The sequence below is a fragment of the Poecilia reticulata genome, chromosome 16 (assembly GCF_904066995.2).
Source record: "Poecilia reticulata chromosome 16, P_reticulata-male-v2, whole genome shotgun sequence".
In the NCBI taxonomy this organism is placed as follows: Eukaryota; Metazoa; Chordata; class Actinopteri; order Cyprinodontiformes; family Poeciliidae; genus Poecilia; species Poecilia reticulata.
The window spans coordinates 18,427,490-18,568,825 of record NC_088845.1 but is presented as its reverse complement, the minus strand read 5'-3'; the positions used below and the strand labels follow the sequence as shown (position 1 = coordinate 18,568,825).

Below are 141,336 nucleotides of genomic sequence, written 5' to 3'. Positions count from 1 at the left end.
CTTTTTGATTAATTTCTGGGATTATCTTTTAAAATAATTTCGGAATCCCATCTGTAATACCTTTATACACGGGATTAAATTATACACAAATCCTTTAGAGTTGCAAAAAAAAACTAAATACACAACATTAACAATAAACACTATATAGTTTGACAATGAAATTTGTTTCATTATTCAAAAAAGAAACATTTCCGAGTTTGTTTTAGTATTTATTAACGCCTTAAACAGTTGGATTTAAATCGAGTTAACTTATTCACAAACTCAAAAATAACTTTTTTTCCATCAGTAAACGCAGCACATGCAAATATTCTTCCACATGAGAGCAACAACAATCTTTAGCATGGAAGTTGCTACTGGGTGGAAAAAAAAGTAAACTAGTTAGTTATTTTTTGAGGTTTTTAAAAACAGAGTCAGAGGAACCACAACTGTGTAAGAACATCCCAAAAACTCTCTGCAGTTTTTCTTCAGCCTGCAAGAGAGAGCAGGACTTTCAGCTGATAACAGAAAGCCTGAGCGACATAAAATTCAGTCGATCTGTTTTATCTTTTTGACGTTTCAACCTCTGTTTTGTTACGAATCATTTGGAAATCTCACCGTTTCATTTCAGTAATGCTTCCCCACATAAAAGCTAATATTCTGTGCTTAAAACAGATTAAGATGTTAACTTCTTATTTATTTTGCCTTCTTTGTTTAAATACTACTAAAAATCGGTCTTAATCATCTCCTCTGAAAAATACTGTGCGACTTTGCCTTTGCTTCTGACATAATTAATGACTGTTCAAGCTCTGTTGTAGTTTCACAGAGGAATTAGAACGAACAAGAATCAGCACCAGGACGTCGCAGCTAAAAGACGAAACGCTGACGTGAAACGCCTGCTGATAAATTCTGGGGCGTAAATTCATACTTAATACTGGCCCAGTGGTACGTCCTCATCTCCAGGAAGCGGCAGACGGTCATTCCGAGCCAGATTCCTCCTCCATTGCACAGGAGGATGTCCAGGATCACCTGGTCCCACCAGCACTCGGCAAAGTTGGGCAACAAATGCATGAAGAAAAGCTGTTAAATACAGAAAAGAAAAAAGACTATTATGATTGGAGACCGGACCACGAGTGTAAAATCTGAATTTAATATCGAACGTCAAAATAATCTGACTCTTGCGCCGTTACATAAACACATTACATCACAAGCTTTGGTGATTTAGGCAGGCAGGCAGCCAGGAGGCTCACAGCTGTGGAGCTTTTATTGTTTGGAGTGTTTGTTTACCTCCGTCAGCTCCCAGGTGATACTGATGGTCCAGCAGAGGCCGTAGCTTCGGATGAGGAGGGCCTTCATGCCCCAGCCCCAGAAATGGCTGAACGCAAAGATGTCAAAATGGCTCATGATTCTCTCCCAGGTGATGACGTGGCAGTTCACTGCGTACTCCTGCGGGCGACGGCACAGACAGCCACGTTATGACCTCCCCCGCCAACGGCGGGAGAAGCAGAAAGCAAATAGACAAGAACGTCGTTTTTGTTGTTGTTTTTTTTCCACTGTATGCCGTCGTCACAAACCATAATGTCTGCCTCTCTCTTGGCGTAGCGCAAGTTGGGATCCAACCAGTACATGAGCTGCTTCACCTGCTGCCAGTTGAGGAAGATGATGAAAACCAGGAACAGAAAGTAGAGCACACTCAGACCTTAAAAACAGAAGAACACAACCTTCAGCAAGGAAAGAATCTATGAAAAAATAAATAAATATATATATATATATATATATATATATTTGCTCCGAAATACGTTCGCTAGACACTCACCAAACACTATCCGCCATATTGCTGGATGCGGCCTGGTGAAGGGGCCTGAAAGCAGATTTATTAAGACAACATGTCAAACGATGGGAACCGATCTCTGACTGAGCCGAGATTTACTGCTTCACTGATAAGAGCTGAGATCACTGGATACTAGTAGTGGAGGTTTCATGCCAGCCTAAGCCTTGTACTAACAATAGACAGCAAGAGTGACCCCACTGACAGACGCTGTTCACGCCTGTGTTCAAATGTAGCTTCAACACGCCATGTTCTGCTCTTTCCTCCCACATACAGGCAATCGTTGCACTTCCTTTACTGTAAAAAAAAAGGCAGTTTTGAAACTAGATTAAGGGGTAAACAAACATATACAGATTCAAACTGTATATTCAACAATCACCATTACTTTGGGGGAAAGAGTCGTCATAGCGCATGCCTGCTAAGTTTATAATTTGACAGGCATGCGCTGTGACGGCCTTCACAACAGGTCTTTGTGAAGGCCTGCTGTGAAGGCCTAAGGCGAAGACCAAAGATACCGAATCCTGCTTTGGTGTAAAGTTATGCTCCAATGAAAGTAATGCTAGCCACATTAATCCCTCACTAACATACTTAAGACAGTTAGAAAATGTGAATAATTTTATCTGTTTTGAAATTCATTTGAAATCCTGTTAAACTCTTTCACACACCCTGGGTATTCACGCCTCTGGTCCTCATAAATTATTAACTCATCGATCGAAGAGAAACTATTTAAAACTTCTTTGTAGGTGCAATAAATTAGTCAATGATTTAACGGTCTGACACATGAAAACAAACTAAAAGTTTATTTACTCTCAAATATTATGTTGAACTCCATTGTTATTTATTTTCAAAGGATTTTGCAGAAAAGTCTTGTGATAGGTTAAACCGCTATTCAAAAATAAATAATTGTTTAACTATAATCATTTTATTGTGAACGTGGCAACATTTTCAACACAAACAAATGTATATCTTGTAATTTACAGTCCTTAGGTGCGTCTCTAGTGACAAACATTTAAATCATTATGCTTGCAGGTTTCTTGTTTCATGCACTTACGTGACAAACTTCTCTCTCTCTCTGCCTAATTTACAGCATTATAACTAATGTCTTCAAACATCTTTACTCACATTACTGCACAAAATAACATCCACAATTTCTGGGAACACTATGTTGTGCTCTCACCGTTGGGAAATGCCAAAACACTGATGACCAGGAAGAAGGAGATGACCAGGATGAGCCCCACCCAGACATTATTGTCATGATTTCCATCATCTCTGCAGACAGGATGAAAAACAATCACTAATTAGCAGCTCTGAACTATGACACACAGCCCTGCCCATTGCGCAACCATAGTTTATATTGCCTTTACTGTGGATATGCAACTCAGGCTCATAGATAAAACATTAACTAATATGGCACGTTTAGCTAAAAATGCAATGTTATCACTCGTTTCTACAATGTTGCAGCGAAAGAAAAACAACACAACCTAAACAACGCCTATTTTGTAGCTCGTGTTTGATTACTTTAAAGATTAAAAAAATGATCATCCATGATGGGAAAAAGCTCAGAGAGCACCAAAGCTCGCTAGCTGAGCTTCCTGTATCCGAGCATCACTGTCGCTAGGCTAGGCTAAGCTAGCGTTAGCGGCGCACTCCTCTCACCTTGTAAACGCGAAATACATCAAACTGAGCACCGTGCATGTCAGCAGCGTGATGGTGTGCGGTTTATAGAAAAACTCGATGGTGATATCCTCGACCTGCTGCTCGTTAATCATTCGGAAATGCATCCTGTAGTTGACATCATCTTTGCTTAACGTATGGGATCCGCTATACACGGACGCCATGGCAGGCAGGACGCGGCCAGCGGAGCAGGAGCAGCAGTGGCAGCAGCGGCGGCTCCTCACAGCGGCTGGGGCGACATGAGAAAGTGATCCGCAGCCACCAGATCAGACGAGCAGGCAACGGAAAAAAAAATAAAATAAAGTTACATAACTAACTGGCGGTGTGCAAGCAGAAAGCGATGAGCTCAGAGAGGAGAGAGCTCCAGAGAAAGCGTTCAGTTTAGGTTATGATTGGTTTGTTGAGGAGCTTCACAAACACAAAGCGGAAGAGTTTTGTTCGACCTTATCATTATGTGGGGACGGGCATTAGGGTTCCTGACAATGATCTGGTTCTTCTGACTCGTATCATCAATAAGAATCAGTTCTTTCGGTAACCTTCACTTCAAATTCTTGCATGCATCTGGATAAATTATCAAATATGTAGTTAAATCTCTTACATAGTTCAAATAGTTAAACTCATGAAGATTTCTTTGTATACTCATTTTTGAGCCCAAGGGAAAAAAAACAACAAAAAAAACCGATTTTAAATAAAGAATATTTATACTAGCCGTCAGACGATTGTGAGGCAAAGCCCATTCAAGAGTTAGATTCTTTGTTGGAGTCAGACTATGATTATGAGCAGTCATGAATTTTTAAATCATTATTTAAAGTGAACTCTGCCAGTCAGTGAGTCCTTCAGATATTTTGTGCTTTGCCAATAGAGAAGTCTGTTTGCAACCCTTGAACCAGACATGTTAGAAAAATGCATGGGCTAAGGAGAAAAAGGACTTTACTGTTGCTCAGTGACACAATCTACTCTTTTTCAGAAAAAAATAATAATAAACAAAGTGAATTAGCACAGTCAGCCAGCTGACTGTGTGCCAGTTATGACATGATGTGCCAGTCCTATCTGGCACATCATGTGAGTTTTCAGCTGAAGGACTTTAAACCATGGCAAATGGCTTTAAAAATGTATTTAAGTCACCACTTCAATTTCTTCAGGTGGAACATTACACACAATGAGTGAATAGAACACAAATAACGCAATTTCTGAACGTAAAATGAAGTGCAGAATAAATGTCTAAAACCGAACAGACTAAATTGTCTATTTTTTTTATTTTTTATTTTTTATTTTTTTGTGGCTCACTCAGAACATCTCACCAATACGGAGAATAAAGAGCTAGATATAAAAGCTTTGAAAGTTTTAACAAAACGTTTTTCCTGGAATACAAACCTCGACTTCCAGGGAATGTTGAAGAAACACGACTTGCTTTGTGTTTGTCTCCCTCTTGTGGCCACTTATAACTCTACACCTGGCTTCCGATAAGTTCCCCGTTACCCGAACCCTGGAGGATCGTCACCCAAACTAGCAATTTTCTAATTATTTAGAAATTAAATTTATGCCTAAAATGTTAAAATGTTTTGCAAATCTCCTCCCCAAACTTCCTTCTGTACAAATTACAACATTGTGCACCAGGATTTATTGTTTTGTTTTTAAATAAACATTAACTGTTCACTTAGCACTTTGCCATCTGTGCCGAAGTTATTATCTCAGTAAGAGGCAGGATGGTGTTAGTGTGTTGCATCATAAATAAATGAATAAGTAAATACATAAATAAAAGCAAACATAGAGTAAGAAGTGTTGTAGTCTCAATGTTCTCCATCTAATGGTCTTCATTTGTTTAGTTGTATGACATTCGAAAAATGATTAAAATAAATATATGAATTACATATTAATATATTTGATAATATATTGCATTTACACAGTTTTCTTATATTCGAGAAATTAACAATATGAGTCAGGAACACAATACGGTCAAACAATTATTTGAGGTTTAAGAAGTTTTTAATAAATACAGATTTTTTTATTTTTTTTTTACATTTAATCCTGTAAAAGACTTTCATCACTTCTCACCTTTCAAAACATAAAATATCCCATATCCAAAATGTTCTGTCTACATATTGTGCACATTGAAGAAGTACAAACTTTTTTTTGTTTTTTGGAAAGGTTGAGCAAAACTTTAAGCAACCGTAAAATAGTTTCTGCTGCTGCATACGAACAAAAGCTTTTTATAACACATTGCTATAATTAGCGGAATATATTTATTAAACAAAAAAGAAGTATACAGAAAGCTACATATTATTATGTACAGCAAATTGAAATCATTGTGTGCTTTCAAACAGACTTTCTTATTATTTTTCTTTTGATCATAAAAAGAAAAGACAAAAAAAAGAGCAAAATTTGTCAAAATCGTGTTACAGTTTAAGGCAGCAGAATAAAAACGTGCACAGGAGTTGATTATTCCTGGTTCTGCTCTGTGTTCATCATTCAGTTCTCCTGCTTCAGCAGTATGATGGGCTGCAGAGCAAAACAAAGCAAATGAATGACTGAGCATGTTCTCATATATGTTTAGTAGAAGTTTATAAGAAAACACACATACCAAGGAGTTGAAATGTTCTCTGCACACAGCTTTACTCAGCCAGTAGATCGAGAAGAGAGACATCATACATTCAAACACCAGCAGAGTTATGATCAGACCGATAATTCCCATTTCAAACTCCTAACACAAAGGAGAGAGGTCAAACAAAAACTTAGAATCCTGCAAAACAAAATTTGACTCAATTAAACATACTTACTTTGTTATAACTCCAATAAGGCTTTGAATAAATCATAAAGAACACAAATAAACCGAAAGCCACCAGTGACCAGAAGAAGCTGATGATGTTCAGGGAGAATGACAGCTTGGCCTGGAAAGTGGAATTAAGCTGAGTTAACATTCAGATAACTCGATACAAGATGCATCATAAGATGTAAGGGTTTTGGTTATTAGAACAAACCAGATCACAATATCATTTAGAGATATTATATTGATCAAGATCAATTCAATGATGTGAACCAAATGGAAGATTTGCCAATAAAATTAGCTTTTGCCTTTTTTTGAGGAACTCCTTCAATCTTTTATGCTTTTCTTAAAATCCCAGAATGTGGGACTTACCATATGCATGTTTGGACATTTCCCTGCAGCAAGGGACACCAACCCAGAGATCAAGAACTAACAAAACAATACATCATATTAACTAAAATTAAAACCACTTCAGATCAACAGAATGATTTAATTTGTGACCATTTCAAATATTTTTACCAGAAAACTTGGAACACTGAAGGCGATTAAGATTATGTTTGAGGAAATAAATCCCAGAGTGAAAATAAACACACCAGCAATTGCTTGGGCTGCCTAATTTAAAAACAAAGAAGGAGACATTGAAGAGCATCCATGTAAAAAAAAAAAAAAAAAACAGCTGATATTTTTTAAAGAAAAGATCATGTCTATGATTTAATTCACAGCATAAGTCAGTGAAACTCACTGACTTATGAAACTCACCCCCAGAGGCTTTCCTCTAATAACAAACACCTTGAAGTTGTCCCTGAACACACAGTGGAAGTTCTCCGGCATCAGCTGACCCTCCTGAATGTCCTTCAGGCTCCCGATTGGGATGGTGATGATCATTGACTCGTTGCAAATGAACGTCTTCCTCATTTTCCTGTAAATCCACAACATGTTAACACAGCTCATGTTGCTGATAGTGATCAGTTATTACACTGTAAAAATTGAAGGTACTGTGGTGGAGCAGGGGCAAAGCACAACCCACATGTGGAGGCCTTAGTCTTCAAAGTGAACATCACAGATTCGAGTCCCGGCCTGGTGACATTTGCTGCATGTCCACCCACTTTCCTGTGTAATCACTCTCAAATAAAGGCCACTAGAGCTAATAAAACCCTAAAAACTAAATAAATTAATAACTATGAAGGTTTCTTAACTTGAAAGTGAAAATTCGCTTGCTGGCTTTAAAATGCAATTAAAGTCAACAAGATTGTTTTGAGTTTAACTCAGAAATTAAAGAGACAAGTTGTCTAAAAATGGCTTTTTATTTAGTTCTGATAAGTCATTAATCTTGAAATGTGAGTTTTAACTTAATACTAGAATTTAAACCAAGTAATTATTTTACAATATGCAAGAAAAAACTGCCCTCACATAGTTAAAAGAGCGCATATTCCTGTGTTATTTTTACTCACATTACAAGTTAAAAGAACTACTTATTTTACATTAGAATAATTTAAATTCTTGTTCCAATTTCCATGAACATAAATTCTGATCTGATAATTCATCTTATGCAACATCAAAATGAATTCTGCTCAAATACATTTAGCATGAACAGGATTTTATCCTCAAGCTTTAAAATGAACATTTGCCTTAATGACACACACGAGTCAAATCAATGAAACACACTTCCTTCTTACGGTGCAACACAGGATATCAAAACCTGCTTCTAAACACTGTAAACACTCCTGCATTTTTCTTCTTTCAATGTTTTAAGTGCTAAACTAAAAACTCTTGTTTATTCAACTCTTGGAGGTTTGACAAAATGAATGAAAAGCTAACACAACTTACTACTGTATTTCATTAATGCACACATTTAGGTAAAAAAAAAAAAAAGAATTTGCAAGATTTATTTGACTTAAAGATAGTAGTCACTACTAAATGTGGATCAAATGTTTTCATTAAAGCCAGCTTTACCTTTCTGTTCTTCCTTTGCTTTATTAAGACTTGAACTGCGAAGTTTTCTCTCACTTGCCTGATGAGGACAATTGTCTTGAGTCTGTGGTTATTGCTAACAATAACCACAGGGGAAAAAAACACACACAGAGCTGCGTTTGACCAAATTAAGTAGTTTTGCAGAGAGGATTGTCTTTTTGAGGAAGTTAAAGTGGGTAATGACCTCATTTGTGTTTTAGGGAAATAAAAATGGTGAGATGATGAGAATCTTGTTGAGACAGAGAGCGAAATAGATACAGATCAAAGGAAACACGGTAAGAATGTTTTAAATATAATTTTTCATTAGACATATATTGAATAATCTTATAGTACAGGCAGGAGAAGTTTATGAGTTTCAATATTTTCTATGTTTATATTTATTTAAATATGAATACATTTATATGTATTTATACATTTATTTGCATGTTAAATTATAAATATTTTATCGGAGCATAATTTTCTATATCAAATATCATTCTTTCTGGTGAAGAATTGTTTTACTTTTGTTGTTTGTGTCACACTTTTTGTTGTGCCAAAAATGAGTTAAATTAGGATACTATTTTTATTGCAAACAAATTTTACAAATTTACAAATGGAATACTGCAGCACTCACAAGTTTTTTTATTTCTTGTTGGGTTGTTTTGTTTTGCTCTGTTACAGCACGATCTTTGTTGCGAACTAACAAAAGCAAGTTACATTTTATATATCCTTCATAGTTATCCTACACATTTTTCTACTTAAAACATTTTTGAAAGAATTATGAATGTATTGACCAGCTTTTCTTTGAACTTAAATCATAAAACTTGACTTCTGCAAACTGTTGGCCCCTCTCTGCTAATGGCCCACACTGGTCACTGGAATGACTTAAAACTGACAAAAGCAAGAACAAAATAAAAATTCACTCAAAACTAAAAACTAAAAATCAAGTAGTTGCTTTTGAATTGTGGTTCAACAAAATTTAATTACCCAATGAAACAGGCCAGGAAAAAATGATTCTACCTGTAACTTCATGACTTTTAACAGCTTGACGTGTTTTGAATTTGTCTCCCTCTTGTGGTCATTTATGACTGTACACCTGGCTTCAAAGAGGCCTCTTTGGTAAGAACATGGAAAAAGCGCCACCCAAAGTAGCAAGTTTCTAAATATGTATAAATTTATGTCTAAAATGACAGAGTGATCTCCATGGATTTACAACCCACATCCCTCAAAAAACATTAAATGTTCTTCCTTTTAAATAGAAACATCAAATAGTCGACAAGATCAAGAACACTTAAAACTATTTATTGTATCACTGTCTCTTACCAAAAAGAGTACAGATATACAGTAAATCTCCCTTGTCATTTAGTTATTTTGTAATTACGTTGTTTATTTGTATTGTTTTTCAAATTGTAATATTTAAAATACCAAAATGTGCAAGTCACTTTCTACTTTCTCTAATCTGATTACATAATTTTTAAATCAGGTGTTATGATCGAATAGTTACTCATTGCTTGAGCAGTCTCTTTCTAACATTTGCTTTTCTATTCTTGAGTAATTTCTTGAGTGATACTTGAGTATTACGTTGTTGAAGTAATGCTACTTTTACTAAACTAGATTATTGGCGTCTCTACCTCCATCTGTCTGTCTGACTTGGTGGTTTCATTGAAGCCACTGTGTGTTTTTGCTCTGAAAAGTGTTTTGGCTGTCTCCGTCTCTGTCTTTGTCTCCGTCTCTGTCTTTGTCTCTGTCTCTATCTCTGTCTCTGTCTCTGTATTTTGATATATCTGAAAACATATAGTGACATTCAGAATGTCTTAATAAAGTTTTGCATACATTTCTCTATTAGTTGAATTTGCTTCATATTTAATATAATTACGGTAGTGATAACATGTGTACTCTTGTAAATCCTGACATCTAGCTTCATAACACACTTGTAGACTGTTAATGAATTAATGTTATTTCATTGTAATGTCTCTGCACATTAATTTCTACAAAGAAAACACATATTAGCTGGAACATGGGCTTCTGAATCAATGCATTTCTTTTCTCCTTCATGAACTTCCTCCTTAAATCTTTTCTGTCTCTCAGACTCTGAAACCTTCTCATCTTTACCTCTTACACTAACATATTTTTCTTCATTTTCATCTAGTTTCCCACTTGTTCTTGCAGTGGTCTTCTTTAAATGTGATCCTCCTGGTTTCTCTGAAATTTTTCCTCTTTCAGTTCTTGTCTTCTCTTCTTGTTTGTCTTACCTGCATTTTCTGCCACCAAACTAGGCTGGTCTCTACTTTTAAATCCTTTTTGCTGTTGTCTGCAGTTTGACAAAATGAAGTCGGATATAATTTAGCACATTCACACAAGCATTTTAGTCATTGTAGCCTATTTATTGCATGACAATAAGTGTGTAGCATAGTTTAAATGTGTGACCACATGAATGTGACGTTGTTCCTATAGAGACATCAGTAAAAGAGCCCTAATTAATTTTTTTTATATTTCAACAATTATGCTATTGTGTTTATTGTAAGAAATACGAGAGAAATTTGCTAAAGCTTATAAAAATCACACTGTCTACAAGCCAATAAGGGACGTATTAAACCACGACTGTCCCTTATCTTCAACAAAAATGTAATTAATTGCAAACTTAGTTGGACTTTCACTTTGTGTATTAAAACTTTACCTGGAGAACTTTGTGCGGCTCAGCTGCTCCAGTCTGCAGGGCTGCAGACTGACTTCCTCATTATTTCCAATGTGACACAGCAGCGTGTGCACAGAGACGTAATTGAGTTTTATTTAGTATAAAACTTAGTAAAGCTAAATTAATTTGAAGGCTATGAGAGGCTTCTGAGAAAAAGAGTTTAGTTTTTATTTTTAAGAATAATTTCTATGACGAAAATTTTTAGGGGTCAACTTTCTAACGTCTGCGGGGCAATTTCCTTCTTTTCAGATATTTACTTTAGATATCAATAAAATGTAACAAATGCCTGTTAGTATTATGTCGCAATGCATCAAATATTTTTAATGACGTTTGTTTCCTTTTTATGCTCAGTAAAAAGACAAACCATTAACAAACCACCAACATTCAGAGATGAGCTGATAAAAGTGACAAGATGATTTACAAACATTATATGAACAAGAAAACGCTCAAGGTTTAAAAACGTTTTAATAGTTAATAGAGTTCAGTATTTATTTATTTCGAACATGATAGAAGTATAAAATCACACATATGAACAGGGAATGAAAAAGACAAATATTTTCATACCACAATAATCTTAACTTGCTGAAAAAGTTGTGGGAAGAAATAAGAAACTTATGAACTCCTACCCCATAAACTCATAACATTGATGGACCCCAGTTATTAAATCAAATAATAAAAATATCAAATAATAAAAATAAACATAGGTTAGTTCATTTTTCATCTACATCCATATCCACACACACTCACACGCATTAGCCTCAATTTACATAAACACCCATATTTCTATATCTTTTGAAAATTACCTCCTTATATTTCCTTTTTTCATTGTATTAAAATTTGACTTTAACTCCTCATTTAACTTGTTCCATAATTTTGCACCATGAATTGAAATACAAAAGCTCTTTCTTGTTTTGTGTAAACTACGAATCCTTAAGTCTGAGTCAGTTATATCCCCCGTCTCTTTCATAAAAATGCTCTCTATGAGCTCAAGTCGCCGTTTATTTGACGCCTTAAACATAGTTTGAGATCTTCCACCAGTTCTTTACATTTAAGAGTTCTAGATTTTAAGAAAAGCGGTGTTGTGTGCTCATTATTACCAACATTATGGATGATTCTAATGGCTTGTTTCTGTAGGATTCTGAGGAGTTATAAAGAGCTTTTGTAATTAATTCACCACCGCTCTGAACAATATGTTAAATATGGCAAAATCAGAGAGGCATATAAAATGTGAGGTGATTTATTATTCGGAATACGTTTATTCAGGACTGATATTCTTCTGCAGAGTTTAATCTGTAACTTGCAACTTAACTTGAAAAGGGCTTATATCAAGTCCTTCACCTTTAAAACATAAAATAACCCAAATACAAAATAAAGCTTCTGTCTACACTTTGTTAGAAGAAATTGATTTTTGGTCAAACTGAAAACGACTTGGAGGAAGTGTAAAGTTGTTTGAGAGAAATTGTGCTAATACAGCGGAATTAGCACACGACCATCAAGACGAGTCCATGTATGGTGAACAAAAAGGAAACTTTACAGAAGCACGTTGTCTATAGCGTACTGTGATTATTAGCAGTGATGTATTGGGAAACATCTTACCTCCATGTTCTTTTAAACAGAACTTCCTGCTATTTGCTTTTGAGCAAAAAAACAAAGAAAGTTTAAGGCAACAAAATAAAAACGTACACAGGAGTTAATTATTCCTGGCTCTGCTCTGCGTTCATCATTCAGTTCTCCTGCTTCAGCAGTATGATGGGCTGCAGAGCAAAACAAAGCAAATGAAGGACTGAGCATGTTCTCATATATGTAGCAGAAAAAAACAAATGAAGGAAATGACACACATACCAAGGTGTTGAAATGTTCTCTGCACACAGCTTTACTCAGCCAGTAGATCAAGAAGAGAGACATCATACATTCAAACACCAGCAGAGTTATGATCAGACCGATAATTCCATGAGCTATCCTCACATGATGCTACATAATGTGGACAAACAAATACTTAGAATCCCAGAGAGCAACATTTGACACAATGAAACACGTTGATTTCATGATGTACCTGGTCAAGATGATGACGTGAATTAAACTCGTTCACACACAAACCGAAAGCCACCAGTGACCAGAAGAAGCTGATGATGTTCAGGGAGAATGACAGCTTGGCCTGGAAAGTGGAATAAAGCTGAGTTAACATTCAGATAACTCGATACAAGATGCATCATAAGCTTACATGAAGTTAAACCACCACAACATTTAGAAACATATCAGTTGAATTTAAATGAATGTATTATTCTCATCACTCTGTCTTTTCTTAGAGAAATTCCTTTTTATGTTTTGTCATTATAATTCATCTGACTTACCACATGCATGTTTGGACATTTCCCTGCAGCAAAGGACACCATGCCAGAGATCAGGAACTAATAAAACAATACATCATATTAATTGGGTGGAAATATAACCATATCTGGCTAAATATGTGGGCATTTCAAATATTTTTTACCACAACACTTGGAATTGTGAAATTGAGGATCCCCAATGATGGCAAAATCAACCCAAGAGCGAAAATAAACACACCAGCAATTGCTTGAGCTGCCTAATGAAAAATGAGATAAGAAAAATAAATAAGTAAAGAGAACAAAGGAAAATCTGCAGATTTTTTCTAGAGACGAGCGCAACATTTGATGTTTTTTTTTAGAGAAAATAATCATGCCTATGATTTAATTCACAGCATAAGTCAGTGAAACTCACCCCCAGAGGTTTAGGCTTTCCTCGAACAACAAACACCTTGAAGTTGTCCCTGAACACACAGTGGAAGTTCTCCGGCATCAGCTGACCCTCCTGAATGTTCTTCAGGCTCCCGATTGGGATGGTGATGATCATTGACTCGTTGCAAATGAACGTCTTCCTCATCTTCCTGAAAAGCCATAACATGTTAATTCCTCACATGTTGCTGATGGCGATCAGTTACTAAAGTTTTCACTGATGCCAGTGGATACCTTTCTGTTGTTCCTTTGCCTGTTTTAGACATGAAATTTGCAGCTTTGTCTCATTTGTCCGGAGAGGAAATGACCTCGAAAGTCTCTTCTCTCGCTGACTCTCCACCTTCATGCAACACCCACACCATCTCTCACAACCACATGCAGGTTTGCAACCAAACAGACTTAGACAAACACATATACTTTTAAAAGGTGAGACTGTTTGTGCAGCATGAGTTTATTTCTGTAGAGTTAATCTTTTTCAGTAAGAGAAACATAAAAAAAGTGCAGAGTTTGACTAAATGAAGCAGTTTTGCAGAGAGGAGTGTCAGGTTGAGGAAGTTAAAGCGGGTAATGACCTCATGTGTGTTTTAGGGAAGTAAAATAATGTCTGCAGAGTGACGCCTTGCTTGAGACAGAGAGCGAAATAGATTCTGCTCGAGTGAAACACGGTAAGTTGTTTTAAATGGATTTTTTTCTCCTAATAAAACGGCTGAGAGATTTCTCGAACAATTTTAAATTACAAGCAGTTTATGAGTATAAAATATGTATCTTAGTTATTTGTTTGCATGTTTATTTATAAAGCTATGCTGCAACTTTCGTAACGAAATATTTTAGCATTAACAAGTTTGTTTCTTCTGGTTAAGAGTTGTTTTGCTATTGAAGTTGTTAGCACCGTTTCTGTTGTTTTTTTTTTAATCAAAAATGAGGTAAATTAGTGTGTGAATTTTAAGCATTCTTCATAATTACCCTATTAACCAAAGCCAACAATAATAAAAGTGTCTTCCTAGTTTAAATGTTGTAAGAACTCTGAATGCAAAGACTAAATTTTCTTAGGACTAACTACGTAAAAGCATTTATCATATCAATTTGATTGATTGATTGATTGATTGATTGATTGATTGATTGATTGATTGATTGATTGATTGATTGATTGATTGATTGATTGATTGCTATCAGCCTTAAATAACAGGAAACAGAAAGCCACCATTATTATTCACAGTGGCTTTTATTTAAAATCATACGCAGTCATTATATGTTCTAGGAATATCAAGTCTTTTTTCTTAAATCTATGTCACGCTGCAGTGCACGACACAGGAACATCTCAATGAATCAGAAAATGTTTGAAAAGTTTGTTGATTTTAATATTTCAGTTCAAACAGTGAAATTCTTATATAACATTGATTTATCAGAAAACGAGTGATATTTATCATCCAGTTTCTCAGTTAAAGAGTAAACGAAACATGAAGTTTGATATAGAAATGTTGGCCTACATCTACATTGTTACGTTTGGAGTCTTTCTTCTTCTGGGATTCATTGGACAATAAAGCAGGTATTGGTACTTCTGACTGTCTGTCTGTCTGATGAATAAAATCAGTATCTTGAGAGGATCTGTTAGCAAAGTGAAGCATAAAGTCGTCTAAAAATTTCTGGCTGTGCTGATGTTAAACTTGATACGACACAGTGAGCGAAGAGCTGCGGATGACATGACTCTCCCTGACATCACTGACTGTGTAAACTCCACTCTGGATTCATGGATCCTGTAGATGTTTTTCACTCTTCTGACAGATTGTGAGACATGGATTTCCTCATTAAGTCCAATATTTATTTGACCGCCATGGCCGTGGCACTTTTTTTTTTTTCTCCAGTAACTTTCCGTTAATGTGTTTGGATCAGTGAACATCAAGCTTCTTCAGCAGTGACATTTGTAGATTTGTTTTCTTGCGGAGGCTGTTGTCTGTCTGTCGAGCGTTAAGATTGTGCAGGACACAGCATAGCATTTCCACCTTTTAAATAATTGTGTTTTTTTTCTTTTGTGTAATATAAGTTACATTTTTCACTTTTCAGAAAACATAAACCTCAACATTAACATCACTAAATATACTAAATCGCTCAGTATTTTTTTGAATCTGTCCTAATATGTTTGATTATTTAATTGAATTTCTAATATTCTATTTTACTGAAGTGCAGATTTAGCTGCAGTTTTTCAGGCCAATCTAACAACATCTTGAATTTGTAATAGTCTATTTACGTACTTCTAGAACAGAAGTATGTAAATAGAAAAATTGGAGGCACTGCGTGGTGTAGCGATAGAGCGGACCGTTTTATTTACAGAGGCTTTGACGAGGCCGTCCTGGGCGTCTTCCCCTTTGTCTTTCCTGTCTGGCAACTGTCAAAAAAGTATATATAAGAAAAAAGAAATACAACTTTTAAAAACAGCACTGTATGTATAGATAATTGAGTTTGTTTCTTTAGGTTAAAGAAGCACCATGGCCTCTGCTGATGTAGACATGGACATCCACGAGGAAGATGTGCCACTGCAAATGGGAAGGAGACAACCTCCTCCTCTGCCGAGTCAGATCCGATATTACCAGGCTTCAGAGATGCTGCCGGAAGAAAAAGGTCAACTGCACGACCTGCTACAGAAACAACCAGCTGTGTTGGGGGTAAGAGTGTGGAAAATGAGTGAAAGAAAAAAAAAAAGAAAATCTGGTCTTTTAAAATTATAATCACACAGAAACGCCTTATATGACCATAATCAAATCTGGCAAAATCTGGAAATTTGATAATGTACCATTAACCTCATACACGTGGTTTAAATAGACACTAAAGGTCACCAGCTTCACCTGTGATTTGTGCACTTCTGGTTATCTGAGTATTTAAAAAATAGGACATTTTCCTGGATTCATGATGGACTTCTGTATGTCTCATCCACTGGCATTGCAGGATTTTGAGCTGTCTGGAAAAGAGACATTTCAATAGTTCTGTGGGAGAAAATAGTTAAACTTTATAAGAAAATGGTATTAAAAAAAAGTAGACTTTTGATACTAGGCGATGGTATAGCAACAAGTAATGTTATAATAGTCAATAATTTGATAGTTTTGTCAATTTAAATGCAATAAAGCCAATAGCATAATAACTTCACAGTAATTTTGTTTTCTTTTTATCCAATTACATGAGAAACGGTACAGTTATTTCAATCTGGAGAGACTCAGACGGAGAAAGAAAGCGATTTAAAGAGTTTAATGACAAAATGAACATAAAAATAAACACAAAGTCCTTTGGCGTTCAGGCCCCGACTGGGGACGTCGAGCTGGACTTTGAAAAGCTCGATGAACATTCCTGATGCAGCATAGGAATGTAGACCCCCAGCGCCTGTACTGGTGGCAGCGGTCGGAGGAGGATGAGGCCTGAGAGCCGAGAGCAGAAGGTGGAGATGGGGTGGAGGTGGTTTGATCGCAGCTGGTGAGCAGAGGAGGCCATGGGTGAAGGTCCTTTTTGAACTGGAGCCCAAACGATGGTTGGCTGGAGCGAGGCTTGGACCGGCGCTGATAGGTCCAGATTGCAGAGAGGGAGGCGCTGATTGATGAGGCAGGTGCGACTAGAGTCTTCCAGACTGAACTTTTGTCAAGACTCCATTACATTAAGTAAACAAATTATTACTATTCTCAACATCTCAAACTATCAAACATAGTTTATGTTAATTATTTGAATTTTATTCCTCTATATCTGGAAACATTTAAGGAACTACACAATATTCTAAATACATTTCTGTAGAAAAATCCATCCGATACTTTATTTAAAGATTCTGTGCTGTAGTTATACAGTATATAAAGGCAATATATGTAGTTCATAGTAAAACAGTGAACATACAGTTGTTGAATGCTTATGTTGACTATGAAAAATAATTAACCATTGTTATATGTAAACAGCAAAAAAAGGGATTTTCCATTTTATTCTCACTTTATCAGCTGAAGTAATTACATCAGCCTTTAGCTCAGCTTTTTAATGTAATAACTTGATACATTACTGATATTGGTTCAAAATGACTATTACCTTGTTGGCAAAAGTATTATGTTATTGGCTGTTATTGCATTATTGGTTGCTATTAAAGGTTAGAATAAAAAAAATGGAAGAGAATTAGCTGCAAAACAAAGTAGTCGACCTTTCCCTGAGGTACCGCAGCAAACAAATGAAGGTTTTCTTGTCTGTCCAGCTCAACCTTTTATCGCCTGTTTCCATCAAAACAGACTTAAGAACTTGACCAGTTTTCCAAAAAGTCATCAAGCTGTCGCTGATGTCAAAGCAGGCAGGACCATCAACTGCTTATGTACGTTATTGATCAGGTTTTGATTGGTTGACAACTTACCGTGAGCAAGAGAAAGGTTTTTATATCATAATTCATTTTCTCTAAAGTGAAGTGAACTTAGATCATTGAGCTCAGCAGTCAAATGAGTGTTACAAACACCCACAGTCTGGCAGCCGATACGTCGCTTACCAGTGACAGCTGGAGGCTTAATTGTCCTACATGTCAGAAGATTGTTTCTAGGACAACTACATGAGACGAGATCTTCAGATGCGGTATGAAGGCGAGCTCATTAGGAGAAGCCTTCAGTCTAAGCTGCAGACCTGCTGCACCTACTCAGAACTAAGACTTTGTTAAATAGTTCACCTGACAGTCAACAGTGAGATCAAGATTTAGGCTGAGATAACATGGCGGAGAAAAAAGAAGCACAGAGATGTTTTTCTGTACTTCTGGGCAGCAGCAAGAGGAAGTTCTTGGGTTAGGTTATATTGAGTTTCATGTACGTGCAAAGGATGAAGTTTCACACTTTATAGTCCGGCACTCCACAAGTGTGCAACTGCATTTAACAAAAATAGAAGAAGAAAAAAAACTGTTTTATTACACAATTCACTCAATTTTATTGTTCCCCTCAACTTAGCCCTTTCTGTTTGTTGCTCGGGGTGGGCTGGACTTCTTGTTTCTCACACACAAGTATCACTGGATCGCAGTAAAAATAAAAAATCTAAACATCTTATACTAAAACATCATGCACACAAAAATGACTTCTACCCTCGTGTCTACAGAAAGATACGTAGCTAAAACGCTACAACAAAAAGAATCTACAATTTTATATCCATCAATTTTAAAATGTTAAATAAAAGTTGTTCATGTAACAAAGGTAAGAAAAAAAGACTATTGGGGCCACAATGAAACTAGAAGTTAGAAAATAAATATGCGAGCTCAACTTGACTGAGGAGTTGTGAAACGCATTAAGATGATTTTTTATTTTTTTATTTTTTTACTGCAGTAGCATATTCTCACACTGAAAACTTCTCTAAATTATGACTCAGTGGGGAAAGAAAAATGGGATGTTTCTTTTTACAACATCAGCTTTGTCATAATTAGTAGAAGCCATAAACGTTCTCATAAAACAAACGCAGCTTGCCTACGTCTATCCATTATTCATCTGATAATTCAGCTAATTATCAGATGATAATGTTTGTTTTTAATTATTTCACATCACTTTTTATTATTTCACATAATTTCTTTTAAATGCAGAAATTATTTTTGTATTTTTTTCATGTGAATTTTATTTTGCATGCCTGCTTGAACAAAAGTCTCATAATGAATTATCATTTATCATTCAAAATTAAGCAATTTTGGTAACACTTTATTTGAATGGGGTGTGCATAAGACTGACAATGCACTGTCATAAACATGACATAACATCTGTCATGAACATAAAGAAGTCTTTATGAATGTTTATGACAGTTGTCATGAAGTGTCATTCAGTAAATAATGACACTTTTAATGCAAAGTTGCTCTAAAAGTTGCATTAAAAGTCCACAAAAAATGCCAACTTTGCATTAAGTTATCATAATTTACAAAATCATGCATAGTGATAAGAGGAAAGCTATTGTTGTCACAAAGTTGTCAGAAGTCTAGTTTGAAGTTACTACTTTCCGTGAAGGGGGCATAGGAAACATGTGGACAAAACGCTCCGGTCAAAAGAGAAATGTCCACACATGCAAAAGTGCAAAAACTACGTATCTTCCTGAACACACCGTGCTCACGCTGAAACATGGTGGTAGCAATATCATGCTGTGGGGCAATTCTAGAAGGAAACTTGTTCAAAAGCTGCAAAACATGAAATAATCTTCAAACTCGCATTTCAGGTAATGAATGTAACACATGATAAGTACAAATTCTAGTGTTTTTTTTTTTTTTACCTTTACTTATTTCTACATTTAAGTTTTTACTTTTGCACATTGTGTGAATTTCCATTTGTATTTAAATTATCTGATATTTTGCTACTGCACTACAACTTATTTAAGGTGCATAAAAAAAAATAAAAATTGTGAAAAATATTCTTCCTCATTCGTCCTTTAGTCATAACAAAATCATTTTTTCTGCTTTCAAACATATTTAGACGCCGATACATACTTCTCTGGTCGTCACATTTGGTTATCATGTTTTTCGTGCTTGATTCATAATGAGCGGCTTGCTGCAGAACATCATTCTTTGCCTTGGTCTCACCAGCAAGTACTGCCATCTTATTACCCCACCACAGTGCAACAAACCGACATGCATACTTCTCAGACACTGATCAGTGGTTTGATTTTACTGAACACCTCTTAATAAAAATCACAAGATTATTTATTGCTTGCAAGATAACACAGAATTTCATTTCCCATTTCTTATTGCACATCTAAATTAAACACGACTCCTGCTTGCATCAAAACTGCCTGTTCCTTAAATGCTGAGTATTTTTCCACTGATGTAACCCATCTGCGCAATTCAATGTTATTAATAGTATTACTTGCAGCGATCTACTTTATCTTTAACCTGCTCTCATATATGACAGCTTAGTGTGCCATCTTTTTTTTTTTTTTTTTTACTTTCAACCTTTTTCTCTCAGTCTCTGCAGATAATGAGCGGCATCCTCAGTGTGGCAGTGGGCATACTCTTTGCTGCAACGCAGCAAATGCACCAGTCCCTTTTCTGTCTTTTCAGAGTCTCACAGCTGACCGGATCCCTTGTAAGTCATTGCTTCAACCAGAACTAAGTCATTAAAAAAAAAAAAAGCAATAAAAGGAAGTCTAACATCTACATCCCTCCCCCCCCCCCCCCCCCGCCTTCCCCCCTACAGTTTGTAATAGCCGGACTTGTTTCCAGCCTGTTGTTCAAATATCCAGCGTTGCTGATGGTGAGTTTAGCAACTTTTTAAAGCAACAGTCTTAAAAAAACATCTTAAAACATCTTAAAAAAAAAAAAACAACAACTTATGTGTGACTTTTTGTCATCACAGGTGTCAATCGCAGTTAACTGCGGCTGCATTGTTGTAGCCGTTATTGGTGCCATTCTGATAAGTGTCGACCTGGCTCAGTGGAATCCACATGATCCATTTATGAAAGTAAGAACATCACCAAAACTGATTCCAACACATTTATCAGCAGAATCTCACATAAATACTTCCATTGTGACAATATTGTATATTAATGATGTTTTTTTTTGTTTGTGACAGATTGAAGTGATGGGGCTGTGCGTGTTGTTACTGGAGGTTTTCCTCTCTACCGTCCTCTGCTTCTGGTTCTACAAAGAGAAAAAAGCAAAATGATTAAGCTGCTTGTATTGTTTAATCGTGGTACGGTGAAGCTATTTGTGCACAGAGAACTGTGGAACTGCATGCTTTTAGAGGAGACAGTGACACCTTTTATGCTTTCATGTGTGGCTTTGACTTGGTTGCCTGTGCTAGAGCAAAAGCCCCTGCAGCGCAGCCCGAGCTGTGGTCTGCGTCTGATGTTTTGACACGGACTGCAAAATGCAAGAGCTGCGGTAACAAAACGTCAGTTTCCCCCCTTGTGAGAGTATAAACCACATTTTACCTCTGTGTCTCTTTGAGTAACGGTGATATCGGGTCTCCCTTTGCATTGTGTCTGTACGCAGAGGGCTCTCTGTGTGGTTTTGCGTTCACACTCCAGCAGTGGAAATATTTTTGTCACTTGTTCTGAGGCATATTCACACATTCACACATTTATCTTTATTAGCCAGGGTAAAATAAAAATAAAAAGCTTCAGCGGCAGTCTTTAATGTGTTGGAGGATTAGACGCAGAAACAGCTTTAAACTTTTTATTAATCTGTACAAACATGTAACTCAGAAGTCACGGGAATACAATGCAGCAACGTCTGAATGTGTTTTCTACTTTATTTGCAAAATACATCTACAATATAAACACACAACTATCTCATTGAATCAAATGTACAGACCTCTGACGTACCATGACACGGACATATAGAAACATAACATCATGCGTTAGTCTAAGTGATATACAGTATTGTCAGAAAATGCTATTTTTCTGTTTGAGTTTAATTAAAGTCTTAGTGCTCCAAAAGTCAAGTCGTCCTTATTTTCGTCTTCTTTTTCTCTTGTGTGAAATTTGCTGTGCGACTTGAAAACTTCACAACTGCAAAAAAAAAAAGACAGAAAAGCAAACATAAATAGCTTCAATGATTGTACATCGAAAATACACACAGAAGTAAAACTTCTACTTAAGCGAACATGCTGAACACGCTGAACATGCTAAACAAGGACAAAGCAGAGTTTTTGGAAGCAAAATATCTTGTCAAACAGTCATTTACAAGGTAATGTGATGTTTGAGTATCACTCAAAATAAGCTTCATATGAGGATGTGCATAAAAAGGATTAATCACATATTATTATTATTATTATTATTATTATTATTATTATTATTATTAATAATAATAAAAGTAATAATCATAAAGCTTTCTCCTCTCTAGATAAGTACTAGTTCCTGTGTTACATAGCAACGATAAACAGGTATAATAAACAAACAATTCTGGAGAATTGAAATGAATTTAAATGGAAAATGTTGTGCACTTGTAAAGTGTTTTATCTCGTCTTCAAACCACTTTTCACTACATTCAGCAATTCTCAAATCTTCATTCACAAAATCCTACCTTTTGAAACTCCTTCAATCTGCTTAATCTCTTTATTTCTGCTTTTAACTTATGATTTGAATACTATTTTAAAAAGATCTAGTTGTGGAAAATATGTATAAAATACTACAGAACTAACTAAAATTTAAAATAACAATAAGAATAACGCCAAGGAGTGCATAGTATATTTTTAATTGTTAAGGGGATCAGGGATGAAAATAATAATAAAAAAAATGTTTAAAAAAATTAACCTAACCTAATATAAATATAAGCCTAAACAGTAAGAAGAAATTATGAATTAAAACAATAAAATAAAAATTCATATAATGATATTTGTGTATTTAAATCAGGGCAAAGACAGAGAAGTTGACTATTTTAAAAAAGTACATATATTGTTCTTATTGCTCACCCTATTAAGTTTTATTCAAATACAATACGTTTATATGCACTGCAAGGTCGTAAAACACAGATGCACAACAGCATGCATGTGTTCAAACATGCAGAACATGAGCTTCTGTCATGGGTTGTGTTTTTCCCCCCTGATGTCGGATCCACAGAGAAAAACAGGCGAATGAGGCAGCAGAAAGTCAGAAGCTAACAGGAACACACAGCCAGACAGAGGAAGAGTCTGCTGAATGCATCTGGACACATCTTCATGCAACACAAACATCGACACCAAAAAAAACAAAAACACTTTTAGTAGTCAGGCCAGGAGTTAATGTGGTTGGAAAGAGAACAATACAAAATGTCCACTGCTGTAACTGAGGTTACTTACAGGGCTAAACCCCACCAGTCAGACTACTGTGGAGAGGCCGACCGCTACATGAGTGGCTGCTCTCTGGTAAAAGCAGAACAGCAATGAAAATAGAAGTGGTGTGAGAATCTAACATGTATCTAAACCTCCAGGCGGGAAACATTTACAGTACAGACAGTTATTTTAATAATGACCCCAAACTGTAAGCATAAAATTGTCAAACTATTATTAAGAATAATAATTGTTATTATTTAGTATTAGCAAAAACAATAAATTTCAAATGCATCCAATTCTCACTTTTAAAGTCTTTCATAGTTTGCTACAATCAGTCTTTGAAAAAAAGGAACAATTCAAAAACATCAGTAAAAGCCTTAATTTAAAATCCCTGAATATGATAATGGTGTGCAGCCTTAGTTACAGCCTAAAAAGATGGAACAAAGAAGCTTCACATATTTAAAACTGTTGAAATTTGGCTCATACAGTTTTTAGTCTTGTTAAATGTTAAAATACTAAAGGTTGTCCTCTGTTCTTTCTTCTGATTTTTTTTATAGCTCTTAAAAGCAAAACTTCTGCCAGGAAACAAAAATGGACAAAAGTTGATGATGTGACTTGCAGTGTCATTTAGCCGTTTGCTCTTGTGCAAACTCTGCATCCTCGTTTGAAAGACTCATAAAATGAACCTCGAATGACCAGAACACAGCTCAAAGTACAAAAATAAAGAACATGAATGTGTGACAAAAATTCCCATGAATTCACAAACTTAGATAATTTGTCCTCATCTTACTGTAAAGCAGATGGACGAGAAACGTTGGATCAACACTTTCATCAAACTGTATTACACTTCAGCAGAGATCTCCAGAGCAGCTGCGACTGCTCAGGCTCCACATTGTGGCTTTATTTTGGACAAAAATGAACAAATAATGTTACATAAGCTTTTCATTATCTTTCAGTTACAGTGTTTGTTCAAACATCCAAAAGAGAAGTAAAATTGGACACATTTTCAATATCAGATAGTCCTAAAACTCAAGAAGCTATTTTTTTTTCTCTAAGCCTCATGTAGGTTTTGCAGCTCTAGACAAATTTTATTTAGTAGCACCAGGGGCAAAAATGTTTCTGTTGGACTGGAGCAAGTCAGAAGACATGAGCCCAACATTAGAAAAGAAATGTGGTGCCTTTGCAAACTCATCTAAGGCACAGAGTGCGACTTCAGATAAAAAGGCCTCCAGAAACAACAATCAGTCAGACACTTACTGCTGTGATGAACTTGGTGCCCTGCGGCTGGAGGTCTTCATCTTTGTGGAACATCGGCGTGGAGGTGATGGAGGGAGGAGGCGTGGAGGAGCAGAGGAAATCAGGCGACTCGTTGTTGTTGTTAAACGTCTCCATGACGACGCTGGGAGGTCCAGGGATGGTGAGGGTGCTCAGCCCTGTGACGCTGTCGCTGGAGTTGCACTGGGAGGAGGACGTCTCTGAGCTTTCAGTGACTGGCACAGAAACACACAGAGTAGATCATACAAGGCAGAAAGTATAAAATATTTGAAGGCAAAAGTTTTCATTTACAGAGCTAAAGCTTCGACATGTGTTTGCGTTTGGTAGCTCCTAGTGGTAGCACCAAAGAAGACACTTTCTTTATTCTGTCAGTTTTTAAAAAATACTTCAGCAAATGCTTTGAGAGTTAAAAGAAAAACAAGAGAGAAGAAAAAGTAAATCAGAAAAAAAAGAGCACTGTAATCATTTCTAAAATCTTAGTTTAAGCCATTTTATCTGAACATTCAAATGAAGTATCCACTGACTCATGGAGGGCCTGCTGCTCACGACGTCCTGCTCCAGCTCGTCCTCCTCTATGCAGTCGTACGGCCACTGGGCGAAGGACGCCACGCTGCCCATTGGGAACAGGTGTGGGTGAGGGTGGGACGGCGAGGAGTACAGGTGGAGGTTGAGGGAGCCCAGCAGTGAAGAGGACGACTGGCTGCTGGAGGAGGAGGTGCTGCTGTTGGAGATGGTGGAGTGGGGCCTCTTGAACGCAGCGCAGTGCTCGAACGACGACACCGCGATGGACGCCCGCGTCCGACACTCTGTGGGCAGAAAAGAGAACAGAGACGATGCCTGAATTGAAAAGGCAAAAGTGATTTCCAATGTTCAGAAAGGAAACTAGTTTTCTGACATGGATTAGGTAATGTTTTAAAAGATCATTTTGATTTGGCTTTAGTAAAAAAAAAAAAAAGTTAAAACTTTATGATTTTTGATACAGTGGTTCAGAGAGTTTGTTCAATAGCTGGCCAGAGAGTAACTGGGTCTTAAAAACATTAATTCTCAAACGTTTGATTTCTTTGACATTTTTACACATTTCCTTTACATATTTATTTCGACTGGTTAAGGATGAAATTATCTGAATGAGTCTAACAAGACGGATAGTGCGGATAAAATGTTGACCACTCACACCTTATCTACAGAACCTGTCCTTGCAAAAACCTAAACTGTCCCTTTAAGGCTACAACGGAAAAAGGAAGATGAGTAAAATCAGATTAAAAGAGCACAGCTCACCTGTTCCCTTCATGATGTAGTCAATGGCTCTATCACTGATGGCTGCATCGCTGGGTTTAATGTCCATGAAAGGTTTATTTCCAATCCCCATGGAAACCATCTCCTGCATACGCAGCTCTAAGATGAATGAAAACAGGAATTGGACATTATTTTTCACCTGAAAAGAGTCAGATCGCAATCACAGGAATTCAAAATAATTTTTTGAGACCATCTGTGTGAAAGTTCAAATATACCCCAATAATATAAATGATCTTAGCACAAAAAATACAAATTGGAAAGGATGAAATGAATCCATGTGGGATGAAAGAAAATTGCAAGTAGAAGAATAACTTCCGGCTTGTGATGGTAGGACAGAAAAAGCTTTTTTGCACATCTCTGTCTACTCCTAACATTGTCTAATCATAGTGAACAACTTAGCAATGTTTTTTTTTTTACTTGATTTTAGCAAATCGGTGTAAAAATAGTCACAGATTTTATGTGCTGTATGGACACTTTTTGTTTGACTTTGTAACCCACCTCTGTTTCTGAGGGCCTGCCTCCAGAGGATCTTCCCAATAATAGCCGTCCACACTGCCTTGACCTCGGCCGAGCTGGCCTGGAGTATGAACGTGTCCTGGGACTTCCTCCGACGGAACCAGATCTCAAAGCGAAGGCCGCTGTCACCGACGTTTTCCGTCATACCTATTTCTGCTGTCTGCACAGGAAAACACAGAAAAGTTTAACTCAAGTCAGTAAACGGTGGCAGAGATACATTTGGAAAAACCCCGAAATCTTACTTTGAAGGACTGCTTGTAGATGTAAATGTCGTATCCTCCCTCTATCTTCTTGGTCTTGCTGAAGAGGATGAGGTCCTCAAACAAGAAGACGTGGCGAAGGTATTTCCTGCGTCCGCACCAAACGATGAACTCATCCTGGCAGCGGAGCTGACCCTGCTCTTTCAGGTTCACCTGGAGAGGAAGCATGGCCGCTCATATGCGTCACAGAGAACAATGCAGTTCCTCATGGGATGAAAACAAGATGACTTCCATTTCAGAAAATAGCTCTGATGACCTCTCAGTCGCCTTAGTTATAGAGACGTGATTTAATTCCCTGCAGCTTACTCACGTCGCAGCCACGGATTGCATCCATCGCCAGCAGGTCGTTCCCGTGCCGAAGCTGAAACCGCACCATCTCCTCAGCAGTGCGAAGGTCACTCAGCTCCTGCTCCTGAGAATAGCTGCACTCCTTTATCAGATCTTTGAGCAGCAGTGCGTATTTGCTCATCCTCTGAATGGGCTTCAGCAGGTAGGACGCCAAATCCATCTTGTCTCCGAGCTCCAGCTGCTTATTCTAGGCAAACAGATACAGGAAGGCAGTTCAAACTTTTTTATCAATGGGTTTCTTTACGGCATGCCGATGTGACCTGTAGCTCAACTCTGGGGCCATGAGGAATGTGACCAGAGCAGTTTTAAACGCACCTTAAAGAACTCGTGGCCGTGGCTGCTGAGCAGAGCATCTGACTGCGGCTTATTCTTGCTGTACAGAGCGTACATCCCAAACTGATCCTCCTGCACCCAACGTGAATCAGTTACCACGACTACATCACAGAGCAGCACGCCGTCATTTCAGCCAACAAACACATTAAAAGACCAAGACCTCAGAGTGTGCTGGGAGGCACATGAATTATAGAAAAATTAGGAACTACTACCAATTACGTGCTTAAATCCAGTGATGCCTTAAGCAGAGTTTTAAAAAGTAAAAAATAAAAACACAGAACCTGTACATTTTAATTATTAATTCAAGCTCAAAAGTTAAAGAATTATAGAAAGAAAAAATAATGGAAAAAAATAAAACCTGAAAAATATTGGAAAAATGTGAAACCAAGATAAGGATAAACAGCAAGGCAGAAAAAAACCATGCAAATAGAATTTGGGAAATAAAATAAAAATTAATGATAAAAAAATGAAATAAGGATCACAATTAATAGAAAAACAAAGAACACGACATACAGATTCAATGAATTTGAAAAATAAAAACCAAGTACTACAAATGCAGGACCAAATAATGAAAATGTAATTTATTTAAATTTCTATATTTCAACCTCTTTCAATTATATATGATATATTGCTTTAAAACCTTCTTCTTTTGCTTATACACTGGTAATATAGTATGCTGGCGTATTTTGACAGATTTCAGCTCTCAGTTGTCGACACATTTATTTCCTAAGATTTTCATCCATTTTAAGAGAGCTTTGACTTCATTTACGTCTCATTCTGACTCAGTGCACTTTCACAGAGAAGTCCACTTACATGTCGCAGGAAACAGCTGCTGATGCTCAGCGGAGAGTGAGCGCTGGCCTCCAGCTCCTTCAGGAAGTACTGGCTGTGGAAGTCCCACAGTTTTTCCAGGTTCCCAAAAATGATGCTGCGCTTCCCTCGCAGGTCCTGCGGCAAGTCAAGGCGCTCCATCTCGGGGAAATAGTGCTCAATGATGTAGCTGAGGGAGCGAACGTACTCCCTCTCTGTGGAAATCATTTCATCCATGATGTGCTGAACTTTACTGGGAAACACAAAGATGTGAACGATAAGCACGTAACGCAGCTTACTGTGTTCATGTGAAGTTATTGCCAGAACAACTGGGTTATACCGTCACCTGCTCTGTTTCTTGCCATCTCCGTCGCTGCGTCTGCTGTGTGTCCTTGAAGGTGTGGACATGCTGCGGCTGCGGCCCAGAGCGGGACTGGTCACGTCGGGCCTCAGCAGCTTCTTCTCTGCCGACACATTGTTGGCAACCTCCAAGCCCTTGATGTAGACCCCCGTGTAGCCGTGAACGTGGCTGACGTCCGAGTGGCCGCCGTCCCTCGGGGTCAGCTCGTAGCTCATGGTCTTCTTCATAATCTTCTTCATCGGGTGCTTCCGGAGACGGGTGGCCTTGGAGTACACCGGCTCAGAGTGGCAGGAGATGGTCGAGTCGACGGTGCAGTCGCTGTCCGTGTCATCGAGAGTGCACGAGCTCTGCCCCAGCTTGTTTTCTCTGTCCACGGGGAACGTAAAGTGCGTCGGAGATGAGACGGAGCCAGAGGGGCTCCTCGAAAAAGGCTCAGCAGAGAGACTCTTGCTGTCCTCAAATGTAAGCGGGATAATAGCTCCGGGTATGTGGAGACACCCATTAGCGCCAGGAAGTTCCGGGGGCACGGCGCAGCTTTCTACAGCCAGTGAGGAATCCCCCGCGCCGACGGCGCTGGGGTTCTGGTCGGACGCTGAGGCTCGAGCCAACGTCGCTTCCAGCTGCCGCTTGGTCTGCTGGCAATTGTGCCACATGGAGTTCCACTGCTGCAGTTGCTGGGGGGACTCCAGTGAGAGCACCATGCTGTTGAGAGTGCTGAAGTTGTCCATGGAGAATTTAGATGCTTCCGCGCAGTAATCCTGCAGGATTTTCACCACAGACGGTGAAAATGTCTGATCGGGACCGTCCAAACTCAGCTGGTGGAAATAATCCTGGCAGTGCTCTATCCACTGCTGCGCCTGAATACGTGAGGGAAAGCATTTCACTTGTAGAGCAAAAGCATAAGCTGAAATGGGTTTATTCAAGTTATGAATGGCTGATGTTGATTTGACAATTTCAACCATTTAACTGTGACAACAAAAAGAGGAAAAAAAACCAAGAAAAAATTCTGTGTACTTTTCATAGCAACGCATAGTGAATTAAATATGGATATATTTTCTTAAAATTGTTTGACTAGAAAAAATAAATACTAACATATCACTTGACTTTAGGTAGAATTAAAAAATTATTTCTGAAACTCACAGAGTCATAGAACTCGTACAGGTTGGTTAGGACTTCTAACTTAGCCTTCCTCTCCTGTACTCTGCTCAAGACGGAGGCCAGACGTTGTTTAAAGTTGCAAGCAGCCGATTCTGGAAGGGAGCTGGGATTCTGATTCAGGAGCCTTGTCTGGAACTGTCAGGAAAAAAAGAAAAGACTGCATGAGAATGACGTGTCTGAGAGCAGCCTGTAAGAGATAGTTTGGATTTTTCAGGTGGGCTTTCAATGAAAAGACATGAGTAGTCCGTATACTACATGCAGCAGGCAACAGAATTGGGGAATTGGTAAAAAAAAATTGCACGTAAATGTTAAGCTAAAGGCTTCTCTGAACGGGAGGAAAACTGGGATAGGTTTCAGCCTTTAAGCGTTTATTTTCCTTTTCAAGGTAGTACTGTAAGTAAGATACTACCACAACATGATTCAACAGAACCATTTAGAGGTCGTTTCTTTTGTAGTTTTTATTTACCTCTGACTCCTCCAGAAACTGCTCCAAACTCTCCTTCATCTCTTTTATTTTGTCTGTAGACAAAGTTACAGATTCCAGAGGTAGAAGATGCTTCTCTCCCTCTACGCTAAACCAGCGCTTTATCTAGAAAGAAAAACACATAGTTCATCCAAGTAGTTTTTTAAAAAATTTTTATCAACATCAAAGAGTATTTAAGGATCTGGTGGAAAGGGATGTCTGAATCTGAACTCACCTGTTGTGTCTGCTCCTCAAACTTGTGAAGCTCCAGCAGATCCTCCAACTCTTTCTGCGACTTGTTGGACAGGATGACCAGTTTATGAACCTCTTCGTCTACTTGGTTGTAGAGTGCATTCAACACCTCAATCGCATCTCTGAAAAAGCAAAATCACCAGGGTTGGTAATTTACATTTTCACGTCACGAGTCCCAAGCTGTCGTCTAATTGTACCTGTAGTTTTCATTCTCACACGCCTCCTCCTTCCTGATGCGAGCGAGAACAGTCCCTCCCTCCAGACGCAGTCGGTTCAGACTGGTGTCGTCTAGTACGCTCTTCATGAGATGCCTCTGCTGCTCCAACACCTCAGACACCTCCTGAGTGGCAAATTAACAGATTTCGTAAAGGAACGATCAGAACGTTTTAACATTTACTGATACAAACACAAACTTCTCTTCGTTTTGTTGGGATTTTAGCAGATAGACTTACACAAAGTTGTTCATAATAGAGAAGTAGAAGGGGAGTAATATGGTTGTCATTTATTTACTAATAAAAATCTGACAAGTGTGGTGTGCATTTTTTTATTTAGCTGCTACGAATCAATACTTTGTAAAACCACCGTTTTGGATGCAAAAATGGGAATACTTTTGAATGGCACTGTGTAATAAAAAAATAAAGTCAGGGTTAAGAAAAAAAACATCAGACGTACAAATTTGTCCCCTGAGGGATCACTCAGATGTTTCCCAAGCACACAAAGCTTCTTATTGTATTCAGGCGAGTGCTTCACCTGAGAGGTCTTGAGGTCTCCAGAAACACTCAGAGTCCTGATGGACTCCTGGAGGAAGCCGATGGCTGCACTGCAGCTGCTGGCAAAGGGCTCAATTTTCTGCAGGAAAAGAAACAGAAAAGAAAACAAACCGAGACAGCCGTGGATTAATAGTGTTACCACAGTCAAAACGAAACTATTGCCACACGTGAAACTAATCATGCTTCGACAAGCTCGCAGGCTTTTCCCTATAATTGTTTGCAACATTACAATGATCTTCCTTTGTATTTTTACTTGCAATAAAAAAAAACTAAATAATGCTAACAACAAAAAAGAAAAGAAAGCTTTTTTTTTTTAAAGCTTCTTGAGACTCGTAAAACCGGGTTAACAGATGTATTTACGATTCTGGCAACAGAAAAGGTGCCTGCGTCAGACGCACTTGTCTGAAGCTGATCCAGTGGTTGTGGTCGTAATGATAGGTGCCCTCCAGGTCTCGTGTCAGCTGGGTTTGGTCGATGTGCTTCAGCAGCGCCTTCAGGGATGAAAGCGTCTCAATCTGTGCCAAGGAGGAAAAAAAAAAAGGGTCTGAGTCAAGAGCATGTCGCTAGTCTTGCCTCAGAGAAATAGCAGATTTAAATGCCTGCAGGTCAATTCCTGCACGCAGCTAATCTCACTCATCAAATCATGCAGTGAAAAGATGAAAGAGGAACAACCAGACATCTTTCAGACGTATATAAATAAGTAAAACAATTAGACGTCACTTTTACCTGTACGCCAATATCCCTGTCCAGTTTGGCTGATCCATCTTTGTCCACCAAGAACAGGATTGAATAAAGTGCATTCGGTACTAAAGACTGAAAAAAATCGAGGACAAACTCCAAATGAAAACAATGCATTATATTCCCATATAAGTTTCTCACAATGAGAGAAAAAGAAAAAGACTATCTTACATCACGTAGAGAAAAGCCTAACCATAACATGATGATATGTATCGTTTGGCTTTAGCTGCAGCCAACCAGCTCCCAGCCGGTGGTTAAAAACAGACAAGTAAAGACAGGCCTCGGTGCGAGAGCCCTGAGGTCAGACATTTTTTAAAATATGCCTTGGAAGTGCAGGCACTATACTCTTTAAGGTGTGCCTCCTCAAAAAAAAGCAAACAAAATAAAAACACAAAACAAAAACACAAACCACACGGTGTCGGAGTCCGAGAGGCAGAACAATTGCAAACGTGTAAGGAATGAGACGTATCATAGCTCTGGTGCGGAGACATAACATTACAGACTTTTTTAGCAAGGCGGAGAGAAAAAAAATAAAGCCTTTGGGTGTGTTGGAGGGTAATTACATACTTTCCACAGCGGGCTCACCTGAAATTCAAACAGAGATGACAACAGAGTTGGGACAGGCTGCTGTCTTCTGCTGTCTATTATAACAGCCAGACCTTGATCACGCCTTTCTTTCCTACAACCAGAGAGTTACGGTTAGTGTGCTGCCTTGATCCAGCACATGATTGCATGCAGTTACACAGAAATTAATACTCTCTATTCTAAGGCAGCAAAACCCCTTTATATGTGATTATCTTGTGCTGGGTTTAGAGACATTTTATGTTTGCTTGACTAACATCAAAGACATGCACAATGTTCTCCGAGTGGAGGAATGCTGAATGCTGGACAGACGTCTCCAGCAGCAGACGTGTTTGGGTACTCCGTTCATGAACAAAATGTTCCAATATGCTGCTTGAAAGAACCAGTTTGTGCAGCTTGTGAAAAGACAAATGCAGAGATCACTTATGTACATAATCTGTAGTTACTATTCCAATTTGGCTGTGTTTAATGGTGCATAATCCTGAACACGTGACACATACCTCAGAGTTGAGTGGTAGTAGCCCAGTAAACACGTTACATCGCTGACTCTGCATGTGTCAAGCGCCCACACCTCGGCTCTGGTGCACACCTGAAGCACTGGTCTCCCTCCACGGTCTCGGTTTCCTGGAAAAAGAGAAAATGCATCTCAGCGCATTTTGTTGGGATTTCAGTGTAATGAAATGATTTTCCAAAATAACTGTGACACATATTTGCATCCGACCTCCTTTATCCTGACGCCATAAATTCAATTGCCTTTAACTAGTCAGTAGAGTATGTTGTTTCATCTAAAAAAGCTGCTCTGTGAAGGTTTAATGGTCTGTTAGAAAACATTAATGAACAAACAGCATCATGAAGGCAAAAGGAAACACAAGACAGGTCAGCAAAAAGCTATGGGAAAATTAAAAGCAGGGCTAGGTAATCAAATTATGTTAAATTTGATTAGTCAAAGGAGAACATTGCACATTCCGTGGATTACATCCTCCCTATGGTGAAACATGTTGGTGGAAGCATCATGCTGTGGGAAGGATTTCCTCATATGGGACTTAGAGCCTAATCTGAAGTGATATAAAGATGGATGGAGCTAAATACGGGAATGTTATTAAAACTATTAGAAGCTGCGAGATCCAGCTTGCAGAAGTAATTGCAGTGAAATGTATGTTAGGGGTTTAACACAAGGATGTGCCACCGTTTGTAGATTTTTATTTGTGAAAAATATGTAAATTAACATTTCTCATTGTTGTTATCATCTTGCTTATAATTATGCAATATTTTTAGTTTACTCCAAGAAATCACAATGAAATTCTTTGAAGTTTGAAAGCAGTATAATATTTCCAGTAAAACATGCGTCTTCCTCTTGTTTTCTCATCTTTCTCGTCTTTAGCACATAGGAGCTCAGATGGCAACATGAAAGTTTTTTTTTTTCATTGAAAAGGTAATTGATTGCATTTGAATGCGGCCAGCAGTTTCAGACCAAGTTGGATTTTAAAAAGGTTCAGAGTCCAGTACATCCTAGACAAGGCTTCGACTTTGAAAACCCGGTCTTACGTTCAAAAACCTGGACAATATTGATTTTGTTTGCAACAATAGCACATTCAGATTGTTATCTCCTATAAGTCCAGTTTCCCAAAAGCTGTTTGGGGATAACTTTATTGGTGCTAAGTAACAAAAAGAATTTGAGGAAATAGTGTCTTTTCTCTTGCTATTAGTCACAAAGTGCCAAAAAGTATGATTTTAAATGGTTTCCTTTTTATTGTCTGTTACATGTTGATGCTTGACTGATTTAAATTAATTTGAATACAGGTCTTATTCCTTAATGACTAATTGGTTAAATACTGTATTGAATTGAAAATGCTCAGTTATTGGACCACATAAAAACAGAAAAATCTAAAGAAAATTTCTAAAAGGCCTTCAGAAAGAACAAAAAAAGAAGACATGGAAAAAAAAAATGAAAGAAGCCTAACTAACGAAGTCAAATTAATTTAAAGAAATACAAGTCGGCATTTGAACAGCGCTGCACATGCGAGACGAGCTCACTGGATGCAGAGAGTTTCCTACCTGCTAGGATCACAGCCCTTGAGGTGAGCAGCTCTTGATTGATTTCTGACATCAGTTTGGGAAAGGCCGGATTATAATCACAGGAAGATCTCTGAGCAGAACCTGGACTTAGGGTAATCCCATTTTCAGCTTTGGGACTCTGTGATTCTTCAACACTTGTTTTGTGCCGTCTGATGTCACTGCTAACGCCGTCGGTACGCTGACCTGTAGAGGTAAGCGCAAACGGTGAGCCCAGCTCCGATAGGTTCCTTACTGAGGTTTACCAGTGTTCAACTATAGAACTAAATTAGAGGCTTCCCTTTTTACTGTCCCTTGTACCTTGGAAGAAGTGGTTATTTGTGGAGAATTAGATGTTATCTATAGATGAGTTCACCCTGAGTCATCAATGGGACCAGGTGTGTGGTTTTTCTGAGTCACAGGTGAGTCTGGTGTTGTTAGACTTTCATATTTTTACCTTCGCCTGTTCAACCCAGTCAACCCGGAGGCTGTGTTTACAGGAGTGACGGTCTAACATTCCCAAGTGATTCCACACATCACAGCCTTAATTCATTTCCAGAGGGAGCAAACAAACGGGAAACAAACTCCTGGGTGCCTTACTAAATGGATACTAATGTCAAAACACAAGAATTGCTGTTGAGAAATAAGTTAATCAGTAATAAAACAAATACATCAAATTACTACATTTCTGTTGTTTTAACACAAGTGACTCAAGTTATCCGATGTTGGTGGGTAAATTTAATTTAATTAGACAAACTAGGTGAATCTACTGAATAATTTCATGATTAATGTTTTTTTGGTTTCTCATAAGTTTTAATAACCTTGTTCTCAAAACATCAGGCGTCACACAGTCTCTGAAAACCCCCTTTTCTTTTCTTCTGGTGTCAGACTACTACTTTATGATCGGCTGAAAATTTAACCTTTGGAGAGGTTGAAACGTAGGAAGTTCAGAGGGAACTCTGAAGTGCTGCACAGCAAGAGAAAACTCTGGTCATTGGATTTTTGAGTGTACAATACGAAAAAAAAGTTGTGCGATTTTGAAAGTGCAACTTTTTAAAAACTTTGGTGTGCCTCGATACCAGTAACTCGTGTAAACTTTGTTATAGTATCGTAAATACAAATTTGAAAATTCAAGTAATTGTTCACACATACGTCACCAAACCGTTACTAATAACGTGCTGCACCCACTCTGCGGGTAGCTCTGCATGTCTTTGTCAATGATTTGATGGATGACTGTCATCTGTTGTCTCTTTAACCAGACTGAGGCCTCTGGTATTGTCCTGCTGTGCACCCTGACAGTAAACCCTCCATGATCAGCCTCTATTGTCTTTAAACAGTTTGTGCATTTCCTGTGCGACTGCGTGACCAGGACTGTGTTTGCAGCACGTTTCCTAAAATACTTTGTTTTGAGAGGAAGTGACCGACGTAAAGCAAAGCCGCCCTTTTATCATCCTGTGTTTTTAGGCAAAAGGTGATCCTAAATCTGCACAGGATCGTTTTTTATTTGAGATAAAAACTGAGTTTAAGTATTGCAAACATTTCCTGTCATTATGAGAGATTCGGCATCGGGCTGGGTTTTTCTTTTCAAAACAAGCAGAAGTCAATACAGGTAATGTTTCTCAACAACATCACCATGGTTTGAAAGCATTTTTTACCCCCCCTGAATCCCCAGTGACTGCTTGACTCACAAAGGAAACTTTTGTAAAAGAGGGAACCTATCTGGGATCGTCGGTGCATCCCCCGGCAACCCGAATAGCATTGCAGCGTCATCTCATTGGGGTCCCTACGGTCAGTTTACAGGGTTTACAGGATCTTTTGTAGGCTTTGAATTACCACTGTGAGAAAACTGGCTCTGCAAAAGCTGAAATACTACCTCGGCAAGAGTGATGAGCTTTTACTGCAATGTTTCAGATGATCGACAGTTATCCTGTCATCAGGAAATGTCTCTCTAAGCAATATTCCTGGTCGCGTCCAGATATTTAGCAGAACACACACAGTTTTCAGTGTGCGCTCACAATTCATGAAAGACCCAGTGCCATTTAAAAACAACACGATTTCCGAGGTGGGACCCTCACATCTCTGTTTTCCTGTGCCACCCATCGCAGACCAACAGAAAACAAAACAGACTAATGGCGGGAAAGAAAACACAGGCTTGGCTCAAGCGCTTTTTTCCAGGGTAGGGCCATACATGCCTCCCTGAATGCGCCAAAGAACACATAGCGTGGGCTTTAAAAAAAGCCAATCACTCATTAATGAGACATTAAAGCCTCAGAGACATAAGCTGTCTCTACTCCGACTAGAGAACCAGCCATTGGATGAACTGTTGCGACTGGTCCTGCTGCAGGGCATTACTGCACACCCTGCTATTAGTTTGAGGTTTGTCATGCTCAGAGGGCATTACTTGATGAGTGATAAGTCATCATGATCCAAATAGTGGTAGAGAAAGCAAAACTTGTCAAGCAGTCATTAGAATTTGAAAAAGAGAAATTAAGTCCCTTCATTTAGGTCAGAAATGCATCATTTCTTAGTTGAAAACGACTATACAGATTTGGGGAATAGTTAGGCACTGTGATTTTAGGACAATTTTCTTGTCAGGAATTAATGCACATTTCAGAACAAAAGTATTTGCTGTAAAAGCAAGGCGTACGTGACGATAGCTAAGAAGTACAATAACATGCCAGTGAAGGAACATATCATAATTACTGCTGTGTAATAAACTTGTGGTAAACTCAATTTGTTAGATAACTGTACTGCAGTAATCTTTACCTCATCATTTTCCTAAGGTTTCCTGAAAAAACACATTTAGCATTTAGTTACTTGCTTTAACAGGAAGTTCAGCGGCTGCTGTGTTTTACAGCTAAAAACATCTAAACGGGTAAAGAAGTAGAGCGCCTCAATAAATTTTGTGTTGCTAGGTCATATTTTATATAGTATCTTGTTTACACGGCATTGGGGCACATTATAAGTGCGACATTCAATGTGTTTTATTGGGATTTTATGGCATGATGTTAATAATTGCTGCACCAGGACATACCCGAGTCCTCTTTGCTGCTTTTCTTCTCATTTCCAGGAAACACAGCCTCCACATCCAGCTTCCCAAAGCGGAGCGTGTAACCGTTCATCAATTTTTTGGGAGACACGCTCGTTGAGCCTCCAGAGGAGGATCGCTCTCGGTGGCCTTTGACCTGGCCTGCCTTGTTAGTCCTCTCCAGCGACTTGGAGCGCCTGTCTGACCGCCTCTCGGTGCTCCGTAGCCCCTTCTGCAGGTAAAAAAGAGGTGTGCTGGGCCTGGAGTCGTCGCTACTGAGCCAACTCCGGCTGCCGAACTTCCAGGTTAAATGTTCTCTGGGAGAGGCGCGGGTGTCAGGGCTGCTGCCCGGTGTCACGGCTCGCTCTCTCGAGCCAGTGCCATGTTCAGGGCTTTCTTCCAGAATGGATTCAGAGCTGGACCCGAGGGTCATTGGGTTCTGCAGGGCCTCCATGTAGGATTCCCTGAAACGTCTCCTGCTGCTTCCATTTGATCCAACAGAGTCTCTCGGGCGGCGTCGAAGGTCTGGAGTACTGAGATCCGTATCGAAGGAGAACCTACTCGACCCTGATTCTCGTTTTCTTCTACCAGCGTCGTCATCTCCTGTTTCTTTACCAAACTCCTCTATGTTTCCCTCTATTTTAATGACTGGTGTTACTGGCTTTTCCCTACAAACACGCTGGTTTTCACCACTTGAGTCCTTGTGGTTTGTCTTTGGCGTGGTGGGCTCGGAGAAGATGGAGTCAGCTCCCAGAGACACCAGGGACTCTCTGGAGCTGCGGTGGCTGTCCAGCGTCCCGGTGGAGCCGCTGGTGCTGCAGGTGCTCAGGTGACCCCTGAAGCTGCCTCTGCTGCTGCAGCGAGCTTGCATGATGGCGTCCGCCGTGCTGCTGACAAACAGCGGGTTGACCACGTTCTTCCACGGCGTCTTGTACACGGCCGTACCGGTGGTGAGTAGGCAGTTCTGTAGAGGGTGCAGGTTTCGATCTCGTGTCACATTCTGCAGGAACTCAGCCGTGAAGACGCTGCCATACATGCTCTCTGGAACGGGGATCTCTGCGATGGCCTGCCCGCTGGCAGACAGGCATTTTATCACCAGCTTCGCAGCTTTGCGCCCCAACGGAACGATCTGGAAGTAGAAGTCTCCTTGCTTCAGTCGAACCTTATGCAGCGGTGCAAGTTGCAGGACGACTTTCTCGTGAATGCAGAGCGGCCATCCTTCGTGATAAAACAGTAGGCCTCTGAACTTTACCTAAAAGAACGGAGAGACGTCAATTAATTTTAGATTTCCTGAAACGTATTATTATCGTTCGTGTTTTATGTCTCCCAGCACTTGCTCTGGCTTCAATTTACATGTGCATAGCTGCTCAAACACATGTTTAAGTGTAATGGAGGGACAAGATGCTTTTACAGTACGTTCTGGCTGAATCACTCACAGCGATCATTCGGCTTAAGACAAAAAAAACCTGTCTGATCAGGCCTGGTTTCGCAGCAACCACAACACAAATCTCTGCTGTGACAGCATTAAAAGAAGAAGAAAAAAAACAGACCTAAAGATTCAACGCTCAAGGGTTGGTTTCTTTCACTTCTTATGAAATCCGAGGGAAAGACTGAGGAGGTGATCTCCCCCTGAAAGCTCTCATATTGCCTGCAGTACAAAGACTCCCATGCACAGCGATCTGTTCTCAGGGGCCAGGCTTATGTGAGGCTATTGCTCTGTGGCTATCGTCACAGTGCAATCAGCAGAGAGTTGAATACAGAGGAATAAAGTTTCAGTGCTTTGGTCTTAAGAGTCCTAACTCGAGAGAAAAAGAAATATTGAGTTTCACTTTGTACCCCTTTACCTTTGTTTCTCCCCCCCAAAAAAAATTCTATTTCTTTTTGAAGTCATTAATCAACTCTTTCTCAGAGCCACTTTCGCTATTGAGCAAAACCTTTTAGCCTCAACTGCATTGTTCAATGCTCTTTCTCTCAAATTTCATATTCCCTACAAAAGTTAGGAAGAAACCTGGTTTCATCAAACCTGCAGTAAATCTCTAACTACATTATGCCCCCAAATGGAGGCTGAAATAAATCCCAGCAGACACTCCCAGATTCCTCAATTTGACCGTGTCCAGTGAAGCACTCACGCAGCTCTCCTTTTGGACAATCTGCAGGATCCTCTTGGCAGGAAGCAAGAAGTCGATGAGGCAGCGGAGGCCGTCTCCACGGTACTGTCTCTCCACCACGCTGAAGAGCTGCCACAGCACGGTGGAGGCGGTGGCACTGAAGGGACGGTACAGCGCAGACAAGGTGCTCTGGATGCAGTTGTCCAAAGACTCTGCGTCCTGAGGGAAAACGGGAGGCACAAATCAGAAAAAATATGCTTTTCCCCAAGGCATGCACTGAGGTGAAAACTGCTGTTTGCACAGATTTCTGTCATCATCTAAACGTCTTCCATCTGTAATGAAACATATGAAACATTTGGACAACTACAGTCAATGGTTCTGATTAACCCGAAATAAAGTACAGCTGTTCCTGTTGGATTTATTTTTGACATTTCCACAGTTGCATACTTTATCTAAAACCTTTTTGTTTTTTCCAGAGATATTACAACGGACCAAAATGATATAATTGCACAAATGTATCAATCAGAAGGAAGGCACTGCAGGAATGTACTGCATGTGAAACAATCTGCTGTATTCCAAGGCTAAGCAGTACAATTAAAAGACAGAAGCATTTTACTCCAGACAGTATTTTGTTTGGCTAAAATCAAGCAAACCCTGGTGGAGAAATGCTTTATAATCTGATGGAAACCAAACTAAACCAGGTCTAAAACGCATTAGACTGAGACAACAATCTACATCACAACATCGTACCAATAGTGAAACATGATGGTGGCAGAACCATGATTTGTGGCTTGGAGGAAATTACATAGAGTTTTATTTTGACCCAATCTTGAGGTGTTTGCAAGAAAGTTGAAGATGAAGAGAGATGCAACTTTTCAGTACATACAAATCAAAGAAAATATTACTTTCAGAGAGACAAATAAAGGCTTTGGTATTTATAATGAAAAAACAATGAAAAACAGAAAACTCTTGAAAGACCATCAAAAAAACCTGGGGCATTATCATTTGCCTCCTTGGCAGCAAACATATTAGAAATTGAGTGTGAGTTAAAACTTTTGCACAGCATATTTATCTACACAGAGCAGATAAATTCAACTAAGCATTCGTCTGTAAGCATGCGAGTGCCTGTGCAGGATTAAGCAGAAGAGTCAGGATGTTAGCGCATCCTAGCGACGGGAAACACCTGGTCAGAGCGACATCACCTCCATCACACACAAACAACCAGGCTGGAAAGTCCAGACTGGTCAGACCTTTTAGGCAGGGTTGTAATTCTGTAATAACAACAAAGTCATCACACATTATTTGACTCGAACATGACCTCCTATGACCACCATCCGCCACCGACGGAGGGGAAAATGTTCAACGCTGTTGGCTACAACGTGTCTGATGGTGGGACAGGACATCTGAGAATACTGAGGTCCTGGATGAGGTTGACCTGCAGTGTAGGTTGCTTTTTGCGGATCAGGCTGTGCCCTTCCTCTGATTAGTCACAGCCAAGGCCAAACATCGCCCCGCTATCTGTCCTTCCTGAGTGGAACACAACAGTGGAATAAAGACATCTGTCTTCAACGATAAGCATCCAGATATACGGCCGAACGGCAGGGAAAGTTGGGGCACCATAACAACCGTGCAGCGCGTTGAAGAATGCAGGGCTTATGGGCTGTTATGCTACATTCTTTAGAAGATCTATGCTACATTTACATGACAATATACATGCATAAAATGCCATGTGGAAATCAAGAGACACCCTTTAGAGTTTCAACCTGTAGGACAGCCTATGTTTCACCCTTTTACAGGAATGGTCCAGTTCATCTGAGCGGCTTGGCATCATCAATTAGTGTGAGTACAATTCAGCTCATTTGGATACAAGCTGCGACCCCCGCAACAAGGCATTCATTGTGCACTCCTCCTCTCTAAGTGGCATGTGCTGTACAGTGTTGGTGCCCAGAAACAAAAACGCCCACTTCCATTAGCAGTCAAACATTGCTTTGGTTGAGACAAACATTTCTCTGGGCATTAGTCACTGTTGCGCCTAAGGGGAGAAGAATAAGGCGGTGTTTTATTAGAGGAGCGCTAACAATGGGAGGAAAGCCCTTGCTAGGACTGACTGGCGAGTTTGTGTTCAGGTTTCAAAGGCATAGCAAAAAAACTTGCCAGTGACAGAAGCAGGGTTTTGAAGAACAATTACCTAACAGAGCAGAGATTTGAGTTCAATTGCAGTTCAAAGACAACTCATCATGCAGGAGTGGCTCTCCGTGTGATCCGGCGCAATGGTGTTGCAACAAAATGCCACAATGTCGATAAATTTGCATTATCTCATTCCCTCTGCGGATAATATCGTTCAAAGTTTGTGAGAAATTTTAGGCTCTTTGGACACAGGCATCACCTGAGAATACTGTCTGCTCCAAAAATAAAAAAAACCCACATATCTACATATATCAGCTGGAGGACTAAGCCAAACCACCAAAGCTGGACTTCCCATTCGCTCTGAGCCACAGAGGAATGCAGTTTTGTGTGTCTGGCTTCAGAGCTTTAGCCAGGATGGAAGCAAAGTGGGAAGTCCCACCCTTTTTGATGCCAGGTCTTTGTAAAACGGCTGGCTACGTTGATGGAGGGGCTGAGGTGGTAATTGTCGGGTTTGGGTTCCAGGTGGGACGGTTTCGTCTGAGTGGTGGGTGAAAACAGCTGTTCGCAAGGTGAACACACAGAGTGATGGATGAGACGGGAAAACTTGAAGGGGAAAATAGAAACTGAGGTTTTATTTGGTTTAAGTTAAATAGAGTTATCTTAGTTATGATAACTTTATTTAACTTTATTTTAGTCATTTTAAAGTTATGACTTTAAAATGAATGAAGATTCAAAACCGGTGCAAAAGAGTGCGACAGTGAGGCTGCTAAAAGAGAGACACAGAGAGTCAGAGGGACAGAGGTGGTCACCGACGCATTTAGTGGGTCACGGACACAAAAGACGTTGCCTACCAGGACTCCAGTGGAGCATGAAGTCACCAGGGGAGTGAAACAGGAGAGCCCTGAAGCCCCCATATAGGCTGCTCACTAACCAACCTGCTAACATCCCTTGAAGGTAGCAGAGTGAATGAAAGGCGGCAGGTTGCTCAGACATGCCCCACTCTGTCAGGTGCCAGGATGCCAACAAAGGAGCGAGGTTAGACCCCCGCTTTGAGCATGTATTAATATTCCTAAGAACATGGTGACGGTAGAATCATGCTGTAGGGGTGCATTGCACTGTTTTCATATTTCTATTTTTAGGAAATATTCAACACCATTTATTCTTTTCCTTCCATCTCAGTGAACGGTTTGATATGACAACATGAGAAAAAGTGAAAAGTGGTTTGAGTAGTCTTCAGACTGACGTAAATTGATTGAGGTACTTTTCCCAAAAAGTTCCCACAGGATTTATCAAAAAGAGTTGACTTATATCTTCAGCTTGGAACTAATGACTTTTTCCAACAGGATGTAAACAGCACTGACAGGATATTGTCCCCGCGCTGAGCGCACAGTCCCAGCAGACCCCTATTGATGTTATTAACATCCTGAAAACACACATTCTTAAAGTTTTCTTGGATGTCTTTGAAAAAATTTAGCTCCTACAAAGAGATGTAATAATGAATGGATGTCCCTTTAATGGCGCGGGGACAGCAGAGACAAAAGGAGCTAACAAACTCTGCTGGTACTTTAGCAGGGTAAATATAGAAAGTGTGCACTCCAAAAACAATTGAGAGGCTGATAAAAGAGGAGCATCTCGGAGAGAAAACAAAGTTAGGACTGACTGACTTCCTTTAGTTTCAAAAAGGTGAAATGAGCCTCATCTAAGCACCAAAACATGTTTAAAGCCACTATTCAACCGATATGAAATCAAATTAAAGGCATATTCATCTGTATTGAACAGGAAAGTAACTCAAAATCAGACATGCTGCTGCGCTTTTTTCTGCTTCACGCATTGCATGTACAAAAAACCCTAAGGTATGTTTTGGCTACAGGCCTGGCAGTCATAATATTAGCTGCTTGTGCACTGCTGTATCAAAAACATCTATCTGTGGAATGTCTACAATCATACCCACAGGTTGTCGTTATCAGACATTTCCCAAAATAGTTTTGTTTTCAGCTGACAAAAAAGAAATGAAACAATATACCCGAAAGAGAATTATTGTGATAAAAAAAAGACTTTTGAAGCTCATACCTTAATACTCAGGTAGTTATCACAGCTGCGGGACTTTGCCCTGGGGTGCATTTTGCCCTGTGACAGCATTTAGGCACCAGAAGAAGATCCGAAACATCAATAAATAATATAGTCAAGTCCGAGTTGCTGATCTGATCCTCCACTCTCATGATATCAACTGGTCCAGGTCCAGCTCCATTTTTTTTTCCACCCCCTCCCCTGCCTGCCACTTTCTGCCTCTCCTTCAGCGTGCTGTGCAGTCGGCGACTGGAGCAGACTAACTAAACTCCAGAGCGTGAGAGAGGCAGAGAGCTGCCTTCCCCGTCACTCACCCTCCCTTCTTCTCCCAAAACAACTTCCCCCGCCCTGCTACTGCCACCGCTCCTGCTCTGCTACTGAAGCCTCCTCCAGCTGGACAAATGCAGCAACTTGCAGCTCATCATTCATAAAATACTCACACTTACCTAGCCTGTTGCTTCCAAGCCCCAACATTCAAACAATGAGCGTGCATCGGACTCTGACCAGCTCTTCTCCAATCTCCCCCCCACACATAAAACCCTCGGCACCCCCTGCCTCCAACTAGCAGCTCCCCGCCAGCCCTCTTGCCTCAATGGTCTCCCTTTGTCACCACAATACAAATGGACCAGGGTTTCAGCTTATTCTGCTGCTTTTCAAAAAGAAAAAAGAAAGGAAGACATTAGCACAGGAGCAGCAGCTCAGGTCAGGGTGTATAATAGCATTCCTATTAAATATTGTCACGGTGGAATGCGCAGTTCTTTAGCCAGCTAGAAAATGAAGTTATAATTACCAGCTTTGTTAACGTTCCTTAATAATTACATCTGACCAGCAAAAAATAAAATAAGCAGGCACAGACTCAGAAACCTGGACGAGGGGAGAATGGATCTTCCAAACTGAAGAGCTTCTCATTTCTTTCTAAACAGGAAAGCTATGTGCAGTGAGAATGGGAAGGTCACATTAAGGTAGCCTGTTTAAACAGAGACAGTAGTGAGGAAAAGTAATTAAGTTGGTTTATATTTAGAGAAATGGTTGGCAGCAGACAACAAAATGACCAGAGAGAAACAAGAAGACCCACTGTCACTGGCTGCAGTCACTCAACACTCTCTGCACAACTATCCAATAAAATTGACTCTTTTTTTGTGTAGCGGAGATATTAAAGGCTGATTCACTAAACTATGAAACTATATGTTCTGTGGCGTGATGTTAAATCTCCAAGTTTGTCTTGTTTTAGTCTCTACTCTATAATCTTCAATGTAAACAGAGGACGCACATACCTCATGTATATAGTCCTCCTCCCTCCAGCAGTATGCTGTTTGGACAAAGACAGAGCCTATAATTACTACTGAAACTTCTGAAACAGAAACGTTTTCTGTTTCAGTCTCTTCGCAGTCTTCATTCTCATTTGTTCTAGATAAAAATACCAAAACAAGAAAAGATGAGCTTCTGAACTATAAGCGCAATAATGAAATGAAAGGAGGTTTCAGATTTTTTTGGAAAGCGTTAAAGAAACATTAAAACAATTTTAAAATATATTTTTTGATATAATACGCAGCCTTGGTGTTTCATTGCCTTCTTTAGTGATGAATCTTAAAGCAGAGTGGTTTATAGCATCTACGGTTCAGTTATAAAATGACACCATGGTAACTGTTATTATTTCTTATTTTTGAGAAAAAATGTAAAGCTGGATGTATTTCTCAACAGAAAATCTAATTCATGTATCATTTTAATTGCTGCACTTTTCATCAACCCAAATGCTTTCTATTGCAAAAAAACCCACTTAAAAGTTCAGCCTCAACAAAAACATGGACGCGGAGAACCAGAACCAGGAGACGCTAATTTGAACTGATTAGCTTTCATTGCCCTCAGACTTTTCACTGTTACAGAACATGTTACTTTCTGCTGAATAAGGGTAGCTGAAAAATATCCTGAAAAAAACTAGAAGAAGCAAGGAAAACGCAAAACGAGGAATAGCGTCTGTGGACAAATACACAGTCATATGCTGTTAACGAATCATAGGACGTGATCCAGAGGGATTACTCGTGCAACAGTGACGAAGTTCTACTCAAGTTTGTCTTTGAAAAGATGTGTTTTCGTCAGAAGATCCAGAATAACATCTTTCTGTCTGCGTTTACCCACTTCATACAGTGTGTCTTTTTTAGGAATGTGGACATGTCCTCTGTGGTCACAGGAGACGGCATCAGTGTGTTTTTTTTCTCTCGATGACTGAGGTCAGCAGAGAGCCATGCAACACTGGGATTAACAAACTGCATCCTAAAGGCTGAACTGGTGAGCTCATCTACGTTAATGCACAAGTGAAAAATAAATGTAATGATTTCAGTCTTCTTCTATGACAGAAACAAAAGACTCGGTCAGGCTGAAGACTCCGCACGACTAACAGTCAAACCTTTCCGGTTGTTTTTCCACTGGCAATTGCAGGTTTAAAATAGCCGTATTTACGCAAGCTTCTGGTAAACATTATTTATGTGATGTGAAAAATCTGATAGAGCCAGTCCCCTGGGGAGGCACAAGATCAGATAGAAGACAAATTAGTCAGATGACACAGGAGCTGCAGCTTCATCGTTTCTCATCTTCATGTCTCACAGATAACAAAAAAAAGAAAAGACTTAAAGGAGGTGGAGGGTGTAAGACGTGCAGGGCAATCCACAATTATTGGCACTTATGTTAAAAAGAAATAAAAAGTCTTGAAATAAATTGTAGTTTTGAAAGCTTTGTGACCCCCAAAATGTTTTGTAACTGTAGCTTTACCTCCCTTACCATCATACTGATGGTGCATTTGAAGATAAACTCAGGTCCCTGTCCAGCCTAGATTGTCTCAGTTCCAGTTCTGAACATGAATAAATTATTGCCCTGGAAAGTTTGTGTAAGCTTCCATGTTTTTGTTGCCATTTCCTGGCTGAATGAACAAATACCAGTGTTGCTTATTATGCATAGTACATTTCTTCTTCCCAATTTTAAAAAAAGAGTCACAAACTTGGCCTCTGTGGTGACAGAACACATTTATACCTCTGTCGAGTATTTCTACTTAAAAGTTTAAAGTTATTTACATTTTATGATATGTTTAGGGGTTATACTACTACAACAAAAGATTAATTGACTTTGTTTTTTTTTTAAACTCATCTCCTTTAATGGTGCTTATAGAGAGGCGAGAACCGTAGCTTCCAGAAAGCTCAGTTTGTGAAAACTTTAGACAAAAAGAGCCACATTGTAAACAGACGATGGATTATATTGAGCAATAAATTGATGGTCATTGTGATGAACTAATGCAAACATGCACCAAACTGTGGAATGTGACACCTTCTTTCTACCTCACTTCATACCAGTCCCACAAGGCACTCAGTCCTCGCAAAATTGTAGGGGGAACTTAAACCGTCAACCTTTTTCTTAAAAAGTTGTGGCATAAAGAATATAAAGCTTCCTGTTTTTTTTTAAGTTAGACATCTGCTGTGTGAACATTAGAATAACTTACTATATCTTAAGTTTCTCTAATTAAATCTTACGAAACAAAAAAAAAGTAATCATAATTTATCCACAAAATAAGATTAAATAATATGCAAAAAGGCTAAAATGTTGTGAATTTTGCTTATACAATTCCAGTCAAAGCATCTCCAGGTTAAATTTCCCACCTGTGGATCAAAGCAGCTGCAACCAACCATAAATGTGCATCTCAATGTTTAAAGACACATTTAAAACATTTTAGCTGCTGTAAGAGTCTTTAAAGAGAATAACATAATAGGTTTTGTATTTACAGCTCGGTTTTTGCCTGAGGGAAGGAGGAGGTGAGTAAATACGGTGGACAAAGTGAACTAGTCATCCTCTCTTTCTGACGGCCTCACAAAGACTTGAGAACTCACATCATCATCCAGGTTCAGCCAGATACTGTCCCCTCTGACCTTTCCTGACCAACCTCAGTAGACAGCTAAAAACAAAATCAACGGGAAAGTTTAGGGAGCTGCTTCTCCTGCCGCTTCACAGTTCGGCTTTATTAGCACAGCTACACAAACACTAAACTCACATCAAACGTCACATTAGGACGTGCAAATCTTTAGTGAAATCTCCTTCACATTAAACATTTAAAGGGACCGTGAACCATCCAATATCGTTTGACTTAATATTTGAAGTGATCTTCATTGATATCAAAAGTGTATGATTTTCTTTGGATTTTTTTAAAATTCCATTTATGAATAGGATCTATAAATAAAGCACTAAAATACAGAAACAAACAGGTATCTGACATAGACCCTGAGAGATTTAACATCCTTTAGTTGATCATATATGCCAAGTTTTCAAATATTATCTTTTTTAAGAATAACAGGCTTCCGAGACATTCAATTGTTCAAAACTACTTAATAGTTTTTACAAAATTGTTGATAGTATAAAACTAATTCCTTGTTGGGGCTTATAAATTCCACAAATCCAGATTCTGACGGCTTCCGATTCATTGAATGGTGAAGAGCTAAAAAAAAAAAAATATATATATATATATATATATATATTTCTTTTTTTAAGACGAGTATTCACTCAACCTGTCTAATCTCAGTCAGCAAAAGGAAAGCTAATCAGAATCTCTCATAAAATTTAACGCGACGTAAGGAAAATCAAAGAAAAAGACAATAGTTTAAAACAACTCACATATTTTTCTGTGTATCAATGGTTTCCAAACATTTTAAAACAGGCTCCAACTCAGTTTATGACAAGTTCATATAGTAGCATGATAAATAGAGATATTGCAGAACAACTCAGCAGGACTTCCACTTTTTCTTTCCAGTTTGATGTGTTGCTTTATAAAACCAACAAGAACAAAACGTTCCTATCCATTACACCTGGGGATTCAAATTTATTTAGGCATTTCATTTTTACACACAAGTTGGCATTTCTAAGTCTACTGAGGTCACATTTTACAATTTAAAAGGTCACCAACTCTGAGGTCAAAATCCGAAATGGCTTTCTGACTTACAAAACTTTAAGAAACTTCTATAATTTATTTGCTTATCAGAAAATGTGTGTGTGAAAGTGAAACATAGAGTGTTCATCCATAATTGTTTGTGTTTTGGTTTTCTTTTGTGTTCATCTGTAGTTGCATCTGGATTTTTATTAGTGTTGGAAAAAATTCTGCCATATTTAGTAGTTATTGATCTCAGTCATAAAGTAGTCAAGTCCAGTTATAATATCAGCTGGTGAAAGGTTTTCTAACGCAATATGTTTTTCTAAAGCCTTTTTTTTAAATAATAGAATAAGGAATAACATCAAACACAAGCATTTGTTTTTACTGTTCTTTTCTTTTCTCCATAATAAAACAATTAACAGAAAGCTCTATTGCATTTCATACTTTTTGGTGCTGCAATATTAATTTGTCACATTTTTCCCCCCATATTTCCAACTAAAAATAAGTAAATATGTAAAGAACCTGGATTGCAAAAGGATAAAAAAAAATCTGCCTAAATTCAAAGAAAACTTTTGGCAGACCTTCAAAAAGTAGAGAAATGTCAACAAAAGCCATTCTAAAGCCCAATAAATTTCTCTTTCCCAGTAGCGGACCTCAGGAGCGTACTACAGCTGTTCTTCTGACAGCCTAACCAACCGTGCTGGTGCACTTTGCTGCCTGGACAGTGTGCCACCTGTCACGGCTAACCCCAGCGCGGCCCCCTCCTTCCTGCTGTGTGGACGTCTCACTCCGACACAAAAGCCAGTGTTTTCCCTGAGCGCGCGAACACAGGTGGCCGGAGGAGGCACGATCGAGTTACTGCGTGGTTCCCAAAGTCAAGGAGAACATGCTGACAAAGTATTAATACACAGAGGAATGTAATAAGAGCGAGACGTATGCTGAGGCAAGGCTTATTCCTTATAATAAACAAGTTACAGCCAGTAATCCTTGTAATTAAAATGTTGTAATAAAACTTGGGCAACAGATTCCCTCCCTTTAACACCACAGGGAGCAACAAGTGAGTGAGACAAATTATTTCCTAAATAAATACACTAATCTTGGATTTTGTGGCACTATAACACTGACATGTTTGCCTAATAATCTGTTTTATATAGATTATTTTTTTATAAATCAACTGTGATACTTTGTTTATGTCAAACACAATATCTGGGTGTATTTTTCTGAATGCATCTGAAATATTCCAGGTCTTGCTGACAACATATTACCTCTTGCTTTGCTTTTTCCAATCCCTACTTGATTAAACAACTTTGACGGCAAACCCAAATTGATTCCTGCAAACCTGATTAATTTATTGCCCCCGCCCCAAAATAAGAACTCACCTCACTCTGTTCTCCAGATGTGAAGCCTCCAACAGCGCTCGGAGGAGTTTCCGACTCTCTGAGCACTGAGGAGCAGGCAGCTGTCTAACCAAAGGAGAGGACCAGCCCCCGAGTCCGAGTCTTGCAGCAACCTGACGTGTCCCATCTGAGACGCTCTGTTTTGTTGACCAAGGAGGAGGAATCACTCTATTAAGGCTAACCAGGCAGAAGGTTTCCCAGCCCCCCCTCAAGACATCCCAATTCCTCAGTGGGGCGTAACCCTTTTCATGTTTTATCTGCACCCATCTCCCTCCCGTGTGTGTGTGTGTGTGTGTGTGTGTGTGTGTGTGTGTGTGTGTGTGTGTGTGTGTGTGTGTGTGTGTGTGTGTGTGCGCGCGTGTGTGTGTGTGCTCTGCGAGAGGAAACCAAGTGCAGAGCTTTTTAACTCGATCTGCCATGTCAAACAAGAGAGGTTTCAAAACACCGCACTTAACCTGGGTGTCCAAACACTTTGCTCGTTATCTTATTTGTTCTTTTGCAAATCAGTTACCAATCTTCTCACATTTCCCACGAAACAAAAAAACTTTAATCATATTTAAGTCCTCTAAGCAGAAGTCCTAAAATAAAGGATTATCACAATGAGGAGATCCTCTAATGCCTTTGATTGCAACAGACGCCATCCTGCATTGTCACATGGATTACTTGAGCCACTCAGCAAACACCTCCAGGTGTACATTCCACACTGGGAAGAGGGGAAAAGGTGGGAGCTGCTCCTCTGGGTCAAAAAAGGTGTTGACTTTTTTTTTCTCCTGTGAACTCTGCATATCTGAGCGCAAACAGAGGAGTAAGTTAGTGTTGATATGGAGTGAGGAGAAGCGTCTCCTTCCACAGAAGCACGGGATGGTGCGGCAGTGTGTCATTTTTGTGGCCATAACAAAGACAGAAATATGACAAGTTGCCAGCCATGCACCTGGTTCCCAGAGAGTCTTTGATCTTTGCGGGCAGAGGCAGAAATTAGAGGCTGCACCAGTGCATCCTTCAGAGCGAACGAAGCTTTTCTTGTGAAACCCAAGGCTGATTACTGTCGGACCAAGAAATCGCTTGGACAGAATCTGCCTGGCAACACGAAGTAAACGATCTCAAAAAGCAATGCCTCGTCCATTGTTTCTACCCACTGGTCCATGTAGGGTTACAGAGAAGCTAGTACCTATCTCTATGCTCAAATTTAAATTATAATCTGGTGTAATTGTTTATTCTTGTTATAAAAAAGGGCTAAAATTACCAGAACTCACAGGATTACACACATTGTTGCTTTAGTTGGATCAAGAGAATCTGATCTGAAGCATCACATGAACGCTAGCAATGCTGAGCAGGGAAATTACATACCATGTCTAAAAACGATAAACATTTCAATTAGATTACAGGAGAATTTAGCATTTTATGACAATTCATCCATTTATCAAAATATAACAAAGAAGGACAAAATGACAGCTCATAGTTGCAGATTAGGATTACAGATGAAAGAATAATGTAAAGCTAAAGAAAATGAAAAAAATTTTTTAAAGAAGATATTTGAAAAATACAACCATCAATTTGAGCACATTTATTGTGTGGAGAAAAAAAAATCCATATTCAGTTTTTTTTTCTTAGCCAAAATAAATCCTGCCCACATCAGCAGTTTCAGAGAAAAGGTGTAACTAAATTACTTTTAATTAGTAATTAGGTAGTTAAGGTTTTCTTGGGGTATAAATATGATTAAGGTCTATTTTTCTCAGCAACACTTCAATATGGAAAAGACAAGAGAATATGTCTTTTCTGTAAGGCAGGAAATGGCTGCAAAGTAACAGACACTCAGCTAAATGGAAAATGATATAACACCAAACTCCTATTATAGGAGTTTCTTATTTAATTTAAGTCAGTCTTTAATGTTGATGTTTAAATTATTAATTACCAGCCTTAAGACAATCGAGGAATTTGGTTTATGTATAAAACCCTGAAGTCTTCCGTATTAGGCAGATTGACAAATTCAACTTTTCCAAACATCTCAACCCTAATTTTCCTGTTTTTTTCATCCACCTTCTTCAGAAACAAAAATTGAGGACAACAACTGTGTCCTCGTTCCAGTAAAGGAAACGACATAAGTCACAGCGATAACAATCACTAGACTAATTACAGTGATACGCAGCATCTTGCACCTGATAACTTGTACATGCACATGCAAAGGAGGGGAAAGAGAGACACAGGCGTTAGACGGAGGGTGAAGGGAATGATAGAGAGGGTGAGGTGTTTCCTGTTTCCATGGCTCTAATTATACATGTCTCCTGAGGACAGGAACCATCAGAACGAGGCAACTGGTCATTGAGGAGATCCTCAAAACAAAAGGAGCTTTATACTTTAGAGTCGTTTCTATATGCCTGCACTGATGTATGTGAATAACATTTTTGTGTCCTGAAAGAGAAAAATAATGCTTAAAATACAAAAAGATCAGATTAGATATGGATTAAATACATAAATTAAGCATAAGGAATGTTCTAAGTGTGTGTTTAAACATGAATCTAAATTAAAAATAGCTAATTTTTCTAACGTTGCATGTTCGTAATGTCAGGGTTCCTATAAACGAAAAGCTTACTCTACTTGTGGGTTGCTGCCAGAGTAATGATTCCTTCCTGTTTAAAGATGCAGCAGTGATAGACTCCTGAAATCTTGTGGCTTTGGGACTAAATAGTCTGTTGCTGTTAGAGATGTTTCACTGGCATTTTTACAAACAGGAACTAATCTGCTCCTAAGAAACAAACAAACCCGATACAAATCCTAAATATGATTTCTTTTACTTGCCCAAATAGGAGTAAAATAGATCCATTTACAGCAGAAACTGTTTAGCTCCGTAGATCCTGATTTGGTATTTTACATTTTGGCTCTTTACCTCTTCTGTGAATTATCTAAGATTTATTGGGTTAATCCAAGTTTACAATATTTTTTGTATGTTTAGGTGCAACATTTATCATTTTCAGTCTAACTTAGTGATAGCTTGAAATTAAAATGTTCAGCTAAAGAACGCCTGTGGTCATTTTGGAACAAAATGCCCTCTGATGTTTTTCTCTTGTGAAAATCAAAGTTTATGACTTATCTATATATTGTTTCTCAGAAAATAAAGACAGAGAGCTCTCCACTCTTGAATTGTTATACTAAGTCTTCTCAGATCACTATGTTTGCACTTTTTTTATTATTTTTTTCATTATTAATTTTTCTGAATCTACTTGCCTACTCAGGATGCTGTTTTTTTTTTTTTTGTTTTTTTTTTTTTCCAAATTTACCATGATATCTTTGTAGTTTTGGGCTTTATGTCAGCATCTTTATTGAAACAAAACAAAGTTGTCAACCAAAAAACGCTTTATGTTGACCCTGTGCCGTTTATTTTGAGGTAGCTTTGAAGTTTCATGCCCCCTTTGAGGATTTTAACAGATTTTCTATAAGCTGCTCATACCGTACTGTAAGGAAAAGTAATTATGTGCCTTTGATAACTATTATCCAGTAGCAGTATGAATAGTGCCCTGGGCGACCCTCTCCTTCTGCCACCGTAAGCCAATAAAAAGGCAGAAAAACATCTAAATTCTTGTGGTGGGACAGAAATCAAAGCAGTGCTACACAACGCACGTACAACTTTTCCCATTCTCAGAAGCCAGCAGAGGCACCAACTCTGCTTTTATAAAAGCAACAGACAACAAGTTCAAGGTACAAATGACAAGACACTGTTTTTTAACCTGGTATTGCTCCCTTTCTGAAGCGACCCTGGGCAACTGCCCCATTGCCACTGCGTAGCCGAGAGGGGTCGCTCAAACTTTCTTAGGGTCTTAGGTCTTAGGGTTCTGATCTATCTCAGAAGGGTCAACTAGTCCCAATGGGAATAAGAGTCACAGCAAATGAAAATAAGGTGTAAAATGGCCTTAAAAAGTTGCAGGAGACCAGCCCTCAAGGACTGGACTTTGAGACCACTCATGTAAAATAATGCCTTCAGAATTTAACTTACAAAAAAATGTTTATTACGTGTGAGATTTCAGTATTTCAACAATTATTTACCTTCATAATTTAGTGCAAATACCAAAAGAAAAGATGTGATACACATTGCTTAAGTACAATGTGTATCACAAACGATGTGTGGGTTACACATCGTTTGTTTGCAGATACAAAACTAGACAAAATGGATGTACAAATTGTCAAAGAATCAAATTTCCCCAGAGTTCCCTTATATCATCACAGTGTATGCACCTCTGACCTCAGTTTTGTATTTGATTTGTTTCAGGGGTGCAAAATCCTCTTTTCAGATAAGTTGTTATTTAAAATGGGAATCAGTGTCTTAGTGTCTGGAAGAAGGGAAGAGAAGCTGGCTGAGCATACACTTTGAAGGAGGCCCAGAATTAAGTTTCCCCAGTCAGTAATAAATCTGGAGAGCCATTACATCTCCTGGTGTTTTCACTTCATGCTTCTCTTCACTGGCAAACTTTATGGAAATGCTGCTGCCCACGCTCTCAAATCTACCACTACCTGACATACTCACAAAGGAACCACGTCCACATCAAGGGAGTCAACAATGCAGACAAGCCGAAGGCCGCTATTTAACCAACCTGGGCTTCCTGAGCACCTCAAAGGCAGCAGAGCCCCAGGCTGATCGCCTTCTTGTCATGTCACATTAATGTTCATTCAAAGAGAGCCCTGAACAGCAAGCGATTATACTCCACAGAAAAATGGACAATCCTTCAAGTAGGTTGACATCTCTGTATCAAAGATAATTTTTTTGGTCTTGTGAAATATTTTCATTTTATTCAGGAATGGATCTTTTGATGTTCACTAGCTGGTAGCTGGCAAAGCTCTAAGGCAGACTCAGACCAACAAAAGATGACATACTTCTGGGTTTAAACTTTTCAGCACACTGTCTTCCCCTAGTGGCCAACAATTATATTTAAAGTTCTGAATCGCACTAATACATATTACGCCATGTAAGTTAATAACTAGACTACCTGAGCATTAGAAAATACCTGACTGACATGTACATGCATCTGCAATGATACTGGTTATCAGAATGAAAACGCTGGACTATGGTTACCTTTATATCCTCAGATCCATTAATATGCAAACAAAGTAAGCTGAGAGAAGAGCCAGAGGATATCCAGTTGGAGTGACAGAGGGGGGAAAGCCTGCGGGGCAGAAAGAAGCCTTTACCCAGCAGCTCTCATTGCCCAGCAACCTCACCACCGAACAGAGAATGCGTAGTGCTCTCTGCAGACTGCCACTGCTTACTCTCACCAACAGAGGTAATTACTTACAAATTAAGGGGAAAACCAGCTGTGAAAAATTAATGTCAAGTGCTAAAACTGCACTGTTTGCAACGAACAAGCAGCAGGTCAGCAAAACCGTTAGGAATCATTCGTGTAAACGTTTAACTTAAAAAGAAAATTCCCATAGATGCCAAGAAATGTAATATAAAGTGCAACAAAAAAGAGTCATGTCTCGCCTCTTAAAGGGATGCTTCGGGAATTGCACACCTCAGTGTGCAGCAATACTTTTGGTTGACAAGGTGTTGGTTTTTTTTTTTTAATCTCAGCACGTCTGACTAAAATTAAAGGCAGGAAAAAGTTGTTTCCCCTTTTCACATCAGACTTGAGGGTCATCATTAGTGAGTCATTTTCCCTCCAGATTCAACTCTAGGCAGCTTAGGGCTTAATCAAGTGGAAATCTGGAAAAAGGGGGGTCATAGGGGTGGTCAGGGTTGGGGTGCGAGACAGAATGGGGCAATTGTTCAGATAAAGGCCTCACATTGAGTCTGCTTTCATGTCTCTCTGTGGGATGTGATGGGACTTTACAGTAGCATTTCACTCCCAGTAGGTTTTTGTTCACCCCTACAGAAAAGATGCAGCCATAAAAGGTGATCTCACATTTACAATCATGTAATAAAAATAACTCAAAGCAATTGGAGAACAGATTCAAAGAGAGGGAACATTTAGGGGCCGTGTTGTAGTTGCATTTTTTTCTTGCTTGTTTTACGTGTCGCAAACACACATTTTGAAGGTCTTCATACAAACAGGGAAGATGTTCAAGTTGTTGGGTAAGTCTCTAAAGAAGCCAAAAATCTGAAAACTTAAAAATAATGATGTTATGTAGCTCCACTTTTTTGATTAACTGTTCATACTAAGAATATCAAATATGACAATAGCCAGCTTTAAAAATTCTCCCATCTTCCTTCCATAATTTTGGTGTTTTTGAAGAGACTGGATTAGGATCCTGGGTGTCGAGTTCACACTGTTCTACTGCATTACTTCTGTCTTTGTCTTGTTTTATTTTCTATTCATGAGTCAACTAACCATCTGGGAATTTAATTTCAACGCTACATGTACATCCCTAGGAAGTCAGCTAATGATCACGTCAGTATGAAGTTCAACTTTAAGTTGTTCAACTTTAAGTTTCAATTATTGGGCAGGCTGAGATGAGTGTCCCATTATCTGTGTAAATATTATAGAGTAACAGAAGTTCATTTTATTATTTGCTGCAGTATTTGAGCTACATAGATTATGGAGCAGTGCATGCATGGGTTTCATACATGAAAGCTGCTAATGCAGTTGAGCATTTTTAATTGTCTAAAAATTAAGATGTATGTGTAATGCACTCTTTAGGAGGTGGAGAGAACTAAAAATCAACCAGGAAAAGAATAGTATATGAAAAGCCTTGAACAGTATGCATGAATGTCAATTTATTCTTTGCATCCATGGAAGAAATGAGGGTAAGAGAGGCACCAAAACTGGCAACAGCCCAGGGGCCCACATTATCCTAAATCCGGCCCTGATCAAACTGTTGTCGCACACTCAACATTCCCAACACTAAAATGAGATTCCCTTCAGTTTTCCTCACAAACAGACAGGCTCCCACTGATCTATTATGCACCAAAGCCTTTCTCATGCGTGTTTTGAATGAAAGCTAGCGTATTGATGGGTTCAGATAATCACGTTTTCTCTAGACAGGCTTAGTGTCACTAAATAAGCTGCGGAGTGAAACGAAAAAGAGGGGAGGGATGGGGAGAAAAAAAACTTCTGAATAATGAGAGAATTTCTTTTGAGAATCTTAAACACAGGAAAAAAATGTGCTTTTGCTAAATGCTAAACTTGTCATAAACTTGTAATGAGGTTAAAAGGGGAGGGTTAGCGTAAACTTTAACAAATATAAAGTACTTACAGGCTGGTTGGTTGCCTTGCCTTTATTATAACGGAGTGTGGTCCATCAGCAGGTGCATTTGGCACATTTCAGTGATGCCTCCAGGTTCCGCTGGAAAGTTTTCCACTTGTCTCGGTTTCAATGAAATTCTCCACACCTATAGCTTGATGAAAACCACCCAAAATACGAACTTTTTTTTTTTTTAAGTCTTTTTCGTCACCTATCCTCACAGTTTTTGGTGGAATTTGGTTGTTGTCAGTGCATGGTCTCCTCCAAGCCGAATAAAAGTGGATATTTGCATCAGAGTGACCCTCCCCTCGCCTTTCTTAGCTGCCATTGTTAGTCACAGTCGGGGCTCGGATTCAGCCCTCCCTCGCCAAATCCCTCCCGAACGGAGCGAGGAGCAGCTTTTATTCTCTGAGCCCAGGCTGGCAATTACTAAAAGCCACAAAGAAACTATTATACCTACCCCTTAAAAAAAATTAACGTCTATACATCACAGCTGGTCAAGTTTGAATTACTTTTGCTTTGGCGAAGTTCTCTAACTTTGTGTTGTCACATCACTGACATGTTGAGCACGCTGAGTAGATACCTAGAATGATTACCTACTCACTGTGGTTCCTCTTTAAATTGCTGAGTAATTTACAATCTAATCAAAAATATGTTTTTGATTAGATTGAATTTACATAGCAAAATCCATACTTGCCATAATCAGTAGCATGAGAAGTAGTTGCTTCCTATAAATTAATCCGGTTTTTTCTATTTATGATTCAGACCTGAATAAATAATAATAATAAAAAACTGTCTTGCTGTCCAAACTGTCAATGACTTTGCTTTAATGTGTGGAAATGTTAGCCCACTCTTCCTGACAGACTTATTTAAATTCATGGTGGAGCTTCCAACTCTGAACAGCCTTTTTAAGGTCAAATCACATCATCTCCTTTGGATTTAAGTTGAAGCTTTGACTAGGCCATCTTAAAATCTTTTATATACCTAATTAGATTTGGGTCATTTCCACTGGAGAGCAGAAGTTATAATTTCCATTAAGCACACAGCAAGTAGCCATCACCTTTGGCCATTAGCCTTCTGCCACCATGTGTGACTGTCAGTATGATGTGTTGTTTGTGAAATGTGTTACTTTTGCATTTGACACATCACAATGTTCCACTTCTGTTTCCTGTGTCCACAGAGCATTTTTGAGTTGTCGATGTGTTCCAGTAGTGATTTTGGTTGAAACCCATGAGACTCTGAAGTGCAAACTAATGCCAGTGACACATCCCTCTGATATTTACATAACAATGAAGTGTATTTTTACTCTTACCATCTTGTTTCTCATTGTATCCCATGAAAGATGTTCAATAAAGGCTGATCAGAACAGATTATCTTGCTCATGTCATACCATACAACAAATCCAAGGAGGCAGATCATTGCACAATTCAGTCTGGTGAGGCCATTTTTCAGTCTCTTCTTTGAAACAAAACAAACAGGGTCATATTGTTTTTTTTAAACTATTGTTTGGTTAAAGCTCCCAGCTTCTGACAAAGTGACAAAGATAAAGCAGCAGATTTTATTGTGTACAAATACAGCTGTTGACATTGACGGTAGTTTTCCTTGTTTGGCAGACTGGTGTTATTTTCTTGATTTCCTTTTGACGTGTCATGAGTTTCCTCGAATAAAAAGCTCCATTACTGCTGCAAATGAACCTTGATGTTGTTTAGTTGACAGTAAACCAAACTGGCTAGTTTAGTTTGAGACAGAACATCTTAATAGGAGAGGGAAAAGTGTTTAGATGCTGCCAAGTGACGCGTTTTATTTATGTTCATTTACAGTGAAAATTGGAGCTATCCTGTTTACAGGCATTTTTACGTCAGCAGATTTTATAAAGGCTGCAAGGCAGAAAAGCTTTCTGTTCAGAGCACATCTAATATTTGAGTAGGGCCATTTGAAATTATTTAAAACGTTCTCTGAAACGCAACATTTTAATTTGGATTTAAAGATTGTTTAAGGTTCCTTTCCGATAGAATTTAATTCTTCTACGACAGCTCTAATTTATAAGAAAGATAATCCTAAAAGCAGTGTTTGGGGTTATATCCCAGCTTCATCTGCAGCTGCGATTGCCAAGTGTATGCCTACGACTGACCAATTATCGCCACCTAGAGGATAAAAACAGATCTCAATTGTTTTTCACTAATTTTACTGCTTAATTTTTACTAACTCTTGGTTGATTTCCAATTAATTGCAATAAGTAATAGAAAATTTTATGATCATGGGAGCCAAAAACAAATCTTCATCAGACAATTATAACTTCAAGGTGTCCAAAAAAGCCCAGTTAGCACCAGTAGCCATGTTCCAAAGAGGTTTTGGTCGCTAACAGGGCAGAGCTTGCCGAAATGGCAGCAAGCAGGTATGAGTGTTTCAATTCACACAATGTGGCAAAGCTGCTTTTAGATAACAGCTTTGTGTCAACAAGGGGCAGTAAAAAGGACACTTTTCTGCAAGAAAATGTCAACCGTGGACATACTGATAATTTGCAGAAGTGGCTAGAATTGGACTGCAGAGGACAGAGGCACACTGAGACTTTACAGTTTATCACCAATGGATCAATGGAATCATGCATGGTAATAAATAAATCGCACACATGCTTGGAAAAAAAAAGAAAGACCTCTCTGCATTTGTATAAATGAACTATATAATGTTTATTAAAATATATAAAATACAAAATACATATATGCATAATTAGATCCAGGATGAAATATGCATATAGAGCATAATTATTATACAGTAAAATGTGTTTACATATATAGATTTTTTAATACATATAGGAAGATATTTTTGCATTAAAACTGGCAGTGGTGATTTCATATTTCCTCTCCCCTCTCCTCACTCCCTCGCACACACAAACAGGAAGCCTCCTGGCCCCACAGCACTGGTCCCACCAAAGCGGGGCCTCTCTGGAAAGCTCGCGAGCAGCAGCACCTTTACACCTGAGATCTGCATTTGTGAAAAAGTCTCACACGGAACAACAACTATTCGGACACATACTGTAGCTTTATAGGACTTTGATTGAAGAGACTGAGTGACAACAACAGAAGTCGTCTGATTTGATTTTCTTCTTTACCGAACCCCTTAAAAAAAGTATGTGTAAGGAGAGCAGGCTTTCAAGTACAACACCGGGAGAAAATACTGGAAAAACTGGGCCATTTCTCTCTTACTACATGCCGAGGTCCTGCTAAGCAGACACCATTTACCATAAGTGTACTTGGCAGCTCAGTACAGTGTTTCTTAGTATATCTGTAGAGTTTGCAGGAAGCTTTGAAGATCCAGGATGGAGAGTGCTTCCATTGGATTAGTCCTTCAGAATAGCGTGGTTTGGTCCTTTAATGGTTCCAGTCACTCGTATGTATTTATACATAAAGCTGTCATGTCTGGTGGTAGTGGTGGTAGTGGTGGTGGTGGTGGTGTTCATGGTGATGGTGATGCTCGTGGCGCTGCACCACAGGAACAACAATCCCCGGGCTCCCGGGGGGGCCGGACGCCTGCTCCCTCTCCATGCCGGGCAGCATGGACGGCATGGCGGGCTGATGTTGGTGGTGGGGCTGCGGAGTCAGGGGGGTTTTGGTCGGGGACATGGAATCGCGAGCTCTGGCCTTCAGCCGTTTGCTGTGACTGTGCTGCAGAGGGTGCTGGTGGTGGGCTGAGGGTGGAGCTTGGTGTGGCAGGTGGTACACATCCTGACCCCCGTGGCCTGCGGCGTTGCCACTGTGCAGCATCGTTTGGATGGGAGGGTGGTAACCGTGGCATTTGTTGGATTTGCCACCTCCGTTATTACCTCCACTTCCCTTATAGGCTCCTTTAGGAGATTTGAGGAACTGAGCACCTTTGGCTCGGGGCTCTGCAGGGTTGTAGCTCTCACCGATGACCTGCGAGCGTCGGTGGTGAACAACTTGGGCTTCTGGCTCGTGGGAGCGAGAGCGACTCTGGCTTTGCGAGCTACGAACTTGATTCTCCTGAGCGGGGCAGTCTGGGTTCGTTCCTGAAAGACAGTATAGAAAAAGCAGTGGTATATTTCAATTAAGGTACCGGTAACTGAATATTTTTCACAGTAAAACTAAAATAAACAATTGAAATGTTGCAGTGAAACTAACAAAAAGAAACCTGGACACATTTCCCCTTGCAGACAAAACATCAAACCTGCCACATTGACTGAATCAATCCAGGTCAATGTGAAGAAGGAGACTGAGACACAATCTGGAAACCTGTAGCTTCTGAGATGATAGAGACCCAGAAAAAGTTTATGTCCAACTCAAAATCCAACCTAAAACTGAACTTGGAAACCATGCAAGACTGTAGGAGTAGTTGAAGTTTACAGCTTGCACTTGGTGAACTTTTACTCTCTTGTTATTTCTTTAGCTATGCCGCCCCGCAGTGAACGCTGTCATGCAGATGCATGTCGGTAACTGCAGCAACTGTAGCTGTGGCACAGATTGACAGCAGCTGGAGAGCTCCAGTGACCCTGACTGCTTGTTTTTACTCTGCCACGGTGAAGGATTTGAACATGTTAGTGGAGGAACGTTTTAGATATTTTTTCCTCAGGTATACATACTGGGATATAACTGCAATTGAAATATCAAAAGTTATTTTAGCTCACCTTGCGAGACGTTGCTGACTTAAAGCTATCAACGTGTTATTATGAAAAAGAGGTGAGTGATGTTTTCAGAACAGACTATAAAAAGCAAGATTCAGATTGATATTTTCATTATATTCAGAGATGAGAGCATACATTTATAATTTTCACACAAGTTTAAGTGAGCACCATCACAACAAAATGCAGGTTTTGAAACTCACTAAAATGAGACTACTCGATTATTTTTACTTGAAAAATTAGAATGAAAAATGTGTAATAAGAGATATTTTTAAATATTTTATTTACAAGAATAAATAAATATTTATAAATTTGGTATCTCAAGAAAATGATGACAACAGACGAGCGTTTCAGAAGAAAAAGCATTTGAAGTTTTTTAGAAGTTATAAATGTAACTTGAGTCCTTGTATTGACTAAATAAAATGGAAAGTATGTCAAATGTTTTAATTATGACTAAAGCTCACAGTGTTCTTCCATCTTTTATAGCCAAAGTATTTAAGTTATTCCTGCTTTTGTTAAATCTTAGTTTGAAGGTGTGGTGATAAGACGTGTATGCTGAAATAAAAATGGTTAAATAAAGTCGAACTGAACCGACCTTCAAATCTGGAGGTGTAGTTCTCAATACCAGCCAGGTCCAGGTAGTGGTTCCTCCTCTCTGTGTTCTCATCCACGCAGTAATGCTGACCCTCGGCGGCCGGAGGCTCACTGCTCTGTCCCTTGCTACTGTAGGAGAGTAAAAAGAAAAGCCATATGTGTGGGTTGAAGACATTTTTCGTGAGAAAGGTTTCAAACAGACTAACCTGAAGTACGAGGAGAGACGTTTGTCAGATGACCGGCTCTCATCGTGGTGACACCGCTCTGAAAAAGAACAGCTGAAGTTAAATAATGACTGAATGAACATGCTCTTTGAAAGCTAATAAACTTGTTGTATGTTATGATTTAGATGTCAATCTACTTCTTCTAAACTAAAAGAAGGGAGTGTAAATACATTGGTATCTAATCAGGCCGAGTTTAACAATCACAGAACCATTTAAGAGCGTTTAGGAGCTAAAAACCATGTGAAATGCCACTATGTCATTTCTGAATAAATCTGTATTTTACCCAAAACTAATTCAACAAAATTTGAAAATTAATTGAAAATCAAATATAAATGATATCATATTAGTATAAATTAATGAAAAACATACTTCATTTTTTTTTGTTTTTAGAATGAATTATTCCAATAATGGAGTAAGAAATAAAGTCTGGAGACAAAATAACAACAAAATCAAGTTTCAGATTTTTTCAGACTTTTTTTAAGACTGGGTAGGAAACCTGAGTGGTTGGTTCATTTTTCATTCACCTGCTCCCGTGTCTCGTCTGTGGCTCCTCGGCTCCGGGGTGACGGTCAGCTTCACGCGCAGAGTCTTGCTTTTGTTATGACAGGAGTGATTCACAGAGGCATCCACCACATCGTAGATGGTGTGCATCAAACTCGACATGTCCTTCAGAGATCAAAAAACATAGTTTGCAAATTGGTTATAAAAAAAACAACTACTAAAAACATGCGTCTGAATAAATGTTAGACGGGAAGTTTTGGAAGCATTACAAAAACAACAGCTCAGCAGCCAGAGGCAAAACCAGCCCACATACTTCTTTGGTGACTTTCCCACTGTTGTCAAAGTCGTAAAGAGTGAAGATCCACTCCTGACGGTTGTCATCTTCCAAAGAGACATCACACTCCACATCCTGGAAAAAAATAAACATTTGTCCCTCTTTCATTCACACAAACACTCAGACAGTTCAGCGTAGCTCTTTATCCTCCTCATCATCACTGTGATTATGCTCCAAAGGCATGCCAACGGCAAGACACATCCGCATTTAAAACAGCAGGGGGCAGCAAAGTACAGCTTGCTCTGGTTTTCAGTAAACGTGCATTGCAGAATAAGAAAGATTGGCTAACTCTGCAAAATAGAGACAGAAGTTTTCTTATGCATTCACATTTTTAAAAAGGCCAGAACAGAGACATATAATCACCAAATTTTAAATACGGAAAAATGCTGAGCAATTCTTAGTTTTTTTCAGCTGCAGTCTCACTTACTGAGATGAGAAACAGAGAGTGATTGTGATCCAAAAATGATATCAGACAAGGCAAAAAATGCTGCTAGATCACATTAACTCTTACATTGACACTAATGCGTTTCTTCCCGGATGTTTTGGTGGCGTCTCTGAGAGGCTCCTTCTCTCCGTCCTCCGAGTGCAGGTACTGCAGGTAGCTTTCACAACCCTCAGCCTTCTCCTGGGGAAGAATCACTGTCGATGCAAAAGAAAAGCGTCAGAGACAACCTTTTGTTCTGTGCAAGACAGCCTTTGACTCTCACAATATCAATCTAATCGCTATGAGTGACTAGCTATAATGTCTATGATGCCTATCTACTTTTATAGGTAAGATTTCTTTTTAAGTGTGCTTTTTGCAGTCCATGAGGCACTGTGTGCTCGTCTCAAAGTGAGCAGTTTAGGATTAAAACACAACTTTACAATTTTTGTTCAACTATGACAAGCCAACAAAAAAATGGTACAATCCCTCATAAAACATCTGATAGGCTAACTGTGTTCTCCACCTACCCTCAAGGGGACAGTGTTGGTCTGTGAATTGTCCTTCCTTCAGCTCAGCGTTCGGAAACTCCTGGGAAAGAGAAAAGAGGAGAGAAAGACACAGAGGATGGGTGAGAGGGGAAGGAGAGAGGGGGTTCGAGATGTAAGCGAATCTGCAGTTCAGACCACAGACACAGAGAAAACAAACAGTTCCAGCTAAAGCATTTCCTACTCAGATGAGCGGCAGAGGGCTCCAGGCTCCAGCGCGGCCAAACACTTTGAACATCTGCACGCTTATTGTGTTTCACTGTCTGGGACGCAGCGAGCGCGACCACAGCCAAGCTTTCAAGATTCCTCCGAGCCCTTCAAATGGATCCCTCACATCCATCAAAAAGCTTGTGATGCACTTCATCATCTGAGCATCCTCTCCCTCTCCCTCTCTCTCGCTTTCTCAGCCAACCTGTTTATTCTCATCCTGTTTGACATGAGAGACCCACTGAGAAGTGTTTGATGGAAACCCAGAGTTTAGGAAAAAAAGTTCTGTTGTAGTGCTTTTTATTTTTTTTAAAGCAACTCAACTCTGAAAAGTTTGGCTTATGAGCAACAAGCCACAGAATGAGGTTTGGGCGGCATTTATGCTGAATGCCAGATGGAAATTTCCTTGCAGATAGGATGAAACTGACTAATTACACCAGTACAGAAAGAAGAGAGGGATGGAAAGAAAAGCTGGTCTTCTTCCATTTGTGAATAATTCGCATCTCGCATAAAACTGGACCGCAAAGCATTCCACACATGTGCGAATGCATAAGCGCGCAGAGGGCGCAGCAGCACACACACGCTCAGGCTTTTTTTAATTACAAGTGCATTGTGGAAACAATGAAAATTAAGTGCAGCACAGGCCCTAAACCACAAATATTTAAACAACAAATGATTCAACTTATTTACGTCATTCCCCGTTCCTCTAAGCTGCTCAGCGGGCTTTGAAATAAAATCGCACCAGATTGAATCAAGGAGGCCCACTGAATTGAGACAAATAAAAAACAGACAGGGCGCTTGAAAACAAAAGAACTCCGTGTACCTTTTGACGGAGCCGAGGTTCATGAGAGCATGAACATCTGCATGCGTTTAGGTGAGCGAGCCCCCTCCCCGATTACCCCCTCTGCCTCTCAGAGTAATCACAGCGCCAGCGCCTGTTGTGGTTCTGCTTAAGAGTCTCAAAGACTGATTACTGTGGACTTCAGAGGACGATACGTCAGGACGTAATCTGGTCGTGACCTTCGCAGCTAAATGGGAGGCAGTCTGATAAGTCTCGGAGGTCAAGGCCCAGACGACCACCAGCACCCCTGGGAGACGAGGAAGGAGATAGGGGAAGGAGGGATAAAAGGGAAGAAGGAGGGAAGGGAAGTTCAGAGGAACAAAGTCGAGAAAGGAGCAAGGCTGATAAGAGGAAAAGGGCAGAGGAGGATGCTAGTTAGGAGACGGGACCAATCTGTTGGTGTTTTCAGACGTATGGTGCTCGGTTCAAAGCCTGGGAGAAATGGAAACTGTTTTATTTTTTTCTGTCATAAACAAGAAAACCCTAAATCATAAAGCACACATTCTTGAAACAAAATGAAAGAAAATGTGTATTTATATACACAAAACTCACAGCATCCATCTTTTGTGGTTTCCTCAGACAAGTTGTTGTTTTCCTTCTGATCTGGAAGCTTTTATCCCCTCTCTTTTATCCTGCAGTCCCCCCTAACGAAGGCCAGTATGTAAGGACTCGGAGGAACATCAAAACCAGCCATTGATTCCTCCCTTCCTCATTTCCCATAAGGTGGCAGAGCAAACTGTTCACAGCTGAATTAAAGACATGAGCTTCCAGAGGTGGACCGATCATGCTTTGTTCTGGCCAAAGAATCGTCATTTCTTGCCATTCTTTGATATCTGAGCTGATGATTTAGATTTTACAGATCATAAAACATTAATGAGGGGGGGAAACATGCTCTAGGTGTTTTGACGTAGGCAGTGATCCTGAATCCAACAGAAAATGAAGGATTATTCATCAACTTTTATTTGGTTTTTATTAAATTGTTGCCTTAAAGAGGGATTCTCTCCGAACGCAGGAGATGCAGAAGTTGTCTTTGCTCGCCTCACACTATTTTAAGGGGGCCGACAGGGTTTGTTTCAAACACATGTTGTCCCCATACCAATAGCACCAGCCCCACCTCTGTGCTCATTACATCCATTGGTGGAGCTAATGAGAAAGCAGCCTGTACCTAACCGCAGTCTGCAGCTCACCATCTAAACACATCTCCCTCCACATCGCCCACGGTGTCGGGATCAAATCTGCCCTCCACATGTGCAATTAACTGCTTTCTGGCATTGAGCAGCTTTCATTTTTTCACTATCAGATCACAACCGACTCTTTAGGACGCAAATCTCTATCCCTACAACGAAAGAGTTGTTTTATGTTGTTTTTTTTCTTTTCTTAACAGATGTGTATGGTTAAAATCATTGCTAACAGTGATGTGAAAGAAACATTTTAAATCTGCACATGTTAAGGGAGATACTTCAAGAAAAGCATTCGGTATTGGGTCCCCATTGTCTTATGTTTTTTTTTTTTTTTTTAAAGCATTGGAAATATGCAGTGGCAGCATTCTGTGTCAACAATCTGCCTCTCCGACGCCTCGGCATAAGAGAGAGAAAGAAAGGTGAGTGATGTTTGTTCCTGTTTTATGCCGCCGTTCTGCCAAGCTTCCCTAAAGCCTCAGTCTTCTGCTAGACTTTTATGTGGGATAGGGTAACCAGGGGAAGCTTTCATAGCTCCCTACCAGGTGACATCAGACATCCCCCAGCAGTCTGTCCTCCCACCTCACCTCCGCCACCCCCTCCCTGCCTACCACCCATCCTCCCTCTGGAAAACACTGCACATCTTTGTTCTCACATCTCCCCCTCTGGCTCACCCCCTAAAAATAAGTGCACACACTTCTTTAGGGCCACGCTCCAGACCTTATGATGCAACTTGAAAATTGTGCTTTTAAAAACAGCGAAGGCTAACATTAATATTGTTTACACAGCTCCTCTTCCCTCGGGTGAGGAAATATGGCAGCTCGATCGGATGTCTTAACGCGTGTCGAAGTACAAACACATGCTGGAAAGACACGAAAACAGGATCCGACCTTCTTCTGTGTGGAGTTTTGAATTTGTGGGTCTTTTTTTTCCCCCCTGCTTGGTTCTGAGCATGGGTAAAGGTTGCTCTTCCTTTATTTTGTCAAAATATATCGGCACCTTTTTATTTTTGTAGGAAAACCAGGTCAACAATCTAAGCTCTCTGTTGCATTTGATGTTAAAGGGAGCATTGGGAGGTAAATGCTAAGTGGGAGTTTTCTTACATTTCAGAGGGCGCCACCGGAAAAGGCTTCAAGACCACCAGCCAACACATCAGCATTCCTTCTCAACCCCAATATTAACTGGAAATTATTGTGGCGTTCCTCGTGAAGAAAAATCAGAACCTCAAATGTTATTACTACAAAGAAAGGAAAACCCGTTCGTAAACAAGCGTCATTTTCTTGTGCATTCCTGAGATTGAAACTGGAGAGGGACGGGGGCCATTGAAAAATGAAAGCCCTCCGTTCCAGCTGAAACCAACCTGGCCTCGACTCAAAACCAGATGTGAGCAATTCTGCTGGAAAGAGGCAGAGCAAACGAGAAGGAGATGACGGGTGGATGGAGGGGGAAGGGGCCATTGCCTAAAATATTTTGGGCTCTGAAGCAAGAAGATTAGACGAACAACTCGTGGCAATTTCTGCCTCTTCTCCGGCAAGAGAGCTAAAGTACAAACTGCTTACGTTACAACCAAAACCCCATTCTCTTTGTCATTTTTCTTTCTCTGTCCGTCTGTGGTGTAGTTTTCATATTTTTAGCTTAAAAGTTCCTCACTTTTTGTGGACATAGACAAAGATGTTTGGGATTTTCAGATGATCTCTGGAAACAGCAAGAACTGAATGTACCTAGTCATTTACAGTTTTAGTTTTCCCAAATTTTAAATATTAGCATAATATGAAATACTGTGGCGTGTGGTAATGGCTGGTTTTCAGCTTGAACTGTGAACGCTCGGGCAAGAATTTTAATCTTTCTATTTTGTAACTTTAACGTAAAGATTCCACAATCTGACCTGTTTTTTTTTAACACTGAGTTGTGACAATAAAGTCACAAAAAGCAAAAATGTACATATATGAATCTATTATCAAGTCATGTCTGTCATCAGGGATTTATTCATTATGTTACCAGGTTTGTTCTAATGACATGAAAGACTGAGTTTACACAGAAGCAACGCAGTTCAGTTACAATGAGAGTTGGACTTCAGCAGACAACAGGAAGGCTGAAAATATTTTAAAATTGTTTCATCTTTTTGAGTTTTTAACCCGTTTGTCTTGGAACACATTGAGTCTGAAAACCTCTGGGTATGATACGGTACAGCAGGTTCTATTCTACAGGTAATATGCATAGAGTCAGCAAACCTCTGCAAGTCAAGTAAAAAAAAAAAACAAGATGGATCTAGCTTACCTGGACGGCTAAAACATTAAACTAACAAGTAGCCAACATGTCTAGCTTTTATATATAAACAATCCGAAATGTCCTCCGTTTGTTTAAGCAGGTGGCTTGCTCACATTTTAATTTTTAATATTAAAAAAAACTAAATAAATTGGAGTTTCAGATTGGACAAATAAAATTCAATCGGATGTGTATCTGACCTTTTATACCTGTGGACAAGAGGTCACTCCAGAAGGCCGTCTGTGTCATGCAGCAGATAGGGCCCAGACATGGCCGCCTTTTTGGGACTCTTTCAGGAAGCTCTCTAAGGTCAAACAGGAGGCAGAACCTCTCCCTTGGCAGAACATGAATCACTAAAACGAAGCCTCTACAGTCCTACTATAACAACAGCTGTGGTGAGAGACGAACATGCTTGCCTGTCTATGTAAGAGCAGCGTGCACGCCGCTAAAGTCAGCCGCTCCCCTTCAGTCAGGGGAGGAGTGAGCCTCCTCTTCACTCTTTGTCCCGTCACTGATCTTTCTTTCACTTTGATTGTGACCTCCTGAAAGCCCTAAACAAAGATTAGCATCACTGGCTGACAGCCTTGCATCTGTCACCACTGCTGTAATCAGCCGGCCTTCATTAAAATGAGCTTTGATAGGAGCCTGATGTAATGGAGCATAGCACCATGCCCTCAGAAGTCTCACATTCAGCTACCGTAGGAATCATGCCCTTCATACCAATGACTCCACAAAACTCACCAGTCTAGATGAGGCAAATGTATGACGCTATGACAGCATGAAAGATCACTCACATATTTGATCGACTGATATAAAAAGGAAGCTGTGGCTGCCTTTGCTGTATTAATTTAAAAAAAGAAATGGCTTCACTGAGAATACACCTAAATCTTTGATGCATTTTGTGAAGCACTCGTACAAAAGATTGACAGGTTTATTCACGTCACTTCAGAGGCTAAATTATACTGAAATAACTCAGCTATGTTCCAGCTTACTGAATGCTAATGCTACAGCAACAAGCAAATCTGCTAAATATGCATTATTTTTGGAAATGGATGAGATTGGATGGTTGTTGCACCTTTGGTGGCAACCCCTGCCACCAAGCGTTTTGTGTGATATCTAGCAGTGAGTGTTTGACATCACTGTGGAGGTCTTTTGGCTCACTTCTTTCCTAAGTTGTTTTAATTGAACCACAGTGGAGGGCTTTGGAGCATAAAGGGCCTGTTTAAGGTCAGACTGTGCCATCTCAGTTGGATTTAAGCATAGACTTTGACAAGGCCACTTCAAGACCTTCATTTTTTTTTCTCTGTAAGCCCTTCAGGGGTGAACGTGCTGGTCTGCTTTGGCTCATGCATAACCCAAGTGCCCTTTAGCTTTACACAGTGATGGCTGGAAGGTCTTTTTTTGTTTTTTCAGAACTTTCCAGTTTCGAGCAGAAGTCATGCTTCCACTGATTAGAGTAAGTCATCCAGATCTGGAAGCACCAAAGCACCCACCGCCATCTGTGATGTTCTTGTGCTGAAGTGCTGTTTTAGCTTCGCATCAAATGTAATATGATGTGCACCTTAAGAAAAACGTGCGTTTTGTCTTGCTTCACCAGTCCCCATAATATTTTCCCAACGTTTTAGGGATCATCAAGGTGTGCTTTTTTTTGGCAATGTGAGATTGGCCTTTGTGGGTTTTTTTTTTTTTTTTTGGTTGACTAGTTTTCAAGTTGGAGCTCTTCCATTGAGGCCATTTTTGCCAAGGCTCTTTTTTTATTGTTGAATCTGAATCACTGACTTTAACGTCAACCTTCTGGAAGACTTGTTAATCCACTCTTGGTATAATTTCAGTAGGCCATGCTCTCATTGGAATGTGATTGACTCTTACTGTGGTTTGGTGGAGACCCAAAGCCATAGAAATTTCTTTGTAACCCTTTCTAGACTGATATGTGTCAATTTCTTAGTTCCTCATCTGCTTTTGCAACAAGACGTGTTATTTTTGAAATCTTAATGTCTTTAGACAGGTTCTTTTTTGGTGATTTCTTCATTCTTCAAATCTGGTAAGGGAGTGGCTTGTGAAAATGAACAAAAAATGGTGGCTATTTAGAGTTTATTGATAATTCAACAAGGGGGGCAATAGTAGTTCCAAATAGGTACAGGTTGGTTTGAATAAATTTTGTCTTCAAATAAATGAAATCATCTTTTGAAAACTGCTTATCTTTGTCATTTAAGTGAAAACAAAATTGCAAATACTCTACACACATTTATACACTTCTATTTTTTTTCTGTGATAAAACTCTTTTACAGCACCGCACAACAGGGATTCATCAAAACCAAACAAAAGATGCATGCCCAACCAACCATTAGCGCACTCACAACCCGACAACAAGAAAAGAGGTGAGTGGCACAAGCTGATGGCATATCGGAGCCTGCATTGGGACCCAAAAAGGATGTCCCTCTGTTTCTGGCCTCCACGTGAAATTCTGTAAGCCCCCCGGCTCTCAGTGGCAGCCAATGGGGAGTGCGCCCGGGCCGATAAAGCTGAGGGGATTTGTTCCACATTCCACAGGCCCTTTAAACAACATAGAGGATGCCAGGTTGCCAGGCTGTGGGTGAGGTGGCTATAACCCAATCCTGTTACGGTCCAAAAGTAGTTACTTTTCGCACACATTCATCTGAGACATGAAAGGGATCAGATCCCACGTTGGCAGAGGTTTAGCATAAACCAACAGTTTGAACTGTCACGGTCAACAAGCTTGATAAACACTGCTTTGTCTACTTCCATAATGTATAAACCATTTCAACGCGTCGCTCTCACCTGTTAGACCGCTTTTTCCTCTCGGCTGTCATCAGTATCGGGTTTCCAGCTGCCCGTCGAGCATCGAGATGTCAGTTGTAATTGTTCTCACCTGTGAGATAAGCCCTGACACCACAGTTTTCACCACTCATTTTGTTGGGCTGCGAGAGATTTGAGTCAGAGCTTTGAAAAGCAGCCGTGGCAGATCATAGGGGCGAGGCCCCGCGGTCGGAGGTTGGAGGGAGCTAGAGGCGTTACACAGCTCCTGTGGGTGACTGAGAAATGTAAACAAACCATGTTGGGGAAGGACAGCTGCACGTCAGCGTGGAAGAGTGGCGACAAGTCTTAGAATTTATAAGCGATGCCATTTTAACCCAGGTACCCGCGTAATACTAAATGACAGGGTCAAGTGAGGCTGCTCTTTTGCATATGTTAGAGAAAGTTTAATAGACAATCTGTTTTCAGTAATGTTCTTTTTAAGTTTTTTTTTACTCTTTTATTTGTAACAAGTGGTTAGTTTCCTCTCTGACGTAGAAATCCTGGGTATTTATGGAGATGTTGTGAATATTTTGGTATTACATGGGCTGGGCATGTTGTTCTCTATTACTAACATTCAATAGTAATAGACTAACTACTTTTAGTCATTCATATACGCTGATGATGGCAAGCTACTGGATTGTAGCCATAGCTGCTCTGGGGTACACTGACAGAGGTGAGGCTGCCACCAGACTGGCATCACCAGGCCCTCTGATCACCACCAGCAGGCAAGGTGGGTCAAGTGTCTTCCCCAAGGACACAACAACAGAGAACGGACTGAACTGGCAACCCACCAGTTGCAGGACGAACTCCCACCGTCGCCACCATCGTCCCTAACAAAACAACCATATGCGCATTTATGTAAGGGCTATTTAGGGAGTCCACTTAAGCTAACATGCATATTTCAACTATGGGAGAATGCCGGATTACCCAGAGATAATTCACACATTCACAGGGAGAGAATACTAGCTCCATGTCGAAAGGCCATTGGAAGGAACCTTCAACAGAGCAAATGACTACAACACCCAGCAGCCCAGCTATTTATGCATCTTGTTAATTCAAAATATAAAATTGGGTATTTTACAAAATCAACTTGTGAGCTTTGTTGTAATGTTATTCCCTCAACAAAAGCATGGTTAGACAAAAAAGAGACATCCATTGTTATAAATGTTTCAATAACATGCTTTTTTTTTAGCTCTGCTCATAGACTCAGGGTCTGTTTGGAGCTGCAGGTTCTACTCCTGGAAGAAATGTCTGGATTAAGACAGTCTCATCGAACAGGAAAAGTTATGACACTATAAGCTGTTTAAGTACAAAAAAATGCCTAAATACATGAAGTCGTCTTAAGGCAACAATATCAACAAAACCTCAAAATCACTCTAAGATGTGCGGATGTAAATAATCCTGGTTTGCTTTTTGTGTTTGTTCAGCTAACTAACAAACCACAACTATGGCTATTGTTAGGGGTTTAGGAATGGTTTGTAATTTTAAAAATACATGAGCTTTTGTTGCATCCTTGCAACAAATAAAAAAAACAACAACAAAAAAACCCCACTGGGATAAGAACTGCCTAACAACTTGGTATTTCCCTTCCAAGAAAACATACCAACATACCAATTTGTCACATGTGGCTGAAACACTGACCGTTTCAGTCACATGTAGTGAAATGTGACTGAAACATGATTGAAAATTCATGAGGTTATAAGCTGAATTTTGATTCATAATTTGGCCAACATGAATAATTGATTGTTGTTTGGCACTCATTCATATATTGGGTTGCTGAAACGGTGTCATCTGCCTGTGTGTGTGAGTGAGTTTGGTAACACTTTATTTGAAGGAGTGTGCATAAGTCTGGCATAACGCTGTCATAAACATGACATACCAGCTGTTATGAACATGAAAGAGTCTACATGAATGTCTATGACTGTTGTCATGAAGGGTCATTCGGTAAATAATGACACTTCTAGTGCAAAGCTGATGCTTTTAATGGACGTTCAATGCAACTTTTACTACAACTTTGCATTAAAAGTGTCATTTACCAAATGACACTTCGTGACAACAGTCATGAACATTCATGAAGACTCCTTCGTGTTCATAACAGATGTTATGTGATGTTGATGACAGTGTCACGTCGGTCTTATGCACACCCCTTCAAATAAAGTGTTACCATAAGCTTCAGTCTCCTCACTTTGAAACGTACCCATGTTACTGAATGATCTCCAACTGATTTCCCCAGCATGTTTTAAAACCAGAGAGGGACATATTCAGGTTTAAAACCACAACTCTCCATTCCACCAGTTACTGCTCCCTATGGATGACCAACCTGCGGAAGTGCAGATGCATATAAGTAACCACAAAAAGGGGAGCTTATAGAGCCAAAACCAATGAGCCACCAATGTAGCATGAACTCTCAACACATTCGTCTAAGAGTTATGTTGGAGAAACAGAGATGAATGACTCTTATAGTGTACTATTATTGAATCGAACCCTTACGGAGATTCAGGGCTGCAGAACAGAAGCAGCCAAAATACACAGTGCAGTTCAGTAGGATGCAGCACATAAAGGAAGCAGAGCCTCTAATAACTCATCTGCTATAGCCTAACTATAACCAGCAATGTCTGCCAAAACCTCAGGTCCCCAGACATCGCTTGTTTGCATAAATGGTACTGCTCCTCTATATTACGAAGAATTTGAGGCTTGTGGCCATCCTGTTCGGGGTAAAAATGTCTTGGCTTCCTAGACTGTGGCATAGTTTTTGACACTGAATATCTAGACTCTGGCATAAGGGAAAAAAAAAAAAGCTGTGTCTGCCTGTTCAAAGCATCTGCATACCTTTAATCTCCTTTCTCTCTTTGGTGTTGTGTAACTCTCCCTGACAAGTCAGGTACTTCTGTCTCCTCCAGCCAACAGGCGTTGTCAGTCTCGGAGACCACGAGAATTCCTAACACTGGAAGAACAGGCTTAATTCCAAGCTGTGAAGTTCCTCACACGCCTGGAACTGGACAGCAGGTCATCACAGGGTCAACACCAAGTGTTTTCCTGAGGATTCCTAAAAATACACCCCCGCTGTGCTCAGGAAGCAGAGGAGACGTCACATTTTTTTTAACTAATGCGAAGGCAGCCAGGATATGTAAGATGGAGAATGCTATGGTGTTTTAGGTGCAACCTCCCATGAAAGGGGGGCCGAGTTAAAAGCTGAAGAGGAACAGATGAGATGGAGGGTAAAATGCAGGTAACTACTTGAAGGCTTACAATATTCACAAAAGAAATGAGGACATGAGTATGAAGCCGTGGACGCAATAAATTACTTCAGAAACTGTGGCAAGTGAAAAATCTTTAAATGTTTATAATGCAAAACATTACATTTACATACAAAAATCACTACACATGATTTTTGTCCTAAAACTTTTCATTCAAAAAGACACCTTTGTGACATTGAGTTCAGTGAAAAATCATTTGTACTTGCTAAATAACGAGAAAGGCCATTTTATAGATTTTTTTCAAATTCAGAAGTTTTCTTTTTTTTTTTCTTTGCCATTGGTATAATTGTCTTTTAAACTTTATAATTTGTGTGAAATGCTACAAGTTTTCTTCCGCAACCTTTTGACAATAGCTTGCTAGAATTTTGCCCCCTTTGTCCTTACAAAACTGGCGTAGACGAGCCAGGCTTGTAGACCTTCTAGTTCACACAAGCACCTTGAGGATCAGAACTTTGAGATCCTCCAAAACATTGACTTTATTGTCCCTACGTCACTTTGTTCCTAATTTAGAATTATAAGTGAGGTTATTGTCCATCTGGAAGACCCATTTGTACCCAAGCTTTAACTTCCTAGCTGATGTCTTGAGATGTTGCTTCATTATTTCCACATGGTGTTCTTTCCTTTTGGTTTCATCTGTTTTTAGAAAGTGCAGCAATTCCTCAAGAAGCTAAATATCCCCACAATTTGCTGCTGCCTCAACAAGTACTTCTGACGTGGGATGAGATTTTCAGATTTGCAAGATTTCTTCTCCAAATATAAAGTTGGTCATTATGACCAAACACTTAACTGTTGGTTTCATAGGAAATGTCTGCAAAAATACAGTTTTGTCCCTAACAAAATCATACTTTTGGGGGTATTGACTTCTTCCAGTCTGAATGACATTTCAACACATAAATGTACAGGTTTGATGAAGACAATCTTCAACCAACTTCAGCCATCATCTGTGTCTCCACATTCATCTCTGGGACAAAGAATCATATCTTTCCTAAACATTACGACGGAGGAACACTCATGGTGTTTAGACTTGAGTAAAATTGTTCGAACATATAAAGGTGGCATCAGGAAATGATCTGCAAAGATTAACTAGACCCATGAAAGTCCACTGCTCTCTTCCTCATATGGCTGATTGGCTGATTTTTATATTTTCCTATGATGTCACACAAGGAAGAAGTATTTGAGATTTGGCCTTAAAATATATGCCTCCATTTAACTCAAAAATGTTTAACTTAATCTACTGCAGGCTTACAAAAGTCATTAAATCACCTTCTGGGCTTTCCCAAAAGAGCTTAAAGACATCGTTATCAAAGCGTATGTAAACTTCTGAATTTGAAAAAAGTAATAAAAGTCACTGAGAAAAAAAAAATCTACGTGCTTGTTCTCTTCAGATCGAGGCTCAAATGTGAGCACTTCAAGAAAGCTGACAGACTAGCTGTGTGTCTGAAACACTGTTCCCCAGTGTGAAATTCTGAAACGTAATTCATCCATGGCGCAAGCAGGATCAAAAGGCTATGACGCGAAGGGAAGCTCAGCCCAGCCCCACCTCCAGTTGCAGTTCACGTTTTTTTTTCTTTTTTTTTTTCGCAGCAGAGCAAGCAGCAAAACGGTTGCTTTGGCAGCTGTAAGTATGAGAACCAAGTCTACAAGTCTGGGAAAGAGTCCAGGCTTAAACACGGGTTGCAATACATTTGCGTCGGTTTCCTTCTGCACCCTATCTTATCTGTCGCGCAAAGCAAAAAAGCCCATACAGAGAGTTTCTGAGCGCTCCACTTGGTGGGACCCTTGACATTTGATAAGAAGTTATTGAAAGAAGATTTAGGGATCAAAAAAGAAGAGAGTGCTGATGTGCAGTAAGACCTTTTGGTGTTATGAGATAATCAGGTGCCACCAGGAGTTCTCAAAGCAAAGCATGTGACAGTGGGGGTAAAAGTTCAAATACTCTGATACACTGGCATCTTTGAAGCGATAGGATCAGCCAGGCCCCTATCAACACCAAGAAGTGGGTGCTGGTTATAAAGGAAAATCTTGCTGAGCAACAATACAAGTGAATTTTGCTGTTGCTATGAGAAAGTTTCAAGCTCGCTCAGGGTTTTTGTTTATTTTAAGCCTGTTCTCCATAGTAATCATCTTCTCTGCAATATGATAAAAGAACGGCAAGCTTTAAAAGACAGGGTCCTTATTGTGATGTATCTCCTGTAACCATATGGTGTCTCTGAAAGGCTCCCAGTGAGGTGGGGGTGGGGGGAGGCATCTCAAGGAGAGGCGCTGTTTATTTGAAATGAGCCTTTAGGTAAACATGTTACACAGCACACAGGGCCAGGTCAGCTTTTTGAAGTGGATGGGGCTCAGGAAAGAAATGGGAGGGTGGAAGAAAAGAGGGCTGCCTTCAGAGGAAATGAGAACAGAGGCCTCTTTCAGGAACGTTTCATCCTCTCCCTCCCTTCCTGTCACATATAGAAAGAACACAAAAGGTGTTGGGCTATAAAATCATCACAGATTATCAGAACAATTTTCTTTTCTTCTGAGCACCTATGAAGAATTATTAAAATTTCCCTGCAGCTCACCATGCATGACAAAAAAATACTCACTTCCGCCGCAGTGGAAACCCGTTGAAGGTTTTGATGGAGAGAACAGCTTTGTGTAACAAAAGCAAGGTTTTTTATTTGCAGCCATACCCAAGCTGTGGGGAATTGTTTTGTGCCTGAGGAAGTCCCAGTCTGTGCTGTCTGCAGAAGTCGAGGTCCAAACTTTGAAGCACCTAGCAGTGTGTTTCAGCAGCTAAGCACTTTCAGATGTGACTGTATCGTTTTATGAGCTGAGTAACAGCGATACCTACACATGTGCGGCGCTTGGGGTCCCAAAGAGGGAAAGGATCTGCTCAGAGCAGAACAGAGAGGCGAACTCCTCAGGGGTCTGGGTTTGGTTGAGTTTGATATATCTCTCAAGAAATGGCATTCTGCATATGAAAACGGAGAGCTGGAAGATGGATCTTGGGGGAAATCTTTTCACTTGTGAACACATTTCTGTCAGGATTTCCAATTCTTTTGAGCTTCTCTTTGCAATCAGAACGAGACCGTTTGAATAAGCCTTTTATGGTAATGCTGACTATACATTGCAAGAGTGTGTAAGAATGAGTGTAAAGCTTAACCTGCATAACACAGCAGTTGCAAGGAAGAAGTTAAAAACAAGACAAAATCTTTGCACAAACAGAAAAGTATAACAGATTTGACTCACAAAAACAGGATCTCTCCACAGGCACCCTGTGGCTAACCTTTTGTTTTCAGCCTACAGGAAGCTGTTATCTGTAGTATGTGTCATACTTTAATAATATCCACTGTGGTATTTTTTTTTTTACAAACTTATATACACTGATGATAGATTTACAAAACTGGGTAATGAAGTATGGATATCCACAGCAGGACTTCACACCTTCCCTTTAAAATGTTCACTAAAAACAAAACAAGTGAATTCTGCTTTGTTCGCATGTCATCTCTGGGCATATGCTGTAACGCATACAGCTCTTTGAAAAGCAGCATTCCCATCCCTGCCTCACCCTTTTTAAGTGCTAAAAAATGAGAGGGTTTTGGAGGGGCCTAGTTAAAGTCCCAAGGGAGGTGATATAGGGGGTATTGTGGGTCTACTCCAAGCCCCTCCAGGATGGCCGAGCTCCTCACTCTGTCTCAAAGTGAAAGCCAAGCCACCTTGTTTGTGTCTGGAATATCGTTGTGTTGGTCAGGACCCAAACTTTATGAGCACCGGTGAGGATAGGAATGTAGACAGACCATTAAATTGAGAGCCTCACCTGATGGGCTCAGAACTCATCACCACAATGGAACTGTGCAACTGCGGCCGTGATGGCACACCTGATCCTCCAACTGCCAGCCGGACTCCCCTCTAAGTAGCCAGGAACCAGCTGCAACCCCAGTCTGCCAGTCCAAAGTGCACTATTCCTCCCTGGTCCTTGTTTTTGCCTCTCAGACCACAGCGGTAGCTATTAGATGCCTCAGGAGTCCCACAAGCCAGTCAGTTCAGTAGGACAACTTCTTCAGTTTGACGGCATCCCTTACTGATGGTGTCCACCAACAGATTCAGGGACTGGCACCACAGACTTTACGACCACAGCTGAGGGCAGACAGACATTAGGGCGAGAGACACAGTCCATCCAGACTCCATGTCCTCAGCCTCCCCTAGAGGTGGGAGTTGAATACATTTCTGATCAGGGGAACACTGTGTTCATCATCGACAATTCATTACAAGAAACATGAACGAAGAGAAAAAATAACATACAAAATACAACTGGCTGCTAAAATTGAGCTCTGGTTAGTTGCCTCACGCCTGTTGTGATGTCACAAAGGGGAAAGAGTACGTTTTTTGTTTTTGCTTTTTGGCAACAGTAGATTTAATCTTTTATGAAATTAAAATGTACAATAAAATGAGGAAACAGAAAACAGAGTGAAATGTTAACGAGTGTTTAAATTATTATTATGTTTAATTACACTAAAGTCTGACTTGTAGCTGTAAGCCCCCCTCTGATGCCACGGTGAGATGAAAAGGTTCAGTTTCTTCTGGTTGCATACTGTAATGTGTACATTGGTCAACGTCTGACCCAACCTCAGGTTTCCACTTGCCGAATTCAATGGATCAGTCATGTGTAAAAGTGGAATCCCCGGCTCTCTTTGAGCAAACAAGCAAAACCTCAGGCTTTTTCAGTCCACAAAAATGTTAAAAATCAGCGTCTTGAAAGGCCAGCGTATCTACAATGTCTCATCTGATCGTGTTTAGTGGATTTAAAAGCTTCCTCTGTTGTCCCTTTGGCCTATATTAGGATTTATTCCCACTAATTATGAAGTTAAAATTAATACTGAACAAAGGCAGAATACAATCCCACAACAAACAACCAACTCTGACTGAAAAAACATTCTATTCCCCCAGCAGCTCTAAGGCTTGTGAAATAAAGTCCACTTGGAAAAGAACAGAGGTTTATATGGAAACATACCTGACACACTAAAAAGTAATAACCTTTAAGTCTCCTGGTGTTTTACTTGGCTTCGAGTGCACAAGATCAAACACAGACTTGAATCCAGCAGCCTTTGCCAAAAATGTCAGCGCTAAGCATTGGAGTCCAGCTTCAGGTATTTTCTTTCTCTTGGCAGGGAGCAAAAGGCAAAGGCACAGGCCAGCGTTAACCCGTGATGGGGTTGCCTCGGACAGCCAGAGGCACGCTGACCCGGGTTGAGCGGGGGTGAGAACCACCTGCCATTGCAAGTGACCAAGCAGATTTGGGGCACGCAAGTGTCACCGAGAGCGTGGGACGGATTCCAGCCTGGAAGTCGAGCTATTCACATGTTAGTGCTTCAAGACTCGCTGTCATCCGCTCCTGTGAAGCTGCACAGATCTCTCTGAAGTGCGCAAACAGACATCTCATAAATATCATGAAAGCAACGACAAGAAGTAAGTGACTTCAAAGCTGCGTTGATGGGGATGAGCTATCTCTAAGGGCAACAGCTTCATTTTCTGTGTCTGAAGATAGGCGATGTAACAGTTCTAAATCTTGTATGGGTCCTTTTTTTTTTTTTTTTTACCCCATTAATTAAATTCTGTTCTGGTTTGAGGTGCAGGAGGAGAAAAAAAAAACATCTATTTATTTCATTAAATCTAACAGCTTTGTGTGAACAAAGCTCTTCTATGGCATGACAGCTGTTGTGACATTATCATCAAACCAAAAGAGATTGTCAGAAAGCGATGTTGAGGCTGCCCAGGAGGATTGATGCTACATGTTTTATGACAGCCACATCAAGGCTCAAATACATACTTTTATAAGCGCAACAACATGTGATGTTAAAGCCAAATGATGCTTGTTTTCCAGACTGCCTACTAGTCTGGACACACGAGACCATAACTCGAGCTGCATGTCATTAGGGAATATAAAACTCACACAGTCAAACTATCCATACCGTAATCTGATTGCATGGTAGCTTTAAAACGATTTGAAATTTTTAACTTTTTAAAGTTTTGAACAATGGCTGCAAAGTACCTCTCCTTGGGCTTCCACCTTATCGTGGTGGAGGGGTTTGAGTGTCCCAATGATCCTAGGAGCTATACTGTCTGGGGCTTTATGCCCCTGGTAGGGTCACCCAAGGCAGACAGGTCCTAGGTGAGGAACCAGACAAAGTGCAGCCCGAAGACCCCTATGATGAATACGAACTTTGGACTGCGTTTTCCCTCGCCCGGACGCGGGTCACCGGGGCCCCACTCTGGAGCCAGGCCTGGAGGTGGGGCACGATGGCGAGCGCCTGGTGGCCGGGCTTTTACCCACGGAGCCCGGCCGGGCTCAGCCCGAAGAGGAGACGTGGGTCCCCCTTCCGATGGGCTCACCACCTGTCCGAGGGGCCAAAGGGGTCGGGTGCATTGTGCTATGGGCGGCAGCCAAGGGAGGGGACCCTGGCGGTCTGATCCTCAGCTGCAGAAGCTGGCTCTTGGGACGTGGAACGTCACCTCTCTGGTGGGGAAGGAGCCGGAGCTAGTGTGCGAGGCTGAGAGGTTCCGGCTAGAAATAGTCGGCCTCACCTCGACGCATGGCTCTGGTTCTGGAACCAGTCTCCTTGAGAGGGGCTGGACGTACTTCCACTCTGGAGTTGCCCACGGTGAGAGGCGCCGGGCTGGAGTGGGCATACTTGTTGCCCCCCATTTGGGCGCCTGTACGTTGGGGTTCACCCCGGTGAACGAGAGGGTAGCCTCCCTCCGCCTACGGGTGGGGGGACGGGTTCTGACTGTTGTTTGTGCTTACGGGCCGAACGGCAGTTCAGATTACCCACCCTTCTTGGAGTCCTTAGAGGGGGTACTGGAGAGTGCCCCTCCTGGGGACTCCCTTGTTCTACTGGGAGACTTCAACGCTCACGTGGGCAATGACAGTGAGACCTGGAGAGGCGTGGTTGGGAGGAACGGCCCCCCCGATCTGAACCCAAGCGGTGTTCTGTTGTTGGACTTCTGTGCTCGTCACGGATTGTCCATCACGAACACCATGTTCAGGCATAAGGGCGTCCATATGTGCACTTGGCACCAGGACGCCCTAGGCCGCAGTTCGATGATTGACTTTGTCATCGTCTCATCGGATTTGCGGCCGTATGTCTTGGACACTCGGGTGAAGAGAGGTGCAGAGCTGTCCACTGACCACTACCTGGTGACGAGTTGGCTCCGGTGGTGGGGGAGGAAGCCGGTCAGACCTGGCAGGCCCAAACGTGTAGTGAGGGTCTGCTGGGAACGTCTGGCGGAGTCCCCTGTGAGACGGAGCTTCAACTCTCATCTCCGGCAGAACTTCGAACACGTTCCGGGGGAGGTGGGGGACATTGAGTCTGAGTGGACCATGTTCCGTACCTCCATTGCTGAGGCGGCCTGTCGGAGCTGCGGCCGCAAGGTTGTTGGTGCCTGTCGCGGCGGCAACCCTCGAACCCGTTGGTGGACACCTTCGGTGAGGGATGCTGTCAAGCTGAAGAAGGAGTCCTACCGGGCCTTTTTGGCCTGTGGGACTCCAGAAGCAGCTGATAGGTACCGGCAGGCGAAACGGCATGCGGCTCGGGTTGTCGCTGAGGCAAAAACTCGGGCGTGGGAGGAGTTTGGAGAGGCCATGGAGACAGACTTCCGTACGGCTTCGAGGCGATTCTGGTCCACCATCCGGCGTCTCAGGAGGGGGAAGCAGTGCAGCACCAACACTGTTTATAGTGGGGATGGTGCGCTGCTGACCTCAACTCGGGACGTTGTGGGCCGGTGGGCGGAATACTTCGAAGACCTCCTCAATCCCACCAACATGCCTTCTGTTGAGGAAGCTGAGCATGGGGACTCTGGGCTGGGCTCTCCAATCTCTGGGGACGAGGTCGCCGAGGTGGTCAAAAAGCTCCTCGGTGGCAGGGCCCCGGGGGTGGATGAGATCCGCCCGGAGTTCCTTAAGGCTCTGGATGTTGCGGGGTTGTGTTGGCTAACGCGACTCTGCAATATCGCATGGACATCGGGGGCAGTTCCCCTGGACTGGCAGACTGGGGTGGTGGTCCCCCTGTTTAAAAAGGGGGACCGGAGGGTGTGCTCCAATTACAGGGGGATCACACTCTTAAGCCTCCCTGGTAAGGTCTATTCAGGGGTCCTGGAGAGGAGGGTCCGTCGGATAGTCGAACCTCGGATTCAGGAAGAGCAGTGTGGTTTTCGTCCTGGTCGTGGAACACTGGACCAGCTCTACACCCTCAGCGGGGTCCTGGAGGGTGCATGGGAGTTCGCCCAACCAGTCTACATGTGTTTTGTGGACTTGGAGAAGGCGTTCGACCGTGTCCCTCGGGGGGCCCTGTGGGGGGTACTCCGGGAGTATGGGGTACCGGGCCCTTTGATACGGGCTGTCAGGTCCCTGTATGACCGGTGTCAGAGTCTGGTCCGCATTGCCGGCAGTAAGTCGGGCTCGTTTCCGGTGAGAGTTGGACTCCGCCAAGGCTGCCCTTTGTCACCGATTCTGTTCATTACTTTTATGGACAGAATTTCTAGGCGCAGCCGAGGTGTTGAGGGGATCCGTTTTGGTGGCCTTAGGATCGCATCTCTGCTTTTTGCGGATGACGTGGTCCTGTTGGCTTCATCGGAACGTGATCTGCAGCTCTCACTGGAGCGGTTCGCAGCCGAGTGTGAAGCGGCCGGGATGAGGCTCAATGCCTCCAAATCCGAGGCCATGGTCTTGAGCCGGAAAAGGGTAGAGTGCCTTCTCCGGGTCAGGGGGGTCGTCCTGCCTCAAGTGGAGGAGTTTAAGTATCTGGGGATCTTGTTCACGAATGAGGGAAGAAGGGAGCGGGAGATCGACAGGCGTATTGGGGCAGCGTCTGCCGTGAAGCGGGCGCTGTACCGGTCCGTCGTGGTGAAGAGAGAGCTGAGCCAAAAAGCGAAGCTCTCGATTTACCGGTCGATCTACGTTCCCACCCTCATCTATGGTCATGAGCTTTGGGTCATGACCGAAAGAACGAGATCACGGGTACAAGCGGCCGAAATGGGTTTCCTCCGCAGGGTGGCTGGGCTCTCCCTTAGAGATAGGGTGAGAAGCTCGGTCATCCGGGACGGACTCAGAGTAGAGCCGCTGCTCCTCCACGTCGAGAGGAGCCAGTTGAGGTGGCTCGGGCATCTGGTAAGGATGCCTCCTGGACGCCTCCCTGGTGAGGTGTTCCGGGCACGTCCCACCGGGAGGAGGCCTCGGGGAAGACCCAGGACACGCTGGAGGGATTACGTCTCTCGGCTGGCCTGGGAACGCCTTGGGATTCCCCCGGAGGAGCTGGAAGAAGTGGCTGGGGAGAGGGAAGTCTGGGCCTCCCTTCTGAAACTGCTGCCCCCGCGACCCGACCCCGGATAAGCGGAAGAAAATGGATGGATGGATGGATGGATGGATGGATGGATGGATGGCTGCAAAGTGAAGCAGCAGCAAACCGTCAGTTCGAAATGACAGTGAAAATATGCTAACCCAGCTTAGGACATAATTTTCATATGGGTATAACCATTTATATTAAATCATTTAAGTGTGTGCCTTGTGTCAGGAACAGATAAATAAAATTAGCCAAGAGACGGTAAGACTTTCTCAAAGTTTGGGTTAATATTCCACCATTTCAATGTATCACAGCATTTACATGTGTGAAAGATGTGCATTATTCAAATGCTCTTATTTTAAACAGAAACACAACAATCATCTTATTGACTAATAGTATAAGGTATGAAATATTAGGTATAATTGGCACAATAATAAACTGAAGCAATAAATGTTGTAGTTTTTAAGTAACAGGCGTATGCCTAGATAAATTCCAACATTTAGTATCAAACTGAATCAAATTTAAGATCTGTATTTGTGTCTTAGGCACTGCAGCACACCACCTTCTCCATACTACTCAATCATCCAATCAATCTGATTTGACTTAATGACCTAACGTGAGTGTTTTAGAGTTGTAGAAAGTAGCTGGAGTACTGATACGGCTATGAAGATAACATGCAAACTGCACACAGAAAGGTTTGCTTAGTCAAGACTAAAAAATGATCACCTCCATGGTGTGACTTACCATTAATAACTAAGACACTACCAAATAAAAATGGCCACAATACTTGTATCTCCCATTCACATTAAAACCATTTTTTGTACTTAACTCATATATATGCAGTGATGCAGCTTTAAAAGGTCAGTCTGAAAAGTCAGGTCAGTCATCTGCCATTGCTCAGTTTGGCCCCCCCTTTTAATTCAATGAAATATTAGAGAAAGCATTTGTGGCAATAGATTAGTTTATTCTGCCAACCAATGACAAAAAGAAAATCCTAACTTTTTCACAATAAGGATTGCTTGGAGTGCTCATATTTTTTGCATCTGCTGGGTTGGAAACGCTCCACCATCATTGCATCACTGGTGTTGATGAAATATTTTACTCATTTCAGACAGACTAATTTATTTTTTCTTCTTCAGCCGGCAAAAGATGGTTACTGTAGAGGCCAAGGCCCAGGCCGGACAATAAAAGAAGTAGCCAACAGTGGCAGCTCTTTGAAATATCTCTGTTAGGAATTACATGTCATTAAATTCCCTCAGAATCTTTCTTTAATGCAGCCTAGATGACAGAATAGGTGTATCTTTTAGACAGATTATGCTTTTTCTGGACAGAGTGATTCTAATCAAGTCAATACTTTCTATAAAAGCACAATAACAAAACTGATAATTACAGTTGACCTAAAAAATGGAATCAGATCTGAAGCTGAAATGTCACTTTAACCTTTTCTACAAAGAAAAACTTGATCTAATTTGAATCAAATCGGTGCCTTGCCAAAGTGATCATACCTTGTAAAGTATTCTCTGATATTTTTTAAACAAAACCAGAAGCCTCAATGTATTTATTAGGATTTTAGGATATAGAACAACACAAATGTGTTTTACAAATGTGTGTGAAGTGGAATGGAAAGAATGAAAAGTTTTTGAAGATTTTTTTTCAAAGTCTTAAAAGTGTAGCATACATGTATATGTTCAACGCCCCTGCAAATACTTTAGAGAAACACTTTTTGCTGCAATTACAGATGCAAATCTAAATTGTATGGCTGTGACTGCATGTCACTGCAGTCACAGCACAAATACAAATACTGCATACATATTTAGTGCATTGGCATCTTGGCAGCTTTCCTGATTTATGCTCTTCTTGCCTGATCTCCAAAGCTTTTGGGTGTTGTTTTATAAAACTCTAAAATTCTCCACAACTTTATCCATGATCTGACTGGTATGTCAGATGTTGCTCCTTAAGATATTTGCTTACAAATATTTTCAGAGATTAGAAACCACAAGTGGATTTTTTTTTTTTTTTAAGTTGGGTGACTTTTGAAAGTATGTGAACTGAATTTGTTCAAGGGTGTCAGAGTAAAGGGGACATGTCTCATTATTCAGTTTTATTTAAAAAGAAATTTGAAAACTATACATCAGTTTCCTTTCAATTCACGATTATGTACTGCAGTGTGCTTGTCTACTACATAAAATCCCATTAAAATTCATTGAGGTCAGTGAAAAAGTTCTAATGTATGGATACATGTGGAAGGCAATGTAGCTAACCCTTTCATAGCTTCTTTAACAGAGTGACTTCAATACATTAGTATCTTCATGTGCCTATACAGGCTGGTACAACACAGAAAAGAGAAGTTCAGCACAATACAAAAAATCATGATTGCCATGATAAGATAAATTAAGAAATATTTTTCACTTTTAGCCTTTTTTTTCTAGAAAGGTCCCAGTAGAAATGACCAGGCTTAAAGCATCTATAAAAACCAGTTGGTACATCGTTGTTCTAGTAATCCCTGAAAAGTTCAGATGGATTGTTAACTATATTGGATGGTGAGCATTTTAATGAGCACTGGTCAGTCACAGTGAAAGAGAGTAAATTGCTTCAGAACCGTTCCAAAAGTACAAATATCCTCAGGAAAAATAAACATTTAATCTTCTCTGAGGCTTCTAACATCTATCTCCATTAGGGACGGGCCCCTGAACCCAGCCGGTTCTTCACTCAGACGTTTTGGGACAGAGAAACCTGACCTTTTAAAGGCAATGCATGCTTGAAACAATTAAACGCAAGAAGAAAAATAAAAATGGGGGGAAAGGCATGAATCATCTCACACCTTGTGACAGGTGTCAAACACAACCAGGAGATGTTGTACCCACAGGCAGACTGTCTGCACCAAAAGATCATAAGAGCGTTTCATTTGCATTCATTGAACCTGCAGACAAGGTGAGAGGAGGTTAATGGTCAGTGGATAATCTTAATGAGGCCATCATCCACCTACCTTTAAAACTATTAAATAAGAACATTTAAGAAAAAAAAAACCAAACAAAAAAAAACACCCTAACCCCCAGTTCTAGTTTTATTCCCTCCGCTTTTCCTTCCCTTTCCCCAACCACCCCCTTCCCACCACAGCCCCTCTTCCCTGCTCCAGGATTTTGCTGTACAAACCAGAAACAGATGTCTGCTGGGGCCGTGCTGAAAGACCCCGCTGTTCTGGATGCCAGCCACATGCTTTTCATTCAGAGATGAAGGCTCACAGCTCGCCTTCTTGTGAAGCCAAATATAAAAAAAAAAGAAGAAAAAAAGGTGGAAAAAAACAAACTCTCCAAATGCCTTCAAGTCTCTTCAAAAGCAGTATATATATGAGCACACCTTTTTGTCTCCTCTCCACCATGTATTGTTCCCTGCCTCAGCTAACAGCTTCTTTCCCATTTTTGGTGTTAGATGAGTCAAAAGCAAAAAATAAATAAATAAATAAATTGAAATGTTGCTGACAAAAATATTTCATAAAAGAAGCCTTGAAGTACTAAAAGACCCACAAGATCACATCCCATGCACGCATAACTATAAACTAAGAATGGTGATCACAGTTTTACACGTACAGCAGTGTGCTGAGAAATAGAAATACTATATCAGGTGCTGTAGTTTTCAGATTGTACAAATATCCCAGCCTCAGATGCAAATCGCACTCAGATAACTCAAACTTAGCGTGGCAACTAGGAGATATACCAAAAAAGAGCCCAGCAGTAAAAGTGTCCAAGCTAAACAACTATTTGAACAGGATCACTGAAAGGGGATTTTCTATGCAAGGAAAGTTTTATTCACAGGTTCCAAATGAATTCTAAAGAAAAACATTAGAGTACAATTAGTTTAGTGAGCTGCATGGGAACTATGCTCTTAAACTTAATTAAATATTAAAGGTTAAGTAACATGCAACTCTCTGTAAGTCAAAATAAATTAGCGTCTTTGAACTTTTGGCACATTATTAAATCCCTTCCTGAATTTTTTTGTTTGTTTTTTTTTACTTGGAGGGAGATATCATTTACCTTTCAAAGAGGAATAATGCAGGCCTTTGTTGTGGAACTTAAAATGTTGACACACTCCCACTTCGCCAGCCAACTCTTTGGGAAACTTGGGAACAAAAGGTGGTGCAGAAAGGATGAATTAACTTGTCAATATTTGGCTCCTCGAGCATGTTAGCTTTGGGTCGCTGTTTTTTTAAAGGGGAAACACTTTAAGGAACAGTCTGTTTGTTTTAGTGAAGTTCTGTAATCTCTCTTGGTGTCTTTGGTGAGTGTAAATCCAGACTAGGTTGTCCCACAGATTGAAGGTAACCTAACAGATTTTCTGAGAGGGACCAATACAAGACTTGCATCATCTTAAAACCAGTCCATTCAGAAAAACACAAACGTAGTATTTGCAAAAGCTGTTGCTTTTCTTTACCTTTGAGGCACCTTAGTTTTACTTTCTAGCATTAGCCTAAAAATGGTTCCTCTGAAAAAAATAGCCTTGCATAAAATATTTTTACCTTATATAGATGTGAAAATTGCTATACATTTTCTTATTAATACATAGGGCCTAATTGTTCCTGTCATATCTCAAAAAAGTGTCATAAAATCTAAAAAAAAATTACACTTGGATATTTCTGATGCTTGTAATGCATTAATTTCCTTTTAACTACTTCAGAATAAAAACTCAGAAGGTCAGCTTTTTAATAGCCACTAATATAGCATTGCATACCATGAATATGTACAATGTTCACCTTCCAATGCGTTGAGAATTTCTTAATTTCTATTTTCTGCGATATGACGTATGTCTACAACAGTAAAGGAATCCATTACTTACAAAGACCTTCACAAGACCTAACTTTTTTTTTAAATCCTCAACTATCCCTTTAAACCTTAACAGAATTTTTTTTTCCTTCACAAGTGAGAAGCGGTTTTGCATATTCACCAACTTTCCACGGCATTTTTATGCTTTCCATTTCATCTGTGGAGCATTGACATTACACCAGGTGTGTGAGCAGGTTAAAGTCATGTCGAACACCTGCACAGAGGTGTCAAAAGCCAAATGACTGTAGCCAGAGTGAGTCAAGTTATCCTGCGAAATCCCACAGGCTTTGTCTCCTTAAACCAAACTTTAAGAAGACAGTAGGATCACACGGAGAGGGCAGCCTTCCAGCTAAAATCTTGAATCATGGTTTGCAGTAATATCAATATTTAAACAGCTCTTTCAGTCCTTTGATCTTTTGTTATTTCTTCTTACAGCACAGAGAAGCAGTCACGATCTCCTAGATGAAAATGATTGCTTTATTTGGAAGATTTACGGACATATCGGTCGCATGGATGCTTTTTTTTTTTCTTTTTTTTTCTTCCTCTGTCACTCTGGCACTCTGTCATCCAGCCCATCCCCCAAATAAGGGTGGGAGGGGGATTGGGGGGTTTCGAGAAGTTAGCAGTGAGGGTTCGGAGCCTCTACTGTTATCAGAGCCCTTTTATAACTCCCAGTTCTCTCTTTGAAGTCAAAGCCAGACAACTCAGGAATCCTGCTCACCCCCCTATTTGACAATGAGAACTAGGGGGATGGTCAGAGCTAAACCATGTGTTTGGCCAGTCTTCTCCCACATTTATAATCATCAGTGATTTTAACTTTCGTTTTTTTTATGACAGCCATGTGCTGCAACACACAGGAGAAGAAAATATGCCTGAAAAAAAAAAAGGCAAAAGTTTAAACCGCCTGAAGCATTCCAGCTATTTACTCTTTGAGTTGGGGATGTTTTATCACGGTTTGATCTCCAGACGTTCAAGATCCTTTAATCCAATAATTATGTCCTGAAAATTCAACAAAGTAATTTGATCTAAGTAAATAATTCATTTGCAGAGTTTGGGGATAGTTGAAATAGTGCTATAATTAAGTTAAATCCTATATATGCCAAAGAAGAAGAAAAAAACCAATGTTAGGAACATTTTATGATTTTACACAAATGCAGTAGTAAGAAATAGAGCTGTCACTGCTTGTTGAAATTTAATTCCTAAGCTCTGTCTTTTTTAAAAAGCAGCTGCAGTTAACAAAAGTGTTTAGCACAGATAAGACTTTGCGTGAAGTTGTATTTTCAAGTTTAGACCTCAAGTTTCTAAAAATTACTGAGGAATAATAATTAAATTATTCAAAGAACAAGTAAAACCTATTGATATCTGGGCTTTTTCACATCCCTTCAAACTTTGATGCACCTCATTTGGATCTGAAATGATTGTGAAATGAAAGTGAAGTGACGCACGATTCAGAGATGAAATGTTAAACGTTTACCTTACAGCAGATTACAACCATAAAAAACAAACAGCCAAAGTTTCATCAGGATTGTTTGCATTAAAGCATAAGAATAACTTTCTCATGCACAGCTGGTGGAAACATCCCAAAAGTCCTCTGAAATTGCAGGTGGTTGTACAAGAACTGTGTCAGAATGCATGGCCAACTTTTTGAACATTTTTGGCAGGGAATGTAGAAAATTATGGAGATCCACATCTTAATTATCATCTTCTCAATTGTGTTGGCGTTCAACGTGACAGAATGTGCGAATTGTTAAGGGGGTGTGAATACTATTGCGAATCACAGTAGGTAAACAAACTTCAAACTTAGAATAGATGGGATAATATGATAAACACAGCACATAGTCAGGAACTACGCAGCCACTAAAACCACTAAAAGACACATGAAAAAAGTTGATAGGGATCCACTGTTTGGGGTGTGAATAAGCTCATAATTATAGGAGTTAATGACGCAAAAAGAAATTAGTCTCATGACTTTGACTGATGGGTGGGTGGGATCTGCAGACTAATAAGCGCCAAGCTTATGCCTTTCGTGGTTTTCCTCCAGGGGAGTGTAAAGTCAGACTCCTCTGAAGCGGAGCAAAGTAGTCTTATAATTTGCACAGAGTGGGCGGTTTACGGCCCTGATATAATCCATAACTCTTCCACTATAACAACTACCCATCTCACGATTCGTCAGCCCCTGGCTGTGTGGAGCTCTGCCTGGGAGCTCGAGTCGTGGTACTCGAAGTGATGTAATGTTATAACGCCACAGAGGGCTGCCCACTCGGAAGCCACTAGAATGGGAGGCACTACGGGGAAAGACACCACCCTGGGTCATGATGCCAAGAGCCACAAGAGGAAACGCAAGAGTAAACTTATATCTGTCACTCTCAGAAATGACTACATTTCCATCCAGCTTGAGCTTCTGCTGTAAGTGTGTGTGTGTGCGTGTGCGTGCGTGCGTGCGTGCGTGCGTGTGTGTGTGTGTGTGTGTGTGTGTGTGTGTGTGTGTGTGTGTGTGTGTGTGTGTGTATAAGGGTCTCAAATCATCCAGAGATTCTGGCAGAGATGGAATAACCACAGCAGTCTTGTGTCAGAGCAAACACATCACAGAGAGAACAGTTCCCATCCACTCGGGTCAAGGAGTTCTAGGACTTGGGTTAGAGGAAGAAACTGAATGCAGCAGCTTCCTGTAATGTGCTTCTTCATTACCTCTGCAAACACTCAAATCTTACACACGGATTCTCCAAAAAAAAAAAAAACGCAAAAGAAAAACTTAAGCAAACTTGATGTACAGCAGCAGAAGGATATTGGAGGTTTAGGGTAAAATGAGTGATCCGTGGTAAATCTAGCAACTATTTGAGACGTGTGGTATTAAAACGGGAAGAAGAAAATAGAAAGTGTGTACCTGCATGTTTTTCAGCTTGTGATCTGTTGCGCTGTACCTCTCACATTCCTCCATCCCTCTCCGGAGGAAGGCATTCACGACAAAACTGTCTCCTGAAACACGGAGAAACAGACGCATCACGATCAATCTGAGACTCATCATCTGATCAGCTCCGGCCAGCCTCCAGTGTGGAGAATGGTGAAAGTTTATCCTCACCTTCGGGGTTTTCTCTGCGCTTGGACGCTTTGGATCCCGAGACAAGGGTGTGAAACAAACAAAACAAAACAAAACAAACAAACACAAAAAAAAAAACAATTATTTGTTTTATTTAGGAGGTAACGTCAAAATCTGAGTTTGTTTCTGCGTAAAAACGTGTCTTACCATGTTTTGACAAAAGTTTGCCCATCGTTAATATCCTTTTTTCCCCCAGGATCAATAAAGGTACTCCGAAATCCGTCCAAGGATAAAACAGTCTACTAACTCTACATGGTCACATTGTGTCTGTTCAACGAGAAGAAAACTTCATCCGCTGAGTGAAGCGCACTTACGAAAGCATCGATCTCAAATCGGACGGTCAAAGAAACAAAAGAGAAATGAATTAACTGATCGACCAGGGAAACGGGTCGCTCTCTGTATCTGCCTTTAGACTTTCCTGCAGTCCAACTGATGCGAAACCTCCTCAACGCTGCAGAAACGAGCAACTGTCAAGTTTGGAAAGGCAAACACACTTCCTGCTCAAGTTGTTAAAAATAAGACACAGTATTAGGCAGGGAAAGTCGAGTTTAGAGGAACCTGATGTTACGTTATGATTCGTGGCTGGACCTTCAAAGAGTTTCCTCAAACTGTATATGAAATGATTGCGTTCTTGCAGATTTAGATCAAAATTGAGACGTTTTTCTTGTTACTTGTTTTTTATTTGGAATTTGTTCGTGACAAACATACATTTTAATTTTTTCCCCCAATTTTAGCTGTATCTAATCTTTATACACCTATAAAACAAACAAATAAAAAATAAATACATAAGTTGGAGGGAGAAAAGTACACTTCAAAATAAACAAACCCATCAATAATAAAAATAAATAAAGTAATTAAAAAATAAAAATAAAAAGTCACCCGTAGACATAGTGATTTATACAATTTACTCTGGGAGATGGTATGTGGCCTTAATATATGTAATAATATATGTGAATGAGGAACTGAACATCAATAATATGTCCAAGGGACCCAGAACCCTCAGATTATCAGATAGCAGATATGCTTTTATCTTTTTTCCCCCCCTTGTAGTTGTTGTTTTTGTCTTAGTGTAAACGTAATTTGCTTTGACAGCATGTCAGTCTGAAAACGCCAAACGTTTTGGATCCATGTGGCATTTTTAAGGGCCATCAATGGATTGTTTCGGTCTGTTGTCTGAAACCTCTGGTCGTAACTGCATTTATTTTGAAAGGGCAGACTCTTCTCTTCCGGTTGTTTTAATTAACTTGCCTTTGATAACTAGTTTGGCAGCTCTTGTGAAACTGATAGAAAAACCGCGTCCTCTGTTGGTGCACCTTACTACATGATGCATTCATGGCAAAAAAGTTTTGTTTCTCTTTGGATCATTTTGGATCATCCTGATTTGTGACTTATTTATTTGGATGCTTTTTTAATGATCCATGCAAATAAACCACAGTAAAAATAAACTATCCACATGCCATTTCAAACCAAATCAGTGATATTTTAACTATATATTCAGTTCTCACACAGACATCAGTGAACGACTGTAAATTATGAATGGAGTAATGATTAATAAAGGGATGGCCCAATGACCCTTCATAGTGTGTGTGCTCACGCTGATAAGCTGCTTGTGAAAAATGCCAGGACTTATCTTTGATAAATGCTCCAAAGATGCTGCAGATAAACGGTGCATTAAAAGAAACCATGAAGGACGAGTTGTACTACAGTCCTCCGAACATCAAAAGCTTGTCTGCAGTTTTATAGTTTGTTTTCTCTGGCAGGAAATTAAGACAGGGACTCTGCTCACAACGTACGCAATGTTGTGCGAATTTTAATTTGCCATGCAAAGTTGTATTTCCGTATAAATAGTGAATGCGTTTAGCGTATTAAAAATACCTTTCTATTGAACTTGGTAATATAACATTTTTAGTATAATAAATATAAACTTCACCCACCACATATTGTGAACGGATGTTAAGTTTTTACGTACAGTGCTTCGCAAAAAAAAAAAAGAAAGAAAAAAAAACATATATATATATATATAAAGAAACTGTGGTGAAAAATTAACGCAGCGTGTCAGTTTGAAACCATCCCCACAATGAAACACGGTGGAAGCAACATCCTGCTGTGGGAATCTCTTTTCAACAGTACAAGTCATACAAGCTGCAAATCCGGCTTTTATGGAAGAGTAGCAAAAAGATATGCTCTGTTTACAATTTGCCACAAACCATTAAAGGGACACAGCAAACACGGTCAGTCTGGCGAGATGAGAACAGAATTAAAACTTAAGTTTTGTAGCTATTTGCAAAATTCTGCGTTTAGGGACCATCATTTCCATGGTGAAACACAGTGGTGGCCGCATCATGCTGTGGGGATGCTTTACTTCAGCAGGGACAGTAAAGCTGTCCGGAGTTTATGTTGGGGTGGATTCATAGCGTAATAGAAGAAGAAAACCCAGTTAGAGGCTTTTAAAGATCGGATGCCGAGTTCACCTTCCAGCAGAACAACGATCCTAAAGATAGAATAGAATCGTTTCGATCACGAATATATTGACCTCGTTAAAATTCACAGTTGAGAAACTGTCGCAATTAAAAGCCGTTTTTCACAGACACCCTCTTACCAATCTAGCTTTTTTTTTTTTGTTTTTTTTTGCAAGGTACCGTCAAAAGATTTCAGTCTCTAGACGTCCCCAAAGACTTGTAGTTGCAAAAACGACTTTGTGTTCACCTACCCTATTAAATTCCCCCCCCCCCAAAAAAAAAGTTGTTTGAAGCGATGTATCAATGTTCAAGAGGTATGAGTGGCAATGGCACCGCAGATCTTTAATTGCCCGATGGTAGTAATGTAGCTACATTAAAAGCGTCCCACCCTTATGAACCTGCGTGCTGTTTGTTGATCACCGCTCCCCGTCAGTTCTCTGTCCTCACAAACACACGACGCTCAGATCACTCTACGGTTGACAGGATGAGCAGATATTTGCATAGCTCTTTCATAGCAGTCGCCTTTGATCCGACTTGCCGTGCCTAATTATCACCATTTCTTTATGCATCCCGACCCCCGAGATTCCAGCTCTTCACGAGTTACCTTCCTCTCATCACCTCTTTTTTTCCATCACCTTGTAACGTCTTGCTTAAATGGCAGACAAACACAAAGGGCAACAGAAGCCTCAGCAGAGATGAGAGACGAAAAGCACCAGGCAGAAATGTTTTGATTGGAAACAGAAGCAGAGAGAGAGAGAAAGAGAGAGAGAGGTAGAGAGAGAGAGAGAGAGAGAGAGAGAGAGAGAGAAAGAGGGAAATCTACGTTTTTTTTTGGTTTTTTTTTCGTATTTCAGAGGCAATGCTCGTTTGGATACACACACTGGTGTGTGTGATCAAAGGCTGTAAGGCAGATGAAGAATTGGAAAAACCCAGACAATTTAAGTTTTATAAGCTCCCATTATGTTTTTGGGCAGAGGATGTGGATCATTACAGCAGCAGCAAAAAAAAAAAAAAAAAAAAAAAATTAGGGCATTTTTCTGAACTTGATTTTAATCTGCGCAGTGTTCAGCTTTGAAAGCAATAATGCTCAAGTTAAAACCTCAGAGAAATGAGTGATACTTTCCATCGTTTGTGTGCGACTCTGCTCGGTTTTTCTCCCAACATACCTAGAAGTATGTGTTTAAGTTAATCCCCCACCCATCACCTATTTAAATCCCTACTGGCACATGCATGGATATTCCATTGCTCTGAGCAATGTACCTGAACAAGATTCGAAGGGGATAAACACCAGGCTGTTTGTCTTATTTGGAGTTTTCTGACATTTTAAACTGCGATAAAATCCTGCAACAATGAGGCTTTTGACTTTTGTTACTTCTCAAGCTTGACTGCCTTTAAACAGCTGCCTCTATTCTGGAGCGACTACAGTCAAAAAGAAAAAAAAAAAAAAAAAGGCCTCCAGACAGAGCAATTATGGTTTTATTTACCCATGGCCCTTCCAACAGCTCTGCTTTACTCTGTGTGCCCTCATTCTCCACTTTGTGTTGATCAAACTTCCTCAGTTTCATTTAAATCACATTAGAAAAAAAATCTCTTTGAAAAACTAAATTGGAAGGCCCCAAACAATTACATGTATCAAGTTAAATATGTCTAATAAAATAAGTTCTTTGAATGTGGGGGGGAAATCCATTTCTGAATAGTGTTGATTAGAATAGAAATCTTTGCCTTTGATGACGGGGCTTTTGACAGTAAAATCTAATGCAGCAATAAAACACTTTACAACCACAGTAAAAAAAAAACACCTGAGAAAAGTCATTCAGCAAGATGGCAGCGATAAGGCCGAGACTACAGGGTGTGACTGAAGACGCATTCAGCGTTTGTTTTCCTTTTTCATTATGGACAACCAACAGGATCCCGCTTTGAAGTGGAATGAATGAGTGTTGCCAACAACAAAACAATAGGCACATTGTCGCCAAACCTGCAAGTGACATGCAAGAGAGCAGAGCATTTCCCTAATGCAAATCCGGCTCGTCTGAACAACGCGGCCTGTGATATCCTCATGTAAACTGTCACAGCAAACAATTTTTTCAAACACTTTTCCAGTTGCAGTGTTACGAACTCGTGCTACGGCATCCAAATCATGACTTGCTCAAAAATAGCCAGTGGTGGAGAAAGTACACAAAAAATGTACTTAAGTAAAAGTACAAATACACAGACAAAAATGTACTCAAGTAAAAGTAAAACTACCACATTAACATCTGTACTTAAGTAAAAGTAAAAAAGTACTGGCTTTTAAAAACACTTAAGTGTTAAAAGTAAAAGTACTTGCTGAATGGATTACCTAATCGCTAATATCATTAAGTGTACCGATTGTATTTAATTTTAATACATTAGAAATGTGCCATTTAATGAACAATGTCACAGATAAAGCATGTTTTTTTTATGTTTACTCTGTAACATAGTTTAGACTTAGATATGTGATTCTATGCATCATAATTTCAGGGATGGAAACATCTCGTCTCCTGTCCTAACATAGCATGAACTTCACTTTTTTTTTTGCCACTGGTGGCATTTATTTTGAAAGAAATCCAACAGAAAGGGGATGGAAAGAAGGTGGGTGGGGGTGGACATGGAACTAAGGAGCCACATAGCAGAATTGTAGTCAAGACGACCTACCCAAGAAGACCAAGTCAAGACCAGCACAAAATAAATGTACTTTTACCTATCAAAATTGGTTCTCAAATTGATCTGAAAGATCCACATTCCCATAAAACACCTAGATATTAAATACTTAGAGCTAAAATAAATTTAATCGGTAAAGATCCATCCAGAAGAATCGGATCGTTCCTGAATGTCATATCAATGCAGACTTTGGTACCAGCGTTGTCCCATATATGCGACACCTCAGTCAACACCTCCACACAATAATTCAGCGCATGAGTGATACCTTTTTCTCATTGCAGATGCAACATCAGTCAGTACAGCTAGCTTTGCTAGCATCACGTCCACGGAGCTTACCTTTCTTTAAGCTTTCCTTCCAAGTGACCAAGGGCGTAGGAACAAGTTTATCATTGGGGGGGGACACATATCGGAAACTTGAAAGATCCGTAAATAGCTTGAGCAAAAATGTCATCAATGTGTTACTCTAATCTGACCCCTTGTAACCTGTAATCTAACTATTTACAATCCAATAATCAGATTTAAATTACGTATCCAAGTTAAGTATTTGTGATTATTTTTAGAAAACACATATTGTTGCTTTCTTCTTTTTCCTTGGGGAGATACGTTTCATATGTAACACCAGCGACACAAACGTAAACGATGGAGGGAAAAGAGATGCGCGTTTTCTAGCTGATGGATGAATTTTTCATTGAGTGATCAAATTACTCTTTCAAAGTAACTATGCCATCCATGGCAATAAACTAACTACACTATAAATCATATATATTTATGATTTATTTATCACAATAACAAATTTTGATTTTTGATAAACAATATTATTGTTGTTTTTAGACCATTTTTAAGTAATAAATGTTAATGGGAAAATTATAATGCAAGAACACAATCTGAAAGATCAGTAAACTTAAAATTATAATGAACATTTAACACTGCAACTGGAAGGCATCTGAAATATCCAAAATAAATAAACAAAATGACAAAAATAAAATGAATTTTGAAGTCTTTGTAAATAAAATTTTCCTTCAAAAAAAGGTTTAGCTGAGACCAAAGCACCAACCTGAAAGCTTTTATCATAGTTTTTTGTAGAAAGAAAGAGAAATAAAAAGAGAAGTGATAAATCATGCCAATGGAAATTATTGAATTTGTTTTCATTTATCATGAGCACGTAGCTCGGTTCATTGTGCGCGTTGAAGTGGACACGCAGCGGCACGAGCTGACGCCGCCGCATGCGCAGCGTGTCGTAGCGCCTCGTGCATCTCTGGATCTTTGCAACTCGGTGCGGATCACGCGCGCCGCTCTCCCAGGCGGCTCCAATGTAAACCTTAACTTTAAACCTTGGGGCTGGTACAGTTTATAATCAGTTAACTCACACATTGTGATTAACATTAGAGTTGCTACCTGTAACTATCCTGGCTCCCTGGCTGGGCTGGCAGTTTTGGCGGGTCTGAATCGCTGCCAACAAAAAACTCCGCTTCATCTCCAAGACGACGAGCAAAATGTGTCCAGTTTTTGGCTTTTCCTTGCTCTCTGTAAAATAAGTGGTAGCCTATTTCAAAAGAGCGGGAGAAAACATATTTTTTTATCAATAAGAATTTTTTTGTTGCTACGTTGTTAATCTGTTGCTTAGAGATGATCGCGTTTTCTGGTAACCAAGTTACACAAAGTTCCATAAAGTAAACGTCTGAGAGAGCAAAAGAAATCCTATGTTTTTTGAACAATAACAATTTTTTTGTCGCTAATCTGTTGCTTACAGATCAGCGTGTTTACTGGTAACCAAGAGCCACGAAGTGAACTTCAGATATTTACTTTAGCGTAATTTGCCAACGGTAAATGTCTTGTATCTAATCAGGTAAGCGTTATTTCAAAAGAGCTTTTGTTTTATAAACTACTTGTTATTAATTTGATTTTAAGAGATAAGCGGGGGTTTTTCTGGTAACGAACTGCCACGAAGTATAAATCGAGATTTTTACTTTTGTGTTGAATGTGTGTTTAATAGAGCCTATTTGCCATTAATGACAAAAAAAATTACTTTTCTGCAAAATTGACCAACTGCACAATTCTTGTTAGTGTAAAATAAGTGGTATTTCAAAAGAGCGGGAGAAACATTATTTTTTTTATCAATAAGAATTTTTTGTTGCTACGCTGTTAATCTGTTGCTTAGAGATGATCGCGTTTTCTGGTAACCAAGTTCCACAAAGTTCCATAAAGTAAACGTCTGAGAGAGAGCAGAAGAAATCCTATGTTTTTTGAACAATAACAATTTTTGCTGCTAATCTGTTGCTAAGAGATGAGTGTGTTTACTGGTAACCAAGTGCCACGAAGTGAACAAAAAGCAGAGCACAAACATTTCTAATGTAACTATTGCCCACATTAAAAGTAGGCTTTTTCCTAAAATAAGCTTTTTAGCTATTTTGTTTATTTATTAACCATGTTTAGCACACTGAATGGAGGAAGTCAATGAAAGACAACATGCTAGTTATAGCCCACATGCCACTGGCTGCATTTAGGCTAATATTACCATTATTCGATCTTGATATTGCCTAATGTTTTGTAATACCAAGTATAGTCTACAGAACAAAGACAGAAATATTTACAAAAAGAGATGTTTAATTAAGCAGAATCATTGCAAAGGCAGAAATGAGAAAAAAAACACAATTTATCTTAAACTCCTAGAACTGGCTTTAATTCTTGAGTTAAAGGAATTCTATTAAAAAACAGAATCACCTGCTTTACAAGCAGACTTAAAATGTTCCTTTCTGTGAGCACCCTATGTATCATCTGATATTGTTCGGACAGGTTCAGATCTGATATCACTTGCCTTGTTAAATTTTCTGTTCCTAAGTTCTCTGACAAGGCCCAGAAATTTGATAACGAGTCAGATTTCTAAGTTTTAAAATGTTATCAGAAAGGTAGAAAGTTTGCAAATTATTTTCCTTACACTTTACAGTTATGCAGCACTTTGTGTTGATCTGTAGTAATCATCTTTGTTGTAAAATATCTTGGAATTTGTAGCTGCAGCATTGCAAATGCTAGAAATAGTTATGGGATGTGAGCACTTCTGCACATCATGGTGCTTGTTAGAGAGCCCTAAATATTGTATGTTTATGTCATTTCCCTCAGTTACTCAACATATACTGTTACAGAAACTCACAGTTTCAGTGTTGGGGTCACATTGTATTTGGGAAACGTTTGATAGTTGTGCACATAAGAAAAAACTAATGTAGTTTACTGCAAGGTGAAACGCTAGTTAAAATCAAACCTACTTAGAGATACTCAGACAATGTGTATATATATTTATTCATATTTATATAAATTCCCTTCTCACCCTTCCGCAGGTGGACTCTTTCATCCACTGAGCGCGGGTCCTCTACCAGAGGCCTGGGAGCTTGAGGGTTCTGCACAGTATCTTGGCTGTGCCTAGAACCTGACATTTCTGGACTGAGATGGTTGATGCTGTTCCTGGGATCTGTTTTAGCCACTGTTCCAGTTTGGGGATGACTGCCCCGAGGGCCCCAATGACCACAGGCTAGACTACCACAAGTCCCTGCGCTCCTCGGCCCTGTAGGACGCCACCTGATGGTGTAGACCCGCCGATTTCTGCCAGGATCAGTTTGGTAAATGCCAGGTCGCTGACAAATAAAACTTTCGTCATTAGGGATTTCTTTTCCTCTTATTGATTGGATGTTTTATTAACAGAATCATGGACAAGTGGTTTGGTGACTCCAGCATTTTTAATGAACTTGTACCGCGGTACTGCGGCTATTTTAATGCTCCAAGGATGTCAGGGTCCGGTGGAGGTATAGTGACTGTTTTTAAAAGCAGTTTTACTTGTAAACAGTTGCCTCTGGCCTCGTTTAGTAGCTTTGAGATCAGCCTATTTGAACTCGGCAGCTCTCACACTGTGCTGTGTGCAGCGGTCTATCGGCCACCGAAGTACAACAAAAACTTTATAAATGACTTTTCTGATTTCCTGGCTGATATTATGCCAAGGTATGACCGAGTTCTTATTGTTGGTGATTTTAATATTCTTGTCTGTCGTCCTACTTCACCTATGGCTCAGTCATTTCTTAATGTTACCGATTCTTTTAATTTTGTGCAGTCTGACTGGTGCTATCCATGAGCATGGTCACAGTCTTGATCTGGTTTTATCTTATGGTCTACCAGTTTGTAATTTAGTGATTGGTGACTCATTATTTTCAGACCATATGCCCGTTTTATTTGAGATAACGCTGTCCTGTGCTAAAGCTAAAGCATGCACTGCAGCTCGGTTCTATCGTGTTCTTAACCCTTCTACTGCTGGTCAGTTTTCTTCTGTTTTTAATCAATTTATTGGTGTATAAAGTGCTTCATAAATAAAGTTGGTATGGGATGGTATTGTACTGTGGTCTTCACCTTCCAGGCCTTTTCCAGTTCCTCTCTGAGGCCCTGGTATTTCTGCAGTTTCTCGTGCTCCTTTTTCCTGATGTTGTAGTCACTTGGTATTGCTACATCCACCACAACGGCTTTCTTCTGTTGTTTATCTACCACCACAATGTCCGGTTGGTTCGTCATTACCATTTTGTCTGTCTGGATCTGAAAGTCCCACAGGATCTTAGCTCAGTTATTCTCCACCACCTTTGGGGGTGTTCCCCACTCTGATCTTCCAGTCCATATTCTGCAGATGTTCCTGTACACTATGCCTGCCACTTGGTTATGTCATTCCATGTATGCTTTCCCTGCCAGCATCTTGCACCCTGCTGTTATGTGCTGGACTGTCTCAGGGGAATCCTTGCACAACCTACACCTTGGGTCTTGTCTGGTGTGGTAGATCTGAGCCTCTATTGCTCTGGTGTTTAGGGCCTGTTCCTGTGCAGCCAGGATGAGTGCCTCTGTGCTGTCCTTGAGTCCTGCTTTTTCCAGCCATTGGTAGGATTTCCTGATATCAGCCACTTCAGTTATTTGTCGGTGGTACATCCCATGTAGGGGCTTGTCCTCCCATCGTGGTACCTCTAGCACCTCATCCTCTGTTCCCCATTGTCTGAGACATTTATTGAGCACATTGCCTGTTGAGATCTTGTCCTTGGTGTATTTATGAATCTTGGATGTTTCATCCTGGACAGTGGCTCTCATACTCACTAGTCCTCTGCCTCTTTCCTTGTGGCTAGTCTCAGGGTGCTGGATTTGGGGTGGGACCCTCCATGCATGGTTAGTAGGTTCTGAATCTTAACATCTGTGGTGTTCATCTCCTAGTTTGGCCAGCTAATTAGTTATTTATGTATTTATTTTTATTTATAACAGACAGAAAAGACAATCAAGAAAGAAAAAAATAAAATAGAATGAAACAGACTAGAGAAATAAGAGGTAAAACAAATTATGCCCAAGTGACATGCAAATTTTATATTTTCTGTTTGAAAAGGAGCAGAAGATGTAATATCTTATAATGTCCTGCCCCTTTCATACTTATCAATTTATAATCAATTAACTGTCAAAACATCAAAAAGAGACAACTTGTTTCCATTTTACATGACATTTAAAGATGTCTCATTATTTAAAAAGTATTTATATCATCAATAGTATTTACAGACTTTAAAACAGTCATCTTATAGAACATTTTGCAATAAGCTCCTTTTTAATCAGTTTTTTAAGCTGGTTTATATTTCTACTTTTTTGAACTCATCATTCAATCCATTCTATACATCTACTCCACGCACCTATAAACAAAAACTTTGCATGGTTGTTCTAATACATTGTTTTTTAAAATGTCCATCACCTCTTAAATTATAACTTCCCTCTCTGTCACAAAACATTTTCTGTATATTGGGTGGAAGTTGCTGATTTCTGACCTTAAACATGAATTGTACAGTTTTAATATTTCAGTATTCTGGGACCTTGTTGCTCTGCTTGGGTTCCCCAAGGTTCAGTTTTGGGCCCACTCCTCTTTTTACTGTACATACACCCAATAGGTTTTATTTTAAATCGCCACAGTAAAGGATTCCAAAAAGGTTTGGTTGACTCAATTTTGAAAACTCAAGGAATCACCTGCCTTATTTACCTTCCTTGTTCCTCGTTTAGTCAGAATGCTGGATTTGGGGTGTAGCCCTCCATGCATTTTTAGTAGTTTCAGAGTCTTAACATCCGTGGTGTTTATCTCCTCCTTTGGCCAACTAGCTATTCCTGCAGGATCTCTGATTACTGGTAAGGCGTAGTTGTTTATTGCACTGATCTTGTTCTTGCCATTGAGCTGGCTTCTCAGGACTTGCCTTATTTGTTGGAGGTATTTGGCTGTGACTCCTTTCCTTGTGACCTCATCGAGGTTGCCATTTGCTTGTGGTATTCCCAGGTACTTGTAACTGTCCTCAATGTCTGCTATTGTTCCTTCTGGGAGTGAGACCCCTTCTGTGTGGACGACCTTCCCTCCATCTGACCACACTTCTCTAGTCTGAATAACATCCCAATGTCAGTGCTGTAGATCCTGGTGGTGTGTATTAGTGAGTTGATGTCTCGCTCGCTCTTGGCGTACACCTTAATGTCATCCATGTAGAGGAGGGTTAGGGTAACATTAATGGTGGCCCCATTCTTGAGTCGGTATCCGTAGCCAGTCTTGTTGGTGATTTGGCTGAGGGGGTTCAGATGCAGAACAGCAGTGGACACTTGTGCAAGTGGTTTGCAGTTTGCATTATATATAAATAAAAAAATAAAATAAAAAAACAAAACTGCAACTGCAAACTAATTGTGCAAGTGGTTTGCAGTATATATTTAAAAAAATAAAATAAAATAATAAATAAATAAAAAACTGCCCTGAGACAGACTGGCGACCTGTCCAGGGTGTACCCCGCCTCTCGCCAGGAACGTTAGCTGGAGATAGGCACCAGCAACCCTCCTAACCCCACTAAGGGACAAGGGTGTAAATAAAATGGATGGATGGATGGAATAAATAAAAAACTGCCCTGCGACAGACTGGTGACCTGTCCAGGGTGTATCCCGCCTCTCGCCCAGAACGTTAGCTGGAGATAGGCACCAGCACCCCTTCCCAACCCCACTAAGGGACAAGGGTGTAAGAAAATGGATGGATGGACAAAAAGCTGCAACTGCAAACCAATTGTGCAGTTTGCAGTATATATATTAAAAAATAAATAAATAAAAATAAAAAACCCTGCAACTGCAAACCACTTGCACAAGTGTTAATCAAATGGGGCAGAAATCAAAAACTCTGGAAAGAATCATAATTCTTTCCAGGAAACTCTCTGCCCCCACTGCTGTGGACCTGTGGGCAAAGGCCGGCTCCTTGCAATTCCCATACTTGCCAGTAAGGGAGGTCCTCGACACGCAGCTAGTGCTGCACGGGGTGAGCCACCGGAAAACATAAAAAAGGGCCTCATGGAGATGTGGCTCACCCTAGCCACCATATGGACCTCCAGAAACCTGCTGGTAAGCAGGCGCAGGCAGATGCCCACCCACGTTTCTGTGATCCGAATGGTGGCAAAAAAAAAAAGAACATACAGAGCTACAGGTGGCGCGCCTGTAGCTCAAGGACACAGGCACAAAGAAGAATCGCCTGCGCCTCTTTGGACGAAGGAGCAGGCGCTCCACAGACAGAGGTCCCAGCAGCGGCGGCCTGGCTCTCCAGGTGAGGCAGGTGGGAAGGAGCAATGAGGGAGGAAAGCCCCTCTGAGCACCATCGCTGTTTGGAAGAACGGGATGGCTCCAAACTTCAACCAGACTGGCCACGGATACCGACTCAAGAATGCAGCCACCAAAAGTCTCTTCCTCTACATGGATGGCATCAAGCTGTACGCCAAGAGCAAGTGAGACATCGACTCACTGATCCGCACCACCAGGACCTACAGCACTGACATTGGGATGTCATTCGGACTAGAGAAGTGTGGCGGATGATTACAAAGAGAGGGAAGGTCATCCACACAGAAGGGGTCTCACTCCCAGAAGGAACAATAGCAGACATTGAGGACAGTTACAAGTACCTGGGAATACCACAAGCAAATGGCAACCTCGATGAGGTCACAAGGAAAGGAGCCACAGCCAAATATGAGGGGGTACCCAAGTTTCCAGAATTACGCTGCTGCACGCGCAGTTTTCGTAGTACACGATTCTGCCTCTAGGTTAGCGGTTCTCAACGTGGGCGGTACCGCCCCCCAGGGGGCGTTCAGAGGACGGCAGGGGGCGCTGGCGGACATTTTTTCAAAAGGGGGGCGCTGGGATGCCTTTGGGGGGCGTTTAGTCGAAGGTAAACTTTACACCTTAAATGCACAACAATGCCAGTTTAGACTTTGAGCAACTTGGTAAAACTGTATTGTGCAACATTAAACCATGCTTGGCTGCAGCTGTTTCGATGGCAGCTCTTCTTCTATTCAGTGTTTGTAGCTTCTGTTAGCTTCTTGGCGCAGCTCCGTTCTTCTTCTACGTGTAGCTAAAATCACGATACCCTCACTTTGTATCCCTCTGAAAAATGAACCCATTTAAATAAAGAAATCAAGAAATCCCTCCATGGGTGATACCACGATAGAGGGCGTTCATTTTATAGCGTTAACACCGGTGCTGTAAGTGGTCCGGTATGAAACTGGTGTGATAGAACAACACAGCACTTTTAAATTTCAATAATCAGAATGCAGTATAGCCTATATGTGCTGCATCGCTTTTCCCCATCGATACGCTTCCCGACCGCCGAGCACCTTAGGGGCTTAAAAAAAAGACGCGCACATTGCGCAAAACTCTGAAACAGGAGAAGCGGGACATAAAACGGAGCAACGAACTAGATGTGAATTATGGCATAAAAACAGAGAATCCGACACTGAACATTGAAAAAAATCAACACATGATGTGAAACACGATTAGACAGCGCAGCAGGTGATGAGTGAAAATTACTGACGGTGAGCGTCAATAAATGATAAAATAAATCTAGCAACAGGAAATAAACTAAAGTGGATATAGCAATAAACCAAGAGAGGACAATATTAATCAAAGGAAACCAAATGGAAATGAATGAAGAACAAAATGCAAGAATAAACTAAGAAACTAAAGTAAATACAGAGGAATAAACTGGTATGGCAAGACCTTTCGAGCAATAATTAATACAGAGGACTGTATGGCAAGAATAAACAGACACCATTTCCAGATAAAGGTAAAATATTGTTGAAATGTCATGGGTTTGTTGAGACCACATCTAGTACTGAGAATAAATATATCTTACAGACCATAACAGTAAAGAACTGATCACTTATTTATGTTTTTAATTAGCTTTGATATATTTATTTCTTCAATATTAATTTTCATGTCAGTGTTAATGTCATGAGGTTGAGACTCTATGACACGTTCAATTTGACTCATTAGGATTTGATTAAGAACCAGATTTGTTCTTTGTAATTTCTGTCCAGTAAAACTATTAATCTATAAATCAATAGTCAGGTCTATATAAAGATATAATCCATGTTTCTATCTCATATTTGTATGGCATTAAAATGACCTGGAACTTTTGTTTCTCCACTGAAAGCTCTGGTTTGCGCAATAAATGCCAAGTGGGTGAAATTTTATGGATGATACTCTGATGTCCCATTCTCCTGAAGGCAGCACAGAGCTGCACCACCAGAACCTGACAAACACTGAAGAGAAGAAGAGTTATGATTAATGTAGTTACAGTTCTATCCATGTTTTAATGTTGCAGAGCTCAGTCGTTTTGCAAATAGTTCAAAGTTTAAACTGGCATGTTGTACATCTTTTATCTGCTCATTTTGTGGAAGATTTAACAAGTAGAAAATGGCACAAAATAAGAATTTTTTTTCCCACTCTGATTGGCTGCTGTTAGGCCTACAAATTTTAACTTGAATGTTCATTGCATTTTTCATAGACGCCTGTGAAAATAATTTCTATTCCCATGACTTTTTTTGTTCTCTGGGAAATTATTTTTGATGATAAATACAGAAACAAGCATAAAAATCAAAACATCTACAATAGTGATAGTAATATTAATGATAAAATAATAGTCAGTGCAAAGTAGCCTGCAAATTCTTTGGTGGGGGGTGGTGAGGGACCTGGATAAAGGCTAGGGGGGCGCTGGCCAGCATGGACATTTCCTGAGGGATGATTTGGACAACCCAAAGATCCAACACCAGAACCAGTTGGACTGACAGGAAGCCAGAGGAGAGAGACGGGGGAGGATTTGGCTGCAGCAACGCCAAGACCGAGTGGGGGAGAGGGGCAAGAAGGAAGGAACAACCTGAATCCACATCAACCACTGTGAAGGACGACCTGTCTGTAATGTCCATCTAGATCACGACTTTAAATCTGAAACAACAGAGCAACAGTGAGCAGCAAAACTTCACTTTACCAAGTATCAAGTACTTCAACTTTTGACACCAAAGAGGACAATGTCCAGAGCAACAGCTAGTTTAGATGTTTCTGAAAGGCTCTCCACTCAAAGAACTATTGCTGGTCCACTGTCGAGTGACCGAAGCAGAGAGTGAAGATTTATACTTTTATGACAGGAGGTAACAAATCCTCCTGAGCAGGCGATCAGTGTTCCTGTTTCTACGCTTTACCTACTTTCCAGATGGAAAATCTGCGCTTTGTTGGGTTTTGAACGGACACTTATCTATACCTTCACTTCACTAATCTAATTTTTTTTGTTTTGTTGGGTTTTCTAGAAAACACATGAAATTGGATAGCTTAATTATGATCATTCTTAGTTGTTTGACTCCTAAGGATGTTTAAGAGTTTAGAAATTCATTCTTCTAGACATAAGAGAAGTCGATTTAAAATTAACTTTAATGTGTGTAAAAGACTCATGTGTTGTCTCTGCCTGGCAGAGCTTTCCATCCAGAATTGCTTCATGATTGATTGTCCTGCAAGCTCTCTGTATTGTGCATAATTCATAAATAAATCTGATTGAGTGATTTTACCTGAACAGTGCTTGGTAATTTTTTTTCCACAACAATGGACAAAAACATTAAAGGCTCTCAAGTAAAAGGCGTGGCAGTTTTAGCTAATGTTGGACCCATGAGCCAATGCTAACATTAGCATATTAGCCTGCACAGACTTTTATGCGTCATCTTTTCAAAGAAAAATTAACCTGTAACCATATATGCGAGTAGTAAAGGCATACATGACACATGAAAATGTACTGAAGACGAATAACTCGCCTTTAAAGAAGCTCTGTTTCTTCCAATGGAAGCTTCCCGCACATTACTGCGCATCGCTGAGCTGAAGCATTCACTCCAGTGACAAAAATAGTCAAATCCAGTTTACTCAAAATATCGTAGTCTTGTACTTTTCTCAAGCCAAACATGTACATTGCTCACATTACTTGAGTTGAATGAACAATTTAGTGAGACTTGAGTAAAGCATACAAACCTAATTTAAGTAAGAATAGGTATTGCCTTTTACAGTGTTCTAGGCAAGTGCGTAGGAACGAGTCTGTCATTGGGGGCGACGCATATCGGAAACCTGACAGATCAGTAAATATTTTGAGCAGAAATGTCAAACAATTATGCCATCATCACATCAGTAATGCGTTACTCTAATCTGACCCTTGTTTCAGTAACAAGTATTCTAACACGTTACTATTTACAATCCAATAATCAAGATTCCAGGATGAACATTCACTTTAGCATTTGCCTCACAACTAGCATGCTACATACTCTGGTAGCACAGACAGGCTACCAGATTCTGATATATCTTATTGGTCAAAAGACATTTGATTATTGGTCAAAATGCACTGATATAAATTGACTTGCAGTTGAACTGGTTCCATTTCTTTCTAAAACCAAAGTAAAAAAACAAATAATAAAATAGAACTCGGCAGTTTTAAACTCAATACAGCAGTTTGACCAACAAAAATAAAATCTAAAAAACAAGTTTTGTTCTTCTTGAACAACTCTTTGAGCAACAATTTGATCTACAAAATAAATAAAAATGATGCTTTTCACATCTGACACCTTAGCTCCTCACTGTTAACTCAGACTCACTTTCCAGCCTTGCATTCAGTAACTTAGCAAACATGAGCCATAAAAAACACTGAGGCAAAAAGCCTAAATGTTTTTACTCTCCTGTCATTTTTAGCCGCAAACATTTAATTAAAAATATCTACAGATATGTTTCTGTCTCTGCCTCCCTCTGACTCTCTGCAACCTGGTGTTCCTGCATGGATTCATGGATTTACAACAGACACTACAGTAATTTACAGGATCAGAATGTGAACTAAATATAAAAAGTATGTTTTCATCATACAGAATGAGAATTTAAACAACTTCATTTTCAGATGTATACATTATTATACATCTCAACTCTATTTACTTTGTAGCAAAAATTTTCAATTTATTTTTAAACCTCTCCTCAAGCACTTTTCTTATTGTCTCATGTAATTAATATAATTTTTATATAATTAATATAATTTTTATATCTTCACACTCTGAAACTCCAACTGGCTCTCCTATGCCTGATCTGCTCCTCTCATAATAAAATAATTTAGCTTATTTAATCGCTCTGCTAATGCGCTGTAAAAGCATGCGAGTGGAAGATTTTAAAATTCTTCGTAACTGAGGTGAAATTATTGGGGGGGACGAATGTGACTCTCTTCAATATTGGGGCGGGGGGACATGTCCCCCCGCTTCCTACGCCTATGCAAGTGACGCTAAAAGTTGGATGAAGTCCCCACCGTCTGTGAAAGCGAAGCGCTGCTGATTTTACATGTCGCCATATCTTATGGTTTATGCAGCTATTATATAACTGACGATTAGACAGACATCTTCTCCCGCTCAGAGGAAACCACTGCACATGTCGGGAGCTTCACGTGCGAGTAAAGTTGGAGGCGATGGGTGACAACAGACACTAAGTCACGTTATTGCTTGGATTTTACGGCGCCACCTTAAGACACTGAACTTCACATTTTAACGGGAAAAAAAAAGCTCAATGCGACTTGGATGTAACGAGTAACGCGACACTTTTGTAGAAATGTAGTGAAGTAAAAAGTACAGATACTTACTGTAAAATGTAGTGGAGTAAAAGTATAAAGTACCCATTATTAAATCTACTTAAGTACAGATACACGAAAATTGTACTTAAGTACAGTAACGAAGTACATGTACTTCGTTACTTCCCACCACTGTAAATGGCACAAACGCTGAAGTTGCGTAGCTAATTTCGGATTCCAGGAAAATATTCCTCCCATTTGTAAACCACCGGAGTGAATCAGACGGATTACAAAAAAGGGGTGCAAGTCCAGCTGCAGTCTGCTTTTATTGGATTTTCTGCATTCATCATGCAACTTGTCTATATATGTAAAAGGGGGAAAAAAAAAAAAACATGCTTCTTATGTGTAATAATCTGCAGCAGCTTATGTGCATCACTAAGTGGTATCCTCCACATAGAAGCAACATGGTTTATTAAACTATTACATGCAGAAGTGTCAAAATATGAGTTTAGATATTTTAGACAACCTGGGAAAAAAAAGAAAAAAAACATAGCACTTTGGAAAAAATGTTTACAACATAATGCATGAACAGCATTCATACACACAAACAAGAACGTAAAACAAGAACGATACTGCTGACTGAGAATGTTCCACCTCAGCATGAACCGGTTGCAGACGTTTTAAAAACATGCGCTCTCTAAAATCACAAAAAACATTTTCTCATTACGCCCCTTACTAGGGTTCAAAGTCAGTTTAATGGAAAGATAGAAAACATGTCTGGCTGGAGTTTTCTCCAGTTGCCCATGCCTGGTTCCTACCGACAGGATCAACCGTACGCGATAGTAACGGAAGAACACTTTGAGGTTTACCTTTACGCAAAAAAAAAACAACAAAAAAACGGCAAAACACAAAAAAAACTGTTACGATTGAAGCTGTGAGACAGTGAGAGCAAACACAAGGCAACGTCTCATATAACAAGTCCTTTCCTGATACAGTTTGCTTTAAGACATTAGCACCAGCAGTTACCTGAATAAAGAGCTTTAAGTGATGAACAGTATTTGTTAAAGCAATATTTTAGATAACAGATTAATTGAAGTGCTGCCAACTGAACTGTGAAGGCTTAGAAAAAAAAAAAACACATCAGGAATGAAAGATTGACAGAATAATCACGCGCCAGCTTTAAGGTGTCGTAACAGTTTCAGACACCATTGATCAGATTGGCCTCTTCCTCCCTCTGTTTATCCACCGCTCGGCACATTGCCTTCAGGAAGCTTTCGAGACTCACCGATGGCGTCTGCCACAAACAAAATGAATTTAAAACAATATCCATGCCATTTCTTTGTTCTGCAAAGCCACTAATTAAATGCTTACCTGCACAAAGAGGGCATGAGCTAGAAAGGGTAATTTCCTGAGCGCTCTTCCACTCAGACCTTTGCTTTTTCTGAAGAGGAGAAGCAAAACATGAGCCTCTGGCTGTTTCGGTGAATGTTATGACAAGCCTAGCTGGTGATTTAATGTCTTTCGCGTTAACTGGATTTGGTACTCACACAGCGATGTTCCTCAGCTTCAGACTGTGCTCAGAAACGTCGCTCCTAACAAAGCCCATGGTTTCCAGCTCGTACATAGTAAAAAGCTGCTGCCTGGGGTAGATGATCTGGCACTGGATGCATGAAAAATAACAGACTTTCGGATTATCTGTTAGTTTCCAGCGGCCGCTTTTGTAAAAGTGTTGGTCAAAAATGAACTGAATATCACCGTTTGTGTCCCACAGAAATACTAAACTGAGATTTTCACACTAGCTCTAATATTTAAAATTCCTTTCTTGGCTACGTATGCGCACGTTTTTCTGTCTGTTTGCTTGTTCTCTTTTCTTAAAAAAACTTGTTTGAAATAAATAAATAAATAAATGCAAACATAAATCTATTTCACTGGGTTTTTGTTGACGGACCGCCACAAAGCGGCACATGTTTGTAAATTCAAAGAAAAATGATACCTTGTTTCAGCAAGGACACAAATCTAAAAAGTGTGGCGCGCTTGTATTTTCAGCCACCCTAACTCTGAGTTCCCTAAAATAAAATCTTAACCTCATCTGCTTTAACGTCACTATAAATCCAGCTGTTTTGTGAAGGGCTCAGAGGTTTGTTGGCATCATAAAAAAAACAAACATACACACCAGAGGGAGCTAGAAAGTGATGACAGCTCATAGACCTTTACTCTATCCGTCATCTAAAAATTAGACAGAATATGGCACACGAAAACAACCAAAGATAGATGTACACCTAAAGAAGAACATAATTAGATGGAGACAGGAGGTCAATGGTTACTCTGGAGGAGCAGTAGAAATCCACAGCTAATGAGGGATATTGTGTTGACATGGCAACCATTATGGCCTATAAGTATGAATACAGATGTCATACGTTTGAGATTATTTATGAAAAAATGCACAATTTTGCTTCCATCTCCAAATCAGGTGCTAATTTATGTCGTCCATCACGTAAAGTTTTATAAACCACACCAAGGCTTGTAAGAAAAAAGTTTTGAGTATAATTATTTTGTAAAAAAAAAAAATAAATAAAACATTTTATGTGCAATTTGCTTGCTCACTTTCATCAGCTCTTCCAAACAGGACAGATAGATGTTATAGATGCCTTTCTCCGACGGAGGTCCGATGTACTGCTTGATGTCGGCTCTGTCCACAAACGCCAGGTCGATCTTCTCGGTCACATTGGACGTCGTCAGGATGACCACGTTGGGATACCTGCAAAATTAGCCCACCAGTCAACACAAGACAAAAAAAGATGAGATTGAATCTTTGTGAAAGTGATATTATAAAAATAAAACGTGAACTTTGAAGAGGTCTTTAAACTGCTTTCTGACCGTTTGATTTGATCCAGCTGTGTGAGAACGGCGTTGACCACTCGGATGGCATCGGACGGCTCTGTTCCCGCCTGGCAGGCCTTCCTGGCTGCTGTCAGGCTCTCCACCTGCATCATCAATCCCATAAAAGGTTAAAAGGAGAAAAACAAATAACAGAACAACAGGTGAAACATCAAGCTGCCTCGACTGCCACTAAACTGAAGTGAATAGATTTCCATTTCAGGTTATTTCCCATGAACTAGATTTTACCTCATCAATCAAAACAAACACCAGAGCGTCTTTGTCGTCAATCAGTAGTTGGATTTGCTGAAACATCTTTGTGACCAGCTTACCGCTCTGAAACAAAGAAACCAAGATTAGCAGCTGGAAAGAGAATCCGGTTTCAAATATCTTTCAAACGAATTTTCCCAACAAAGAAGCCAGGTGTACCTCTGAGAACCATTTTGAGAACAAACTATGACTGTTAATCTCCACAAATTGGCCATAGGTGTACCTGTAGGGCGAAGGGTGTATTGTGAAATGAATGGAACGGGTGTAGCAACAGGTGAAGTCGCAGTTTCACCGAGATGATGGCCGTCTTACCGACTTGACAGCCTGATTGACAGTTTCTGGGCAAGAGCTTTGCAGAGCGATGTTTTCCCTGTGCCCGGAGGTCCTGAATGTGTTCACAGACACAGAGAGACGAATCAGTCAAATCACACCGGGGATCCGACGACGTCACTCAGTACGGCTTTGAAATAATTTACCGTGAAGAAGCACGACGCGGTTCCAGGAAATTAGGTTGCTGTCAACATTTTTATCTGAGAAGTAAATTGTTGTTGTGACATAATCCAAAAGCTGAAGAAAAACAACAACAGGGATTTCAAAAAGTGATATGATGGCAAAATTGCATTACAATTCCTCCCTAGTTTAGAGCTCTGATTGTTTACTTTACCTTGGTTTTCACTCCTGTTTCATATACAAGACTCTCCCAGATCCCATCAAATTCAGCTATTTAAAGACAAGGCATATAAAACAAGATTTAGATTAGATTGAATCTAAACAACACAACATATTCATCTTTCCCACATTATAAAAATGGTTCTTAGAAAGACGACCTTTTCCGAGTAAGCCAAGATGTTTTTTATAATGCTACTTTTATGATACAAAGGCTCATGATGGCTTATTTCGATAAATGTCCATTAATTCCAGATTTCCACAAGAGCAAAACAAGGAAATAATCTGGCTGATTAATTCACTTCATTCATCAAAAATCCATATTTTACTAAAGCGTGACACGATCACGCATCACAACCACGTCGACATATTTTTGTAAGAATGGGACTTTTCCACATATCGAGTAAAATGTCTTATATTAAATAACTCTTAAACTGACTAATGCAAATATTATTTGGTGGAAGAAAAAAAAACCCACATGAACCATCTCACAAGTGCCACAATTTCTGGCATGCATGGTAGTTCCTGCTGCATAGATGTTCCCCTGGGGTTTAAATATACCGTGACACAGAAACTCATTTCTCTTAGCCACTCTTCAAAATGGGAAAGACGGAACAAACCATTCAAGTGAAAAGACTTATGTTGCCCTTTAACAGTCATTTCCTGACTATAAAGTCATTTCCTGACTATAAAGTCATTTCCTGACTATAAAGTCATTTCCCATGTCTACAATCTAAACAATATTTAAAATATTTTTCTTATATTTCTCATTCAAAGGACACTTGCTAAAATTCCCAAAATGCACGAACCTTGTAAAACTTTTGCAAGATCACAATAAGTGCTGGGATTAAAAGAAAAAAGGGGGTAGGGGGGTCAGGCAAAGTATTAACAGCAGGGGTGCTATTAAGTGTGGCATGATTTTGTTAAAAATAATTATTTTTTAATGTGGAATATCCCCCGCATTATGCTGCTGCAACAATAAAATGATTTGTTTTAAGGTTTTTTAGACATCTTTAACAGGGTAGAAACTATTTATAGAGATATGAACAGGGTAGAAACTATTTATAGAGATATGAAATCCTGAGTTAACTGCAGCCTCGCAAAGAATAATAAACCTTTTTAAAACCATCTCTTATACTGGACAGGGGTGGTAATTAAAAAAGCATCTGTATTTTTAGGTCATCTTTAGTATAAAAAAACGCATTAAAGTATAAAAAGCAAAATTTCTCCACCTGCTGGCAGGAGCCAGTGATTAGCTGCTGAAAGGTCTTCATCCTCTTCCAAACTGAGCCTGCTGGGTCCTTCCTCATTCAGAGTGAAGACATGAATGGAGACGTCACAGCTCTTTAAATCGAGGGGCTGTGCATAAAGTAACAACTATGTAAATACAAAAATATCTGTGCTTCACTCCACTTTAAAAAAAGTGGAGTGCTTCACTCCACTTTTAAAACAAAACAAAAAAAGAAACAGAAAAAAAAACTATCAGAAATGCTTAAATAACTAACCTGTGTCGTCTCCTGAAGATCAATGACCACAGAATCCACATGCTTATGCAGGAATTTGTCATCAAACTCGGTCCATCTGTAGTTTCCAAAAGTTGTGCTGTGGCGATTCAGCAGCGCCTGAACGTGCATCTTCACTTCAGACGGTTTAGCTGTGCTGAAGAGGAAATGAAGGATGAAATCAACGTACTGCAAGTGTGACAAACTGTAGAATCGATCATGTATGTTTTGCACATATCAGACACCAATACGAAGTTATAGAGCCAATCAAGAACTTACTATAAGTAAGTGAAAAGATAGTGTGTGTGTGTTTTTGGTTTAGTCCTTTCACACACAGCGGCCACCAGAGTGGACGGCGATTTAAAAAAAAAAATAAAAAATGCATTGTGGGCTTTTATAGTTAATTTGCAGACAAGTAACTTCTTTGGACCCTACTATGTGACTATATACACTGCCATCTACCGGGCAGGTAGTGTAAGTACACAGGTTGTGTAGCACCCTCAGGAATAATAAAAAAAATAAGCACTTATCCTCGTAACATAAAACAAATCCTTTACAATTTTAACAACATTTTTCCTTAATCCTAGATATACTGAAATAAAAATTGTAGAACTCTGGTTTTACTACTGTGACAGTATTATTTACAAAAAATACTTTAACAGCAATAGCATTCTCTAAAAGAAAAAAGGATGATCAAGTAAAAAAAAAGCAACTCTAGAGATCAGAACTTATAGATGTCAAAAGCAAGGCCTGGAATATATATAGTGACGTGAAAACTAGAGCTTCACAATATCAGAAAAATATTTGATTTCAACAACACTGAAAATTGTTTTCAAAAAAATATTTTTTTCTTTTATCAATATACAACGTCTCACTACTTTCCATGAGTTTCAGTAACTGAACCCCAAAAGATAAAAATATATTTTTACCATTCAAATGGTAATATATGGTGTGTGTGTGTGTAAGAGTTTAGATGAAGAGCTGAGTAAGAGAGGGATTAGACAAGTGCATGAAGAAAGAATAAACCAATATGTCAGGATCAAGTTTATATTTCTCATTACACTAAACCAGTGGTGTCTACTGCAAGTCCTGAATTACCTCCTGTATTTTTTTTTTAGTTCTCTCTCTGATGGTATTAAAAGCCTCCTCAGCATGTCAAAGCTCTTCTTAGGCCTTTTAATGAACCATCATTTAATCCATGTGTGTTAAACCAGACCGATCTTGTAAAATCTTTTTGGCACATATTTAAAGTTTTTGTTTGTTTGTGGTCCATTTGTAAAGCTATAATGTATGCAGGAAGAAGGGAAAGGACGGGCATCTTGCTAACTAAACATATGCCTTGATGTTGACTCTTAAGTGTGGTAATGAGGCTGGTGGCTCTGATGTTTCACCTGATATCCAGCTCTTGGCACTAAAGAACTCACCTAAGAGATTTAACATGGACCTCCACATGGATGTTTTGGATGGGTGTCACCTCCATTCGGTCGCCTTCCATCCTCGTACGACGGCAGAAACAAGATCCAAATTCGGAGATTTTCACATCAAAGCTGTACAACTATCAAGATATTCACGAAACCTCTTCACACCTACTGCGTTAGCTAACTAGCTGCTAACCTATGCTAACTCTAGCTCAAAAGTAGCACGTTACAGAGGGTGAGAAAACCGACAGTCAAACTCAGCGCGCCGGTTTTTAAGGTCTTCTTTAATGGCGGGTGACATCTAATGTTAAGATGCATTATCGCCATCTACTGTGCTGGAGTGTGGACCAGAATATTTCTCTCTTTTTTTTCTAACCTCAAGTCCTGCTTCTTTCGAAAATGTTGCTTTATTTATCTTATTATGTTTAACTAATATCTTATTCATTCTTAATGAATAAGAATAAGAACATCATATGTCCTAATTTCTTGTTTTAACTTTTCTTTACACTTTTCACAATGAATTATTACATGGTCCACTGTCTCCATGTCCATACCACACTCATAACTACCTGTTTACCTATCAAATGTAAAGTTTTATTTAATCCTGCATTTCCGAGCCATAATCTTGTCATTACTACTTGTTCCTTTCGATTTCCTCCAATAATTTCCATATTCCCCACTTTCTTTTGTGAAATAAATGACTACCTTTAGTTCTCTATTAATCTATATTTCTTAATGAACCTCTGGTCTACCTTCACATATGGAAATAACCACAAATGTGTAATTGACTAAGGCACAGCAGTACAGTATCTCTTTCCCTGTTTCTCCGTTTCCCTTGCACATTTATTTGCTGCCCATGCAAAACAGTCTAGTTTAGCTTTTCCACTCTCCCAACAAAGTCTCAGAATTCTTACTGCTGGATGATGTTCTTCTTTTTGTCCCTGCAAACTTGCCCAATAATTCAGCATAATTTGCTTATGTCTTAAACATAAAGGAATCTCCCCCATTTCCACCTGCACTACCAAAGATGGAGAGGTCTTCAAAACTCCACAGCATAATCTCAAAACCTAATTCTGAACTACTACTAATTTATTAATCATTGTTTTCGCAGCCTGCCTAAGTATTACACATTTATAATCCAACACTGATCTTATCAAGACAACATAAATATTTTTTAGCTCACTTTTCCCCAATCCAATCCTGGTGTTTTTAACACCGGAAGTACAACAGCGTTTTAACGGTTTCACATCCGCCTCCTTCTTCTTCTTGCTAACACATTAGCTTGTTTCAGCCAACTAGCCAACAGTGGTAGGATAACGGTAGTAAACACAAAGCCTTCAACTCTTTTCTCAAAGATATGGGGAAAAAGCACAAGAAACATAAACCGGAATGGATTACAGTAGCTGGTACGCTTTTATATCATTTACCATTAGCTTTATGTGGTGCGCTTTTGTTTTAGCTTGCTTTTCATTAGCCGCTACTGTTATCAAAAATTGTAAAATGCAGACTCGCTTAAAATTAAAGTTTTATATACTAACACCACGAAAATATTTTAATTAAGTGATATTGTTTAAAAAAATACAAAGTTTAAAATGCTACTTTAGGATCATAATAATATAAAAGTAAATTATTGTAAATATGATTAAAGGAAACATTTTGATGATCAGGTTTTACAAAATCGGTCTGTGCTTTATACGTCTAAAATTAGTGTCGCTATACAGTGCAGTTGTTTTTTGTTGTTTTTTGCAGAGAAAAGGTAATATTTTAATGAACTAATAAAACACATTTATAACTGAGTAAAAATAAACTTTTCACAGTATATGTGTTCGCCTGCTTGTAGACGCACCGATTAGAAATTTTATGGCCGATCAATGAGTTTGCTGCTACCGATTTTATCTCCATTTTCTTTTTTAGGAATAAAACATTTAACACTATATTTGTACTTTATTCATAAATTGAAAATGTAACTATCTTGTTGAAATATTTATAGAACAAAGTGCTGGTTGTTCAAAGTTAATCTTCTCTCTCTAAAAATCTACAATCAATCTTATGCAGAATCTGAGGAGTAAACCATCATTCTTTACGTTTTTACAAGACTGATTATAGCTCGCTTTTTCCCCCCTTTTCTTTCTTGCACCTAAAATCATCATATTAGATTACACTATAGTCCTGTTAATGTATGCCTGTTTTGGTTGTAGACTTTGAGGACAAGGCTCTTGAGAAACCCCTCAAGATCAAACTCAAAGTTGGAGGAAGCGAGGTGACGGAGCTCTCTGGCTCAGGACTCGACTATGACGACAGGTCAGACCACGAGCGAGAACGACACAAAGAGAAGAAGAAAAAGAAGAAGAAAAAGTCAGAAAAAGATAAAGACAAGTATGTGGATGAGGAGGACAGAAGGCGACGGAAGGTGAGTATGCAGAAGAACAGCGCTCCAGAAGATAAACTCATGAACTGGTTGTTGGACAAACACATTTTTTAACTCAACAGGAGGAAAAGAGGAAAAAGAGGGAGCGAGAGCAGAATGAATCGGAGGCTGCAGCTGCTGGAGCTGCTGGCACGGCCCCCATTGAGCCATTCATTCTGTCTAAAGCCATAAGCATTGGGTTAGAGGTGGGATGACACAACCTGATGACATTGTAATAATCACTTTTGTGGAGTCACTTATATTCAGTTTCTATCTCATCAGCCAGAGGAGACAAAAAAGAAAAAAGAGAGGTTTGAAGTAGATACTGAAATGGAAGAGTTTCACAGTGTGAAGGGGGAGGGGGAGCAGCCGGGAGACAGACCAGTCAGAGCATGCCGCACACAGCAAGGCAAGACTGCATCTCTACCCTCTCCTCAGAAGAGTTTCATCACATGCTAGTAAATCTGTTTTTAAAAATTGTATTTCTTTATGTTTTCCCAATGCAGAAAATGAGTCCACTCCTCGCCAACAACTGCTGGAACACTTTTTAAGGCAGCTGCAGAGGTGAGAAAGCGCTCATTTGCTCTGATTTCTACGTCTCTCCAGGGAAACTTCTGTTGAGGTCTAATAACCTTTCAGTTGACGCTGAACAAGGTCTAAAAACATCCGTAGTGGCATAATTTCACCCACAATAATAGAAGGTGTGGATGATGCTCAGACTGAAAACATACTACTCTGAGGTTCTTGTTTCTGACGAGCTGCGCAACGCCACACGTGCACTTATAAATAAAACACTGTGTTAGTAGATCACCATGAACACAACCTAGTTTCCTGCTAGTAAAACAGGTTTAAGCTCTTTGCTGTTTCCAAATTTCACATTTGCATACCGCCTCATCTCTGGTCCAGTTTGCGCATTACCGAAATTATGACGCATGCTTTTCTAAAGACCTGTTTAAGTTTTGGACTGTCTTATAAACCCACAAAGGGGTTGAAAAAAGTCAAATTTGCATTTGTGCTTCTGTCATGTGGCACCAGCTAAATAATGTGCTGCTCAATAAAGAACACTGTTTTCACCAGCTGCCTATTTTTCCATGTACATATTTATAGCTTACATGAGTAATTGACATCTAAAAACACACTGCATCAACTCTCAAACATGGTGGTAATAGCATCATAATGAGGGCTTGTTCCACAACCAGTTTTGCCTGTGCATTCCTCAAAGGTGGATGGAAGAAGAAGAAGGGTGACTTCCAACTTCTTTATCTTCTCCTCAAATCAACAGCTACAAAAATGATTCCAGGCGCACATCAAATCTGGTTTTGGAATTGGTAGCAGACAAGCATGAATCTTCTGAAATGGTTCTACCATTAACACACCTGTAAACTCCTGAACTCATCCTAAAGGACAGGTCTGAACAGTTTAAAAACTCTACCAATTCAAATATCCTGCCAGTATTATTCCGGAAGTTTGTTGGTGGCTTTGTTGTTATTGTACTAACTTTATAGAATCTTAGAAGTGATCAGATACGGGCTTTCCACTGAAAAGTAATTAAATCGCTGCTTTACCTAAACGTTGTTGATTTACTCTGCCTCTCAGGAAGGATCCCCATGGATTCTTTGCGTTCCCGGTAACAGATGCGATTGCTCCTGGCTACTCGTCGATCATCAAGCATCCCATGGACTTCAGCACCATGAAAGACAAGATCAGGAACAACGAATACAACACAGTGACTGAGTTCAAGGTGACATTACACTGATCATACCTTGAAAATGAGTGATTAATTAGTTTGAGAGTATCAAGTTGAATGAAATTTTGTGTCATTTTTTTTCTATAAACCTTTTCACCTTCAGGCGGACTTTAAGCTGATGTGTGACAATGCCACAGTGTACAACCGACCGGAGACGGTCTACTACAAGGCTGCCAAGAAACTGCTCCATACGGGATTCAAGATGATGAGCAAAGTAAGAAGTTACAAACACGGAAAACAAAAAAAAGTATTTTTTAATAAATGTAGAATGACTCGTGCAGCCCTGTCTAATTCAGATGTAGATTTTCACTGAAAGGCAGAGGAGCAAACAACATTAATTGTGTGCACAACTTGAGTCATGACATAAATTATTTTAAGAAATCAGAATATGCAACCAGTAGTAGTAATGGAGAAACATCACTGTGCATTCATTTTAACTTTAGTCATAAAATTATTTCAGTGTGAATATAAAGGCAGTTTATAACATCCATTTAACCCAGAATGCATGTTTATGGATTAAGAGTACCCAGAGAAAAACCATGCATCTACAGATAGAATATGCACACATTTTGAACACAAGAGGCAGAAACTTAGGCGCTAAAACAAACTGTTCAACTTTTGTTCCGTTTGTCCAGGACCGACTTCTAGCCTTGAAGCGCAGCATGTCTTTCATGCAGGACATGGATTTCACGCAGCAGGCAGCCATTTTAGGAGATGAGGACCTGCCTGCTGATCTCCCTCTCCCAGAAGCGACCCCCCTCCAAGTGGAATCTACCAGAAAGCCCAAAAAAACACCAGTTAAAGACATTAAGTACGTCACCAGGTGTTTTCCTAACATGTACTGTGATGTTAGGAAAACCTTCTTGTCTAGAAGAGCCCCAGTGGTTTTTTTTAAAATTGTGTTTCTCTATGAATGTTCAGTGTTGTGATGGAGTGACATTGTATCTGTTTCCTCAGCTACCTGTTTGAACCAGAGGGAAACGCTTGCAGCCTGACTGACAGCACAGCAGAGGAACATGTTCTGGCTCTGGTGGAACATTCTGCAGATGAAGCTCGGGATCGCATCAACAGATACATGCCAAACTCCAAGGTGTGCCACGTTAGCGCCTGCTAATACATTTCCAAACATATGTAATGGTTCATGGTGTAATCTCTTTTATATAAGGTGGTATGATTACTTAAAGCTGTGTTGTTTGAAGAACTTTTTGGACTAAATCTGTCACCGCTCTTTGTTTTCAGATGGGTTATTTACGTAAAGATGCAGATAGCAGTCTACTGTATACCGTTGTAAACCAGCTTGATCCTGATGCTGAAGGTTTGTTATTATTCTACATGTTTTTTGGGGTTTTTTTTCATCTTCTCTACATTGACATGATTGGAGTTTTTTATTTAAGAAGCTAGATATTATCTTTTTCTTTTTTTTCATTTTGCAGAAGAGGAGACCCATAAAGTTGATCTTAGTTCTCTTTCAAATAAGCTTCTGCCCGGTTTGACGACATTAGGGTTCAAAGAGGATAGGAGACATAAAGGTAGGTCAGAATGTTTTGGTTAATTTTATTCATGCATGTTATTTATGATCATTTTATTGGAATAATAACTTCAAAAAAGGTACTAAAACTACAGTATTTCTTGCTGTTTAGTGACATTTCTCAGCAGTGCCTACAACATCCAGAGCCTTCAGAAGAACTCCGTATTTCCAGACCTGCAGTCTGATGAGACCGACATGCTGTATTCAGCGTATGGAGATGAGACAGGAGTACAGTGTGCTCTGAGGTAGTGGAAGATGATCAGACAGTGACAAAAAATATTTTTTGTTCATGAGCTCTTTAGTTAGATTGAGGTTTGTTTTTGTTTTTCTTCTTGACTTAAACAGCGTACAGGATTTTGTGAAAGGCTGTGGAAGTGTCACCAAGCGCTGGGTCGACGACCTTCTGGACAAGATGACAGGAGGCGATCATTTAAAGGCCGTCAGTCAGATTCGACAGGTGCTGCAATCTGACTGAAACTTTACTTGTTTTAAAATGTCTGATTCGTTTGGTAAATGTTTACTATTTGCAAAACTTATTTTATATTTCAGAAAAGAAACATAATGTTGAAACCTGATGAAACCAAGTCCAGCATCTGTGACATGCAGGTATCCTGACATTAATCTGTTTTCATTAATAACTTTATATTTTGTTTTAGAAAACCAATTGGTGACTCACTCTGGCTCTTTTTTTACTTTGTTTCTTTTTTATTGTTGTTGTTGTTGTTTTTTATTAAGATGTCCGACGGGACTGGCCTTGGTGAGAGCAGTTCAGTGCTGGACTTCATGTCAATGAAGAGCTATCCTGATATGTCCCTGGACATTTCAATGCTCAACCCATTAGGTGAGTATCCTTCAATCGTATGTAAATATATTCATATGTACTTGTGTAAACATACTTTAATTATTGTAACACAAAAACATGAGAGATCATCTCCCTTTGCTGGGATCAGATTGTGATTACTACCACCTCAATCAGAGCGAATCTGATTACTGGTCAGATTAGTTCTGATAGGTAATTAGCAGGTAAAATGCTAAAGCAAATGCATCAAAGCAACAATTTTCCAGCCATTCAGTCAGTTTTTGAGTCAAAAGAAAATCAGAGAAAAATCTACAGTATGATTCAGGTACGAGGATAATCCTTAAATATCTTGATTTTTTTAAAATTGGATTCTTAATAGTTTGTAACGCTATGTCCAACACTTGGGACAAAAAGAAAATCAGAGTTGGCTATTCAGACGACAAAAAAATGAAAGATATTTATCAGGAAAAGCCTGTTGTGTTAGTTTTTAATCATTTTTAGCAAACAGCAGTAAAACCTGCTTATTAAATCCTAAATGTCTGAATTTATATCCAACTATTATGCTTTTCCTGTCAACCAGATGTACAATTGGAAATTAGAAATTTGAACATTGCATCAGCCTTGAGCGTGAGTTTATGTTATTATATGTTAATATATATATGTTAATATATTATATTTTATATTGTAAAATATAATATAATATAGTGTTCTTTATTGAGCAGCACATTATTTAGCTGATGCCACATGACAGAAGCACAATATATTTATGTTAATATATCTTATTAGATCCAATAAGCACTTAAGAAATGAAACAGACTGTTCAATCTCAGCATGTTGATCATTTAGTTAATATTGCTGTTGTTTGGGCATTACATACTTCTGCTTTCATGAGCCACGTCATACTTCGATCAATAGATGGGTAACAAAGGACTTCTAATAGTATCCTTTGTAGGAGAGGCACATCTATCAACCATCACCTGTAGTATTCATACACCCCCTTAGTTGTATTCACAACAGAACATCAACATGCGTGAGATGCAGCCTCGATTGGTTGTGGATTCCAAATGTTTATAAAGTAGAAAAATAACATTTGGTGTCCTAGTATTTGAATGATTTCATGCTCACTTTTACATCAACAGGTAAAACAGTAAAAAAAGAGCCAGGGAACGAAGAAGGACTCCAGCACTATGATGACACTGATAAACTCCTGCAGGAGTTCCAGGAGGCTCAGGCTGAAAGAGTCTGCTCCAGACCTTCATCCAACCTCTCCTCGCTTTCAAACGCCTCCGAACGAGACCAACACCACTTAGGTATGTGCAAGATGTGAAACCTCAAGTCTTTAGATTATTTTAAAAGTTAAACCTCTTAAAAATTATGTTACCTTGAGTGTATTGTCAACTCTAGTGTAGTAACGAAAAAAGAAAAAAAAACTTTCCTGCATCCACAGGGAGCCCATCACACCTGGGTGTCGGGGATCATACAGAAATGGTTCACGATCCCTATGAGTTCCTGCAGTCTCCAGAACCAGAGGGCTCAGCCAACAGCTGATCACATTCACAGACGAGTCGTAATGCTGATATTAACAGCACCGGTTTCATAGTGATCGAACACGACCGGATCCTCAGATTTCTTAAAAAGCCTGAAAATTAATGTACAGACTGTATTGTATTTGTGTTTTGTATCAAGGAAACCTTCAAGAATAAATACTTGCAACTACATTCATAAGTGTATGAAGGTGTCCCTTGCATTTGTGTAGCGTGCAAGTCATTTTAGAAGCTTATAGTTTCACAGTTTTGAGAAAGCAGAGCAGATGTAGAGACACAGTAATTTTGTCCTCAGATTTCACATTTGACGGCATTAAACTGTGTCAAACGTAAGGACAGGAGACCGAAATGTTTCACTGGACAGAGGCGCCAGCACATCTCCTGACCCCAGTATGGACAAGGGTGTAAGAAAATGGATGGATGGATAATTATATATATATACACTGCTCAAAAAAATAAAGGGAACACTTTAACAACACAATATAACTCCGTAAATCAAACTTCTGTGAAATCAAACTGTCCACTTAGGAAGCAACACTGATTGACAATCAATTTCACCAGCTGTTGTGCAAATGGAATAGACAACAGATGGAAATTATTGGCAATTAGCAAGACACACTCAATAAAGGAGTGGTTCTGCAGGTGGGGACCACTTCTCAGTAGCTATGCTGTCTGGCTGATGTTTTGGTCAGTTTTGAATGTTGGTGGTGCTTTCACACTCAGGTAGCATGAGACGGACTCTACAACCCACACAAGTGGCTCAGGTAGTGCAGCTCATCCAGGATGGCACATCAATGCGAGCTGTGGCAAAAAGGTTTGCTGTGTCCGTCAGCGTAGTGTCCAGAGGCTGGAGGCGCTACCAGGAGACAGACCAGTACACCAGGAGACGTGGAGGAGGCTGTAGGAGGGCAACAACCCAGCAGTAGGACCGCTACCTCTGCCTTTGTGCAAGAAGGAACAGGAGGAGCACTGCCAGAGCCCTGCAAAATGACCTCTAGCAGGCCACAAATGTGCATGTGTCTGCACAAACGGTTAGAAACTGACTCCATGAGGATGGTATGAGGGCCCGACGTCCACAGATGGGGGTTGTGCTCACAGCCCAACTCCGTGCAGGACGCTTGGCATTTGCCAGAAAACACCAGGATTGGCAAATTCGCCACTGGCGCCTTGTGCTCTTCACAGATGAAAGCAGGTTCACACTGAGCACATGTGACAGATGTGACAGAGTCTGGAGACGCCGTGGAGAGCGGTCTGCTGCCTGCAACATCCTTCAGCATGACCGGTTTGGCAGTGGGTCAGTAATGGTGTGGGGTGGCATTTCTTTGGAGGGCTGCACAGCCCTCCATGTGCTCACCAGAGGTAGCCTGACTGCCATTAGGTACCGAGATGAGATCCTCAGACCCCTTGTGAGACCATATGCTGGTGCGGTTGGCCCTGGGTTCCTCCTAATGCAGGACAATGCTAGACCTCATGTGGCTGGAGTGTGTCAGCAGTTCCTGCAAGATGAAGGCATTGAAGCTATGGACTGGCCCGCCCGTTCCCCAGACCTGAATCCGATTGAGCACATCTGGGACATCATGTCTCGCTCCATCCACCAATGTCACGTTGAACCACAGACTGTCCAGGAGTTGGTGGATGCTTTAGTCCAGGTCTGGGAGGAGATCCCTCAGGAGACCATCCGCCACCTCATCAGGAGCCTGCCCAGGCATTGTAGAGAGGTCATACAGGCACGTGGAGGCCACACACAGTACTGAGCCTCATTTTGACTTGTTTTAAGGACATTACATTAAAGTTGGATCAGCCTGTAGTGTGTTTTTTCACTTTAATTGTGTGTGTGGCTCCAAATCCAGGCCTCCATTGGTTAATAAATTTGATTTCCATTGATTATTTTTGTGTGATTTTGTTGTCAGCACATTCAACTTTGTACAGAACAAAGTATTCAATGAGAATATTTCATTCATTCAGATCTAGGATGTGTTATTTGAGTGTTCCCTTTATTTTTTGAGCAGTGTGTATATATTTAATGTTTGTAGAATAGTGTTTTTCATCCATCCATTTTCTTACACCCTTGTCCCTCAGTGGGGTCGGGAGGGGTGCTGGTACCTATCTCCAATGTAAATTTATCAAATTTTTAAGTTTGTTAGTGCAGAATAATGACAAAACCTTAATTGTGACAAACCAGCTATTTTCTTAGGTTATAGTGTTTTATAGTTCTCGTACTTAAGTTTTATAAGGGAGATGTATGTTATTTTGTATTAAAATAATTAAATATGTGAAGGTGTATTTTTTTACAAGGAAAAACCAGAGTAACCTGGTGAAAACCCAATTTGTGACGACTCCAAATGTAATGACAGTTGTCATTCTTTTCAGAGTTCACCTTTGTGTTATTTAGGTTGTCAAATTATATTCCATGAAAATTTTTAAAAAATGAAAAACTATATTGTGAAAACTGTGACTGTAGATGTAAAGGCCAGGCATAAATCTTGTATAAAATATCTAAAAAAGAAAAATGTATGTTTTGCTTAACAATGCTAGATTTTGTGTGTGTTTGTGGTCTGTAATCTACGGGCTGGTAGAAGATCCTCTATGTTATCAAGAAGGTTCTGCTTCCTGAAAGGTCTTGTGATGACTGAAAAAAATCTGTAAATTGGATTTTTTGGAGGTGTATTAGGATTCTTACTTCTTAAATATCTCAAGACAGCACGCGTGAAAGGACGACCAGCATGTGATGTTGAAGCCTCCCACACCGCTTCAATAGAGCCAAACTGTTTTTTCACATCTTTGTAGATCTCGTTGACAAAATGTTTAATTTTTTTGCTGTGTATGCTGACAGCAAAGTCAGGCAATCTATCTACCTTCTCCCCTGAGACTGATGACAAAATATCTGTCATCTCTTCGAACTCCAGAGGTCCACCGTTTTCTTTCAAACAGTCTAAAACTGCACTCATTACAAAACATGCCAGAGCCTCCTCTAGCTCTTTAGTTTGTTCTATGGTTTCAGTTGTCTCCGGATATTTCACGCTAGTTTGGATTTTATCATCGACATGTGTAGAAATTTTCCCTGATGACGTAAACCTATGAGCAGAGGACGTCTTGGTAGATGACCCTGGACGGACCAGAACCAAGGAATTAGTGTTGGTAGATGATCCTGGATGGACCAGAACCAAGGAATTAGTGTGAGATTTGAAAGAAATGTGATCTTCTTTATCCAAATCAGTATTGTCGGTGAATGAACATTCAATGAATTGCATGGAGTCCCATTTATCTTCTAGCTGTCTTTTGTTTAATGAGGGACATAGTTGTCCAACCATGTCATTGATCTCCGAGAGCACACTGGACACTCTGTCGCTGTGAGTTATGTGATCTGTTTCTTCATGTCTTATCCATAGAAAGATGTTCTGGAAAAAAGTTCCTACACGGTCCTCTACTCTGACATAGATAATTTCAGGGGAAATTTCAAACTCTCCAGAAATGTCTCTTATCTTTTTGCAAGAGAGGACACAATCTGAAAGGCATTTTCCTTTTGGAGGAACAGGAATTTTATGATAATGATGCTTCATGATATGAACATATAATTTATCTGTCAGATCCCTCTTAAACATTTTGATCCTGTCTTGTAGATCTGGGTTTTCCATACATTCTGCACACAGGCTGACAATTTCGGGTTTAACAGCCTGAAAATCCAATTTAGGAAAGTAATCTGTCTCTGTGTAGTACAGTGGTTTTGGGCTTTCCTCATCTGATGAAACTTCAGGAATGCATCCGGGCAAAAGGGAGAACAATACTCTCTTTAATCTATGTGGCTTATGTTTTAGTTTGACAAGTTTTGTGTCACTTGAATCCATCAGTTTCTCCAGAGAAGACACCATGTCAGTGAACTGCTGCTCAACAAACCTGGAATATTCTGGTTTGCTGATTATTTCTTGTTTTCCAACTGGATCAGTTTTGAGATTTGACGAATAGAAGTCTTTGACATAACCAGCAATCTTTTTTAAGTTAAAATGTGGTGCACATAGACAAGTGTTCTCTGTCTGCCCAACTGGACCGTGAAACTTACAGTAATAAAGGTCCTCTAAAATAGTTTGGCAAATTTCTTCTGTGACTTCATCTGTTTTGAAAGGATCTATTGCTGGCAAAACGTCTGCAACATTGTCAGAGGTTTTGGCATTGTATGAATCATGTGTATATTTCTCTATTATTTCAGAAATATTCTCACAAATGGAGGGCAGAGAAATGTGAGATTTTATCCTTTGAGAAACACCTTTCTCTGAAACATCATGTTGTGTAACCTCAGGTTTTGGTGAATGCACACCTGAGACCCACTTACTTGTGAATTCTGTCCAGTATCTTTCAACACATTTTGTTCTAGCTCTGTTCATCTGTTTTTGGAGACATTCAACTGTGTTGGAAACCATCTTGCTAAAATTTTTCAGGTTAGAAAAGCAGCCACTCACATATACAGCAGGTTCCACTGGATAATCAGGGGCCTTCTGAATGGCATTTGCAACATCCGTTATTTTTCGGGAGACCTCTTCTTCCATCAAAGAGTTTAACTCTATACCACTCCTACAGACTTCTGGTGATACCTGCAGAACGGCGGCAATTTCATTTGAAATCAAGCTGGTCAAATGCACACTGATCGTTTTTAATGGCACTTCACTCTTCACATAGGACATGGTTGCCATATTCTGTTCAAACATTGGAGCAAGGATTTTCAGTGAATTTTCCACAGATTGCTTATAAATGTTTACAACTATGTCAGCCATAGTGCTTGTTATATGCGAATCCCTTATACCTTGTGAAAGTAAAGTCCACTGTGCTGGTGAAAATGTGTTCAAGCGAGGCAATAAGATGTCCTCCAAGTTGTCAATTGAGACATTGATATCACTCTGCGACTGGTTTGACTCTGCCATTTTCCAATTTAGCTTTCTGTAAGAAACTATGTTCTGCTCACCACAACCTCTGACTTAAAAACTGCTGACTTTTGTGCTGTTTTACGTCACAATCCATTATGACGAATCTCTACCCAACCTAACATCGCGAAACTATGTTCCTCGAGGGAAAAGCTAGTGGAAGACCGTAGCCTCGGCTGTCACGTGGTCTACATAGCTCTGTAGCCATAGAAACCCACCGGAAGTCTTCAAGATACAATACCTACATTAGTTGTAACTTGAAGTTGTTTTTGAACATTCAATGTGTTATTCTAGATTGTTAACCTGCAAACTTTTCTTTATGTTTCGAAATTAAATGAACAATAAATAAATAAATAAAAATTAACAGACTTATGTTAGTCTACCTCGTAAAGTTATCCATCTTAAGCTCCAGCTTCCATTTTCTCCCACCTAGCTCTGAACACCTGAGCTAGCTAGCTAGGAGGACTTTGTGGGAGTGACGTCGCCGGTGTTATGCCCAGAAAAGCACGCCTGCCCAAATTTGCATCCCCTGTCGCGGGAGCGCGCATCGCTCTAAGCTCTCGTCGCATACTGACGAGGAAACGGATAAAATATGACCGAAGAGGAAATTTTAAAGATATTTGTAACATTATCACGTTTCCTAACCATGTAATCCCTAATACGGTGGGTTTTATTTCGCAAATTATTTGAAATAAATACGGTTTTGACACTTTTATTGACACATATGAGTCGAACTTTTTTTTCAGTCCGTGTCTGTTGTAAACGTTCTCCGCAAATGGTTTGAAATTCTTTGCTTTGTCTTTTGATATAATAATAGCTCAAAAGCATTACAACAGAGACCCATTATGTAGAACATTTTATATCATGCTTCACTTCTAGTCTGTTAATGTAGGAGGAAATGCAACTTAATTTATGAGCCTGAAAATATTTGCATCCGTCTTGTTGATATGAAACGTATAGCATTAGCTCAGAGAACAAGTGTAATTACGTAGAAGAGATTAAATCCTTTCAGCTCTTTATTTCCCCCAATTAGCACAGGGATGCATGTTTTGGCAATATAGATTTTGAGCCTGCATCCCTTCTCTATTCCCCTCAAATATTATCCTATCGATATAAAACTTATACCAGCAGTTCTTGGAACTACTCAGATTATGTAGAAAAAGTTATTTCACTATTAACTCTTGAATTCTTCAAATTAGCACAGGGATGCGTTTTTGGGCAAAATTTCCAGCCTGCCAAAATACGCCTCCCTTATCTATATCCCTCAAATATTATCCTATTGATTTAAAACTTATACCAACAGTTCATGGAACTACTCAGATTATATAGAAAAAGTTATTTCACTCTTAACTCTCTAATTCTTCAAATTAGCACAGGGATGCATTTTTGGGCAATAAAGTTCGACTCATATGTGTCAATAAAAGTGTAAAAACCGTATTTATTTCAAATAATTTGCGAAATAAAACCCACCGTATTAGGGATTACATGGTTAGGAAACGTGATAATGTTACAAATATCTTTAAAATTTCCTCTTCGGTCATATTTTATCCGTTTCCTCGTCAATATGCGAGAGCTTAGAGCGATGCGCGCTCCCGCGACGGGATGCAAATTTGGGCAGGCGTGCTTTTCTGGGCATAACACCTGTTTCGCTTTGACTAATTAATTTTCTTATAACTGATAATGATGTCAGTACCACGGACAGCACCAGCACATGTCAGGACAGGATCACAGCTAGTGAACTGGAAAGCTACCAACAGTGCCATTTACAGGTAAACAGGTTTTTTATGATACTACCTTAAACTAAAACGTTTTTTGGTGTTGGAGGTGGATTTTATGTAACATAGACCAACGCATAGTAGTGTAGCATTTTGAAGTAAAATTAAAATTATATCTAGTTTCCAAAATAATTAAGAAGAAATATTGATTATTTTGCATTCAGCTCTACATACTCTGATGCATCCAGTGTCTCCAAGTGTCTTCAGAAGTCCCCTAATCAGTAAACATAATACACCAAAGTGTAATTTAAACAGAATTTTTATGCATCTCTTCTGTTTCTGGCCTACTATGTTAGAGCACTTAAGTGAACTAAAACTTAAATCTTTAAAGCTTGATTGCACGAGTTGCCAACTCCAGTGTAGTCTACAAAACCAGAGAGCTCAGCCAGCAGCTCATGCACAGACAATCTGTGAAGACAAGCGCACCAGTTTGCTGATGACTGAACACGGATGACACAGCAGGATCCTCACATTTGGTTAAAGACTGAAAATTGGTGTACAGACCATATTTTATTTGTTTGGGTTTTTTTTGCATTAAGGCAACCCTTCAAGAATAAATACCTGTACCTGCATTCCTAAGTATGTGTTGTTCATAAACTGTTTCTGTGCATTTTTCTTGTGTGGAAGTTGTTTTAAATGCAGTGAGTGTTTAATATTCATAGTATGCAGTCAAAGGAGACTGAAAGGCTTGAAAGAAACAAGAGCGGTATATTGAAATGCACAAATGATGCCTTCTCATCATTTCTGAAGGTTTTCAAATAATATTTTACTTGTGTTGTGTAAGTCTTTTAAGGAAGTGAAAGTGTAAAACCGTTTCTATTACACATTTGCATGTCTTCTTATAGAGGAGATTTCACTGAAATGATAGGAGAGCTTCAACTATAAAGTCTCATGTATGTCTGCAGTTTCATTATCCTCACATGTGAACACTAAAGCATAAGTAAAAATCCATAAATATTTTTCTGAAAGGCATGTTAGCTGTTTTGCTCAGAGAATGACTGAAATGAAGAAGTTTGTAGAAGATACTGAAAAAAAAAGGAAGAGAGCCGCCCCGCGCATGCGCGCCGGTGAACAGTTACCATAGCGTTTCTGAGACCTGCTGAGTGAGTTGATTTAACTTCTCGTTGCTCGTCCTTCACTAAACAAGGGCATGAAACATTTCTCCTGAATTCAGACAGTTTTAAAAAAAAGAAAAAAACATCTCTAGCTGATGCTGTGTGATATCACACTATTTGACAGTAAGCCATTTATGTGACGCACCTGCAGTGCCGAAAAAACACTAATGGATATTATGCGGTGGAAATCTCCGTTTGGGTTTGGAAAGAAATGACTGTTTATTGTGGCTTTCGCGTGAAAGAGGTGAGTAATACATTTTGGTTTCAATTTAAGAAACAATTACCTGTTCTGTTAATTTTGGAGGTTGTTTGTGTTTCAAACACTAATGCCAAACAAAGAGGCAGGAAAAACCTTCACACAATGTGAAGACGATACAAAGTAAAAATATCTGGTTGGGATATTTATGTATTATATAGGATATTATAGTTAAAAACTGGGATTTTGAAGTAAAACCACGTGCGAAATTTGAAAGGGGGATGTTGAACCGTGGTAGACTCTTTTCCTCTTTTGAACAGCTGTTTCCTGAGGACTTTCTTCAAATATCCTGCTAAATACGTGCAGGCTGGATTCTGTTACTTTCGTAAATGGATGAATTAACTTTTTTTATTTTATTTTAAATGCAGACTACGTTTAGTTCTCGATGTGAACAAACTGACAAAGATATTCTGACAAGAAAATAAGGCTGCGATGTACCAAATGACTCCTCGTAAATTAGTTTTGGAATACCATTGAATTGGCAGAATTTCTCTTTGCTGCTCCAACAAGGGCCTGGTCTCTAGAAATCCTATCTTTTTCCCGTCAATTAACACATTATATGAAGTGATACCAGGCTCTTCTTGCAGCACTCAATGGACACAGTTACTGAGCGATGAAGTTCCAAAGTTAGTTTTTAGTACTGTATGTATAAAGTGTTTATACAAAGGCACAGAGAAAGCGATTAAAAGAAAAATTATTTAAATGGAAGCTGTTTTCTGTGATATGCCTGTAATCTTTCAAGCTGCAAGAGCGCAAGATGGAGACTTAAAACATCAAACAGGAAGACTGAAAATAGCACAACAAATGAGGCTGGAATCTTTGTCACTCTGTTAAAGGTTACCTGACCTGTGTGATGTTTACACAGGTAGGTGGCTTTGTTCTGAAATCTTGGAAGCTCTTCCTTTTGGGAACACTTGACATTTTGGTGCTTCTCCTTCCTATCAATAGAGCCAATTAGCTGGAATCGTTTGCCTCTTGTGGTGTGACAAGCCCAAAAGCACAGCAGAAATGTTTATTGTTGTTTAAAATAATATATATATATATATATATATATATATATATATATATATATATATATATATATATATATATATATATTTAAAAAATCAGAAATTTTATTTTCAGTGTTCATATTGTTTGTGAAAGAATATACACAATTGCTAAAGATATAAAAAAAATTTAAATTGAGTTAATCTTCCAATTATTTTTCTTACCATATAAGCTAAATATAGACTGGTCTCTGCTCCGTTTTTGTAGTTGTGAAATGTACTAGTCTCCATTGGTCACCAGTTGAACATTCGCCCTCATTATCAGCAGCTCATTTTCCTAACTCATTTCCCCAGCAAATGTTCCTACACTCTAACAGGTGGAGAACGTGCATATACACTAAAAGTCTGCCCTTATTCTCCTCTGTCACTGTCCAGATGAACTGCTTCGGTCGCAGGTTTAGACGCACAGTTCCCACTCGTGGCAGCAGCAAAAGTGAGCTGGTCCCCTTCAGGACCCCAAGGATCAACGGATGGTCGTGGCCCCCTCAGCCCCTTCAAGTGGTCGGGTGGGTGGTGTACATCTACCTCGCCGTAGTCTCCTTTGGGATCTTCATCCCCCTCCTGCCTCGGCCATGGAATGCCATGAGCTATGCTGTATCCTTAAAGCTGTCGCTGCAGCTGTGGGTCTCTTTTAATATTTGAATAATCAACAAACGTTGGACTCAGCTAAGAGTTTGTTTGGACTGCTATGGAAAAACAAAACAAGGGTTTTATTGTGTAGCCTGCTTGTATGGCCTCCAGTCATACAACACATTACTCTGTCTCCTTTTCTGTGCTCCTTGTTAGACTGGATCAGTATGTTCAGTGGTCTTTTTGTTACATGATGAACACTGCATGATGTCAACACACTAGATAATTTTACTCGAGCATCTGAAACCAAAGAACAGCGGATTTTCACAGATATTTTTTCCCCCCCAAACATAAAGTGTGCAGTTATTTGTTCCATTTTTTTTTAAAAGCTGTATCCAACTTTGCAAGCTCAGACTTTAGATATATATATAAAAAAACAATTAAAAGAATAAAAATAACTCCAAACGCTTGCATTTAGTCTTAATGGCTGTAATGTATAATCAATGAAAAAACTGTTCCAAACAAACACATCATGTCTATTTCTCCCACCTTGTGGCATTTCTCCCGTCTCTGCCTCCTGTAGAAAATTCATGGTGAACTTCAAAATTTAATATTTTTGAAACTTTGTGGATTTTGGTTTCTTGCATATTCTGCTGCAATTCTCAGACATCGCTGCTATCTTCCGTAACTGTTATTTTCTCAGATTTCTGGCTCGTTGTTTTTGCTACACTTTTTCACTAACATTGCTACTGTGACTATAGATCCAGCAGATCTGACCGTTCGGGCCAAAAAGAACTATTCCTCTCCTCTGCCTCTTTTTGACAAGGCAAAACAAGCACATGTCATCCAGGACCTTCACTGTTACCTCTGTGATGTCAATGTGTAGGTATCCCAGTCAGCAGCATCTACTGTGTTTCAACATTATTGATCTCATATCTTTACATTTCTGTTGCCGTTAGTTATTGCGAACAGATATTTGATCTTATACAAAATCTTTTCGTAAATCATCAGTACTTTTAGAATTGATATTTAGTTAGCAGATAGTGCTAGCTAAGTCTGTGACATTTAGCTATTAGTCTGATGTAGGTTTTGTCTAGATACTTTCTCATAAGAATGATGCATTTATCAGCTTTCAAATATGAACCATCTGTGCATTGGTCTAAAAATGGGCTCTTTAGTTCAGTTTTCTGCTATTGCGGTTATTAGCTGACAACCACTGGTCACTAACTAGTTTATTAGTGAAAACTAATTGATTGAATTTTATTTAAGTAGATGGCTCTGACCTTTAGTTGCTTTCATAAATGTCTTGCATTTGGGTTTTTTATATATACCATTGTTTGTGGTTGTAACGTGACATAATATGGAAACGTTTAAGGAGTATACCGTTGCACAGCATTGTGTGTTTGATTCTGCTTGCTGACGTTTATACTGTTTTTGGACAAATGTATCCATCAGTTTTTCTCAGTATGTTTCACTCATTCTGCAGACAGACTCCAACTCGACCATCTTGGACTGTAGCTAGCAACAGCAAATCTCTGAACTCATCCAGGACCAGCAGCATGGGCCGGTTCTGGACTTCTGTTTGCCAGTTGCAGTCCAGGACAGTTGAATTTGGAGACTTTTAGTAGAAATTCACTGGTGAGACAAAAGTTAAAATGCAGGAGTGAAAGCACTAGACAGAGAAACTTAAGCATTCAAATTAAAATCCCTACACATTGGATAATAACTTTCACTTCAGAAAGTATTAAATGATATATAATAATATAGTATAATATATTAATTGTCTTCTAGTGGCCCCAAAGTGAAACATTGTGGAATTTGCAACAAATGTGTGGAAGGCTTTGATCATCATTGCAAATGGTTGAACACTTGCGTGGGTCAGAGGAACTACTGGTAAGTTCACGAATTGGATAAAATAAAGCCAGTCATGCTTCATAAGCAAACTCTCAGTTTTTGCTACTTTCAGGTTCTTCTTTGTGGCGCTAATTTCAGCCATCCTAGCAGTCTTCATACTCACTGTTGTCATCTTGTTCATATTTGTTCAACATTACCTGGATCCGCACATTTTACGGACTGATCCACAGTTTGGGAGTGAGTTTGACGTCTTTCATGATGTTAACGCCATGATTTAAAAATGTTGTTATAACTTCTCTTTTTCTTCTTCTTTTTGAAGCAATGCTGGGGAATACAACGTGGCTGGTGTTCCTGCCATTAGCTCCTGTAAAGACGAGTTCAGCTGGTCTCCTTACATTAGCCTTCGTAACGGTTCTGCTCTGCGTCGTCTGCATGTTGCTGTTCTGTCACTTGCTGGGATTTCACCTTTACCTGTGTAAGAGAAGTGGTCCTTTCTTTTTATCTCTTCTTCCTCTCCCTGTCAAGAGCCCTCACTGTTTCATCCTCCACCTGTTTTCCCACTGGTTTCCCAGTTTACAAAGGAATAAGCACATATGATCACGTAAAGAACAAGCGAGAGAAACAAGACAGAAGACAAAAGACTGAATCTAAAAGTGCAAGCGCCTGCTCTTTGAAATCTTATACATGCTCACAAGAGGTAGGGACTTTATTTTATGCTAATTATTTGTGTTCAGTCCTTCCTGTAAAGAAATCTCTTGTTTTATAGAACCGAGACGCATCAAATAATTGTGAGGAAACATTTTCACAGAGTCCAGGGTAATGATCCATCTCGGCACTTTAAAGAACCATCAGATGGTTTTTACAGAGATCGCTAATGTTTTAACTTTCCTGCAATTTCTTCAGATTTGCCAACACAAATCAACTTTCCTGCAGGCTGTCAGACTCTATATGTATAGAGGTAACAGTATTGACTCACTTCTACTTTTTGGAGAAAAAAAAAAGAAAAGTCCATGTACACTTTAAGAAATTCAGCTGTGTTGCATTAAAATTCTTCTTCTTTTTCTTAGCTGGAAAACTTTAAGAAGTCTGCAGAAAAAGAGAATAGTTTCAATTATGGGACAGAAAATCCAACACAGAATGAAACAAGTATACTTTTTAATATACACACTTACATTGACTGTATATGCACAGTGCCTTGCAAAAAATATTCATATCTTATGATAAACATAGCTTAAAAATAGCATTACAACCACAAACCTCAATATAATTGATCATATTTGTGATCTCAGACCAACAAATCTGAGCAGTTATGAGCCTGCCTCATAATTGTAAAGATCTTCTTTGAATATCTTTTAGCTCCATTTTCCTTCACAGCAACTCTTACTATCCCTATCTGTGTTAAAAGAAAAAACATCACCAGCGTATGATACTGCCACCACCGTGTTTCAGCTCTCCTGCTGTGTTCTTTGGTCTTCATGATGCTTTTTGTTCAACTAATTTTCTCAGAAACCTCTGAGGCTTTCACAGAACAGCTGGATTTGTAGTGAAAATAAATTACATTCTAGTCGACTCTGTTGACCAATTAGTTGTCTTTTGAGGATGGTTGGTTGCATTACATTGAATTAAGGGTAGCAGAGTAAAGAGATGTGAATACAGCTGCAAGGCTCTGTGTTTTCCCATTAAGCACTGATGCAAAATTAATTAAATCTCTATGCCATTTCTTTGTTTTCTATTTGCTAAGTGTGAAGGTTTATTCTACATTAAGCACAATATTGTAGAAAAAAATAAGAATTTTTCTACATATTTTACTACTTTTTTTTTCTCTCTCTTTGTCATTAAGGGTCGATGTCAATGAGCGTCATCATGAGTCCGAAGCCTGACAGACATGAGGAAGATCAGGGAACCAGTGAAAAGTTAACTCCTGAGGCACAGGACCCTCTGGGCTGCTCAGTTATGGCTCAGGATCCTACATCTCAGTGACCGTCTGAAAAGAGATGGGAGCTGATGCCATCAGGAACAAGTTGCTGCTTGGGTCAGAATTATTGGTACATTAACACTGTAACCCTAAATTGATAGTTATTTTAAGAAATAATTGAAACATGTTTGATTTAGTGTAATCACGGTAGACAAGTAGATTATAGAGGCAGACTTTGTTAGACTTTGCACACATCACAATGATTTGATATTAGAACTTCTCATATTTTGTATCAATTTTCTTATGTCGTTTCGGTCTAAGGCATTTTTGGGAGATATTTATGTTGGTATTAAGGACTGGAATATTTTGTCCTTTCTATTTTTTTTTTATCAGTTTAAGTTCCTCACTTCAGATTCAGTCACTTGATGATCAATTATTTAAGAACTTCTTTAGCTGAAACCCAAAACCACTCAGTTCTTAAGAAGTTCTAAGTCTTCAAATGCTATCTTTTCAAAAGAACAGTTAATTATTGGTTAAAGTTTTTGGAAGCAGCAGTCTTCAATCCAAATTTCTCCAGCAGTTTTTTTCTTCCACTGTAAACACTAAACCCACCTGAACAATAAAATTGAAATCTAAATGTTTTTCTGGTAATCTCTTAGCCCACTGTTAGTTTGAGGAACAGCGAAATAAGATATCTTCTGCTTGTTTTGTGTCATTTTTTTTTAATGACAGTTATATTTTGCACAAAGTTAGGTGAATTATTCCTTTTCTGAGTGTTTTCAAACACACAGGGTTACATTTTAGGGATGCCAATAATTCTTCTCTACTTTGAAAATATGCTTCATGAAACTGAAGCACCACATTTTTTTTTCCCGTATGTCGATGAAGAGTGTTTTGGAGCTGAAACCACAGTTGCTAAACAGATTGGATGTGGGGTAGAGGGGTTGTTTTGTTTTGTTGTTTAACTTTTCAAAGAATATTTTGTATGATTTAACGTGCATCTATTTTTATTTTTTGCACTGTGATTTTTTTTTTTCCTTCAAACTTTTCTTAAAATATTTAAAGCTTTGTTTGTACAGAGATTAAAAGAACATCTTCTTATACTGTAACTTTGCTTTTATTACACATTCTTATTTTTTATTTTTTTTAAATGTAGTAATTTTTACCTCTGGTGTGTGCTAATTGTTTGTCTGGTACACCTGAATGTCCCCACTGAGGGGCTATACAGGACGGCTCTATTTTGTTTTATCGAAATCCACATGCACATCTGCGCGTTGACCACACGGAGGCGCGTTTGAATCAGATTGAACAGCCAATTATGTCATCCGTGATTACAGTCTGCTCGATCTGCTTTCATCATGATCAACCATGCCACCGTTCTGAAGTGTTTTCACCACTTCCTGCTGCATGCCTTTAAGATATACATTTGATGTGAGGACAGGAAAAAAAGAAAAAGAAAAAGAGATGCTTCACCATAAGGAGAGCAGGGATTACATAACCTCCATCCATGTCCAGGACATCATACTTTGATTGCGTAATAACCTCAGCGCACTGGACATCAAGAAAGAAAGGTTCAGAGGGCAAGTCTAGAAATGCTTCAGCCAATAGAAGAAAAATATGATGAAATATAAAGACAGTCGCTGAAGATAATTCCGTTTGGTCACCCACAGTTCAGAAATTAAATCGACTCCAACGAGGGTTCTGATAAATACCAATTTACTGCTGTGTGCCTAATGCTCTGTTTGCATATTAGCAGAAATAAATGTAAATACAGCTTGAATAAAGCTGTTTCTTTCACGACGTCCTCCATTCATGTTTACGAGCGCTGCTCCGCTGTTTACTGTAGCAGCACAATTTCAACAACAACGGCTCCTCGCGCACGGTGGCAGCCAATCAGCGGTCTGGTTTCTCTTCAGCATCTCGCAGGGGCTTGAACCGTCGGGCAGATTTGAGATCACGCAGCGGGGGAGGAAGGAGATCTGCGAGGAGGATCGACGCGCAATATTATGATTTTCTGAAATCGACAGGGAGCGCTGAAGGATTACGTCACTGGGTGATCGAAACGGTACGATTGATTGAAACTTGTACTAATGCGTCTCGTTTTGGCTTACATGATTCATGCACGAATACAAGTACAGCTGATTGCAGAGTCCTGCATGTCTCTTTTGACTGATTTTTAATTAGCTCTTTTAAGGCTGCCAGGTCATCTCGGTACATTTTTTTTTTCATTTTTGCATTGGCAAGCTTCTATATGTGGTCCCACAATAACAAACGGATCACGTGGACTCTGTGTGAATCTGACATTTGCACATTTATGTAACATGTTTCTTTCTGAAAATACGCTCAGATGCTCTTCAGTGCAGCAGCTGCGGCCATATTCAGTAATATCAACATGATGAGCTTTCTGCCACAGTGAAGGGTCCTCTAGTCTAGTAAACATCATTTACGTTTTTGAATGATACAGGGGCTGGTATGCTGTAGCCTTTACATCAAGCTGCTATTTTGTGTAGGTGGTTATATAATTATCCATGAAAAAAAAGTTCCCCTCCCTCTTATATTAGCTTCCCGAAGAATGAAGGACAGGATGTTCTTGTGTTTATAGGGACCCCTGGTAAAAGTGTGTAAAACATACCCATCTTTTATAGCAGTATCATGAGCTCACTAAAAAAAAGAAGGAAAGTATTGTTTAGGC

The 141,336-nt window shown here is 39.7% G+C and overlaps 10 protein-coding genes across 19 annotated transcripts in view; 4 read left to right on the top strand and 6 right to left on the bottom strand.

Annotated features, from left to right (window-relative positions):
* The window catches only part of ptdss1a (phosphatidylserine synthase 1a), a 9,661-nt gene extending 5,744 nt beyond the window's left edge, over window positions 1-3,917 (bottom strand). Inside the window, exons 1-6 of one of the 2 annotated variants that reach the window (XM_008432544.3) lie at window positions 3,461-3,917; window positions 2,982-3,073; window positions 1,793-1,837; window positions 1,551-1,675; window positions 1,264-1,422; window positions 905-1,056 (exon numbers count right to left, since the gene is read on the bottom strand). In XM_008432544.3, coding sequence (XP_008430766.1) covers window positions 905-1,056; window positions 1,264-1,422; window positions 1,551-1,675; window positions 1,793-1,837; window positions 2,982-3,073; window positions 3,461-3,642 — 755 coding nt within the window. In that variant the 5' untranslated portion in view covers window positions 3,643-3,917. Of the gene's footprint in view, window positions 1-904; window positions 1,057-1,263; window positions 1,423-1,550; window positions 1,676-1,792; window positions 1,838-2,469; window positions 2,577-2,981; window positions 3,074-3,460 lie in introns of those variants that run through there. The other variant, XM_008432545.3, reaches the window with a different exon arrangement.
* A 1,281-nt stretch (window positions 3,918-5,198) lies between these two features.
* Window positions 5,199-8,301, bottom strand: LOC145547698 (uncharacterized). 3 transcript variants are annotated; one of them, XM_081597542.1, is made up of 6 exons: window positions 8,196-8,301; window positions 7,002-7,161; window positions 6,762-6,854; window positions 6,615-6,671; window positions 6,256-6,366; window positions 5,199-6,179 (listed from the first exon to the last, which is right to left on the bottom strand). In XM_081597542.1, the coding sequence occupies exons 2-6, from the start codon at window positions 7,155-7,157 to the stop codon at window positions 5,640-5,642; spliced, it is 957 nt and encodes a 318-aa protein (XP_081453668.1). In that variant the 5' UTR covers window positions 7,158-7,161; window positions 8,196-8,301; the 3' UTR covers window positions 5,199-5,639. The 3 variants fall into 3 exon arrangements, with proteins under 3 accessions (XP_081453668.1, XP_081453667.1, XP_081453669.1); XM_081597543.1 differs by lacking the exon at window positions 8,196-8,301 and having other exon boundaries at window positions 5,807-5,977; window positions 6,060-6,179; window positions 7,002-7,232; XM_081597541.1 differs by lacking the exon at window positions 8,196-8,301 and having other exon boundaries at window positions 7,002-7,232.
* Window positions 8,302-8,411: 110 nt separating this feature from the next.
* Window positions 8,412-21,615, top strand: LOC145547595 (uncharacterized). Of its 3 annotated transcripts, XM_081597223.1 has the most exons (7): window positions 14,178-14,305; window positions 15,319-15,425; window positions 16,110-16,300; window positions 20,558-20,677; window positions 20,789-20,845; window positions 20,948-21,052; window positions 21,164-21,615. In XM_081597223.1, exons 3-7 carry the CDS (start codon window positions 16,124-16,126, stop codon window positions 21,254-21,256), a joined length of 552 nt encoding a protein of 183 aa, XP_081453349.1. In that variant the 5' UTR covers window positions 14,178-14,305; window positions 15,319-15,425; window positions 16,110-16,123; the 3' UTR covers window positions 21,257-21,615. The 3 variants fall into 3 exon arrangements, with proteins under 3 accessions (XP_081453350.1, XP_081453348.1, XP_081453349.1); XM_081597224.1 differs by lacking the exons at window positions 14,178-14,305; window positions 15,319-15,425 and adding an exon at window positions 8,412-8,488; XM_081597222.1 differs by lacking the exon at window positions 15,319-15,425 and having other exon boundaries at window positions 14,176-14,305.
* On the bottom strand, window positions 11,334-14,012 carry LOC103478597 (uncharacterized). Of its 2 annotated transcripts, none has more exons than XM_008432541.3 (7): window positions 13,875-14,012; window positions 13,627-13,792; window positions 13,379-13,471; window positions 13,239-13,295; window positions 12,941-13,042; window positions 12,730-12,858; window positions 11,334-12,641 (listed from the first exon to the last, which is right to left on the bottom strand). In XM_008432541.3, exons 1-7 carry the CDS (start codon window positions 13,904-13,906, stop codon window positions 12,612-12,614), a joined length of 609 nt encoding a protein of 202 aa, XP_008430763.1. In that variant the 5' UTR covers window positions 13,907-14,012; the 3' UTR covers window positions 11,334-12,611. The 2 variants fall into 2 exon arrangements, with proteins under 2 accessions (XP_008430763.1, XP_008430765.1); XM_008432543.3 differs by having other exon boundaries at window positions 12,730-12,758.
* A 139-nt stretch (window positions 21,616-21,754) lies between the features above and the next one.
* Window positions 21,755-44,148, bottom strand: plekhg4b (pleckstrin homology domain containing, family G (with RhoGef domain) member 4B). 2 transcript variants are annotated; one of them, XM_008432538.3, is made up of 24 exons: window positions 43,889-44,148; window positions 39,713-39,910; window positions 37,590-38,835; window positions 34,559-34,762; window positions 33,004-33,127; window positions 32,507-32,600; window positions 31,910-31,996; window positions 31,582-31,698; window positions 31,164-31,262; window positions 30,611-30,753; window positions 30,397-30,535; window positions 30,165-30,287; window positions 29,681-29,833; window positions 28,526-29,397; window positions 28,183-28,432; window positions 27,352-27,441; window positions 26,999-27,223; window positions 26,671-26,841; window positions 26,411-26,588; window positions 25,895-26,011; window positions 25,144-25,425; window positions 24,602-24,834; window positions 23,372-23,434; window positions 21,755-22,103 (listed from the first exon to the last, which is right to left on the bottom strand). In XM_008432538.3, exons 1-23 carry the CDS (start codon window positions 43,955-43,957, stop codon window positions 23,390-23,392), a joined length of 5,259 nt encoding a protein of 1,752 aa, XP_008430760.1. In that variant the 5' UTR covers window positions 43,958-44,148; the 3' UTR covers window positions 21,755-22,103; window positions 23,372-23,389. The 2 variants fall into 2 exon arrangements, with proteins under 2 accessions (XP_008430760.1, XP_008430761.1); XM_008432539.3 differs by lacking the exon at window positions 23,372-23,434.
* A 15,865-nt stretch (window positions 44,149-60,013) lies between these two features.
* On the bottom strand, window positions 60,014-92,869 carry nkd2b (NKD inhibitor of WNT signaling pathway 2b). Of its 2 annotated transcripts, none has more exons than XM_008432547.3 (10): window positions 92,554-92,869; window positions 92,389-92,415; window positions 92,194-92,285; window positions 64,593-64,653; window positions 64,153-64,280; window positions 63,621-63,716; window positions 63,331-63,472; window positions 62,789-62,846; window positions 62,584-62,708; window positions 60,014-61,379 (listed from the first exon to the last, which is right to left on the bottom strand). In XM_008432547.3, exons 1-10 carry the CDS (start codon window positions 92,576-92,578, stop codon window positions 60,766-60,768), a joined length of 1,368 nt encoding a protein of 455 aa, XP_008430769.1. In that variant the 5' UTR covers window positions 92,579-92,869; the 3' UTR covers window positions 60,014-60,765. The 2 variants fall into 2 exon arrangements, with proteins under 2 accessions (XP_008430769.1, XP_008430768.1); XM_008432546.3 differs by having other exon boundaries at window positions 62,584-62,711; window positions 92,554-92,868.
* Window positions 92,870-110,746: 17,877 nt separating this feature from the next.
* Window positions 110,747-121,234, bottom strand: trip13 (thyroid hormone receptor interactor 13). 2 transcript variants are annotated; one of them, XM_017309212.2, is made up of 13 exons: window positions 121,145-121,234; window positions 115,758-115,911; window positions 115,485-115,611; window positions 114,251-114,306; window positions 114,063-114,153; window positions 113,899-113,971; window positions 113,746-113,809; window positions 113,566-113,652; window positions 113,317-113,423; window positions 113,044-113,197; window positions 111,987-112,099; window positions 111,811-111,880; window positions 110,747-111,733 (listed from the first exon to the last, which is right to left on the bottom strand). In XM_017309212.2, the coding sequence occupies exons 1-13, from the start codon at window positions 121,186-121,188 to the stop codon at window positions 111,638-111,640; spliced, it is 1,236 nt and encodes a 411-aa protein (XP_017164701.1). In that variant the 5' UTR covers window positions 121,189-121,234; the 3' UTR covers window positions 110,747-111,637. The 2 variants fall into 2 exon arrangements, with proteins under 2 accessions (XP_017164701.1, XP_008430772.1); XM_008432550.3 differs by lacking the exon at window positions 121,145-121,234 and adding an exon at window positions 117,179-118,322.
* On the top strand, window positions 118,408-125,383 carry brd9 (bromodomain containing 9). Its single transcript, XM_008432549.3, has 17 exons — window positions 118,408-118,578; window positions 119,371-119,582; window positions 119,663-119,785; window positions 119,862-119,988; window positions 120,086-120,143; window positions 121,176-121,320; window positions 121,430-121,540; window positions 121,962-122,137; window positions 122,284-122,416; window positions 122,566-122,641; window positions 122,760-122,855; window positions 122,967-123,099; window positions 123,200-123,311; window positions 123,404-123,460; window positions 123,590-123,695; window positions 124,793-124,963; window positions 125,101-125,383. The coding sequence occupies exons 1-17, from the start codon at window positions 118,530-118,532 to the stop codon at window positions 125,199-125,201; spliced, it is 1,986 nt and encodes a 661-aa protein (XP_008430771.2). The 5' UTR covers window positions 118,408-118,529; the 3' UTR covers window positions 125,202-125,383.
* Window positions 125,384-132,938: 7,555 nt separating this feature from the next.
* On the top strand, window positions 132,939-140,709 carry zdhhc11 (zDHHC palmitoyltransferase 11). The gene is made up of 11 exons (XM_008432551.3): window positions 132,939-133,244; window positions 134,681-134,899; window positions 135,579-135,757; window positions 136,667-136,768; window positions 136,842-136,966; window positions 137,049-137,204; window positions 137,302-137,426; window positions 137,496-137,545; window positions 137,633-137,687; window positions 137,797-137,875; window positions 138,570-140,709. Exons 1-11 carry the CDS (start codon window positions 133,212-133,214, stop codon window positions 138,707-138,709), a joined length of 1,263 nt encoding a protein of 420 aa, XP_008430773.2. The 5' UTR covers window positions 132,939-133,211; the 3' UTR covers window positions 138,710-140,709.
* The window catches only part of tppp (tubulin polymerization promoting protein), a 17,243-nt gene continuing 16,479 nt past the window's right edge, over window positions 140,573-141,336 (top strand). The window contains exon 1 of the mRNA XM_008432556.3: window positions 140,573-140,709. The gene's annotated coding sequence lies outside the window, so the exon portion shown is untranslated. The remainder of the gene's footprint in view (window positions 140,710-141,336) is intronic.

Bases quoted from the DNA above. Each gene is read 5' to 3' on its own strand.
- LOC145547698 (XM_081597541.1), bottom strand. From the start codon at position 7,193: ATGAGCTGTGTTAACATGTTGTGGATTTACAGGAAAATGAGGAAGACG. The intron at 6,855-7,001 runs GTGAGTTTCATA...TTTTTAAATTAG, and splicing joins TTAGAGGAAAGCCTCTGGGG to GCAGCCCAAGCAATTGCTGG. The intron at 6,367-6,614 runs GTAAGTCCCACA...TCCACTTTCCAG, and splicing joins AATGTCCAAACATGCATATG to GCCAAGCTGTCATTCTCCCT.
- LOC103478597 (XM_008432541.3), bottom strand. From the start codon at position 13,906: ATGTCTAAAACAGGCAAAGGAACAACAGAAAG. The intron at 13,793-13,874 runs GTATCCACTGGC...ATGGCTTTTCAG, and splicing joins GGCAAAGGAACAACAGAAAG to GAAGATGAGGAAGACGTTCA. The intron at 13,043-13,238 runs GTAAGTCAGATG...TCCACTTTCCAG, and splicing joins AATGTCCAAACATGCATGTG to GCCAAGCTGTCATTCTCCCT.
- LOC145547595 (XM_081597224.1), top strand. From the start codon at position 16,124: ATGGCCTCTGCTGATGTAGACATGGACATCCACGAGGAAGATGTGCCA. The intron at 16,301-20,557 runs GTAAGAGTGTGG...TTTTTCTCTCAG, and splicing joins AACAACCAGCTGTGTTGGGG to TCTCTGCAGATAATGAGCGG. The intron at 20,846-20,947 runs GTGAGTTTAGCA...TTGTCATCACAG, and splicing joins AATATCCAGCGTTGCTGATG to GTGTCAATCGCAGTTAACTG.
- plekhg4b (XM_008432538.3), bottom strand. From the start codon at position 43,957: ATGCTGTCACAGGGCAAAATGCACCCCAGGGCAAAGTCCCGCAGCTGT. The intron at 33,128-34,558 runs GTAGGAAACTCT...CTCTTTTTCCAG, and splicing joins AAGGGCTGTGATCCTAGCAG to GAAACCGAGACCGTGGAGGG. The intron at 31,997-32,506 runs GTGAGCCCGCTG...GATTTTTTTCAG, and splicing joins CATCTCTGTTTGAATTTCAG to TCTTTAGTACCGAATGCACT.
- nkd2b (XM_008432546.3), bottom strand. From the start codon at position 92,578: ATGGGCAAACTTTTGTCAAAACATG. The intron at 64,654-92,193 runs GTACACACTTTC...TCTCTTTCCCAG, and splicing joins ACAAGCTGAAAAACATGCAG to GAGTTTCCGAACGCTGAGCT. The intron at 63,473-63,620 runs GTATGTGGGCTG...TGATCTCTGAAG, and splicing joins GTGGGAAAGTCACCAAAGAA to GACATGTCGAGTTTGATGCA.
- trip13 (XM_008432550.3), bottom strand. From the start codon at position 117,249: ATGGAAGGCGACCGAATGGAGGTGACACCCATCCAAAACATCCATGTG. The intron at 113,972-114,062 runs GTAAATTATTTC...GAACACATTCAG, and splicing joins CCGCGTCGTGCTTCTTCACG to GACCTCCGGGCACAGGGAAA. The intron at 113,198-113,316 runs GTCAGAAAGCAG...CTAATTTTGCAG, and splicing joins CAGCTGGATCAAATCAAACG to GTATCCCAACGTGGTCATCC.
- brd9 (XM_008432549.3), top strand. From the start codon at position 118,530: ATGGGGAAAAAGCACAAGAAACATAAACCGGAATGGATTACAGTAGCT. The intron at 118,579-119,370 runs GTACGCTTTTAT...TTTTGGTTGTAG, and splicing joins GGAATGGATTACAGTAGCTG to ACTTTGAGGACAAGGCTCTT. The intron at 122,642-122,759 runs GTTTGTTATTAT...TTCATTTTGCAG, and splicing joins GCTTGATCCTGATGCTGAAG to AAGAGGAGACCCATAAAGTT.
- zdhhc11 (XM_008432551.3), top strand. From the start codon at position 133,212: ATGACTGTTTATTGTGGCTTTCGCGTGAAAGAG. The intron at 137,546-137,632 runs GTAATGATCCAT...CAATTTCTTCAG, and splicing joins ACATTTTCACAGAGTCCAGG to ATTTGCCAACACAAATCAAC. The intron at 137,688-137,796 runs GTAACAGTATTG...TCTTTTTCTTAG, and splicing joins CAGACTCTATATGTATAGAG to CTGGAAAACTTTAAGAAGTC.